We start from the raw sequence: 121850 nt of genomic DNA, 5'->3' as shown, positions 1-121850 counted from the left end.
GCGGCCGCCGCTCACAGGGACGGGCGTCTTCGTCCTCCCCCCCCCCCCCCCCCCGTACCTGTGGCTACAAGTCAAGCTGTGAGGTCGGACTTGGAGGGGAGGTGTCCCGGGGCGCCCCCTCACCAAGGGTGGACTAGAGCGGTCTGTTCTCAAGCTGCAGTCCATGAATCTTTTTCCCATGGTCGCCTCAGAGTCCCTGCATTGGCTCTCCATGCTGCCACTTAGCAGGCTGTAAAACCGAGGCGCAGAGAACCGGAATCACGCCTGCGTTCTACCAATAACAAAAGAGCAGAGCTAGCCCCGGACTTGCTTGCATCTGACAGGGGCCATGTGCTCTGGGCCTTTGCTCTCAGCCGTTTCCTGGCTGGAACGGATCCAGGAAGGTGACCCTGGTATAGGGCTCTGGCCTTGCTCATCCTGCTCTCTACTGAGCAGGTATCAGGAGTGGATTTCAAACCCTCGGGGTTTGTGGGTAGCACAGAAAGCCAGGCTGAATATAACCACGTTCATACTGACAGCTGCCACCTGAAAGCCACCGCCCACTCCAGGGCTGGGTTCCAGAGCAGCACTCTCCTGGCTAAGAGTCTCAGGAGGAAGGCATGGCCATAATTCCCATCGCACAGATGGGAAAACCAAGGCAGAGGGAAGAAAGGGACGCCTCCCAGGGCACAGGTGACTCTGTCACCCACCAGCCTCCTGCGGCTTTGCCCCAAGCCCCTGCTGTCCCTCTCTGCAGGGTTGCTTCGAGCACATCGGCCATGCCATTGACAGCTATACGTGGGGTATATCGTGGTTTGGCTTCGCCATCTTGATGTGGACGGTAAGGGGTGTGGCGCCTGTGGGCTGTGGAGGAGGCAGCCGTGGGTGTGCGGGATGTGGGTGTGGGTTTGGGGGAGACACGAGGGTTAGGGCGAGAGTACCTCATCATACCATTTGCCCACCCAGCTCCCCGTGATGCTGATAGCCATGTATTTCTACACCACTCTCTGAGGAGCAAGGGGACACCATGTGTGCGCCTCAGCCCGAAGCCCTGCCTCTCTGCCTCACCGGGGCCTCCTCAACCTCCTCCCCACCCCACCCCACCCCTGTGTACCTCAGCCACAACCCACCCTGTCCACCTCCCTCCATTTCCCTTCTGGCAGTTCCAAAATCCCTTTATAGGTGTAGGAGCTGGCCTGGACCCTCGCTGTGCCCCAGGCCCTGGATTTGTGTCCCTGGACCCCCTTGGCCCTGTTTCATTTGGCTGATCTGTCGACAACAAAATGTCCTGTCTTCGGAGGCTCTTTGCTGCTCCTAACAACCCATCATGCACCTCTGTGGCTTCCAGAACTTCTTGCAAGTGTAGCCGCCGTTGCTCGGTAGTTTGTACCGGTAGTTTGTATCTGACAGACCAAGGCTGCTGGAAGAGGAGGGACACATTCTGCTCTGGTCATTGTGGGGTCGCCATCATCACCCAGCTGTCTGAGCAGGGCTGGAGATCTAATAAACACTGGCTGGCTGAAGTTGCCGATGCGTCTGTTTCTGTTCTGTCTGAGACGGGGTCTTACTCTGAAGCCCAAATTGTCCCTGGAATGTATATGTAGCCCAGGCTAGCCTTAAGGCCAGGGGGCAGCCCACTGCAGCTGCCTCCCTGGGGAGAGGATTACCGGTGTGACTCCTCTCTCTGTCCCCACCTCTAGAATGCTGGTATTCCAGGCATGCAGCATTCCACCCAGCTTTCTTTTGGGGACAAGGGTGAGTAAGACTTCAGAAGGAAGTGGCGGAAATCCAGCCGCCTGGATGAGGCATCACTCGGGCTATATCAGCTCTCGCCATTGATTCAAAATGGCTGGCTTCAGGCGTGTCTGCCTGGAGGAGTCCAGCATTGGGTTTCCGGTAACTCTCTTTACTCAGACAAGCTTTCTCTGAGAACTTCAGACTTAAGGTCTCTCTCTCTTTTTTTTTAATGTAGTCCAGGCTCGTGTGTGTGTTTGTGTGTGTGTGCGCACGCTCGAACTCACTTGTGCACACACACTCAAAGGCCAGGGGAGACCAGCTGTCTTTACCTTCTTCCCCTATAGACCTGGTCTTCCTGAACCAGGAGCCAACGTTTTTCTTTTTTCAGGCTAGACGGGCGGGCCAGCAAGCCCCATCCTCCCTTCTCTGCCACATCCGGTGCTGGAGTTACTAGCTTTTTAAATATGCGATCTGAGCCACGTGTAGTAGCCCACACCTGTAGTCCCAGCGCTCAGGGAGGCAGAGGCAGAGGCAGGCAGATGTCTGTGAGTTCAAGGCCAGCCTGGTCTACAAAGTGAGTCCAGGACAGCCAGGGCTACACAGAGAAACCCTGCCTCGAAAAACAAAACAAACAAAGATACATATCTGAATTCACTTAAAAAAAAAAAAAAGAAATAAAAGGAAGACCACGGGTGGTGGGAGAGAGAGTTTATTGTAGATAAAAGGGAGAGCATAGCCTGAGGCAGAGACATCTGAGAGAATCCAGAGTGAACGTGACCCTGAGCCTTGTGAGGAGAGGAAGAAAGGGGAAGGGAGATGGGGGAGAGAGAGGAACCAGGTTCAGCAGCGAAGAAGGCAAAAGGCAAAAAAAGGAGCGGGTACTCAAAATGGCTGGATTGTGTAGGGAAGAATTGGGTGGAGAAATTTAGGCTGGTCTCCCAGCCATACCTGTAACAGTTAGGGACTGAGGGATGCTGGGAGAACCTGGCTGTCAGGTCCCCTTTGATACATTCAATAGGCAGCTCAGCCTTGTGTCCCAAGGTTTGGTCCTCTTTACCAATTGCACTAGCATCACACTTTTTTTTTTTTTTTTTTTTTTTTTTTGAGACAGGGTTTCTCTGTGTAGCCCCGACAGTCTGGAACTCACTCTATAGATCAGGCTGGCCTCAAATTCACAAAGAGGCCTCTGCCTCCTGAGCGCTGGAGATATGCGTCACCACGAGTAGCTTCCTATCAGAGTTTTCAAAACACCAGATAGGTGTGATAAATTCCAGGTTTTAATAAATGAGAAGGGGCTCTGCCAACTGGCTGAAGTAGCTTCTCCGCAGTCCCCAGCATGAAACTTGTCTCTTCCAACTCTAGGCACATGCTCGACTAACCTGAAATGGAGGCGTTCCATGCGAATCTGCTTTGAAACCAGGTGTCCTCCCGAGCAAGCACACTGTGACTTAGTGTATAGCTGGGATTCTCTGGGAGAGGCGGCCCTGAATTCTCACCAGCACCCCCCCCCAAATTGTCTGAGCCTCACTGTGTCCATCTGTGAAATGGGGATTATAACAGTCCCTGTCGGACCCCGTTGCTTTCTGCTTTTTACTATTTTTTTTAAAATTTATTTACTTATTTATTTTTTGAGACAGGGTTGTCTCTGTGTAGCCCTGGCTGTCCTGGAACTCACTCCATAGACCAGGCTGGCCTGGAACTCAGAGATTCCCCCGCCTCTGCCTCCATAGAGTGCTGGGATCGAAGGGTGTTTATATTTATTTAGAGACGGGGTTTCTCTGTGCAGCTCCGGCTGCCCTGTAACTTTGCACACTCAGAGATCTGCCTGCTGGCCTCCGCCTCTTTTTGAGTTGTCGGGGTTGAAGGCACAGGGGCTCTATCACCACCAGGCAGCTTTTGCTAATTTTTTAGATGATTTATTTTATGTGTATGACTGTTTTGCTTGCATGTATGCTTGTGCACCACCGAATGCAGTCCCCATGGAGGTCAGAAAAAGGTGTCGGGTCCCCTGGAACTGGAGCTGCAGATGGTTGTGAACCACCATGTGGGTCTTCTGGAAGAGCAGCCAGTTCTCTTAACCACTGTGTGTTATGACTCAGGAATTTTCCTTAACCCACTGGTACCAGATGGAATACAGAAAAAAGGTGTGTGTGTGTGTGTGTGTGTGTGTGTGTGTGTGTGTGTGTGTGTGTTGACACACACCTATAATCCCAGGACTCGGAGAATGGTCGCTGAAGCATCAGGAGTTCAAGGATTCCAGCAAATCAGCGGCCAATCTGGGCTACATGAGGCCCTATTTCAAATAAAACAAAACCAAACCCAAAGAGAACAGCAAAGAAAAGAACAGACTGGATTGGGCACGGTGGCACACTGTGGTTTTTCCAGAACTTGAGAGATCGGGTGAGGATGGAGGGTGGAGAAGCAGCTGCCGACCATCCCCAGTCCTGCTCTGCTACCCAGGAAGACCCGTCCATCCCAGCAGAGAAGAACCAAGGAAGCCAAGAGCTGGCATCACATGGAGGTTTTTTCCTTTACTCCTTAGATATTTACATTTCCAATAAAAAAAGAAAAGCTTTTGCATGGCTGCTGGGGATCTGAACTCAGCTCCTTAAGACTGAGCAACCAGCCTTTTACCCACTGAGCCATCTCTCCAAGTCTCAGACATTTTGGTTTTAAAATCTTAAAAAAATAATGCCACTGCTGTTGTGCAAAATGTACACAGAGGAAAGAATTGCTCTGCCAAGCATTTCTGAACTTGCCCTAAGCATCAGACAGGCCGGGCCTTGCTGTGTTTGGGAGCTTTTTGGCAGAACTGGCCTCTGGGGGAGGGGGTCAGGTGGGCAGACCCCCTTTTCTGTCCCGGGTGTGCCACCACCGTGTCTGGCTCCTCCTGTCTGCATACCCTCGAGTGGCTCAGCTGGACTGACAGCAGTGTGGCCTGATGGAGACAGCCTGGGCTGGAAGGACAGGTTTCTCCTGCCTGGCCTCTTGCCCAGTGACCAGTGGGTAAGAGGGAAGCAGACAGGCAAGGGCCAGGTCAGAACAGGGACCATAGAAAGGACAGGAGGCCATCTGGTGTCTTCTTCTCGCAAACCTCCGGCTGCACTGTCCCTCCATCTCTAACCAGCCAGGGCTCGCCAGTGCCCAGGGCACATGGTCTAGTTCCTCCCCTGTTGGCTCTGTCCCTTGCCATTTCCCCATGCTTATTTCTTTCCCGGCCCGCTGAGCATCTCAGGTGAACTCACACAATGGAAAGAATAATGTAATGGTACATAGCAACCTAGCAGGGCACAGACCATTTTTGTTTCCCCCATGAAAAGGAAATTAGGTTTTTGAGAGTGTTTTGTTGTTTGATTGTTTCACTCAAACATAAAACAATTTACATTTTTACTTTACACAACCAATTCTACTTCTGTGAACCTATCCTTGAGTGTTCACTTAGAAGTCTGTGCAAACACATATTCACAAGGCGAGGTGAAAAGCAGTAACCAGCCAGGTGTGGCAGCACACACCTGTAATGCAGGATGCAGGATCCAGGTAGGAGGGCCAGGAAGTCAGCTCCAGTCTGGGCTACCTAGGGAGTCTGAGGCTACCTTGGGCTACACAGAGACCCAACAAATAGTGGGGCCCCTGTGGTGGTGGTGCATGCCCTTAGAGGCAGGAGGATCTCCGTGAGTCTATGACCAACTTGGCCTACACAGTGAGTTCCTGGATAGCCAGGGCCACACAGAGACAAACAGTGCTCTGAGCTGTGAGGACCCAGGAGAACACAGATCAGACCTTGCTGCTCGCTCTCTTTATAAAACTTACTTTCAAAGCAGGATGTGGTGCTACTCGCTGGTTATCCCAGCACTTGGGAGGCTAAGACAGGTGAGCTCAAGTTTGGAACCAGCTTGGGCTACATAACAACACCCTGACTCTCATTTTAATAAAAGGAGGGGGGATGCTGGGCCATGGTGGCACACACCTTTAACCCCAGCACTCAGGAGGCAGCGGAAGGCAGATTTCTGTGAGTGTGAGGCCAGCCTGGTGTACAGGACAGCTGAAGCTATAGAGAGAAACCCTATCTCCGCCCTCCCCCCCAATGTGTGAGGTGGATCTAGGGTGGACAGCTCATAGTATAACACTTGCCCAGTGTGTACAGAGGCCTGGACCGTCAGTAACACAAAACCAGGAGACATGTGGGCCGGTCTGCTGGCCCTGTGGGTAGAGGGCTTGTCCTGTGTGTGAGTACCTCTCTGCTGCTGTGATACAGCATATGAGTGAGGGAACTTAGAGAAGAAAACATTTATTCGGGCTTTTTGTTCCGAGGGATAAGATTCTCTCACAGAGGGGAGACAGTTGGCCGGACCAGGAAGCTGACACATCACATCTCCAACTAAAAGGTAAAGGAAGATGGGAGGAGAGATGTTAAATTCCCAAAGCCGGGCCCCACCGCTGTTCCCTCCGAAAAGCCCCACCAACTGAGGGAGGACAGGGATTCAGTGCCTGAGCCTACAGGGGACACTTATCATTCAAAACACCACAGCATGAAAGTCTGACAACTGAGTATGATCAGGGAGCAGGACTCACAAGACACACGCGTCAAAGGCACACCCCCGTGACCAGGACCCAGCCCCGCCCATTCACCCACAAACAGCAGCAGGTGGATCCATTGATAAAATTACTGCTTTTATGACCCCATTACACTTCGGTAGTGCCACCAGCTGGGGACCAAAGATTACACTCTTCCTGGCCTCGTTTATTTATTTATTTATTTATTTATTTATTTTTGAGTGTAGCCTTGGTTGTCCTGGACTTGCTTCTGTAGACCAGGCTGGCCTCGAATCAGAGCTCCGCCTGCCTCTGCCTCCCCAAATGCTGGGTTCACAGGTGTGCGCCACCACATCCGGCTTTTGGTCCTCATCCTTAACCATCTTGGGAGAAATAAATCTTTTTCTCTCTTTCTGAGACAGGATCTGGTTATGCCGATTCTTCAGATCCAAGTCTAAGATCCAAACACTCAAAACACCCCTCAAACTGGGGAGCCTCTGCTCAGTGGATATGAGCACATGTTTTACAGTCAGGAGGACCTGAGTTCAAATCCCCCGAGCCCTTCGTAAAAAGCCAGTGGTGGTAAGCTGTGCCTTAACCCACCTGATAGCGGGTGGGCATAGGGGGGTGGGGCAGGAGCGCTGCCGGGGTTTGCTAGCTGGGAGCCTAGATCTAGCAGCAGTGAGAAACTTTGTCCCAAGGGAAGAAGTTGAGAGAGCAAGGACCTCTAACATCCTCCTAGGGGAGCTGGTGGTGGGTGTGGATCCAGAAGGATCAAAATATCCATGTACAAAATTCTGTTTTTAAATTTATTTTCCTTTATTTTTATGTGCACTGATGTTTTGCCTTATATGTATGTATGAGCGCATCAGATCTTGGAGTTACAGGCAGCTGTGAGCTGCCATATGGGTGCTGGGATTTGAACCCAGGTCCTCGGGAAAAGCAGTCAGTGCCCTTAACTGCTGTGCCATCTCTCCAGCCCCCCCCCCGAAATTCTTAAAGAACTAACAAACGTGTATTTTAAAAGAGACAAGTCATAATAAAAATTATAGCAAGAACGACAACAAAAGTCACGACTCCCCATTTGTAGATAAGGGCAAATCAGACCCTATTACACACCCACTGTGTAATAGGACCAACTGTGTTTAATCATAACGCAGTGTTTTGTTCATTTGTCTCTCGGACAGCACCTGGACACGCGGCTCTGACCGGTCCCAGACTAGAGTCTCCTTCAGTTCCCCAGGGCTGGGATTACAGCCGGAACTCCCGTCGCTCTCCCTCAAGCCAAGGCAGCTCGCAGGCCGGACTGTCAGGCGAACAGCGACTGAACCTGCGCGGCTGGGACGGCGGCTCTCACCTCTGTGACCCTCAGAGGTCATCCCCTGCGCAGGCCGACGTGCACAGCGGCGGAGGGGCCGGGGCCGCCGCTGCTCGGGGCGGTGCTGCCTCTCCTCGGGGTGCTCACCCGGCTCGTCCCCCGGCAGCCCGCGGGCAGGCCTGGGGATTGGAGGCGCGCCCAGCTGCTCAGGATCCGGGCCGGCCATCAATCAACCGCCGGAGCCGCCTCGGGGCCAACCGGAAGCGGCAGCGGCAGCCGGGGCCCGCCTCCTCGAGCGCGCCTTCCAGCCTCGCAGGCTGCGGCGCGGGGCCGGCCCGTGCGTGACCCGGCCCGGCTGGTGCCAGGCCGCCTCCCTGGCGAGATGCGGGGCCTGGTGGTCCCGGGCGCTGGGGCTGGCTTTGGAGGGTCTTCCAGCTCAGCGCGGTGCCCCCGACAGTCCCTCCCTCCTTCCCCTCACTTTGTTAGTGACCAGGCAAAGCAGCCCCGGCCTTTTCCCTCATCCTTGGGTTGACCCACGGATGAATTTATGGGTAATTTAGGCTGCAGTCACGATGCTAATAGCCCATCTCCATTTTCTTTCCTTTCATTCTTCGCCTATCCCAACTTATACGTTTCAACTCTTTTTTTCTTTGACAGTTTGAGTTCAGTTTATTTTTAGGGTTCTGGAGGAAGGAAGTCATGCTAATGATTGGACCCATTTCTTATTTTCTAAATGTAATTACTTTGATTTTTTTTTTCCACCGCCCTGTTAACACTACTCAAGACACAATTTTCAGTAATCAATGATTCAATGTACATTCAGTGAAAAATGTTTTATTGGTTTGACAATGTCTCCATAGCCCACAGCTTCCTGAAAAGCATGATGTCGTTTTGTTTGTTTGTTTTCTGAGATCTTGGACATTATGTTGATTCCATGAGGCTTACTTTATTGTTTGAGAACACATTCTGTGGTCGTAATTGTTTTCTGTGTAGAGATATGTCTGAGGAAACAGGATACGTATTTAAATTGATCTACGTGCAATGGGCATGGAAAATCCATGGGTATTGTCTATTAGTGTTTGACAAATATAAGCTGGATAATGTTTTTTTCTTCCCTTTAGTGATGAATCCTTTCATATTTTTTCAAAATATAATTATTTTGTGCCATTGACAAATGGAAACATATTGAAATATCAAAATAACAAAAGTGTGACTTGCTCACGAGAAGGCTCAGTGGTCCTGCGCTTTCAGAGGACCCAATTTGGTTCCAGCACCTACAGCAGGCAGTTCATAACTGTCTGTGACCCCAGTGGATCGGACACCTCTGTCTCCTGAGGGCACATCCTCAGAGACAGGGGGAGAGGAAGAGAGAGACAGGGAGGGAGGGAGAGGGACAGAGAGAGAAAGAGAGAGAGAGAGAGAGAGAGAGAGAGAGCGGGAGAGGGCGGTGATATAGTCTCATTAGGTAGTCCTGCATGACCTGGCACTTGTTAGAACGAAGCTGGCATCAGACTCCTAGAGATCCAGGGTGAAAAATAAGTCTTAAATACAAACAAAGAAACAAAACTTTCCTTTATTTTCAGATAAACTTTTACGGTACAAACTGGACCTGTGCAGTAATGGACCCTTCCCAGAGTGTCTACCCCAAGCGGTGTGTGTAGCCTTCCTAAGAGAGCCTCATCCTTCCTTTGCTGGAGCACACACCCTTAGAAACTGTTTCCACGCTCCCCTCGTCTGCTGCAGAAGATAACTCTTTCTCCCTTCTTTATGTCTGGCCATATTTATTTGGACTTTGCGCTCACCAAGACGGCAAACTCTTTCTTAGATTACGTCTTCCCTGTAGATTGTTAATTCCCGCGCATTGTAGGGGGTTGAGAGGAAAGCTTGAGTTTTCAGCTTGGAGGTGCCCAAATAGCAGGGAACAAACAGGAAAGACACTGGTTTCCTTGAGTTCGTTTCGAAGGAGCCTCCGAGGCCATTAACAATGGCAGAGAAAGGTCGGTAGAGAGGGCAGAAGGCGGCAAAGCCCTGTAGCCAATCCACACGGCGGGCTAGTTGACAACTCATGACGTCTCAACTTCACACCTCGCCGCTTCCACCCGCCCGGGGCCAATCAGACTCAAGGCCCGAGTTCTGCGGCCAGTCAGCTGCAGTGAGAAGCCACTTGCTTCCCTGGCTGGTCGGTACCCAACTGGCACCGCTAAGACAAGAGCAAAGCCGGCGCTGCAGCCAATCAGCGTCCGCCTCGGGATCAAGCATGCCGACGCTGAGCACGCGCGCTGGTGGCCTCGAGCTCCCGGCCTTGCGTTGATCCCCACTTTGTAACGGCCGCGCCGGCCTGCCCTGCCCTCGGAGGAGACCAAACTGGTGAGTGCTATGGCGTTTCTTCCTTTTATTTCTTTGCTAGTGGGCCTAGCTTCGGTGGGCGTGTCCTGGAGGGATCAGGTCAGGTGTCTCTTGGTCACTCTTGCGCCCAGGCTGGGCAGAAGGCCGGGCAGCATGCCCTCTGACTTTGGTCGTGGTCCCTGACGCCAGCCTATGCTGAAGTGGGAAAACTGGGAGCCACCAGGTCGGCCTGGCCCTGGCAACTGGAGGGAGAGGCTGTGGTCCACTGGTGTGCACGTGGAGAGGAGTTTTCGGGGGCGGGGGGGGGTCTTTGGACCCACTTGGACCGGAGTGGGTGTTCATGAGGTTGAAAGCCAGCTGGGAAACCGTGAATGGCCGTTTCCCCCGGCTGCGGAGAGGGTGGCCTTCCCGGCTTCCGGGTGAAGCGCACTCAAGGTTTTCAGCATCGGGTCCAGGGTGGACAATGCAACCAGGATGTAGGGCCAGTGGTTCTCTAGAGGATCTGGGGAGAAAGCCTCTACCTCCCAGACAAGCCTGTCGCCCAATAGGAACCGATACTTCCCTGATTGGATCTTTTCGAAATCCACCAGTTGTGCTGGCCTGCGGGAAGCTTTGTGACATCCCCTGTGTTTTGGCTTTTCGAGACAGGGGCTTGCTATGTACTTCTAGTCTGGCCCCCACCTCGTGGCCTTCCTGCCTCGGCTTCTGCAGTGACGAAGTTATAAGCATGGGTTCCCACTCCTGGCTCCCTGATCGTTTTTTGCTTTGCTTTTGACTCGTGGGGGCAGCGTGTTGGGGCGGAAGTTCACTCGGCCGTTTAGTGGTGTTAAGGTTTTCAGGGTACTTGTGGGGACAGCCAGGATGTAGCTCTGGAAGACAGCTCCATGACTGGGCTTCTGTGGGCTGTTTGCTCTTGAAAAAATCGTAAGGAAGTGTGTGCACATGTGTGTACCGCAGAGGGCTAAACGGACAGCAGAGATGATGGATGGGGATATTCGCCTGCTCAGGCAAGGGCTGCGGGACAATGGGTGGGGTCTGTGTTGTTATTCACCCATATGTAAAATGGTGTGCGTGTCTGAAATGTTCCACCGGAAGGGCTGCAGTGTGTCTGGATGGTGAGATCCCAGGAGGCTAAGGACCATCGGAATAAAGGACGCTCCAGTGCTATGTACGGATTCTGGGCAAGACCACAAATTACCCATTTTTTCCTGCTCTTGCTGTGGGTCTCATATACTGAGCTGCGCATCCATCGCCAGTCAACACAGAATCTCAAGTGTGTCAGTCTGTTCACGGATAGTCCACGCTCAGGAGTAGATATTGAGGCCCATCTGGACCCGGGGTGTGGGCTCAGCATCATCTGGTCCAGTAAACTCTGGGCTCTGGATTCCCAGAGTATACTCGAGAGATGTGTTTGTGTCTGCGTGCACTTGATGGTCTGGGACTCTTCAGCCCAAGGAGGCCAGAGTGGGCCCTCTGTTTAGGTTTGCATGAATATTGATGTTTAGTACTCATCTGGAAGCAGTCCTGCCTAAAGAGGCTGAGGATTTGGAGAGAGTTTAGCGGCAAAGCAAGGCTGCAGAAGGGCTTATGACGATGCCGTGGTGCCTGTGTTTTTGACCAGCCCGAGTTCTTTTGTCACTTCATCCGCCATAAAAGGTGTGCCCTCCCAGGGTCTCTCCAACCCGGCTCTGCCCCCTTGGTAGGGACTGTATTCTCTTCTTGGGTTAAGGCGCGTGCCCGTGCCGGGATTTTTTTCTTTCCCACGTGCTGGTTTAAGGGAAGAAAGGAACAAACTCACCAGAGGCGTCTCTCTGCTTTGGAATGTGTGGGATGTGCTTGACCCCCGTGAGCAGCTCAAAAGTTCCTCTCAGATTTGGATAATTGCTCTTAACACATGCGGACAATGTGGGGAGTTTGGGGACCTTGGTTTGGGGAAAATGTACCCCTGGGACGATTTCTGTTCTAACACAAATTTTCTAAACTGAATTCTGTTCAGCTTGGCTTGTGGAGGGGACTCAGTACTGTAAACACGTGGGGCAAAGGAACATATAGTGAGTGATGATTCACACCTGTGATCAACGCGCTTGGGAGGCCAAGGTGGGAGGGTTGACAGGCCAGCCTGGGCTCCACGGTGAGATCCTGTCTCCAGACAGAAGGCGGGGGGGGGGACGACAAAAAGAGTACATTTTCCATAAAACAACCACTCCTGTCCCATTGTGACAGTCTAAGTTTAATGTAATATTGGGGTAGACTCAGTATTTGTATTACTGTGATGACACTTATATTAAGCTGGGTTTTGCCTTACAATCAAAAACTTTGATTTTTGCATCTGGGCTGTGTGTACTGAGCATCTCACACATTTTCCCTTTATTGTCTCATTGGCCAGTTCTATTAGTAGGAATAAAAAATGCCAGACCTCAAATTTGATTCAGTAATATGGGTATTAAAGAGAAGAGAGAAAGCATAGCGTGATGGCTCACTCCTAGAACCCCTAGCATTTGGGATGCTAAGACAGGAAGATTTTCATGAGTCTGAGGCCAGCTGGGTTACAGAGTGAGTTCCAGGCCAGCCTGGGCCATAGACCTTATCTCGAAGAACAAAAACTAACAACAAAATAGTGAGGCTCCTTTTCCTACACGAATCGTATGTCCAAATCTATGCGGATTAGCCTCTGGGTGGACACAGGGTGTGTCCTCCAAACCTGTGATTTCCTTGACTCTACGCCAGGAAGGTGACTGCAGATGATGGTCCCAGGGAAGCAGAAAATGGAGACAGTTTTTGTGGTTTCAGACAGAGGTTAACTTCAAATTTATGGACCTCCTAGCTTGGCTTCCTGGGCCAGGATCACCATGAAGCGCCATTTTTCTTGGAGGTGGGAGATACTCCAGGAACAGCAAGTCAGGCTAGAAATCAGAGGCCAGCTGCAGCAGGTTAGTTAGTTTGGGAAAGGCTCAAACCTGAAACTACCCTTCTGGAGGAGCTTTGTCAGGAGAGCGAACCTAACTACCCTGGGGACATGACTAGGTCTTGAAGTGGGAGAGCATTATGAGAGATAAAGCCTTGTACCCAGGGGTAGCATGCAGAGGCCCTGAAGAGAGAGAGCGCCTTCCTTCAAAATCCTGGAGAGGTACTTCATTAGGAGCGAGCCTCAGTGTGCAGCGTATGGGGGTCCTGAAGAAAAGCCATCTGGTCCTAGATTTTCGGACGTGGATAGGTTTTCATGAGGTAGCAGGAAGTTCCAACCATGTGATTTAGTCTAGCATGGTCCACTTGATTCCTGGCATTACATGGAACCAGGTACTAGATGGCACCAAGACCTTATCTTGCAGTTGCAAAGCAGGAGGGTCTGCAAGGCCACAGCACAGCAGGGCTTCTTCCCTTAGCCCAGAGAGGAGGAGAGTGGTGTGTGTGTGTGTGTGTGTGTGTGTGTGTGTGTGTGTGTGTGTTTGGCTGAATTTCTGGGAGAGAAAGGCAACTATAGGGTCTGGGAGCTAAAAGTGAAGTGTCCCTACTCATGCAAGTCCAAGTGCTTGCTCTTTGATCTGTTCCTGGTGTCATTGCTTAATGCTAAGTGCCTTGGATGACACTTCTGTGGCTGAAGGAAGAGGCCAGAGAAGGGCCCCCAGTGTCACCAGCATAAGGGCTCTGGTGCAAAGGGCCCTGAGAATACCTCTGAGGGATGTTCAGGAGGATAGCCTTGATAGACACCAAGTGGGAGGCAAGGTGGGGTTTCCTGCTGGTCCTGGTGGCACACGCCTGTGATCCCAGCACTTGGGAGGAGAGTCAGGTGGATCTCTGTGAGTTTGAGGCCAGCCTGATCTACAGGGGAGTCCAGGACAGCCAGGCTACACAGAGAAAGCCTGTCTCAAAAAACCAAGTAAATAAATATAAAGATGGGGTTTCCTATTCTTAGGGGCCTTGTGTTCCTGGACAGGGAGTCCCCTTGCTCTTTTCTCACTCTTAGTGTCCTGAGAGCCCTCTGTCACTCCCCATAGGCCATCTTTGCTGACAGAGATGCATTTTGAACAGCCCCCACTTCTTGGTAAAGCATATTAGTGGGGTAGCTGAATCACTGCAGAAGGGAGGGGCTTCCTCCCTCGGGTGATGAGGCTGTGTCAGACCCCAGTACTTTTCCTCTGCAGCTGTGGCCTTGCCCAGCTTCTCATTTTTAGAGATTATGTGTTTTTGTGTTGGAGGAATGTTTGTGTCTGTTTGCACGCCTATCAGGACTGGCATTTTGTGTTTCTTACACAGGAGTATCTTCTGTGATCCTAAGTGTGTGATGTTAGGGATTAGAAAGCTCAGAATGGAAAATATTTAACGTTCGAGAGTAGTAGATGAACACAAGGTACCATTTGCATTTTCCCTTTCGCTCTGACTCATCTTCCCCCATCTCCGCCCTATTGCCCCTTCACCAGCCTCATCCACCGGACACACCCTGTCTGATCTTGGAGGTTCAACACCTGCCTGCCCCCAAACTAGGATGGGAAAGAAGGCATCCTAGGCCAGAGGGGAGACAGTAAAGGAAGGCTGGCCCTGGAGAAAAGCAAATCTTACTATCAGCCTTTGTGTCTAGGGGCCAGAGTCTAGGGAGAAACCTCTGGGGACTCAAGTTGATTGTCACCATGGCAGCTTATCAGTGTCTGATTTGTTTTTCTTCTTGTTATTTATTGTATCTACATGACATTTTAGACACATGCCACATATTTCTCAAATATCTGTAAGTGAATGCAAAGATAAGCTTAAGGATCAGATTGATAGAATGGTGAGAAAGGGAGGAAGGGAGAAATGGAGGGAGAGAGAGAGAGAGAGAGAGAGAGAGAGAGGCTGAAAGTGTGAAAATAGTGGGAGCTCTCCAGGGACCTTGACCCCTTGAGCAGAAAGTGAAAGAAAACCCTGGTTTTGATTTCAGAGAAATGTCATTTGTCATCAGCCCAGGAAAAGGAGATTTTTCTCTTCGAAGACCACCACAGGCTTCCTGGGGTTGCCCCTCAGAGTCTGCCGGGAGAATCTGAGTCACACACACCCAGTCCTTGCTGTGGTCCAGAGGACAAGGGTCAGTCTCTAAGTGAGGCTTGCTGTCCTCATCAGAGGGAGAGGCTTGGCCTTTCATCTCCCCCTGCTTCAGATGCTGTTTCTATCCTTATACTTCTAAGGCCTCATAAATGGCCTCCAGCTACTCCACGCTTCTGTCACCTCCAGGACGCAGAACTAATGGCAGCTGAATGCTGTGCTGTACTCACAGACCACTTCCTCATGCATGGCATCAGTTTCACCCCCGCCTCCCAAGCAGACCACTGGTTTTGGATGGCTGAGGTGACTCCATTTCCAAGTCCCTGTCAGCACACATTCACGTCTGACTAGAAGGAGTGATCAGAGTTCGGTGAGGAGGCAGTTCGGGCTGTTCAAGGTAGCTGGGTGTCTCTCTGGATGCTCTTAAGCAGAGGCAGAGTAAAGCCACACCCCTTTAAGGGTACTGTGTGATACTTGGGATGGCTGAGGGCGGGGGGTGGGGCTAGCTGGGGTGGGGGCCAGGCAGGAGCCCTAAGAGCAGTAGAGAGCATGCGGTACTAGCAGGCGGCTACAGAGGTGAGTTCACTGTGTCTCCCCCAGCTCAGGATTTCCTCCCTTCTAGCTCTCCTTCCCACTCCCTGCCCACCTGCACCCCTCACCCCAAGGTGTCCAAGAAGCAGCCCTTCCTCAGCCAGGGCTGCTTACCATGGAGAGGCTGCTCAGAGTGCTAGGCCTGCTAGGTGCTAAGACACTCAGGCTATTTCTCTTTCTGTCTTGGCCTCCAGTACTCTGGGAGGTCTGCGTGATGATGGGTTTGATGTGTAATTAAACTATGGACTCTTTTGTTGGACTCTTTCTGGTTTTCATTTTTTGGCTTATGAGAAGCAGAAATCAAACCATTCTTTATCCTCGTTTGGAGAGGAAATAGCTTCTCCTTCTCCAGTTTCCTTCCTTCCTCTCACTTCCACAGGCATCAAAGCCTTCTCTAAGACTCCTGTGTGGCACTCTGAACTCACTGCCTGGAATCTCTGGTCTTTTCTAATTCCTCCTCTGAGGGTGTGTTTGTTCTAGAACTTGAGCCTTGGAGAGGCACGATGCCCTAGAGTCTGCTCTGCTGCCATGTGACCTGTTTTCTGCCTTCTCTGGTTTTCTGGGCTCACATTGGGGGAGGACCCACAAGCTTTTTGAATTCTCATGAAGTTACGTCTTACTCTATTCCTAAACGCCAAGCTCTGTGTGAAGTGAGGAAAAGCCAGAATGCTCAGAGGGCTTTCCCTGCAAAAGAGCGTGGGCAAAGCAGACACCTTCCGTCTGGAAGGTGTGCCAGCTGTGCCAGTCCTGAACCCGCTCCCTGAGACTCTGCTGGCTGCCTGGCTCTTGCTCGTCAGGCCCCGAACCTGATCCAGGGTGCACTGTCCTGCTGCCACTTCCCCACAGCTTGCCTTTGCCTTAGTTTATTTGCTTCATTCAGGTCGACAGTTCCAGTCTAGGACCAGAGACTCATTCCTTCTCCCTTCCCCTCCACAGGCCTGAGAGCATGCGGTTTTTCCTTCCCCATCCTGCCATGGATCCCCCCATTGGGGCTTTTCTCTCAGAGCCTCTGAAACTGGTAGATTAGCCAGGAGCAATGCCCCACACCCCGACAAGGCTAATCAGCCCCTATGGCTCTGATAGGTTGGTGCAGTTAGCCGCTAGGCTCCGGCCAGCGTTGTGTGATACCCTGATCACTGTAGGCGGCCTGGAGTTCCCTGCTCACAGCCTGGTGCTGGCAGGTGCAAGCCCAAAGCTGGGTTTCGGGGGCCGGTGGGCTCTGGTTGAAGGCATCAGCCCTTCCACCTTTGCTCAGCTTCTGACCTTTGTGTATGGAGACAATGTAGAGCTGCAGCCTGGGGAGCTGGGGAACCTTGAAGAGGCAGCCAGAGCCTTGGGGGTGCAGGCCCTGGAAGAAGCCTGTAAGAGAGCACGAGAGGAGAAGCATGAAGATGAGCTGGACCCAGGACTGAAGAGGCACCAGCAAGCAGAAGAGCTCGTGAGGAGCTCTGAGAGAGGACTGGGGGGTCCTGGAGAGAACCAGAAACCAGAGGAGGATTTTAGAAGTAATGGGAGACAGCAGGAGATGTCACACAAGCACAGAGCACCCAGAAAGAGCCCTGAGACACAGGGAGAGGCACTCAGCCCAGCCCCCGTGAGCGAGGTCGCGAGAGGTAGAGCGAGCAGCAAGGGCTCTGAGGAGTGGCTTCGTGGGTGCCCTGGTCCCCTCTCCCCACCAGGCTCCCTCCTAACTAGCCTCATTGCCAGGCCCTGGTGGGCTGAGGCCCCTTGGTTGGGGGAGGGCCAACCTGCCCTGTGGAGCATCCTGCTGTGGCCGCCCAGATACGGCAGTCCCTTCTCCCATAGCACCCCCATCACTGCGGCCTGGCGGGGCTGGCCTCAGGAGCAGAGGTGAGTGAAGGGCTGAGTGGAAGCTATCAAAGCTGGGAGGGAGCGGCTCAGGAGAGGCAGCAGTGATGGGTGGAAGGGCACCATGTGCCCTTCCGGCACTGTACAGTTCCTGAGTTACAGACAAAACATTCCCATCACGAGAGAGGCCAGAGTTGGTTAGGTTCTTGGGCTTTGCCAAGGCTGTAATTCTTCTCCACCCAGGATCCCACTGACCTTGAACCGCTCCAAAGGTCTCTGGAGTCAGAATCAGCTGGCCTACTCCAGCTCCACTCCAGGTAAGCCCCTCATTACTCCACACAGGGCTCTGCCAAGTGGCTGGGCTCCGGGAGTACAGCCTTAGCAGGGCCCCTACTTCACTCTGCTTCCAGGATCCTTTCCCCGGGGCCTTCAAAAACTCAGCCCTTGGGAGATAGAAGAGTCCGGGCAAGGGTACACAGGTAAGTATGAGGAGAGAACTGCTGTCCCCGCCCCCAACAACAAAAAGCTCTTAATGGCTTCCCCGGACAATATTGATTTATCCTCAGGGATTCTGGTCCGTCTTGACTTCTCTGTCCACACAGGCACAGTGGCGACTGTTGTGGGTCAAGAACGCTCCCCATCTCACCAGCATCCTCCTTCCCCCTCTCCTGCGCGTTCTCGGCCCTATTCTTGCTCTGTCTGTGGAAAGAGGTTTTCACTCAAGCATCAGATGGAGACGCATTACCGAGTCCACACAGGTATGGGCATCCTGCCCGGTGTGAATTTGTCTTCTTCCGTTTCCATCGCTGATCTGCCAGTTCCTCCCTCGCCCCATTGCTCCACACACCCCTAGCTTGGCCAACCTTCACCCATTTCTTCCTTCTCTGGCTTTCTCCTCCAACTGTAGGAGAGAAGCCCTTCTCCTGTAGCCTCTGTCCACAGCGCTCCCGGGATTTCTCTGCCATGACCAAGCATCTGAGGACACATGGGGCTGCTCCCTATCGCTGCCCTCTATGCAAGGTTGGCTGCCCTAGCCTGGCTTCCATGCAGGCGCACATGCGGGGCCACTCGCCGAGCCAGCTGCCGCCTGGATGGACCATACGCTCCACCTTCCTCTACTCTTCCTCTCGGCCGACGAGGGCCTCCATCTCTCCCGGGAGCCCTTCCTCCCCCTCTGCCACCTGACCCGGTGCTGGCAGCTTCTCTGGCTTAGCAAGAATCCAACTAAAGAATGTGAGATGGGAGGACTCAGCCGCCTAGCAAATTTGACTGCAGAAGCGCTGCCGGACAGGAGCCCCGAACTCTTTCTGGATGAGCGAGGGTTGCAGAAGTCTCGGCCGGCTGGCGAGCCCGAGTTAAGGACGTACCAGTTGGTGAAGATTAACTGAGGACTATCGATTTCATCACTATAATAAAGAGTTTCCTATGCTCGCCAGTGAGGATGAGTCCGACTTTTCGTCCGCGCTGGGGGCTCCCACCCTTGCCACTGTCCTGTAGCGGCCCCTGCTGGCCATCAGCCACATACTAAACAGAGGGTCAAATATTTCATTTCCGGTAGCTCCGTATAATTCCCGAGCGCAGCGCGCCGCAAGGGCGCTCCGGCCCCTGTAAGAGGAGGGTGGCATGTGAGCCTCCCCCCAACACTCTGGCCCCTTGTTAGCAACGCACCGCGCGCGTACTACAGGGTTAGAGAGGAGCGCAGATTCAGGTCCCGATTTCGACCACCCGTCTGCTCTCCTCCGAGTGATGGTCGGGACCAGCCTCTCCAGCATCTTCCCCCCGCGCCGGGCAAGCGGCTGCCGGGTGGCCCCTGGAAGTGAGGCTAACCCAGCGCCACCGCCCTTCCCTCAGCCCACGGCTGGCGCGGTAGCTAACTTCATTTGCTGGTGTTGTCAGTGGGGTTCCCAGGGTCCGAAGCCAGCAGTACCCTGGGAAGGGTAGTCCATGCAGGTGGCTAGCTCCGACCAGAACAATGGGAGGAGCCTGAACAAGGGCCACACCTCCTCGAGACCACGAACTGGCTCTCCAGGCTCCTGGTCGCGGTCGGCGATCCTGTAGTTCCAGCTCTCCCGCCCTAGCTGTCGGCGGAAGGAGCAAGGCGACGGGACTACATTTCCCAGAAGACCTTGCGCCTCCCGCTCTCAGGCCGCGACTCACGGTCGGCTCTCCAGGTGCGGTCTGAGGCTGAGGGCCGGCCGGCCCCGGACTCCTGCTCCCGTGGTGCCCCGCGCGTGGCCAGCCCAGCCCCCGGCTCCTGCCACCCCGTCGCGGCGCTGGTTGTTGTCGTGAGCCGCAGCCGCCCCGCTTCGCCCCTCCTCTCCTCCCCTCCCCCCGGCCTTGCGCACGGGCCGCCCCTCCCCCCGCCTCCCCGGCCCCTCTCACGGTGCCAAGATGGCGGCGGCGGCGGGCGGCGGCAGTTGCCCCGGGCCTGGCTCCGCTCGGGGCCGCTTCCCTGGCCGGCCGCGGGGCTCCGGCGGGGGCGGGGGCCGCGGCGGCCGAGGCAGCGGAGCCGAAAGAGTGCGGGTAGCCCTGCGGCGCGGCGCGGCGGGGCCGGGAGGAGCCGAGCCCGGGGAGGACACGGCCCTGCTCCGTTTGCTGGGTCTCCGCCGGGGCCTGCGCCGGCTCCGCCGCCTGTGGGCTGGTGCGCGCGTTCAGCGAGGCCGGGGCCGGGGCCGGGGCCGGGGCTGGGGCCCGAACCGGGGCAGCATGCCGGAGGAAGAGAGCAGTGACGGGGAATCCGAGGAGGAGGTGAGGCGGTCGGAGGCGTCTCCAGCGCCGGGTGGGGCGGAGGCCAGGGGCTTGCAGGGCTCCGGGTAGCTCCGAAGGGTCTTGGGGACAAGTGGGATTCTTGAGGCTTCTGGAAAGAAGCATGAAGGAAGCATGGCTGTGTGGAGCTTTCGGGTGCTAAGGCCTTAGAAAGTGGTCGGAGAAACCCTGACTGCAGTAGACGGCTCCAGGCGAGCCCTGCCGGTGTCCTGAGCTGATCTTTCGCGGTAGCAGAGCAGGAGAGGAGTGGGTGAAGAGGCCATAGGGATTGCATGCCTGACCAGTGGTGGTTGACAGCGGCGGCGTGGCCTTGATTGACCAAGGCTAGAGCCTCCTGGGCTCTACCTGCAGGCTGCCTTCTTGGGCCTTATGATCCGCGACACATCCCTGGTTTCACCAGTGCCCCAGTTGCTCCTTGGTTCTGAGGTGGAGAGTGGTGGAGGCTTCTTGGGGCACGGGTTGAAGAGGGATAGAATGAATGCTGAGTCTTGAGTCTGGAGTGAGTGCAGTCAAGGTTCATCCCTCTCAGCCTTTCCGAAAAAAGGCAGGAGGGTGTGTGGATTATATTGCTTAGGAGAGCTAGTAGTCCTCTGAGGGCTCAGAATGGATTGTAATATGATAAACCACCTGCTCCACCCCTCATTCCCCCCAACACACTGCCCATTCCCATTTGTGAAAATCCTGGAAGGGTGTGAATGGAGGACCTGCTTTGTATTAAGTTGGAATTAGCCCTCGTTGTAATGCCCATTGCTTAGCTGGTGGAGGACCCTCTAGTGTTTTCTTCTGGGCTGTGCTCGTATGGTCTGGTTAAAGAGCGTCTCGTCCCTTCGTTTCTTCTGACCTTGCCTCAGTCTTTTAAGTTCTTTGGGAAATGAGAAGCAGGTTTAGGTGGAAGCTAAGTGTTATATCCTCAACACTTGAAACCCAGGTGGAACCAGGGCTTTGCCACTGACTGCTGTTTCTCCCCTTCACCCCTGGTCCCCTAAATCAGGAGTTTCAGGGTTTTCATTCAGATGAAGATGTGGCCCCCAGTTCCCTGCGCTCTGCGCTCCGATCCCAGCGAGGTGAGTGATGGGGAAACTCTACCTCTCCAGTGTTATGGGAAGGTTCTTGCCTTTTGTGTCAGCTCTTTGCTGTTCAGCTAGTCTCCACCAGTTCCTGAGTGTGCCCTGTGTTCAGAGATCCAAGCTAGCCTGGGCTTTGGGAGAAACAGACAAGGAAGACTTAGTAGCCTGCCCTTCTGGGGTGCTTTCCTGAAGTCTACAGGGCCAGCTTGACCCCTGTTCCCACAACTATTCTCCTTTTAGGTCGAGCCCCCAGGGGTCGGGGCCGCAAGCATAAGACGACCCCCCTTCCTCCTCCTCGCCTAGCAGATGTGGCTCCTGTCCCCCCAAAGGCCCCTACTCGGAAACGGGGTGAGGAGGGCACAGAACGGATGGTGCAGGCACTGACTGAACTTCTCCGGAGGGCCCAGGCACCCCCAACCCCCCGGAGCCGGGCATGTGAGCCCTCTACTCCCCGTCGGTCTCGGGGAAGGCCCCCAGGACGGCCGGCAGGCCCCTGCCGGAAGAAGCAGCAAGCAGTAGTGGTAGCAGAAGCGGCTGTGACAATCCCTAAACCTGAGCCTCCACCTCCTGTGGTTCCAGTAAAGAACAGAACTGGCAGCTGGAAATGCAAGGAGGGACCTGGTCCAGGACCCGGAACCCCCAAACGTGGGGGGCAGCCTGGGAGAGGAGGCCGTGGAGGCAGGGGCAGAGGCCGAGGCGGACTTCCCCTTATGATCAAGTTTGTTTCAAAGGCCAAAAAAGTGAAGATGGGACAGTTGTCCCAGGGACTAGAATCAGGACAGGGTCATGGTCAACAGGGAGAAAGCTGGCAAGATGCCCCCCAAAGAAGAGATGGAGATGAACAGGAAGGGGCCCCATGTTGGAAGAAGCAGGAGCAGAAATTGGAGGAGGAAGGAGAAGAGAAAGAAGAAAAAGATGCCAATGAGGACAACAACAAACAAGAGAAAGAGGAGACTGAGAGAGCTGTGGCTGAGGAAGAAATGATGCCAGCCAAGAAGGAAGAGGCAAAGCTGCCATCACCGCCCTTGACTCCTCCAGTCCCTTCACCACCACCTCCTCTCCCACCCCCTTCAACATCTCCTCCACCTCCAGCATCCCCCCTACCACCCTCAGTTTCTCCTCCTCCCCTACCTTCCCCTCCCCCACACCCAGCCCCAGAGAAGCAGGAAGAGTCTCCTCCTCTTGTGGTCCCAGCTGCATGCTCTAGGAAGAGGGGCAGGCCTCCCCTAACTCCTACCCAGCGGGCAGAGCGGGAAGCTGCTCGGTCAGGACCAGAGGGCACCTTTTCTCCCACTCCAAACCCCAGCACCACCACAGGAGGCCCTCTGGAAGACAGCCCTACTGTGGCCCCCAAAAGTACCACCTTCTTGAAGAACATACGGCAATTCATTATGCCTGTGGTGAGTGCCCGCTCCTCCCGCGTTATCAAGACACCCCGGCGATTTATGGACGAAGACCCTCCTAAACCTTCAAAGGTGGAGGTTTCTATTGTTCGACCTCCTGTTGCAACCTCCCCACTTGCTCCCCAGGAGCCAGTACCAGTCCCCTCCCCACCTCGTGTCCCAACTCCCCCATCTACCCCAGCCCCACTCCCAGAGAAGAGACGGTCTATCCTAAGGGAGCCCACATTTCGCTGGACCTCACTAACCCGGGAGCTGCCACCACCTCCACCTGCTCCTCCACCACCTGCCCCTGCCACTCCCTCCCGGAGGCCTCTGCTCCTTCGGGCCCCTCAGTTTACTCCAAGTGAAGCCCACCTGAAGATTTATGAATCGGTGCTTACCCCTCCTCCTCTTGGGGCTCCTGAAGCCCCTGAGCCAGAGCTGCCTCCTGCTGATGACTCTCCAGCTGAGTCCGAGCCTAGGGCAGTAGGGCGGACCAACCACCTCAGCTTGCCTCGGTTTGTCCCTGTGGTCACCACTCCTGTTAAGATTGAGGCACCCCCCCATGGAGCTCCAGCTCTGAGCAATGGGCAGCAGCTTCAGGCTCAGGTGCAGCAGCCCCCGCAGGCCTTGCAGACCCAGCTCCTGCCCCAGGCACCGCTACCACCACAGCAACCACAAGTACAGCCACAGGTGCAGCTGCAGCCACTTCCATCACCACAACACACGCCACCACTGGAAAAGGCCCGTGTTGCAAGTCTGGGTCCCCTGCCACTGTCTGGGGTGGAGGAAAAAATGTTTAGCCTCCTTAAGAGAGCTAAGGTGCAGCTATTCAAGATCGATCAACAGCAACAGCAGAAAGTGGCAGCGTCCATGGCGGTGAGTGTGGTGCTTTGAGCAGGCCCCCACGCTCAGTCTGTGTAGCTGGCTCCTGAAACAGTGTTTGGCAGAAACACTCTGGACCACTTTCCCCTTTACCTCCATCCGTTCCTTCCTTGGTCCCATCCCCTCCCTCCCCTATTCCTGTTCCCCCTGGTCCTCACTTTGCAGCCTCTGACCCTGTTATTTCCCCTACCAGCCAAGTTCTGCATTGCAAATCGAAGAAGCTGTGGGCACTGTCAAACAGACCCCAGACAGAGGCTGTGTCAGGTCTGAAGATGAGTCTGTGGAAGCTAAGAGAGATGGAGCCTCGGTATGCAGTGAGAGGAGGGGCTTCTGAAGAAGGCTGGCTGCAGGACCATAGGGAGCCATTTCCCACACCTCTTCCTGGTTTTTCCTCTCCCAGGGCCCTGAGTCACCTGTCCAAGGCCCCCGAATCAAACATGTCTGCCGTCATGCTGCTGTGGCCTTGGGTCAGGCTCGGGCCATGGTGCCTGAAGACGTACCCCGCCTTAGTGCTCTCCCGCTCCGGGATCGGCAGGACCTCGCCACCGAGGGTAGGGAACTTGTGGGAGGCTTGACGAAGAGCATGAGCAAGAGCACCAGGGAGCCAAGTAGAGGGATTGGACGGGGTAGGGAGAAGTGGATTGTAGTCCTGCTAGGTCTTTCATAAAACCTGGTTAGTTCCAGGGCCCCTGGAGCCTGTCAGTGTGGAAAAGTGAGGGACAGTAGGGCCGTGAGGGAGGGTACCTAGTGGTCCTGTGTTCTGTCTCCACTCCATCTGCTGCAATAGATACGTCATCAGCGTCAGAGACTGAGAGTGTCCCGTCCCGATCGCAGCGGGAAAAGGTGGAATCTGCAGGGCCTGGGGGAGACTTGGAGCCTACAGGGTCTGCAGGGGCCCTGGCCCACACACCACGGAGGTCACTGCCATCCCACCATGGCAAGAAGATGAGGATGGCTCGTTGTGGGCACTGTCGGGGTTGCTTGCGTGTGCAGGACTGTGGCTCTTGTGTCAACTGCCTGGATAAGCCTAAGTTCGGGGGCCCCAACACTAAGAAGCAGTGCTGTGTGTGAGTAGCTGCTGTGTAGACTCTGGTCCCCCCGGGGTTGTCGGTCACTGAGTCTCTCGTCCCAGCTCCTCTTCTGCCCAGCCAGCAGCGGGATTGGCATCCTTGTGGAGAGCTTCCTCTCTTCCCCCAGAACACCAGTCCCCTACCCTGGTGACGTGCTGCTCCCCTCCCCAGATACCGGAAGTGTGACAAGATAGAGGCTCGGAAGATGGAGCGACTGGCAAAAAAAGGTAATAAGGTTTGAGGAGCAGTTCTTCGCAAAACCTAAAGTAGATAGTAGTATGACCAAGGCCATGTTTTCTTTGCTTTCCGTCTTGCCTTTGCATCTGACATAATGTCCTTTTCTACCTAAGCTTTCACCTCTCCTGCATTCTTTTTTTTGTGCTGCACTTTTTTTTTTTGGTCCTGGTACCCATGTCCCTGGCTGAGTTCAAATCCTACCAAGTCCCCTGTTCCCACAGGCCGGACGATAGTGAAGACGCTGTTGCCCTGGGATTCCGATGAATCTCCTGAGGCCTCCCCTGGTCCTCCAGGCCCACGCCGGGGGGCGGGAGCTGGGGGGCCCCGGGAGGAGGTGGGGGCCCCTCCCGGGCCCGAGGAGCAGGACTCCCTCCTACTGCAGCGCAAGTCAGCGCGACGCTGCGTCAAACAGCGGCCCTCCTATGATGTCTTCGAGGACTCCGATGACTCAGAGCCCGGGGGTCCCCCTGCTCCAAGACGTCGAACCCCCAGAGAACACGGTATGTTCTCAGTTAAGTTTATTTTATGCCTCTTTGCCTTTGGCCCTTCTCGGAATCCAGGGCCCTCTGTGTCTGTTTGTTTGTTTGTTTGTTTGTTTGCTTAGAAGGGACTGGACTCCTCAGTCTGTCCAAGAGGGCAGCTGGGAACAAAGGAGGAAGTATTTCTAGGGGAACGTAACCCAAGTGGTGTCAGACACTCCCTGGAGGTCTTCCTTGTGAGCCCTGGTTGGAGGAAGCCTTGGGAATGTTGCAGAGGGGTAGAGGACCCAGCATGGGAAGGGTCAGCTGTCCTGTGTCCTGCCTAGAGCTGCCAGTGCTAGAACCTGAGGAGCAGAGCCGGCCCCGCAAACCCACCCTGCAGCCTGTGTTGCAGCTCAAGGCCCGAAGGCGCCTGGACAAGGTCAGCACGGCCCGCTCCGAGAACCCCAAGCCCTGTGTGAGGCATGGCTCCTGCTCTCCAGGAGCTACCTGGCAAGTCAGGGTGACGGGCACACCTGAGTGTCGTGGTGTGTCCTCACCAGAGGACAGGTCCTGAGGGATGAGGCAGTCCTTGCCTTTCTGGAACGCCAAGTGGGATCTGGGCAAAAAAGGCAGGGTCTGGCAGGTTGGGGGAGGCCAGTGAGGAGAGGAGTCTGCCAAAGAGTAGGGTTGGCATCTTTGACCACTCCATGTTCCTCCTTAGGATGCTTTAGCCCCTGGTCCCTTTACCTCTTTTCCCAATGGCTGGACTGGAAAGCAGAAGTCTCCTGATGGTGTACACCGGGTCCGAGTGGATTTTAAGGTACGGGGTTGAGGGCCAGTTTGTAGAGCCTATGGTGGAAGAAACATGATTGTGTCAAGATTAGCCAGAACTTTCAGCATGGATCTGATTTGTATTTCCGGCTGCTTTCAATCCTGTGTCCTTTCTTACCCCAGGAGGATTGCGACCTGGAGAACGTGTGGCTTATGGGTGGCCTCAGTGTACTTACTTCCGTGCCAGGGGGCCCACCAATGGTGTGCCTGCTGTGTGCTAGCAAAGGCCTCCATGAGGTTAGTGCTTTGCCTTTTTTTTTTTAGACAAGACAGTCCTGCTCTCCAAATCTCCTCTCCCCCTTCCTGACCTTGACCTCTCAACCAGGGATCATCCCCTGGCTGTCAAGCCTCATGCTTTCCATCATTTCCTTACTCCTAGTTGGTCTTTTGCCAAGTCTGCTGTGATCCTTTTCACCCCTTCTGTCTGGAGGAGGCTGAACGGCCCTTGCCTCAGCATCGTGACACCTGGTGCTGCCGGCGTTGCAAGTTCTGCCATGTCTGTGGGCGCAAAGGCCGAGGGTCCAAGGTGGGCCACTGGTAGCTACGGTGGGCAGGTAAAGGCCTGGGGGAGGGGCAGGCTATCTCTATGCATTATATTTGACGCTGCTTTTTCCTCCACTGTCCTCCAGCACCTCCTGGAATGTGAACGTTGCCGCCATGCTTATCACCCAGCCTGCCTAGGACCTAGCTACCCAACCCGGGCCACACGTAGACGGCGCCACTGGGTGAGAGATGAGCCCACATCCCTTGCTCTAGCATTCCACTTGTGCCACCCTTGGTCTTAACCTGGGCCCAAACTCTCATAAAATGTCAGGGCTGGACATGACTCTTGAGAATGTGACAGGCAACATTTCTTCTGTAGGGTATACACATAGGCAAGCCATAGATGAAGAATTGGTTTTTAGGGGCTCCTGGATTCAGTATTCCCAGCCTCGCAGGAACACCCTCCCACCCCCTACCCTGAGGTCCACTCCTGCCCCTTTCTTCCTCCTTTCATGCTTCTTGCCATCATTTCTTGTACTGCTCCTTCTTCATCTGTTTGTTTCCACCTATCCTTACCGTCTCATCTGTCGGCCTGCTTCGGCCTGATGTGTGGCTTTCTTCTGACATCACCCTGCTCCCCAGATCTGCTCAGCCTGTGTGCGCTGTAAGAGCTGTGGGGCAGCTCCAGGCAAGAACTGGGACGTCGAGTGGTCTGGAGACTACAGCCTCTGCCCCAGGTGCACCGAGCTCTTTGACAAAGGTGGGACCTGGCAGGGGACAGGGTTTGGGGGCTGGGTTGGAATGGGTCAGGCTCTAGATTAGGGTCTTACTCGTGGTCTCCAGCACCAAAACGAAGAGATTCTAGTAGGTTTCTACTTTTCGGCTGCAGAGATTTTCCTTTGATTCAGTACTGTTCAACCAAAGTCCTCTAGTATACAGATAATGAGCACAGAGCAGAGCCACTCTTGGGAGTAGTATGAGTGCTGGGCTTGGCAGCCTACTCATCCTCTAAGATCCCTCTTGAAGAACCCCACGTTTCCACTGGGGAGCTTGAAGACCAGTGCTGTCCTCATTTGTTCACCCTGTACATTTAGCAAACCCCCCCCCCCCCCCCCCGTTTTCTTTTGAAAGGTGCTGGGCCTGCAGAGAGAACAGGCTTTGTCCACAAACAGCTTTTTTGGACTGAAGGGTGTAGTAGAGGCAGCTTATGGAGCTGTCAGAAGATACCCAAACTCTGTACAGGACTCGGAGATCAGTTCTGCCTGCCCTGACTTCTGCCTCTAACTCCTCCCCAGGGAACTACTGCCCGATCTGCACACGCTGCTATGAAGACAATGACTACGAGAGCAAGATGATGCAGTGTGCGCAGTGTGACCACTGGGTCCACGCCAAGTGTGAGGGGCTCTCAGGTGAGAAGACGCAGGCTCCGCCCTCAGGGGGACCTGTCCCCGCCACAGGCCTGCAGGGTGACAAGTGGGCTAACTCCTTGGCCCTGGGGGACGCCTGGGAGCCCTTACATGTTCCTAGTCCATCGTCTCCTTTGTCATTGTCCTTACAGATGAAGACTATGAGATCCTTTCTGGGCTGCCAGACTCGGTGCTGTACACATGTGGGCCATGTGCTGGGGCAACACAGCCCCGCTGGCGAGAGGCCCTGAGTGGGGCCCTGCAGGGAGGCCTTCGCCAGGTGCTTCAGGGCCTGTTGAGCTCGAAGGTGGCAGGCCCATTGCTGCTGTGCACCCAGGTCTGGAGAACCCCGGGGGTGGGGGTGGGGGTGGGGTGGGCTCAGTCCAAGCCCTTCTGACATCCCCCATTTGCAGTGTGGGCAGGATGGGAAGCAGCTCCATCCAGGACCCTGCAATTTGCAAGCTGTGGGACAGCGGTTTGAGGAAGGCCACTATAAGTCAGTGGTGAGTGGGACATGGGGAGGAGCAGATGGCTGCCCTAAGCAGAGCTGGGCTGGGGTTGAGGTTTGGAGTAAGGGCTCAGACACTAGGAAACTCCCTTACAGCACAGCTTCATGGAAGACATAGTGGCCATCTTGATGAGGCATTCAGAAGAAGGAGAGACCCCAGAGCACCGGGCTGGAAGCCAGATGAAAGGACTCCTACTGAAGGTGACTGCTGGGGTGATGCCTGGAGGGTGATCTGAGTGGTGGCAGGGAACAAAGAATGGACCCTGTAGACCCCATCCCCATCTATTCTCGAGGGCAGGCAGTTCTTCTCATTCTGTTTAACCCCTTTCCCAGCTGCTAGAGTCTGCATTCTGCTGGTTCGATGCCCATGACCCTAAGTACTGGCGACGGAGTACCCGGCTGCCAAAGTGAGCAGGGCTGAGAAGCTGGAGGGGGACCAGGGAGTGAGGTCAAAAGCAGAGGCACTTGGGATTCCAGGGATCAGGCTGGGATCAGGAGCAAGGTTCAGGTCAACGCTGGAGAAGAGGGTTGTGGGGTAGAGACTGGGGTGAGCTTTCTCTGTTACTTCTAGACTAGCAAAGATGCATGTGTGTAGTTAGCTCTGTCTTTGTTTCTACTTTTTGAAGGCATTTGAAAACTCATGTTTGGGATGTCGGGCAGGCACTGATGGCTCGGGTGGACAGAGTGGTGATATGGGAGCCTAGATAAATAAGAGGCTGGGAATCAGAGAAAGTCCTGGAAGGGGTGATAACTAAACTGAGAGGTGGAGTATTCTAGGAGCATGGAGAACAGAGCATCTCACTGGCACAGAGGAGTGTGGCCTATTTGAGAAAGAAAAAATGTACACGAGAAAGGAGTCATGGCATGCCAAGGCTTATGTTACGGGTGGGCTCTAGTCGAGCTGCTTTGTTGAGCACATCAGATGCTAACCTACTGTCTCCACAGTGGCGTTCTCCCCAACGCCGTGTTGCCCCCATCCCTGGACCATGTCTATGCTCAGTGGAGACAGCAGGAATCAGAGACCCCAGAATCTGGGCAGCCTCCAGGGGATCCTTCAGCAGGTACTAAGAAGCAGGGACTGCAACCTGATAGGTGGACTATGCTCTAGATCCTGGCTTTTAGATTTACCTTCCCATATCCTTTGCAGCTTTCCAGAGCAAGGACCCAGCTGCTTTCTCACACCTGGATGACCCTCGTCAGTGTGCCCTCTGTCTCAAGTATGGAGATGCTGACTCCAAGGTAAAGGTTACCGGGCAAAGCTGTTGGTGTGCAGCCTGGTCCTTGGAACTCCCTCCTCATGCCACTCCTCTTCTGTCCACAGGAGGCAGGGCGGCTCCTATACATTGGGCAGAATGAGTGGACACATGTCAATTGTGCCATTTGGTCAGCTGAAGTGTTTGAGGAGAATGATGGCTCTCTCAAGAATGTCCATGCTGCTGTTGCACGAGGAAGGCAGATGGTAAGGGCATGGGCCCAGAAGGGTGGGCATCTCTTGGGGTCCCAGGTTGGTACTTTCTCCAGTGTGGAAAACTCTTTATTACATGGTGATCTCTGGGATGTGTGCTTCCATTCCACTGCTGGTCCCTGTCACTCTTCTTGTGGTGCTGGGCATTGAAGCCAGGGCCTTACAAATGCTAGGCAAGTGTTCTACCACTGAGCGATATTACAGTCTCAGCTTTTTTTATGAGGCAGGTCTCATGAGCTTTTGGTACTCATATGTAACCCAGCCTGGTTTCAAATGTAATCTTCCTGCTTCTGCTTCCCAAGTGCTGGAATTGTAGGTATGTGCCCAGTGTCTGGCTCTCTTGCCCCTTTAGTTGTCTCAGGATTCCGGCATGAATTACTGGCAGCACTTTTTCTCCAGCTAGATCTAGGCCTCTTAGGAGAGGTGGAAGCCAGACATCTGGTTGCTGTTTACCTTTGTAGGACACAGTGCTATCTTTCTCTCATTAGGTAGTCTCCTTGACTCAGGTCAGCTGCAGAACCCTTTCTCAGCCAGGTGAAGTGGCACATACCTTTAACCCCGGCACTCTGGGAGATAGAGGGAGACTGATCCCTGTGAGTTTGAGCCCAGGCTGGTCTACAGAGTGAGTTCCAGGCCAGCCATGGCTATATAGAGAAGCCCTGTCTTAAAAAAGAAAGCGAGCTAGGTACACACCTGTAATTGCAGCACTCAAGGAGGCAGAGGGAGGCTGATCCCTGAGTTCAAGTACACACAGAAACCCCCCCCCCAAAAAAAAAAAAAAAAACACTTCCTCACTGTGTGCTCCTTGGTGGAGTCTTGGAGAAGACCCTACTCTTGGCAGGACCTGTTGAGATAACTGATGTGAAGAAGGTGGCAAGTACCAATCAGTAAGAGCTGTTAGCTTTCTCCAGACCTTGCTTCATGTTTCTGAGGTAGCTTGAGTGTGCTGCTGGCCCTGAGCTCAGCTGGGCTGTATAAGATGCTAGGCCACCCAGGGCCTGCGCAGTATTCTCAGTGATGCTGAGCCGCATAGTTTTCACCCCAGTGGTCCCTCCCTCCCACAGCGCTGTGAGCTCTGCCTGAAGCCTGGAGCCACAGTTGGCTGCTGCCTGTCCTCCTGTCTCAGCAACTTCCACTTCATGTGTGCCCGGGCCAGCTACTGCATCTTCCAGGATGACAAGAAAGTTTTCTGCCAGAAACACACAGACCTCCTAGATGGCAAGGTGGGCCAGGATGCTGGGGATCTGCTGTCCACTTCCTGATTGTCTCAGGCTTCCCTGTAGTCCTATAGGCCAAGCCTTTGACTGCTGAGTTCTTGCCTACAGAGCTTTTCCCTCACACTCCCCTGCCCTCTGCCAATCCAGCAACCCCATTGACTTGCCTCCTCCCAGGAGATTGTGACCCCTGACGGTTTTGATGTGCTTCGGCGAGTCTATGTGGACTTTGAGGGCATCAACTTCAAGCGAAAGTTCTTGACTGGACTTGAACCGGATGTCATCAATGTACTCATTGGTAAGCAACTTGCTCTCTTACATACTACTTCTGACCTCACCTGGCCCTGCCCTACCTGACCTTTCTTTTGTACTATAGGCTCCATCAGAATCAACTCCCTGGGCACGCTATCTGATCTCTCAGACTGTGAGGGTCGGCTCTTCCCCATTGGCTACCAGTGAGCACTCCAGAGTTGGTGAGGGGAGGACTCCAGGGCTGAATGTTGTTTCCAGGTTTCCCTGACCTTCTTGTCCCATATGTCTGCCTGCTCCAGGTGCTCCCGCCTGTACTGGAGCACAGTGGATGCTCGGAGGCGCTGCTGGTATCGGTGTCGAATTCTAGAGTATCGCCCTTGGGGGCCACGAGAGGAGCCGGTTCACCTGGAAGCAGCTGAAGAGAACCAGACAATTGTGCATAGCCCCACCCCTTCCTCAGGTAGCACTTGGGTACTGCCTCATCCCCTCTCAAATGGGGCCCCACAAAGCGCTTAGGCCCATCTCCATGCCCTCCTTGCCTTGAGAAACTTTAGGGTGCACTTACTCTTTTATTTCTTGTAATGACAGAAGCAACAGGGACTAGCTTTGACGTATACCACAGGGGCTGTGCTTGGCATTTCATGGGAGCTGGTGGACAGCCATAGGGAATAGGAATGTTCACAGCTGGCTTCCTGAGGGCTGTGTACTCTTAACATTGACTGATCTTGCTAAGGACACAGACTCCACGACATTATGTACAAGGGGAATGGTTTATCTCTACAATAACAGTGGTAAAATAGGATTTGGCCTATATGTGCTTATTTCCCTAGCTTTGTGTACATGATCCTACAGAGGCCAGAGGTGTCAGTCCCCTAGAGCTGCAGTGGTCATGAGACGTGACATGGTTGCTGGGAAATGAGCTCTGGTCTGGTGGAAGAGTAGCAAGCGCTCTCACCTGCTGAGCCATATCTCTAGACTTGAGGGAGGTTTTGGTACAGAGCCCCCTCACCTCGCCTGTTCTTGCCTTTTCAGACCCCCCCAATCATGATGACCCACCAGATACAGATTCCCTGATTCCCGGAGATCCTGTACACCATTCACCTGTTCAGAATCTGGATCCCCCACTTCGGACAGATTCAAGCAACGGCCCTCCTCCTACCCCCCGCTCCTTCTCAGGGGCTCGAATCAAAGTGCCCAACTACTCACCATCTCGGAGGCCCTTAGGGGGCGTCTCATTCGGTCCTCTGCCCTCCCCAGGTAAGCACATAGTGCCAAGAATGGGTAGAACAGATGGGTGCTGTAGCTTGGGCACGCCTTTAATCGCAGCGTTCAAGAGATGGGCAGGCAGCTCTCTTTTTGAGTTTGAGGCCAGCCTGCTCTACAGAGTGAGTTCCAGGATAGGCAGGACTACACAGAGAAACCCTGTCTCAATAACAGCAACAACAACAAAAGAATGGGTAGAGCTGGGAAGTCTGGAGTGCTGGCTGATACTGAGCTGTTTTCGCCCACAGGAAGTCCATCTTCCCTGACCCACCACATCCCTACAGTGGGAGACTCGGACTTTCCAGCCCCCACCAGGCGATCTCGGCGTCCTAGCCCTCTGGCCACCAGGCCACCACCATCCCGCCGGACCTCCTCTCCTCTCAGAACTTCCCCTCAGCTCAGGGTGCCCCTGTCTACCTCAGTCACAGCCCTCACACCTACCTCAGGGGAGCTGGCTCCCCCTGACCTGGCCCCATCTCCCCTGCCACCCCCTGAAGACTTGGGCCCAGACTTTGAAGACATGGAGGTGGTGTCGGGACTGAGTGCTGCTGACCTGGACTTTGCAGCCAGCTTGCTGGGGACTGAGCCCTTTCAGGAAGAGATTGTGGCTGCTGGGGCAGTGGGGAGCAGCCAGGGAGGCCCAGGGGACAGCTCAGAGGAGGAGGCCAGCCCTACCACTCACTATGTTCACTTCCCTGTGACGGTGGTGTCTGGCCCTGCCCTGGCCCACAGTTCCCTCACTGGAGCACCCCGAATTGAACAACTGGATGGAGTGGACGATGGCACAGACAGTGAGGCTGAGGCTGTCCAGCAACCCCGGGGACAGGGGACTCCTCCTTCGGGACCAGGAGTGGCCCGAAGTGGGGTCCTTGGAGGAGCAGGGGACAGAGCCCGACCTCCTGAAGACCTGCCTTCAGAAATTGTGGATTTTGTGTTGAAGAACCTAGGGGGTCCTGGGGAGGGGGCTGTTGGTCCCAGAGAGGAATCTCTCCCCTCAGCACCTCCCTTGGCTAATGGTAGCCAGCCCCCACAAGCCCTGCCCGCTAGCCCAGCTGACCCCACCCGGACATTTGCCTGGCTCCCTGGGGCTCCAGGGGTCCGGGTATTGAGTCTGGGTCCTGCTCCAGAACCCCCTAAACCTGCCACATCCAAGATCATCCTTGTCAACAAGCTGGGGCAAGTATTTGTGAAGATGGCCGGGGAGGGTGACCCTGTCACACCCCCAGTAAAGCAGCCGCCTCTGCCCCCTATCGTTCCTCCAACAGCCCCCACCTCCTGGACTCTGCCCCCAGGACCCCTGCTCAGTGTCTTACCAGTAGTAGGGGTAGGAGTGGTCCGACCTGCCCCACCCCCGCCTCCGCCCCCACTAACACTGGTGTTCAGCGGGCCCCCCAGCCCACCACGCCAGGCCATCCGTGTCAAGAGGGTGTCTACCTTCTCTGGCCGGTCCCCTCCGGCTCCTCCCCCGAGCAAGGCTCCCCGGCTGGATGAAAATGGAGAGTCCTTGGAGAATACCCACCATGCGCCGGGGGTCAGTGGCAGTGGGTAAGTGTGAGTCTAGAGTTGGGTAGCAGGCTGAGGAGGTGGACGGAAGGAAGACATATGGGCCGCCTGTGCTTTGTTCCAGGTTCAGCCGTGTGCGGATGAAAACGCCCACAGTACGTGGAGTTCTGGATCTGAACAGTCCGGGGGAACACTTTGAGGAAGAAAGCCCTGGGTGAGTGACCAGGTCCCCTCCTGGAGGCTCCAAATATCTCCCTCCCAATAATTTTTGCCTCCTAACAGGTTTTTCTTCACAGGCCCCCTCAGGACCGGTGCCCTTTGCTGCCACTTCCTGAAGGTCCTTCCCGGGCCCTTGATGGTCCCTCAGACCTACTCTTTGAGTCCCAGTGGCATCACTATTCAGGTAGAGACCAGCTTTTCCTCTCACTGCCTCCTTGTGTTTGGCCTGGTAGTGACTGACAGAACCTGGATTGGTTCCCTTAAAAACTTGTTGTACAGCAGGGGCTGATTGGGTTCATTCTCTAACACCAGAAAACAAAAGCAACACACACTCAGTGGGCACAAGCCCAAGGCGAGGTGTTAGAGTTACACACTGTTTGGGAGCTCCTGGCCTTGTGAAGGAAGCACAAGTGTTAGAGATCAGGGCTAGTAGCTGGGTGTTGGTGGTGTGTCTTTAATCCTAGCACTTGGGAAGCAGAGGCAGTGGGTCTTTGAGTTCAAGGCCAGCCTAGAGAGCAAGTTCCAGGACAGCCAGAACTACACAGAGAAACCTTGTCTTGAAAACAATCCCCCTCCCCAAAAAGGAGGAGGGGGGAGAAATTACGTTTAGTAATGTAAGAAAGAAAGGAAAGAAAGAGCCAGCTGTGGTGGCACACACCTCTCTAATCCCAGCACTCTGGCGGCAGAGGCAGGCGGATCTCTGTGAGTTCAAGGCCAGTCTGGTCTACAGAGTGAGTCCAGGGCATCCAGGGCTTGTTACACAGAGAACTATACTCCCCACTCACCCCCAAAGAAAAGAAAGAAAAAGAAGAAAGGAGGTTTAGTGATGCATATTTGTAACTGCATGCTGAGCCAGATTTGATTCAGATTCAGCAGTAGTGATCCGAGAATTAGTGCCTAATAAAGCCAAGAAATCAGGGATCACCCAGGGAGGGTGGAGCCCTAGAATCCAAGCAAGGGGCAGGAATAGTAGAAAGATGAGAAAAGACCAGTGTTCCAGAGGCCAGGAATGGGCTGGTCAGCGGTTACCTGCCACATTGAGCTAGCAGACCAGGCCCGGTCTGGCAGAGTGAATGAGCCAGGTGGCTTGGGGCGGGTAGGATGTTGAAGATTGTGGTTGGTGAGAAGCCAGAGCAGCACCCAGGCAGCTGGCCAAGAAGTTGAGCTAAGGATCAGGAGGAGGTAGGGCAGCAGGTCAAAGAGCTTGAGGCTGTGAGGGCTGCAACTTCAAAGCTGAGGGGAGGGGGTGGGGTGTTTGAGGGAAAGGGCATGGGAGCAGTGATCAGTTTTGAGCACGCCACTCCTGGGATGGGAGAAAGGTCTGGCATGTCCCTGCAGGTTGACTCACATGTGGGTGCTAGACTGTGACACGGGAAATGAGGTTCTCTGGTGGCCTCTGGGGTCGCTCTGTGCAGCAGCTGAGTGATCTGGCAGGAAGCTGGGGCTGGAGTGAGCCAGCCTATCCAGGTGTGGGTCTCATACACAGAGGCTGGCTGTGAGCACCAAATGAGAGCTGAGAGGCTTTGGCCTGACATCAGGGTGTGATGGTGACGATGACAGGCGCACTCTGTTCTTGGGGACCAGACGTGTCCTTTCCGCAGCTCAGGTTAGATAGGCCGTGTGAGGAAGAATAATGGGAGGGCTCTGCACCTGTCCCTGTTAGTCACGGAGCAGCAGATGAAGCGGGGAGGAGTTGCTAATGGAAGGCCTGGGTCCTGGAGATGATCTCCGCTTTGTAGCGGGCTGGGCTGTCTGAGGAGGGCTGGGAGGGTGTTGGACAGGCTCGCCGGAGAAAGCAGAGGTGATGGACTGGCCATGTGGGTCTTGCTCCTGTGTCGTGTTCCACTCCTGCTTTTGTGTCCCACCCCTGCCCTAGATACAGTGGTCGGCCTTGGTGTACACTGTGGGTGCTGCCAGCCAGCAGCATTTCTCTCTAACCTCCCGCCTTGAAGGACTTCCTTCTCTGGCTTCCAGGACTCCACATTTTCCTCTCTCCTCTGGTCATGTCTCATTTCAACCTTCCATTTGTGTATCCCAGGGCCCTAGCCTTGTGTTTGTGTGGCTTTCCCAACGTGCTTTCTGGGACTTGAAGGCTCTTACTCCTGTCTAGGTTCTGATAGCTACTATAGCCCAGGCCTAGTCCCTGTACCTCTGGCACCTGCTTTCTGCTGTTTTGTCATCTCCACTATCAGGTTGCAGGGGGAATACCCTCATTCTGACAGTTGATGGCAATCTTCCCTTCACTGTGTTCCAGCCCCAGACCCGGGGTTACACTTACCCTTGACTGTGTCACAGTTAACACCTGCTGCACCCCCCTGCTGCGTTGTCTTTACAGTCTGTGACCCCTGAAGGGGTGCACATCGTGATCCCAGCTACTCAAGTCAGGGAGGTCTTTTGAGTCTGGGAGGTCAAGTCTAACCTGTTCAATGTGGTGAGGCCCTGTCGCAAAACGGAACAAGTTTATAACAGTGGTTTTCAACCGTCCTAATGCTGTGAGCTTTTAATACAGTTTTTCCTGTTGTGGTGACCTCCAACTATAAACTTGTTTTGTTGCTTCTTCATGACTGATTTTGCTGCTGCTAAGAATCATAATGTAAATATGTGGTATGCTACCCCAAAGGGGTCACAACCCACAGGTTGAGAGCCACCGGTTTCTATTCCGAGCACACTTGAATGCATGTGGCCAAGCCTACACGCTATAACATCTGTAAGAAGTCACTGGGTTTTGAGCTGGGGGTGTAAACTGGTGATGGAGTGTTCACCTAGCACATTCAAGGCCCTGGGTTCGATTCCTAGTGTTTCCCCCCTGTTATTTATTTATTTAACTGTATATAAGTAATTCTCCAGTATTTGTAGAGTCTGTTTCAGGGACAGAATAATTACAGGTAGACGGGTGTGTCTGGTGGGCTGGTTTTCAGTGAGCTTGAGGGGCCCAGGCCTTCATGCTTCTGTGCACCGCTCAGAAAAAGGTTTTCCAGGCCCCTTAGAACAACCAAATCAATGTCATAGGACTTACTAGGTAATTGAAGTAGGAGGAGGGCCATCGGACCCTGTGTGTGTTTGTGCCAAGTGGGGGGAGAGACTGATGTTAGCTGGGAATCGGGGTCTGTCTCTCTCTCTATATATAGCCTTGCAACTCCCTGTGTAGACCAGACTGGCCTCCAACTCAGAGATCCGCCTGCCTCGGCCTCCTGAATACTGTGATTAAGTGTGTGCGCTGCTCGCCTGTCGGTGGCGGCTTTCAAAACTAGAAGGTGATGCTCACCTACGCTTACCTTCCCCAAGCCTCAAGCTCTGACGAAGAGCCTCCGTCCCCAGAGGACAAAGAAAACCAGGTTCCCAAACGAGCTGGTCCACACCTGCGCTTTGAGATCAGCAGTGATGATGGCTTCAGTGTGGAGGCAGAGAGCTTGGAGGGTGAGTTGAGGGTAGTGGTAGCTGGGGTGGGGGAGGGCGGTGTGCGTACCCTGTCTTGACTTTTCTGCCCCTCATTCCAGGGGCGTGGAGAACCCTGATTGAGAAAGTGCAAGAGGCTCGTGGGCATGCACGGCTCAGGCATCTCTCCTTTAGCGGTAAGAACTGGCCCCAGGAATGCTGGGAGCGAGGGCAAGGTAGGCCCTCCATGTCACTGGTGTGGCCCTCCCTTTTGTTCTCAGGCATGAGTGGAGCGCGGCTCCTGGGCATCCACCACGACGCTGTCATCTTCCTGGCAGAGCAGTTGCCTGGGGCCCAGCGCTGCCAGCACTACAAGTTCCGCTACCACCAGCAGGGAGAGGGCCAGGAGGAGCCGCCTCTGAACCCCCACGGGGCTGCTCGCGCTGAGGTTTACCTCCGGTCAGTGGCTGGGGAGCCATGAGGTGGGGGTTAAATCTAGAAAGGCTGAAGCTGAGATGCTAGGCTACTGGAGGAGTGATCTATAGAATTTGTGTGAGAAGAGTGGGTTCTGCCCACCTCCCATTTTGCTGTCCTTGCCCCTAAAGTCCTTGGGGATACTAGCCTAGACCAAAGGATGGCAGGCAGCATTCTTTGAAGGATTGGTTGTGACCTTCCCATCTTCCACCCACTTGCAGGAAGTGTACCTTTGACATGTTCAACTTCCTGGCTTCCCAGCACCGGGTGCTCCCGGAGGGGGCCACCTGTGATGAAGAAGAGGATGAGGTGCAGCTTCGATCCACCAGGTATGCAGAGCAAGTTGGGGTACTGGGTCTGGCCTGAAAGGGTCCTGACTATTCCTGGTTACCAACTTAAATGTGGTGTTGCTGTCTTCTGCCAGACGTGCCACCAGCCTTGAGCTTCCTATGGCCATGCGCTTTCGCCATCTCAAAAAGACATCCAAAGAGGCTGTGGGTGTCTATAGGTTAGTGGGGTTGGGGGAGATGCCCCTTGGGTGGACGGATAGTGCCATGATGGGGAGCTGCCTGGTGTCTGTCCCCCTACCCCCTGAGCTTCCCGTGGCCCATTCTGCCGTGCAGATCAGCTATCCACGGACGAGGCCTGTTTTGTAAACGCAACATCGACGCTGGTGAGATGGTTATTGAGTACTCTGGCATTGTCATTCGCTCTGTACTGACCGATAAGCGAGAGAAGTTCTATGACGGAAAGGTAAGTGCCGGCAGGTGAGCTGAGGGGCTGTGTGCTGGCCAGGACAGAGCTAATCCCTTCGTCCCGTCCCTGTAGGGTATCGGGTGCTACATGTTCCGCATGGATGACTTTGACGTGGTGGATGCCACCATGCACGGCAATGCTGCCCGCTTCATCAACCACTCATGTGAGCCCAACTGCTTCTCTCGCGTCATCCACGTGGAAGGCCAGAAACACATTGTCATCTTTGCCTTGCGCCGCATCCTGCGAGGTGAGGAGCTCACCTATGACTACAAGTTTCCCATCGAGGACGCCAGCAACAAGCTGCCCTGCAACTGTGGCGCCAAGCGCTGCCGTCGCTTCCTTAACTGAGGCCATGGCTGCCCCAGAATTCCTCATGCGCCTGCTGCCATCTCAGCCTGGCCTGTGGCTCCCTAGTCTCAGTGTCTCTCTCCTGCCCTCCTGTCCATGGTGGATGTGGGCATGTAGGGGGCCAGGAGTTCTGCCTCCAACCCTCCAGTCCACCCAGCCATTGCCTCCTTCCTCCTGCCCTGGGGACCCAGGATGTAGATATTGTACAAAGGTTTCTAAATCCCTTCTTTTCTATGCACTTTTTTATTTAAGAGGGTGGGGTCCCAGGTGGGAATCCCCCCCCACAATAAAGTCTGTCAATGTTTGGAGAGGTGGTCTTCCATGATTTTGTTATTGTGGTTGTGAGTGTGGCTGTGCTGCCTCATCTTGTGCCCATAGAGGTCAGGGGCCAATTTCAGGAGTCAGTTCCAGAGATCTAATTCAAGTCTGAAGGCTTGTGTGGGAAGCAGTTTTACCCACTGAGCCATCTCGTCAGCCCTGCACATTTCATTTGTGTGGTGCTGGAGGCAGATGGAAGCTCTCACTTTGCATAACCATTGTATGTAACCTAGGAAGCCACAGTGATGCCACAGTCCAGATGAGGGAGTGGAGTTAGGATGTAACTTGCTTGATGAGAGTGCTTGCACATCATGTGTGAGGTCAAAAGGTGAGGTATACTTCAGAAGTAAAGGCAGGAGGGTCTAGGTTCCAGATTCTAGGAATTGAAAGTCCTCTTCAGTTTCATACAGGGTTCAAGGCCAGCATGGGCTACAGGAGATCCAGCCTCAGAGTGTGCTAGTGCCTACCTTCTTGCACAGCTGAGTGAGTAATCTCACGGGCAGCCAGGTAAGATGGTCCTGTTCATACTGGAATGGGTCCTTTACAGAAAGGAGGGATGTCTGTTGGCTTGGGGCCCACTCAGGACTGTACGTCAGGAAGACCCCTTTAAAGGAAGAGAGTGGACACTGGCTCCTCGGGGAACTTTATTAAACCCCAGCAAACCCTGACGCGGCCAAGTGTGGACAGCACCTGCAGTGCATCTGCAGGACCCAGCTGCCCCAGAGCAGCAGATGGCTCCCTCGCTACCACCACCTCAATCGGGGCCCTCACCAGGACACGCAGGAGGCCCAAAGTGTCACAGGCAGCTGCTGCAGCCCCTCTTGCCAGTACTCGAGGCGGCCGCAGAACGGAGAGCCTTCCGGTGAAGCAGCCTGAGAAGCAGCCCTGCCGCCACTGTCCAGAAAGGCCAGCTGGACCCCATCTCAGCAGAGCCTGCACCCTGAGGGCTATGGCCACTCGACTTGACCCCCACCACTTCCGCAGCACACTCCAGGAATTCAAGGCAGAAGGAAGGGGCGGCTGTGGGCACAGAATTAATTCCTGGACCTCTTTGGGAGCTGGTGTACCCTGTCCCCAGCTCCAAGGCCACAAGGTGTAAAGAGAACTTGATAATGATGTGGATCGGCAGATTATCTATGTCCTCACACTGGCCTCATCATTTCCTCTCTAAGATGGGGTGACAGAACCTGTCTCACCCGGGGAAGGCAGTGTGTGTTGGGAGGGGAAGAGTTACTTTAAAGGTCACAGCAGGTGTAGTGTGCACACCTTGAGGAGGCAGGAGGATCTCTGTGAGTCTGAGGCTAGCACGGTCTCCTTAGAGAGTTCCAGGCCAACCAGGCTACACAGAGAAACCCTGCTTCAAAAACAATTAGAATCAACAAACTACACCACAGTACCTGGAAGATAGTAAGCTCTGATCAAGGGTTTGCAAGGGTTAGACGTTAGACCTTTCACCTCGGTGGTGAGGTGTGGGCTTCAGTTAGCAGGCCTAACCGGTAGCAGACTCACCAGTGCCAAGCCACCTCTCGTCCCCTCTTTTTCTAATCCCATCTATTAGGAATCCTCCAGCCTACCACGAACAGGCACCTATCCCTAAAGGAGCCTAGAATGGACCGTGAGGTTCTGGGTACAAAAAGCAGTCCCCGCTTACCAGTGCAGACCCAGACGCCAAGCCTCCTTTCTCAGCTGGCTCCAAGTTCCTCCGCCGAGCCTGCGGTTGGCGCACACCTTTTCTCAGATGTGGGGGTGGAGGGAAGCCACAGACCTCCGTCTCACAAACTTCATAAGCTTTATTGGAGGAGGGACAGGCGGAGGAGGAGGTTCCTGTGTCAAACAGATGACATTCGGAAGCTCTGAAGCCTGGGGGTGATGGAGCAGGAAAGCGAAGGGGGCCTGGGAAGGGATGCTGGACGGGGCCATCCGTGCCCCTGGGTGAAGAACAGGGCACCAGCCTCAGAAGCGACCGTGCCGGTGGTCTGGGGAATGACGTCGGTTCCTTTCTCGGGGACGGTGGCCTGTATGGGACCTTGGGGGTGACCTGGGAAGTGGGAAGAGGAGTGGACAGCGATGGGAGGAAGAGTTAGGAGTGGTGTAGAGATTTTCCCAGGCTTGTCTCTTAGGGATGCGATCATTGTTAATGTCATTTTAGGACTGGTACTCTGGCTGGTCTTGGGTTTGGGATTCAAACTGTTTTGGGCACTGAGGCCAAAACACTTGTCCAGGCAGGGCTCAAAACTGTATTTTGGGCACAAGAGCCTTAGGGTGGTATGGCCACAAGTCAGAACCAGGTTCATCTTAGGAAAACATGCAGGCTGGGCCTGAGATACCTATGCCGGGGTCCCCGTCCGTAGAGCTGCCGTCGCAAGTTCCGGGATATGGGCCGTAAGTGCATAAAGTTGCAGAAGCCACCTCGGGTACATTCCCTAAAGACAGACAGACAGGCCATCATCACTGACAACCCCCCCCCCCACACACACACACACCAAACACTCAAGCACCTGGAACTCCCTATGCCTAGCCCACTTTTAAGCCTCCTTTACCCCATCTCATACTGCCGGCAGCATGACTCTCGGAAGTCGGTGACGGGAGACAGCTCGGCGTGCACGGCCTGCCCGTTGAACCAGCGGTTATTGAGTTCATTCACGGCCCGCTCTGCATCCTCCTCCCGCCGGAACTGAGGGGAAAGTGGGTGACCGTGGGCTGTGGAATTCAAGGTCTTGGGGGTGGGGGCTGATCAGCTCTGAGGCTGGCCCTAGCGATAATCCTCAGGCTGTGAGGTTTCAGCGGTGGCCGTCAGGTGCTAAGCAGGAGCAACAGGCACCTTAACATAGACGTTGCCCACGAGGTGGTCCCCAAGGTTGTCGCACACGTTCATCTCTTCAATCTCGCCATACTTTTCCTGCAGCTCCGTGAACACCTCCTGCGGCAGATGGGGAAGGGCTCAGCTAAGGCCCGGCGCACGGGAAACCCAGCTACCCCAGCAACCCTCACCTCAAAGAAGTTATCATAGTGTTCCTGCACCTCGACGTCGCTCACGTGACCTGGAGGAGGCACGGAGGGTGAAAAGGAGGGCGTAAACCGCTGGGGGCTGTCCGCCCAGCCCCTGAACTATCCGGCTTCTTACTCACAGTGGGATCCGTCTGCGGTTTGGGCTGTGTTCTGTGGATTCCGGTACAAGTTGAGCAGGACTATGGTCTGAACAAAATTTAAGAGAGGCCTGCGCTCAGAAGGCAGAGCGGCAAGCACCGTAGGTGTGAGGCTGGGGCGTGAGGCGCGAACCGGCGGAGGCGGTCGGACACTCGCTCCTGAGAAACAACCTAGGCGGCCCAGGGGCGTGGTCTGTGGCCGTGGGAGGCGTGGCCCAGTCCCTGGGAAGTAGGGTCTACCCAGAGGGCCAGGTCGGGAAGCAGAGAGGGGTAGGATTGGCCTTAGGAATCCGGAAGGGGCGGGTCCCCGGGTTGATGGGCAGCTCGGGGAGGCGTGAATCTGGGTCTCACCTGGCTGAAAGTCGGTTTGTTGTGAAGTCGGGAGCACCGGTCCCCGTGCCGGCAGGCCCCAATCTTAAAGTAAAAAGAGCAGTTAACCCTGGAAGAGGTGCAAAGACAGAGGTAAGCCGAGGGCCGCGCAGGCCGGGCTTCCCGCGAACGCTGCCCTGTCCGCCCAGCCCCTAAGGACCCAAGTGCCCCGGCTCCCTGGCAGGCCACTGCCTTCACCAGCCTCACTTGTCCTTCTCAGTCCCGAATATCGAAGCTAAATATTCAGCCATTTTTACCCGAACACTCCAACGCGCCTGCTCCCCGCATCACTTCCGTTGCTCGGGAGCGTTGGGAAGTGTAGTTCGTCACTGTCTGCAGCTCGACTGCGCACGCGTGTGGGAGGCCGGCTCGCCCTGTCCCGACAATCCTGCGCAAGTGTCTCGGGTAGGGGGGGGAAACGAGACGACCAGCCCCGCGGAAACCTGAGGCCTGTTCCCCCGCAGAGGAATTCCAGGCAGCGGCAGCGGCAGCGGCGAGCGTCCGTCGGTGAGTCGGGAGCTGTCTGGTGTAGCCCAACTAGATAAGGAACTTCCTGCTCCTTCCTGGTGCCAGCCCTCCTTGATCTAATTTGTCGCGGCAGGGGCGTGGTTGCTCGTGAACTTGCTGCCGCCGCCGTTCGCGTCTTGCTCTGCAAAACCCCGAGGACCGCCACGCTCCAGCGCAGCTATGAATCTGGAGCGCGTGTCCAATGAGGAGAAGCTGAACCTGTGCCGGAAGTACTACCTTGGTAAGGCCGATCCCCCCCTAGGGTGTCAGGCCGGTGGAGGGCCGCTGGGCTAGAGCGCCCGAGGCGAGAGCACGCCTGGGGCCGCATCCGTGAGCCTAGGGATAACGTAGACACTGATCCGCGCGAAGAGAGGCCTCGGTCTGACCTCCAGTGATCAGCGAAGGAAGAACGAACGCCTAGGTCCTGAAAAGGAGGTAGCCAGGAATCCGATTCCTGGATCCGTAGATGAGAGCCAGGACCCCTCAGGCCCGGACATCTCCAGTTGAACTAGGGAGAGGACCGTCCAAATGAGCCTTCCAAGGTGGGGATTAGGAAAGGTCCCCATTGCCATTTGACTAAGTTTGGGTATTTTTTTTTTTTTTTTCCCCAAGGTGGATTTGCGTTCCTGCCTTTTCTTTGGTTGGTCAACATTTTCTGGTTCTTCAGAGAGGCCTTCCTCGCCCCAGCCTACACAGAGCAAAGCCAAATCAAAGGCTGTGAGTTCTAGGGCACCAGCCAAAAAAAAAAAAAAAAAAAAAAAAAAAGGCCAGCGGGTGGTTGGAAGGGATTGATGGAGGCTCCAGGACTCTGGGAGATCCGTGGCGAAGATAAAGGGGGTGGCCCGGGGGGAGGCCAACTCTCCCCATTCTCGTTCTTCATTATAGATGTGTGGCGCTCAGCAGTGGGCTTCCTCTTCTGGGTGATTGTTCTCACCACCTGGATCACCATCTTCCAGATCTACCGGCCCCGCTGGGGTGCTCTTGGGGACTACCTCTCCTTCACGATCCCTCTGGGCACTCCCTAGCTGCACAAGCTGGTGGTCTGTCCTTTCTCCCAAGATGTGCTTCTCCGCTCTAAGCTTTTCCTCAGATCCCGAAGACTGTTTCCCATTTCCCATCTGCCCCAATAAAGGACCCTAACTTTAAATATTGAGTTCTTGGGATCTTTTGGAGGTAGAAGCATAAAATGATCACCAGCAGTCAAATGCACTTATGGAATGTGTTGTGTGTTAGGGTTAGCGCCTCACCCCTTGTATGAAGTTTTATTTCATTGACTTGTATTTTTTTGAAGTAAGAACTATCCTGCGTAGGGACCCTGTCTTCCAGATGGGAAAAAAAGGGATGATGCTCCCAGCGACTTTAAAAATACGCTTTTCTTAACTGGAGGTGTGTGGCTTCCTGGCCGTGCACTTCACTAACCTTAGAAAGGTGCTATGTTGGAGATACTCGCTTTCTTGTTCTAGGTCTTAGTAGTCTCTGCTGCGGAAGACTTCATTTGAGCCAAGACATTCTCACTCTGAAGGAGGTGTTTTCTGCAAGAGAAATATCCAAGAGCGTTCTTAGGAAAGTGCCCTTGACTTTCCTGTTTTTAGTCTTGGTTTGTTTATTTCTGTGGTGTGTGTGTGTGTGTGTGTGTGTGTGTGTGTGTGTGTGTGAGCGCTCGGGCATTCGCGCATATTTTAATGCAGGTGCCCATGGAGACTTCTGGCATTTCTCCCCCTGGAACTGCAGTTCCAGATGTTTGTGAGTCCCCTTAACCACTGAGCCATCTCACCTTCGTCTTGATCGTCCTGTTTAAAGAGTCATGATTCTGGTAGCTGCCTTCAGTAACCCCAACACTTGGGAAGCAGAGGCAGGTAAATTTCTGTGAGTCCCAGGCCAGCCAGGGCCTGTTTCAAAACAGTAAAATACAGTCTCAGCAGAGGGTCTGGTGCAATGAATCAGTGGGTAGGGGCACTTGCTGCCAATCCTGATCTGGGTTTGATCCCCGAATCCCATTAGTGGTCGTCTAACCTCTACAGGTGTGCCCCATCAATAAATAACACCCAGCAGCAAGTTGTGGTAGTGGTGCTGTTGATCACATATTTGGGAGGCTGAGGCAGGAGGACTTCAGAGAGGTCAGAGCCAGCTTGGGTCACATACATAGTTTCAGGCTAGGCTGAGCCAGAGTGAAGCAATAAATACACAAATAATGATATAATAATATCTCAGTGTCCCAACTGGGCATATGCCTATAATCCCAACATTCAGCCAGTCTGGTCTACAACCCTAGTCCAGAACATCCAAGCTGATGGATCTCTGAGCTCGAGGCCAGTCTGGTCTACAAGCCTAGTCCAGAACATCCAAGTTTACACAAACCCTGACCTTCCCCCCCCCCCCCCAACGCACACACCAAAAATCTCAGTCCTCACCTTGATGTTCCCTATGAGTATTTAAAGACATATTTTTGTTCCTATTACATTTCACTTAGAATTTCTGGCTTGTGTGTTGACTGTCTTCTATTCTCTATGAAATAAGCCACATCAGGGCAAAGATTTTTGTCTTGTTCATTGCAGTGTCCTCAGTATCTGAATGAATACCCAGCACTCTTAAAACTTAAATAAGTGAGCTTTTGCTCAAAAAGACAGCAGCAGGCAACCGACACCTAGCGAGCCCTCTGTGAGAAAGGAGCTAGTCCTTCTCCAGATGGGCCTTCTTCCTAGGGATCTCAGTGACTACGGAAGTAGGTATGTTGGGGGATATTAAAATATAACACTACAAATCCCAGGAAGCCTTGCAGCGCTGGAGCCTTCTGTTTCCCGTAGTGCCCTGCGCAGCGCAGGCGGGCTACCGTCTTGAGCCTTGGAAGTTTGTATTACCGCCCCGCCCCCTTCAGGTGCCTGGCTGGTCGTTGGTTTGTTTCCGGAAACAGGAAGGTGGAACTTAAGGCTGGAGCCAATAGTAGAGGCTGTCAATTGGCCAGCAAGTGAAATTGACGTTTTCACTATCTAGTGGGGAAGAGCGGCTGCCAAAGGGGCCCGCCTACAGAAGGGAAAGAGGGGAAGTGGCGGCCAAGGCTGTCGCGGCTGGACAGTGCTCAGGCCGGAGGACCAGTGGTGCCCAGACTTACCTTTGACCTTTTCCTTCCCGCCTTGGCTTGTGAACTCCGCCTCCTCTCAGTTTTTCTGATCCAGGAAATCAGACCTGGACCCAAATCATGTTCCCGGTAAAGGTAAAAGTGGAGAAATCAGGTGAGGACTGGGGATCCAGGACTCCGAGAGACAGGGCTGATCTTGAAAAAGCGGACTATGCTACCTCTCTTTGCAGCCCATCTGGCAGTCACACGGAGCGTGGCCACCTTCAAACCATCCGGGCTGTGTTCCAAGTGGCCTTGAGATTGAAGGGTGGTTGGTGGTTCTGGCCACGATGTGGTGGTGAAACGTCGGGGTCCGGAACCCCTGACTCTAAGAAGGGTCCTTTTCTCTTCCTACCTCAGTTTCCCCATTTCTGACAGTGGTCATGATGTGTGACCCTGAAGGACGGGGAATCAATCCTCAGTAACGGCTGTATTCCAGTAACCTCATGGTGTAGGGTGACAGATGAGAAAACCGAGGCTCAGGTAAAGGGCAATTTGGAGGGAGTCCAGAGCCCTGAAAAGGGTGATCAGTAGTAGATGATGGTGTGAGGTGCTAAGTGGGGTAAATGTCACATAGAACAAGGTAGGGGCTGAAGGTGCAGTGAGTCCAGTGGTAGATTGTCTGCCTAGCATGCATTTGCCTCCGGGATTCCAGCGCCAGGCCCGGGAAGGGTAGGGAGGCCCTGTAGTCACAGATGATAAGACAGGACAGTAACCGGATCCTGGGATTTCAGGGCCTTTCTGGGAAGCACCACGATGGGGAAAATATACAAGGAAATGGCAATGTGGGGAACAAAGGGAGCAGCAGGCAAGCGAGGGTGGCTGGCCAGTGAAGCAATGGAGGCGAAGAGACGATGGGAGGAGGGCGGGTCCTCTGTCTGTGGGTCCAGGAAGGGGCTTTTGACTTTTCCTTTGAGGGAAATGGGTAGTCTGGAGAGGCTTTGAACGAGGAGTGAGTTGGTAAAGATGCATCAAAAACAACAAACAAACAAACCAAAAACCATTCAGTCCAATAACAAAACTTTAGTGGCTAGTGGAAGGGGCTGTTGGTGCTGGCAATTTCTTTAATCCCCGTACACGCAAGACAGAGACAGACCCCAGAATTTAAGACCAGTTTGGGCTGTTTAGCAAATTCGAGGCCAGCCTAGGGCTATATTAAAAAAAAAAAAAAGGGGGGGGGGGGGGGGGGGGGGGAAGGGAGCCTCACAGCTATGCGAGTAGAACAAGGGTAGGCTTGGAAACACCAGGCTGAGTACAGACCCCATTTTGGGGGCCAGAATTGTGGACTCCTGGGGTGTTCTGTGCTGGGGAAGATCAAAACTAGGCTGGTTGACCGTTTTTGTTTTTGTTTTTTTTTCTTTTTTTGCTTGTTTATTGTTTGAGACAGGATCTCATATAGCTGACGCTGGCCTTGAACTCTTGATCCTCCTGCCTCAGGCTCCAGAGTGCTGAGATAACAGAAATGTGCCACTCTTCCCAGCTAGGCTTGGCTTTCTTTTTGGAAGGCTCTCTTGTCCACTTTGTGGAACCTGATCAGAAAAGGAGAACGAGGCTAGGAGCTGAGTGGGAGGAAAGGGCCAGGCGGGGAGGGAATACGGCGACAGACACTTGGGAAGCCAAGTAAAGGAGACCGGGACTGGAAGGGAGCATCCCTGGCGAGTCCGGGAGCCTGTGGGTGTGGGATGTGCACACAGCTGATTCCTACCTTCTGCCCTCAGAGATGGAGATGGCCAAAGCCCGGAACCAGCTGGATGCCGTTCTTCAGTGTCTGCTGGAGAAGAGTCACATGGACAGGTCGGGAGGGTCCAGCCTGGGGAACCACAAGGGTGGGAATTGTGTTTGGATGGCCGCTGATTGTTGGGGGACCTGGCTGGGAGGCTAGAAGCTAACCTAGGGAGAAAAGTGTTCCTTGGGAAGACTAAGTATCGAGACACTCCGGGCCCTCGGTGCCCTAAGCTAATTGCACTTTTTTTGCTCCCAGGGAACGCCTGGATGAGGAAGCTGGGAAAACCCCCTCGGATACACACAACAAGTAAGCGGTGTTGATGAGATTTAGACCTGAGAGCTTGGGGTGGGGATCTCCGTTCCCCTAAGTCCTAACCATGCTATCTGGGGAAAGATACCTGTGGCCTAAGCGGCTAACACCGTGGGAGTGTTGGGATATGAGGCTTGAGTGTCCTCCCGGGTGTCCATTTCTGCTTGTTTTCAGTGCGAAGGACTGAACCTCAGGGCCCATGCTAGGCAATGCTCTGTTACTTAGTAAAGGCTCAGCCTGCTGACACCTTGTCTCTCCCTGCAGGGACTGCGCCATTGCGGCCACTGGCAAAAGGTGAGGTGCCTGGGGTCCCAGCCCACTAACAAGGCTCTCAGTCCTTAACTCTGGGCTGACACTCACCTTCCCCACACAGGCCATCTGCCCGCTTCCCCCACCAGCGGAGGAAGAAGAGGCGGGAGATGGACGATGGGCTGGCTGAGGGGGGTCCTCAGAGATCCAGTGAGTAGGCCGGGGACTGAGAGGGCGGGTGGGCGTGGTACACAGGGGCTCACTTATCTCCCACCTCACCACCCCAGACACATATGTGATCAAGCTGTTCGACCGGAGTGTGGACTTGGCCCAGTTCAGCGAGAACACACCACTGTACCCCATCTGCCGTGCCTGGATGCGCAACAGCCCCACAGTGCGAGAGCGGGAGCGGTCCCCCAGCTCACCACTGCCCCCTCTGCCTGAGGATGAAGAGGTGGGATGAGTGTTGGGTCCCGACCCAGAGGCCAGAGAGCAGCTGGTGGATAGGCTCATAAACTCCCCGTTAGTGGTGACCTCCAGGTCCCCTTGATGAATATAGATAGGATCAGGTAGGACACAGCTGTGTGCCCTTAAGTGAGGAGGATGGTTAGAGGTCCCTAGGCTGGGTGGATCTGGCTTCCTCGGAAACAGGGGTTCTAACAAATAAAGGGCTGAACAGGCATCTTTAGTGCGAACAGATGTGGCTGGCTGCCAGATGGGGCCTTCCTGTGGGCTGGGTGGAGGGTAATAGGGGTTTGGAACTCAGCTGGCCTGAAAGGGTAGACAGCAGGGATCCCTGGGACAGACAAATGACTCGAGATTTCCGGGACTGTCAAGATAAGAATAGACATGACACCCCTGGACAATTCCTTAAGGCAGGCATCTTGCCCCCTTCCCCCTTGGGCTGACAGATATAGATGGAATTCCCTGGGCTTGGCAAGGGTAGACCAGGGTTCTCAGGCTGACGAGAAGACACAGCCCCTAGAACAGGAAGACATCCTCTAGCTGTCTAGGTATGTCCCTCTGCTCTGACTCCTCCAAGTACAGGTGTCCAGGTAGACCCCTCGTATCTGTCACTGGGAGAGGTGGGGGAAGACATGTACTTTCAACCCTCTGCTCTAACTCCCGGGCCTCATTTGGGGCTTTGTCTCCCCAGGGTTCAGAGGTCATCAATAGCAAAAGCCGCGATGTGTACAAGCTGCCTCCGCCCACAGCCCCTGGACCTCTTGGAGAGGGCTGCAGATCACGAATTCCGTCCCCACTGCAGCCTGAGACCCAGGGCACCCCTGAAGACGAGCCCTCTGAGCCCGAGCCTTCGCCCTCCACACTCATCTATCGGAACATGCAACGCTGGAAGCGCATTCGCCAGAGGTGGAAAGAGGCGTCTCATCGGAACCAGCTTCGCTACTCCGAGAGCATGAAGATCCTGCGGGAGATGTATGATCGGCAGTGATGGTCCCGGTCCCCTCCCCAATAAACCTGCCCCCAGCCACACTGCCAGCCCGTCCTTCCCGGCCCACACAGAAGGCAACTGACAAATCTCTAGCGCATTTATTGGGGACTGGTGGTAGGAAGGCCTGAGGTGACAGGGACAGTGTTGGGAATGAAGATGTGACTGAGATGTGGAGGTGGCTGTAGGGAGAGCTGGCTGCCAATGGGGAGCCGGGATAAAGGAGCTCAGGGGCTCTGGGGCATCGCCTAGCACGTCCGGGAAGTTGGGGTGTCTGTACAATTTGAGTTTGGGGGTCATGGTTGGTCAGGAATAGGTATCCCAAGGATTGGAAGTCAGAACAGGATTCAAGAATTTAGGTGCCCGGGGCAGAGGAGTGTCAGGTTATATATAGAACAGGATCTGGAATCCGGTAGACCAGGCGATGGTGTTCTGATGTGGAATGCCACTGCTGGCCCCCAGACTGGCTAGCCCAATAGTCACTGCGGTGAACTAGGTGACAGGCCTGGACTCGGAGCGCTTACCACGCTGCTCTGGTGACACACTGGGGTGTTCTAAAGTTAGAAGTACAGCAGGAAGCCTGAGTACACCCTACTGAGGGTGACAGTAGGGTTGTGCCATCGCCACACAGGAGTCATGGGCGGGGCCTGAGGGCTGTGGGCGGGGCTAAGCGGTGTCCGGGTTTCTAAGGCGCAGTAGGGTTTTGGGTGGAGAGGTCCCAGGGGAGGACATCTAGACTGGGTTGGGAGGACTGTCTTGACAGCGATCGGGACATCTGGCTGGGCGACGGAGTCAGATCGGCTTTTAAAAGGTAGCCTAAAGAGGCTTCCCAGGTTCGGCCTGTAACGCCCGGACCCCTACTTGGCAGCAGTCGGTGCCGGAAGCGGGGCCTGGGCCGAGGCTGGTGCGGCCTGGATGGACAGGACGCCCTCGGGAGACAGTGCGGAGGTCACCGCAGCAGGGTCCACGGCGGGAGGCAGGCGGTAGCGGCGGTGGAACTCTCGAGCAATGAATCCATGTTCATCCTGGGGCGGGGAGGGGAGAGGGGCTTGAGCATGCTCCCTGCCGGCCGCCCGCCCCCGCCGCCCCATCGGCCTGCACACCCACCGGGCGTTCCTCGTGCCTCGCGTGGACCTCCACATGGTCGCCGACCACCTTGACGGAGATTTCCTCCGGCGAGAAGTGTTTGACGTCCAGCAGCACGGAGAAATGCCCAGGGTCCGTGGGCACCTGCGCACCCCGGGTGGGCGTGGGGCTTCCGTCAGGAGGGGCTTCGCACCCACTACCCCAGGAGCTTACGGCGCTGCCGCCGAGGAACTCCACAACCTCGACCTCACACACAATAACTGGTCCCCTCCCTCCTCTTGTAGACACTGGGCCCACCGCTCCCAGACTTCCATATCCACAGGGTGAACAGGTTAAGGACCTGCCCTGAGCCCTCCACCCCGCAGCCGCCAGGTCTCCGCCATGCTAACAAACAAGGTGCCGCTTCCCCGTCTCCAGAGTTCACAGGTCACGCACGGGACCGCCCCTCTACCTTCACAGGTACCCTTCCCCCGCTCTAGAGGGCCCACGACCCCCTTCATCAAGCCACAGGACCCGTCTGGGAGACTTGGCAGCACCGTCCACAGCTAGAGCGGCATTCCAGCCCGTCAGGACTCGCTGTCCTTTCCCCCAGGTTCCCCCGTCAACGGTCTCCTTCAGCCATCAGACTCCGGGCGAGAGTGACCCCACGCCCCACCCATCAGGGACAGTAACCGACCTCGGGCCACACACTCAGGGCGCACCCAATGGCCCACTGAGGGGGACACATCGTCCCCTAAGCTCAACATCAACAGGCATCCGCCCGCCCCCGCCCCAGGGTGAACCAGAGCCCTAGTCTTGTTGTGGTTGGGTTGTCCCCCTCCCCTGGCCTGGCACCTGGGCTGTGGGCAGCGCCACACTGGGGGCACGCAGATAGTAGGGGGCGATCGCAGCGGGGCACAGTGACGCCAACTCCGCCTCAAGCAGCCCCTCGCCGAAACGCTGGTCAAAGAGACGTCCCGGAGTGGAAAAACCCGGTAAAGGCGCCGAAGCGCGGCGCAGCCAGGCAGGGTGCACGGGCACCGGGATCTCCATCCTGCTCCTCCGCTGCTACCCTGGGTCCCGCAGTGCCCAAGCGCACGCAGTCTCCGATTTATACTGCGCCCGGGGCCGCCCCCGCGGGCCTCTCAGGGACACTGGGATGGAGGCCAGGCTCGGCCATTAGTAAGCCTTATTTAGAAACTTCAATAATGACTTGGCCGGTCATTGAACGCCCGTTGGATGCCTGGGAAAGGACACCGGGGAACTGTCATCAGGCCCTTTTCCTTTTCCAGCAGGGGACACTAAGGTTTGGGAGGCAGACCCGTAGAGGCGTGGCGAATCGCTGTGGCAGTTGGGACCCTGGGCCCCGAGAAGTCCACCAAAGAGTGTCCAGTCCTCTTAATCCATCTCGGCCCGGCTGGCAGCTCTGAGGATGACGCACCAGTCTTGGTAAAAGATGCCTGGAGAATGCCGCCCCCACGCCAGGCTGTCAGGAGGACACAGACCAGACCCTGCCCCAGGGTAGGTCGGGCCTAATTCCGTGCCTCTGACTCAGCCTCGGGTGCTCGGCGGCCAGGGGGCGTGGGCCGGAACACTCCACGTTGGCCCGCGGGGACTGCGCGCCGGGGCCCGAAATAGCTCGTTTTGATCCCACTACCTGGGCCAGGAGCCCGGGCCTGGCAAGGAGTGCTATCAGCTGCTCAGCAGCAAGAGGAAAGGGGTTAAGGGGACCATCAGGATGGGTTTGCCGGCTCAACTGCTAGAGGAATGGCAGTCGGCGTGGACGCAGACGCCCGCGGGCAGCCCCGTAACCCCCGTGGTCGGGCTTGGAGCGGGGCCCTCAGCAGCTATTCTGGCGGTTAGAGAGGACTGAGGAAAAGCAGGGACTCCCAGCGCGCTTCCAAGCCTCAGCCCCGCCTCCGGTCCTTCCTATTGGTCCACGGTCTTGCCAATCATCGCTGCGCGTCCCCCCCCGTCCCCAATCAAACCCTCGCTCTCAGCCGCGTGGCCGCCAGCCGCGAGGGAACGCCCCTCGGCCGCTCTCCAGTCACTTTTCTAGTCTATCATTGGCCGCCCGCCCGGAAAGGGGCGGGGCTGGCAGCGTTGCCAAGGGAGGAGGGTCGGGACGCGGCTGGCCCCCCGAAGGAGCCCGGCTGGCACCCCCGCTGCGGCAGACGCCGGAAGGAGTGCAGGTGAGGTTGGTTCTTCTCTCGGAGACCACAGGAAGCCTAGGGAAGGCGGCACGGGTCGACCGGAGCCTGGGGTCCCCGGCCCAACCGCGCAGGAACTACAATTCCCAAGATACTACGCAGCTTGGGCGCTGCAGCGTCTCTGGGGTCTCAGGTCTTTTGCTCCCTCTGGGTGGGCCTAAGGGAGCCTAAAAGAAACTTGGAAATTGAGTCGTTAATTTCCAGACTGTCCCAGACACCCATGGATGTTGTCTCTGGAGTTTCTCACCCAGGAGGAGAGCGGTGAATCATGGGGATTGTAGTCCAGCTACTCGTTCTTCACTGGGGGCCGCCACCTTCCCCTCCCCTTAACAGGTTTAACCAGAAACGTACAATGTACGGTTTGGTCGTGACTGTTTTATTTTTGTCTATTTCTCTCCCTCTTTTTTTTTTTTTGTTTTTTTTTGTTTTGTTTTGTTTTCCCTTTTTCATTTGTATTTTTTTTTGTTTTCCCTTTTTCATTTGTGTTTTCATTTTTTTTTTAATTACTTTTTTTGTTGTTTTTTTTTTTTTCAGGTTTACTGTGTAGCCTTGACAGCCTTGGAACTCACTCTGTAGACGTGTGTAGACAAGGCTGGCCTTGAACTCCAGCTTTTGCCTCCTGAGTCTAGGATTAAAGGCATGCGCCACCATGCCTGGCTAAATTACTTGTTTTTCAGTCGTGGTCTTAGTTAGAGCTCCCTGAAATGGGCTTCGTGAAAAATGTTTAAAGAGATGGAAATTAAGTACCCTGATTTGAAATTAAGTACACACACACACACACACACACACACACGGGCATAGCACTCATACACATAAAATAAAAATCTTTTTTTTTTAATTGCCTGGATAGTGTGGAGAAGATGCAGCGTTTCACCCGTTTCCTTACATTCTGGTTCTGTTAGCCTGGAGTGAGAACCGTGAAGCTCTGACATGTCCTTGTTCTGAGACACGATCTCTCTTGTAGCCTGTGTGTGTGAGCGCACCTGTTTCTGTGTGTACGCGTGGGCGTGCCATGTGGAAGTCAGACAACCTCAGGCGCCCTTATCTCCCACCGCGCTGAGGCAGGGATCGCTTTGATGTTCTCCTTGGAGTGTTAGAGGCCAGCTGGCCTTCGTGCTCGGATTGCAGACCCCTGTGACCACATCTGGCTTTACACGGCTTCTGTGGATTTGAACTCAGGTCTTCATGTTTGTGTTCACTGAGCCATCTCTCCAGCCTCTGGTCTGGAACTTTTGATCCTCCTGCCTCAGCCTCTTGAGTGCTGGGATTACAGGTGAACATTACACCTGTGACATTGAGTCTGTAGTTTAAAAAGTCCTCTTTTAAAGCTTCCGTAATCCCAGTACTCAGGAGGTTGAGGCAGGAGGATTACCTCAAGAGCAAGGCTAGCCGTGGCTAGAGAGTGAGACCCTGTCTCAAAAATAATAATAAAAGTTCCTCCTAGGCTGGATCCAGAGTTGAGAACTACCAGTTTCCAGCTCCTCGCTTCTTCTAAGTCTCTTTTAAAAGCTCGTGGGAATCACGCCTCTACTAGCATTAGCTTGACTGTGAAGTGATGACTCATGGGAATTGTAGACCATTTCTTCCCTTACTCCATGGGAATTGTCGGCTTCTGTCTTCCTCTTACTGTGCTCTGCTTCTTTCATAGCCTGCCAGTCTTCACTCCCCAAGACAACCCCTTTGGAAATGTTCCCCAGGATGGACAACCCAGTTGGCCATCAAGAAGCTAGAACTGGAGCGACAAGGTGAGGGCACTCCAGGGAAAGTTCCTTGCCTCAGACTGATAGCAGTAAGTGGCCACTGGAGGGAAGGAAGGCATGTGATGAGAACTGGGCCGAGAGAGTAACAAACCCACACCCTGCTGCTGGTGGCTTTCCCCGATAGCCCCTGGACCCCCGACCACAGCCCCACTTAAGTAACTGGGGGATGTTTCCTGTTTTCAGCTGCTGAGATGTGTGTTCATTCCCTACAGGATCACCTTTCTGGCCTGACCGTTTCTTCTTGTGTTTTCTCCCAATTTAAATCCCGGGTTCGTTCAGGTCTCAAAGGCCACAAGCTCCCAAGGCCATGGCAGCTGGTTCCCCTGAGCTGTCTGAGGAGTCCTGGTCATCCAGCTCAGGGACCCAGTCCCCACTCAGTACCACTGGGGGACAAAATACCTCTCCACCACTCACCTTAATTGACAGCGGGGACTCAGTGGTGGCCAAGTGAGTACCAGAGCTTCTTGGGGGGGAAAGAGGAAGAAGGCATCCCATAATAACCATCAGAAACAGAGCTGTTTACACAGCATTCTTTTAGGACCAGGCGACTTCATGTGTGTGATAGAGGGCTGTGGCGCCTAGATTCTCCGTAATGCATGATCCTCGGTGGCCCCCTCACTCCATCTGCCTGTCATCCCCTGACACTTACAGGTACATAAACAGGTTCCGCCAAGCTCAGCCCACGAGCCGAGAGGAGCGCCAGTCCGCAGGCCCAACCCCAGCTGACTTTTGGTGGCTACAGACCAAGTCGGACTTCAGCAGTTACCTTGCAGCAGGTACCTGCAGTGTTTCCCCATCCAGGGCCTGCCGCTCTTCCTGTCCCTGTGACCCTGTGATTCAGCTAAGGTTTCCCAGCAGGACCCAGTGGACCTAAAGGAAGAGCTGCAGTGACAGGTCCGCCTCCCACTGGGATGTCCACTTCATCTCTGGCTTCAGCTCCTCTTGAGAAAGCAAAGCAGGTGACATTATTGTCTTGTCTTGTGTACAAACTGACAGTACCAGCCCTGGGACAGAATTAGAGACAATGATCGTCTTAAAGAATCATAAACAAAAAGATGTGGCTCCCTGAGGAAGCCCTGAACTTGATCCCCAGCACCACAGAAAGCAGGCATGCTGACACACAGCTGTCAAGTCAGGGGGTGAAGGCAGGAGGATCAGAAGTTGTGTGTGTGTGTGTGTGTGGGTGGGTGTGTTTGTGCGGTTTTTAAGATTTATTTATTCATCATACAGTGTTCTGCCTGCATGTAACACCTACAGGCCAGAAGAGGGCACCAGATCTCATTATAGATGCTTGTGAGCCATCATGTGGTTGCTGGGACTTTAACTCAGGACCTCTGGAAGAACAGCCTGTGCTCTTAGCCTCTGAGCCATCTCTCCAGCCCAGATCAGAAGTTTAAAGTCACCAGAGTTTGAGGCTGCTCTGGGCTATATGTCATCCCATCTCAAGAAAATAATACTAGAATAAGATTTAACAAGAGGATTTGCTGGTTAAGCGCAATGTTAAACTCTAAGAAAGTATATGTGCCTCTGTCTTCATTACGTTCATGTTGCCATGACCGAAACACCTGACAGTGTCAGGGTGTCTGTGCAGCGTGACAGGAGTGTGCTGTGGGAGGGGTCGTTGTGCCGTCAGACCAGGAAGAAGCGAGTGCAGGCTGGGACCAGGGGTAGATGTTTCTTCAAGAGCCTAGTGGCCTGCCTGGCCCCACCTCCGCCTTCAAAATAGTGGTGTGAAGTGTGCGCTGAGCATTCAGAACCTGAGCCAGATCCTCTGTGTTTGCATGTGTTGGGAGGAACCCAGCTCTCAGCTCTTTTTCTGTTTACTGGGCTCAGTCTTCGCATACTTTCTCCTTATAGTAACCAAGATGGCTGCCAGCAGCTTTTGATGCCGTGTTACTCAGCTATTACAGTGGAAAGTAGGACTGGGGATTGGACTGACTTCCTTCCTCTCTTTCTCTCTCCTTTTTTGTTTTAACTAAGTTGTTTTATTTTATGTGTATGGACGTTCTGCCTGCATGTTTGTTCGTGCAATGCTTGTGTGCCTGGTGCTCATGGAGGTCAGAAAAAGGTGAGAGATCCCTGCAACTGAGTTACAGACATTTGTCAGCCGCCATGTGGATGCCTGGAGTTGATTATAGATCCTTTGGAAGAGCTGGTTATCCTCATGGCTGAGCCATCTCTGTAGCCCCAATCTCAGTCACTCTCGAGTCAGTCACTGAACTATTTGATAGAATGTTTGGATTAACCTGGTCTGGTCAAGAAGACAGGTTCAACCTTTTCCTTTTAAAATTTAAATCTGGTGTGTGTCTGGTTGTGTGTGTGCCCCCCCCCCCCCCCCGTCTGTGTGTGTGTGTGTGGGTCAGAGGACAGCTTTCAGGAGTTGCTTCTCTTCTTTTATCCCTGTGTAGATTCTAGGGATCAAACTCAGGTCATAGACCTGTACAGAGCGCGCTTTACCCACAAAGCCATCAATACTGGGGTAGCTGAGGTAGCAGAATGGAGAGTTCAAGGCCAGCCTGGGTTCCAAAGTAAGGTCCTGTCTCAAAAGCCAAAGCAGGAAAGAGAGCCTGTCTTCCCCAGTGGAGGAGCAGACTGTAGCCTTCCCTGCCGCAGGAAAGCCGCAGGTGGAATATGGGTCCCTAGGCCTTGTGCAGACAGCCCCTGGCTTCGCAGCCTTTGGCACAGACTAGCTTCTGGTCCCTTCACTGCAGAGCCTGAACTCGTGGAACTCGTCTTTGCTGGACCTGGAGACACTGAGCCTACAGAGCAGAGCGACCAAGCTGCTCAAGCGCAGGTGATAGTCCTCGTGTGTCCTCCCCCCGCCCCCACATGGCCCTCACTGCTTGCCTCACTGGTCCATTCTCCCCACAGCAAGGCCTCCCTCTCCTCCTCCTCCCTCAGTCCCAGCGATGCTAGCAGCTTCTTCCCTGTCAACTCTGATGGCCTCTCTCCCTGCTCTGCGACCTTCAATCCGGACTCCATCAAGGGTTCTAGTCCCAAAGAACCTGTCCCGGGAGGTAAGGCAGGCGTAGTGGTAGCCAGGTTCAAATCCCATCTTGTCTACTTACTAGCCGTGTGACTTCCATGTTTCTCTAACTGAGAACCAGGAACGATAATGGGAGCCCTCGCTCACAGAGATTGTGAGGATGAAATGAGTCCGTGAGTACCTGGGAGGCCCTTCCTATATGTCTGTCAAAAGTAGCTGTCAGGGATGTGACAGGCCTACCATACTCCCTGCCATTATGAACATAAACAAAACCAAAAAGCTTAGCACAGATTAGAGGAAGTGGTCATGCTTTATTGGTTTTAGTTTTGTTTCTTTGGCCCAGGGTCTTGCTGTGCTGAAACTAATGTGTAGTTCATGCTGGCCGTGAATTCTCGGTAGCACTGCCGCGGCCTCCCCAGCACCGGGGTTCCAGGAGGGCACCGCTGTGCACATCACGGTTTGTTTGTATCAGTGAATCAGACGGAGCTTTTTTGTAGCTAAGTATATGGAAGTGTCACGAGGCTCTGCTAAATCTCAATGTGTTCCAGTCAAACCCACGTCTGTACTGCATGTAAACCCAGGTCTCTACCCGCGTCTCTACTGCATATAAACTGGTGGGGAATGCTGCAGCCCCAGCAGGAAGATCAGAGTCAGTCTCAGCTGCGTACAGGGTTTGAGGCCAGCATAGGCCGTGTAAGACCAGAGGCCAGGGGGAAACAGGCCTAAGACAGCATGCCTTTTTTGTGGGGTTGAGACAGGGTTTCTCTGTGTCACCCAGGCTGGCCTCGAACTCAGATCTGCCTGCCTCTGCCTCCCTGTGCTGGGATTATGGCAAGGACACACCTTTCATCTGAGCACTTGGAAGGTAGAGACAGTGGGCCTGTGAGTTGGAGGTCACCCTGGTACATAGTGAGTTCCAGAGATACGCAGAGAGACAAGGCAAGGGCCAGAGACAGAGCAGTGTGGCACAGGTGGGAGACGTTGGCAGTCCCTTGGGCCATGGCGGCCTGGTGAGGCCTGGCTGTCAGAAGACTTCAGAGCATGGCGGGTGCATTGTCTTCTGGATGTTAACGGCGTCCAGTGGCTGCTCTCAGCACCTGGACCAGAGCCAGACCAGCAGAGGGGAGAGAAGTGGCCAAAAGACTCATGGAAGGGAAATACAAGTAGAATCATAAACTGGGTATACTTGTTTGTAAGCGCAGGCTGGGTCAGGGGGATCGCCGGTTCAAATCCAGCTCAGGCTCCAAAGCAAAACCACAGGAGAGGGAAGCCCCAACGCTGAGTCCCACTTGAGAAAGGAGTCTGTGGTTTCCGCCCTCTGGCACAGGAGAAGAGTGGCTAGCAGACATCACCCCGAGCTCTCTCCTCAGCCCTTTCCACTTCCTCCGCAGCAGCCCCAGCACCATCCCAGGCCACCATCCCTGCTCCCCACCCAGCCTCCTCCCAGGCAACCCTAAAGCCTGAGGAAGACATTCTGTATCAATGGCGGCAGCGGCGGAAGCTGGAGCAGGCTCAGAAGTTGGAGCAGGCTCAGAAGCTGGAGCAAGCTCGAGGAGGCGAGGGTGATGGGACCTGGGTGTTGCCTAGGACCCCAGCCATCAGCACTCAGGTAAGTTGGAGGAGAGAGCCTGACAGTGATAAGGGACACCGGAAGGTGACAGAGGACCTTTCCCCTCTTCCTTCCTGTCTCAGATACCTCTTTCTGTCTACAGACTCTTCCTGTCCCTGTCATGAATCCAGGTTCCCAGGGGACCCAGCCTAACAGTGCTTCACTATGGAGCAGTATGGCCCAGCCTCCTGCCCCAGCGGCCTTCTGTGTGGAGAGGCCTTCCCCTCTTTCTGCGCCCTCTCCACACATCTGGGCCCCCAGGCCCCCAGGGTTTCTCTGGGCCCCACAAGCCAATCCCTGGGTCCCGCTCGGGATGGTTCCTACCCCAATATTAGCCTCCCCCCTTGCTCCCCTGGCCTCCTTCCCAGCACCACCGACCTCCATTCCAACTGCCCCAGCCCCGACACCTGCTCCGCAGGTCTCCGCTCCAGAGCCTCCAGCCCCCACACCACCTCCCTGGGCTTCCACCCCCGCTGCCCCAGCTTCCTCCCTTCCACTACCTGACACCCCTAAGGGGCCAACCACCCCTGAGCTGAATAGCCCTGCCCAGCCCAATAAGCCGCGCCCCAAGCCACGGAGGGCCAGCGCTTCTTCGCCTCCCCGGGAGACCACTGGGCCAGACACTGCAGCTTTGGAGGCTCAGAGTTCCCAGCTCAGGGGCGCCCTGGGCCAGGTAGTGACAGCTAGACTGTTCCCCGACAGCTTGGAGGACACGCCTCCTCGCCTTGAGAGCCCGCCTCCACATGAGGCAGGATCTCCCAAAGTCCAGGCCACACTTCCACAAGCCCAAGTTCCACCCCCTCCATCTCAGCGTGAGTGCAAGACAGAGTCCCACACAGCCCTGGCCGCGTCCTCCCCGGACAGATCCGTGCTTTGGAGAAGTCAAGCCACCCTTTCAGCTGGGGATCCACAGCCGGCTACAACCCCAAAGGCATCCACACTGTCAGAGGTCCAGTCACCCGATTTCAAGACCTTTGTGCCCGAAGTGGGAGCCGGTGACTCGGGGCCCTTGGCCACACCAGCCTCAGGCCACACCACCTCTGAGGACTTGCTCTCCCAGGCCGCCCGACTTCTGCAGGCTGCAGAAGGTAAGGGGGATTCCGGGTCACTCGAGAATGGTGGTAGTCCCAAACTTTGTCCGCCTTCTGGAGCTTGGCCTTTTACTCCCCAGACTCCGACAGCAGCGAGTTTCAGGAAGACCCTGTGTTGCGGGTTCTAAGAGCTCAGAGGGCAGAGCTCCGGAAGCAGAAAAGGTGACAGCTCTCCATCACCAGGATCTACCATACTGGGCCCCTGGGTCCTATGACACCCCTGATGGGTGCCTGACTCTTCCAAGCCCCTTTCCAGAACCGCATCCATAGCCCCAGAGTTTCCTTTTGTTTTTCCCTGAGACAGGGTTTCTCTGTGTAGCCTTGGCTGTCCTGGACTCGATTTGTAGACCAGGCTGGCCTGGAGCTCACAGAGATCCCCCTGCCTCTGCCCCAGCTTCTTAATGGGAGCACATACTCCAGCCTCCACCTCTCCGGCTTTTCTCTAGGAAAGTGGAGGCCCAGTTATCCCTCCTCTTGGACCACACTGAAGACCCAGCATCTTCCTCTTCCCCAGCCACGTCACCTTCCAGGTCCCCGAGAATGCGGTTGAGGAGGGAAGGAGCCTCCCTTGAGGCCAGACGACTTTGAACTGTAAAAGTTCTGTTCTTTCTTCACTGGGGAGATGGCTCAGTGGGCAAAGCACTTGCAAGTGTGAAGACCCGAGTTCAGATCCCAGAACCCTCATAAAGGTAGCTGGCAGGCCAGCTGGCCTGTGGAGACTGGGTCTCAAACAGGGAAGGAGGCAAGGACCAGTATCTGAAGTCCTGAGCTCCAAACATGAGTTCTGGGTCACACACATCTCCAATTAACATTTTTCCAGTTTACTATTAATCTTTAGAAAAGGATTGTTGTAAAAAGGCTGATTGTCCTAATATGGACGTGTAACCCTTCCCTGACAACTGAAACAATTTCTTTTCCGAGTTTGTGTGTGTGTTTTAAGTAAGCCCATAGGTCTAGGTAACATGGGACCCGACTCATGTAACTCAGAAGCGCCGTTTGATGTCTCAGATGGAGACAAAGGCGCTGTCACGGGCTTCGGCAGCCGTGTTGGACAACAGTGCATCTCCCTTTGTGCCAGCATCTCTCCTTCTGGCCGCCATCTGCGCCCACAGGTCTAAGAGATGTCTTGATTCCCCACAGGTTACTTTAGTGGAGCTTCCCCAGGTTCATTCCCCCCTCTTCCCTTTCTTCAGCCACGTTCTCCCTGCTCAGGGCCAAAGCCTTCTGACTCCCCTCCCTTCTCACACATGGTCACTTGGCAGACCCGACTCCCTTCCCCTCCCCTCTCCCCAGTCCGGGCTACCTCCTCCCGGTACCTCTGAGAGTTTGCCATTACTACAAGCACATCTGTTCACTCTTCAACGCCCTGGCCACCCAGGGAGACAGCCTGTCTCTTCTCTTTGATACTGACTCCTTCAACACATTGAATACAACTGAAGACATGCAGCCTCAGTTAGAAAAGTGCTGTCCTTTCGTTTTCTTTCTTCCTTTCTGCTTTCTCAGAGGTGCTTTATGCTATGAAATCCGATTGCTGGACATGGTGGCAAGCATCTGTGATCCCACGAGTCTGAGGCAGGAGGATCTTGACTTTGAGGTCATAGTGAGAGCCTGTGTCGAAAACAAAATGTTGGTCGGTATGCCGGGGGTGGCACACAGGGGTGCACCTGCTGAGCTCAGTGAGGTTGTGAGTTTTGTTGTATGTGGTTGTTTTACCTTTCTATTGCTGCCATCGGACACCATGATCAAGGCAACTTACAAAAGAAAATATTTATTTTGGGCTTACAGTTTCAGAGAGTTGGAGTCCCTGACTGTCATGGTGGGGAGCACAGAGGCAGGCAGGCAGGCCTGGCGCTGGGGCAGTGCTGAGAGGTCACACCACCACAAGGTAGAGACAGGCGCTGGAAATGGGAGTCCTTTGAAACCTCAAAGCCTACTCCCAGTCACACCTCCTCCAACAAGATCGCACCCAATTGTTCCCAAGTAGTTCCAACAACTAGAGACCAAGTGTTCAAACATCCGAGCTATGGAGGGCATTCTGTCACTGCAGCGGTGGTTTACCTCAGAAGAAAAACTCACTGATTTCTAGTTAAGGAGGTTTGCTAGCTGGGCACGGTCACACGCCTGTAATCCCAGCAGAGGCGGGTGGTTTCAAAAACAACCTGATCACAATCAAGAAATGCAGGCCAGCCAAGGGTGCACAGTGAAACACCCTCTCAAAACAAAACAAACCAAAAGTGTGTGTTGAAATATTTAAATACAAATACTGATTTTTTTTTTTTCTCCTCTTGGAGTCAGGGATTCTCTTGGCTGCCCTGGTGTAGCTTTGTAGACCAGGCTGGCCTTGAATTCACAGAGCAGGTAGAGCCTCTGCTTCCTGAGTGCTGGGTTTAAGGATTCAGGGTTGGTTTCCATATGTGTATTTATGAAGAGTAATGGGGTGGGTTTCTATGAGGAAGTTGTCTATGTCAGAAACAAGGTAAATTGTGTTTTCAGCCTTTTAAAGTCGCTGTTTAGACACAAGGAACAATGAAAGCTGTTTATAATAACATCCTGATCAAGGTGAGAAGGAGGACTAGGAGGCTGTGTGAGACTTTAGCTCAGACACGTGGGGATTATCCGCTTGACAGGAGGGCTGGGTAACGAGCTGCCCCCAAAGCTGAGTAGCAGCAAACACTCATCATGCTGTGGATTCTCTAAGTCAGCATACAGGGCACAGTCGCTTCTACTCAGTGATGTCTGGGGAGATTGAAGGATTAATTGGCAGCTTTGTAGAATCCTCTGGAAGTTACTCACTTGCAGTCCAGCATCAGGGCTGAGAAAATGGAAAAAAACAAGCTCAGGGCTGTCAAATGTTAGGTCTGAAAGCTTTCAGTCCAGCGGTTTTTCTAGATGAGGCCTCTCAGTTGTAAGTTCTAGGGGACAGAAAGGAACCGGTGCTGCCATTTACCACATAGCCTTGGAAATCACAAAGTGCCATTTCCATTTCTCCCTGTTGGCTGTAGCTGTCAGTTCTGTAAACTGACAAGAGTCAGACATGAGTGGAGTGTCAGAGAATGCTAACGGAAGAGGGCATATATAAGGCAGAGGAGCGTGGAGTGGGGAATCACTGTAATAGGACTGAGGCTAACAAATTCAATCAAAAAACTAACGGGCTGTGGGATGGCTCAGTAGTAGAGCGCATGCCTATCATGCGAAAGGCCCTGGATCCCATCCCCTAGCACTGGAAAAGTAAATATATGTAACTAACAGAGCCAGGGGTCGGTGGCACACACCTTTAGACCCAGCACTTCGGGGACAGAGGCAGGTGTATCTCTGTGAGTTCAAGGCCAGCCTGATCTACTTAGTGAGTTTCAGAACAGCCAAGGCTACCCAGAGAAACCCTGTCTTGAAAAAAGCAAAACAGAAAGTAACGGGCTGGAGAACTGGCTCGGTGGTTAAGAGCCCCGGCCTCTCTTCCAGAAGACCCTTGTTCGATTCCCAGCACCCACAAGCCAGCTCCTAACTGTAACTCCAGTCCCAGGGTACCTGACACCCTCACGTAGGCATACATGCAGGCAAAACACCAATGCACATAAAAAAAAAAAAAGTAACTAATGGATTCCCTGCCCCTAAGTCCATCGTTCCTTTCCCGTATTTCACAACCCCAGACTAGCTTTTCTCCGGCGCACTGGATATTTATATTTGGCTTATTCATTTTCTTCCATCAGCTTGTTGATTTGGTGGTTTTAAATTTTTTACTTATTTAATGCACACAGGTGTTTTGCCTGCACGTATGTTGGTGTTCCATGTGTGTGCCTGATGTCCACACAAGTCAGAAGAGAGTGTCAGATCACTTGGAACTGGAGTTAGTGAACAGTCCTGTGGGTGCTGGCAGTTGGGGATGGAAACTGGAGTCCTCTGGAAGAGCAGTCAGTGCCCCTAACTGCTGAGCCATCTCTCCAGCCCCTAATTCTGTGTGTCTGAGACATTTTCACTACCCAGCTCAAGGTGGCCTCACATTCCCGGTTAATAGTCTTGCTCAGCTCTAAGATTATACGTAGGTTTCTTTCTCTTTCTTCTCTACCATCTCCTTCCTCCCTTCCCTCTTTGATATTCTGAGACAGTCTTCCTATTCCAATGGCCTCAAATTCACGGTCCTCCCTGCACCCACTTTCCCAGTGCTGAGATTACAAGCCGGAACCACTGTACCCAGTTCATATTAGCCTTTTAGCGTGGGAAGACTGTATCTTTTTTTTTTTTTTTTCTTGTTTGGATTATTGGTGTCTCCCTGAATTAAATGATCACAGCCTTTAAACACCTGGACCAGGGGCGTGCTCCCGAGAGCAGGGTCCTGTTCAGGGTCCAGAGCAGTGAAAGCATCCTTCCGGAAAGGGTGTGGCTGCAATGCTTTCTGGGCACTGCTCTATCGTTTGTTTGCAAAAAGAAAAGAAAGACTGTACCTCGCTTTCCGAGAAAATGTTCTAGCATTCCTTATGGAAGCTTCTGCCAGACAAAAAAGTCGAAGGCCTGAAATAAGCGAATATGGGGAAACAGGGAAAATGTCCAGTGGATGGGGTGAGGCCAAGTGGCCCAGAGCCTAGGGTGGGAACCCAAGCAGGGTGTGTTAGATCAAAAAAAAGCCTGTGGGTGGGGCCGGGACCAGGACTGACAGCCTTGGGGACTGCAGGGACCGCGCTTCGACAAGGCCGCTTGAGGGATGGCCGCAGGCGAAGGCCACGGAGCACGTCCGAGGAGCGACCGCGAAGCGCGGACTAGGGAAAAAGGCCGACGGCTCCGGGGGAGAGGCGGCGGCGGCGGCCGCGGAGCATAAAGGCTACCGCGCTGTGTCTCCGGAGGGCGCTGACGGCCAATGCCCAGCCGCGTGGGCGTGGCGCTGTCAAACTTCGGGGGGCGGGGCTGGAGGGGCAGGACCCGGAGGCAGAGCCGCACTCCCAGCCAATAGGCAGCCGCCTTGTGGGCGGGGCGTGCCGCTCGGGCCAAATCGGAGCCAATGAGGAGGGCCTCCGCCGGCCCGCCGGCCCGCCCCTCGTAGGGAGCGCGCCAGAGCCCCCCGGTAGCCGTTAGGGGCGGGGCCTGCGGCCGCCCGCGCGCGCCTCACGCCCTCCCCTTTGTGTCACCATGGCGGCGGCGGTGGCGGCGAGGACTACGGACGAGGGCTCGAGAGCCGCCGGGGTCTGAGGAGGCTACCGCGACCATGGTGGTGAGGGGCCCTCGGGGCCATCAGTCTGTCTGTCCGCGTGCCAGTCTGTCCGCGCGGCCCCGCCCTGCGCGCCCCGCCCCCGGCCCCGCCCGAGCCCGCGGCCTGCGCGCCGCCCCTCACCCTCCGTCGCGGTCCCCTCCGGTCTCCACCTCGGTCCGGTCCTGGGTGGCAGCCGGGGCCTCGACCCCGCCCCCTCAGCGTGCATCCTTTCCCCCCTCCCCCCTCCCGCCACCTCCGGGCCCTGGAAAAGGGGTGACAGTGGCGGAGGACCCGGCCTTGAGAGGAGGGGGCTGGTTCAGGGGAGGACCCGCGCCCCACGAGGGCACCCCACCCCTGCCGGCCGGCGTCTGCCGAGGCTCCCTGGAAACCAGCCCCCATTTCAGCGCCCTCCTCAGCATCTCAGCCACCCCACCCCCCCGTCACCCTCCCGACCACCACCTCCTGCTCCCAACAGCCCCTTTCTCATCCCCGAGCCCCACCCCCATCCCACTCCATCCCTTGCCTGACCCTTTTCTTCTCCTTCATTTTCAGCCCACGCCACCCGCTCTCAATCCTCCCACCCACATCGATCAGAACCTTTATCTCAGCCTCTCCCGCCTTCCCCCATCCTCACCCTACCCCAGAGGCCAGCATCGCGCCTCCATTCCTCCCGAGCCTTGGGGCTTCTCCATCTCCTTGTCTTCATCTCCCCTCCTCCACGTCTTCCTCTCCCACCATACTGCTCCCGCTCATTCATCCATTCATTCCCACAGACATTCACTGAGACCTCCTCTGTGCAGGCCCCATGCTCCAGGCACAGAAACAGTCAGACCCCATCCTGCCTTGGGGAGCTTCATGGGCTGGCAGGGGACAGACTCTGAGGGTGAGACCCAGGGATGAACTCGGGGTTGCAGGGACACGGAGGAGGGGAAAGCCCAGTCCAGCAAATCCCTGAATCCCCATCTGGCAGCTGGTTAATTTATCTATCAGAGCTGCCCAGTCTATGCTATGCAAAAGGATTGGCACTGCATGTCATGGACCCAGAGAGCAATCTTCCACTCGGTACCAACTCTGCCCAAGTCTGCTGGGCATGCTGGGGGGGGAGGTCTCAGCCTGGGACCCTACTTCAGGGGAGGTTGGAGTCCAATGGGAGAGGCGAGTTGCTCACCAAGAGGCCTCTCAGAGTGAGGCAGAAGGCTGTGTAGCCTGGGAAGGAGGAAGCCCAGGGGATCGAGACAAATGTCTGCAACTGCCTGAGTGGACAGAGAAGGCTTTCTGGAGGAGCACACACGAGGCCAGCGCTGGAGATGAGGAGGAAAGAACCCAGTGACAGGGTGGGGGGAGCACGCTCGAGGCAAAGGCTCAGAAGGGAAAGCCAGGTGACACTTGTCTTCTGAAAAGTTCTGAGCTCTGCGAATGGGGGCACCAGGGGAGAGACAGGTCTGGAGGGGCAAATGGAAGCCACCTCAAGGAAGCTTGGTGCTCCGACCTGGGAATTCTGACCTCTTCTGGGCTGCATGGGAGTCACTGAAGCAGGATCTACGGAGAAGCACTTTCATTCTTTGTGAAAACCGTCCTGGCAGGAGGGGAGAGGTCAGGAACAGGAGACCGAGGTGTGGCCTGGGAGGTCTAGTCAGCGGCAGCTGACGGCACTGCGCTTGCTATAGCAGGATCTTAAACATGCACAGACAGGGCCAGCATGCTCCCGTTCCTGTGGCCTCCTCATCCTTGGTCCCGCACCTCCAGTCCCTTACCCCAGACCACACAGGAAGAAGCAGGCTGGTCCACAGCCCAGCACTCCCGTCCTGTTGACCTACCCTTTTACCCCACGCAGCAGGACAGTGTGTAGAGCCTCCAGGCTCCAGGCCCGAGCTGGCAGATAACAATGCTCTCGTTGTCCCTGCTCCATCTCTGGGGGCCTCTTGATTCTTGTCTCTGCTCCACAGGCCCGCAGCACTGACAGTCTGGATGGCCCAGGAGAGGGCTCAGTGCAGCCCGTCCCCCCTCCTGGAGGGCCTGGTGCAAAGGGAAAGTCTGGGAAGAGGTGAGAGGATGCCAGGGGCTTAGCTTAGGAGGGAGGAAGCTCCAGGAGAGAGCTGTGGCAACCCTTTGCCTGTCTTGCAGGCTCTCAGCTCCTCGAGGCCCCTTCCCCCGGCTGGCTGACTGTGCCCATTTCCACTATGAGAATGTTGACTTTGGCCACATTCAGGTATGGAAACATCTGTCTAGGTGTGTGTGTGGGGGGGGGGGGGTGAATGGCTAGCAGCCACTGTGCCCTGAAGCTCATCCCTGAGCTCTGGCCACCTGCACATTTGAGCAGACACTAGCAGGAATCCATCCGAGGCCCAAGCAGACTGGGAGGGCTGGTCTCTCATTCATCATTTATTCTACTGTTTATTCTTCCACAGAAGGTGTGTTAGGCATCTGCTCTGTGACAGGACAGATGCTGTCTGTACCCAGACAGTGACACCACCAGGCTCTGTCCTTCTGGAGGTCCAAGAGGGGAACACAGATAGTCCTAGCCAAGAAAAGTTAGGTCTGGGACAAAACTAAAGGCCTCCCTTTGGTTTGTGCTTCCCGTGCAGCTCCTGCTGTCTCCAGAGCGCGAAGGCCCCAGCCTCTCTGGAGAAAATGAGCTGGTGTTTGGGGTGCAGGTGACTTGTCAGGTGAGGCTGCCCCCGCCTCTCATCCACTAGCTACTGTAGCCCTCATCTCTGAATGATGGGCTCTGTTCCCTCTGTCCTGCTTGCCCCCACAGGGCCGCTCCTGGCCAGTTCTGCGAAGCTACGATGATTTCCGCTCCCTGGATGCCCACCTCCACCGGTGTATATTTGACCGGAGATTTTCCTGCCTCCCCGAGCTCCCTCCACCCCCAGAGGGCGCCAGGGCTGCCCAGGTAACCTGCTTGCCTCAAGGTATATCATCAGCCAGTGTGCAGCCAGCAAGGCAGGAAAATAGGCAGGAGCCACCTCTCTAGTCCGGGCGGCATGCCGGGATAAGCCTGTAATCTCAGCACGTGGAAGGCTGCAGTCGGAGTTCCAAGCCAGAGTGTCAGACAGCCTTAAAAATATAACAGGATGTTAGAGGGTCCCTTCAGTTGGGGATCATGGGAAAGTCCAAGGGGGTCCACAGGTCAGCCCAGACGCATGAGTTTCACTCTAGAGCTCAGCTCAGCATGATTAACATTTCAGAGCTTAGGAGCTGAGCCATGCCCAGGCATCCAGGTTGAACCTCAGCCTTGCTGAGCCATGAGCTTGGCACTGTGGGAGGGCGGGGGAGGCTCTGTCTTTATCCGTTCACGGGAGCTCTCCTTGGCAATTTGCTCCCAGGTGCTGGTGCCACTGCTCCTGCAGTACCTGGAGACCCTGTCAGCGCTGGTGGATAGTAACCTCAACTGCGGGCCTGTGCTCACGTGGATGGAGGTGGGTGTGATTCGGGGAGCTGGGAGCTAGGGTCTGGTGAGGTGTCTGAGGCCCGAGAAGCAGCCTAGGAGTGTGTGGGCACAGAAAAGAAGGAAGGCATGGGGAGGAGGCATTGGTATTTTGGCGTCTGTGTGGGTGCATGCCTGCAAGGGAAAGGTACGTGGGTGCTTGTGTAGCTGTGTGGCTATAGAGGTTTATAGGTAATAGAAATGTGTCGCTTGTAATTGACAGCGCATCTGGCTGACAGTGGCTTAAACTCAATGAATTTGGGGTAAAATTCATGTGTATCTTCTGCTAAGAAGGATCAAAGTGTAGGTGTCTTTGGGGATGGGGGACAGGAGAATCTTGGGACAAGCCAGGGGTGGGGAAGAGCAGGAGGAGGAGGAGGAGGAGGAGGAGGAAGAGACATCTTTTTTTCTTGCTGTCGCTGTTACTTCGTTGGCGTCACACTTTTTTATTTTGTGTGTATGCGTGTTTTGTCTGTGCATCCACATACATGCCTGCAGCGGCTGGATGAGAGCATCAGATCCCCTGAAACTAGACTTTCAGATAGTGGGAGATGCATGTGGGTGCTGGGACAGAATCTTCTAGCAAGTGCTCTTAACTACTAAGCCATCTCTCCAGCCTTTTCAAAAGAGGAAATAAGAATCTAATGTTTGGACACTAGTTTGGGGTGACAGAGGCTCTTAGGGACAGGTGGTGGCCTCTCCGGACAGGAGACTGATCTGACTTTGCTAGTCCCTTCTGACCTCCCCTTTACCTCCGTCTCAGCTGGACAACCACGGCCGGCGCCTGCTCCTCAGCGAGGAAGCCTCCCTCAACGTCCCCGCCGTGGCTGCTGCCCACGTGGTCAAGCGGTACACTGCCCAGGCGCCAGATGAGCTGTCCTTTGAGGTGAGGCTTGGCAGGCGTGGACCCTCCCCGAGGTCCCCGCTTCTCCTGCCTCCGCTGAAGCCCCTCCCCCCACTCCCAGGTGGGAGACATCGTCTCAGTGATCGACATGCCGCCCACAGAGGATCGGAGCTGGTGGCGGGGCAAGCGGGGCTTCCAGGTGAGCCGGGTTTGGTGAGCCCGCGAGGTAGGGCCCTATGCCCACCATGGCACTCTGCCCAGCTACTCACTGGGGTCCTTCTTCAGGTTGGTTTCTTCCCCAGCGAGTGTGTGGAACTCTTCACAGAGAGGCCAGGGCCCGGCCTGAAGGCGGGTAAGTCTCAGGGAGGCTGGGCGCCCCTCTCACCCTCTGCCTACCACCTGCTCCCTCTGCCATTGTGCACCCACAGATGCTGACAGTCCCCTGTGCGGCGTCCCAGCTCCCCAGGGCATTTCTTCTCTGACCTCAGGTAACGGAAACAAGGGATCAGGTCTCTGCCCTGCCCCCGGGCCCTGGCACCCCTGTGTCTGAGTGGTCTGCCTTTGCCCCCGCAGCGGTGCCCCGGCCGCGGGGGAAGCTGGCGGGACTCCTCCGCACCTTCATGCGCTCTCGCCCCTCCCGCCAGCGGCTGCGCCAACGGGGAATCCTGCGGCAGAGGGTATTTGGTTGTGACCTTGGAGAGCACCTCAGCAACTCAGGCCAGGATGGTGAGGCCTGGGACCTCCCACCCATGCTGCCTCAGGCGGCTCCGGCCCTGACCCTGCTCCCTCCTCCCAGTGCCCCAGGTGCTGCGCTGCTGCTCTGAGTTTATCGAGGCCCATGGTGTCGTGGATGGAATCTACCGGCTCTCTGGCGTGTCCTCCAACATCCAGAGGCTTCGGTGCGTGCCCTCAGCCTGAATTTATTAGCACCCTCTGTCCCAGCCCTGTGCTAGCTGCTGGGCTCACATTTGTGGACAGTTAGGAAGGCACGGTGCAGTGGCGACTGGAGGCTCCCTCGAGGAGGCGACAGCCAGCTAAGGCTGGAGGGCCAGAGTAAGCGTGGCACCCTCAGAGGGTCAGCTCAGGGACCCCACCACATGCCAAGACTAACTGGGGCTGGGGGTCCACAGCCAATGACACACCTCAGGCCCTAGGGACAAATGAGAAGATGGCTGAAGCTACCGGGTGAAGCGCAGAAAATTAGATTTGGCCTAATGAGGATAGAAATGGTCAGAGAGAGCAAGGAATAGTTGCCATACTAGTAATCCAAGCACTCGGGAGCTAGAGGCAGGAGGATCAGGGATTCAAGGCCATATTTGACTACATAGGGAGTTCTGGGCCAGACTAAGCTGTGTAAGAGACTTTCTCAAAAAACAAACAAACAAACAAACAAACAAAAACAACCCACCACCACCAAAAAGGAAAAGCAGGATGGTGAATTTGTATTCTTGAGTATCCAGGGAAGGAGGAGACCTCATGGGAAGGAGGAGAGAGAGGGGTGTCCTATCAAAAGTGTCCCTGTAGAGGTAGCAACCAGGCAAGGGCAAAGCGGCAGGATGGTCAGCACTGAGGCTGAGCAGGCAGCTCGGGCGGGCGGGGCTCCTTGCACTTTAGTGCAGGAGATAGTGCCGGCTCAGCAGGCACGCCACTGCTGACCAGGCCCCAAGCCATTCCTCACTGGTGCTCTATCAGTGAGCCACACCAGCTCCCTGACAGGGCCACTTTGATGGCTTAGGATGTGGACTTTATTTAAGGGAACCACCAGAAGGTTCTGAACCAAGGAGACATAAAGGCGGGAAGAAATGGGACAAGATAAGGGCCAACAGAGACTGCAGGGCGAGAGCAGGAAAGGTGAGGGCGAGTGACTTGAACGGAATTGCAGAGGGGGAGAGCTTTTACCTGGGAGCAACAGACACCCAGCGGGGCAGTGAGCACTTCACTTCCACGGTGGCTGCCGGAAGCCCAGAGAATGGCTTGGCAGGGGTTACGGCAGGGGCGTAGGTAGACTCTGGAGTCACCCTCAAGTAACTGCAGGTGAGGCATCTTGCCCCTGAGCCTCAGTGCCCCTTGTCTAAAAGTGCGGCTCCCTTGTCTTTGCCCTGCAGGGTCATTGGGGATTCAGTGAGGTTCTCCCTCTGGATCCCTGCGCGGGCCTAGGGAGGATGGTTGTATCCATCTGTGGGACTGTGGGTAGGGGTAGGGGTGGAGAGCATGGCCTATGGCCAGGTTAGCACACCCCCCCTCCCCGACCTGTAATTCTCAGGCATGAGTTTGATAGTGAGAGGATCCCGGAGCTCTCTGGTCCCGCCTTCCTCCAAGACATCCATAGCGTGTCCTCGCTCTGCAAGCTCTACTTCCGGGAACTGCCCAACCCCTTGCTCACCTACCAGCTCTACGGGAAGTTCAGTGTGAGTAAGGGGACTTCCTGGCTGGGCAGCCGGGGCGCAGCCGTGTGTGCCCAGCACTAGCCTGCCTGTCCACCTTGTCAGGAGGCCATGTCCGTGCCCGGAGAGGAAGAGCGCTTGGTGCGCGTGCATGACGTCATCCAGCAGCTGCCCCCGCCACACTACAGGTAAAGGGCAGGGTCAGGAAGGGCGACAGCTGGGGGGCAGAGAGCGGAAGGCGAGCAGTCATGTGCCACTGCTCTGCCCCCAGGACCCTGGAGTACCTGCTGAGGCACCTGGCCCGCATGGCGAGACACAGCGCCAACACCAGCATGCATGCCCGCAACCTGGCCATTGTCTGGGCGCCCAACCTGCTACGGTGAGCTTCCCGAGGTGGGGTAGATCCCTTCAGAAAAGACCTGCGTGGGTCCCACGTGAGCATCTGGGGAGAATCAGACCCGGCAGAAGGAGCAGAGTGCAAGCCTGAGGCAGACGGGCCTGGTGATTTGCAGGGACCCCAGGGCGGCCTGCTGGGCTGCAGCTCAGCGAATGAGCAAGGGCCCAGAGACGCAGCCACAGACTACAGGAGACCAGGGTGATAAGTCAGTGGAGGCTTACTGTGGGTTAGTGGACGCAGGCCTCTAGGCTGGGACAGTCTGACTGACTCAGGGGCCCGGTTCTCCGAGAACACACTGTTGGGGACAGCACAGCATGAAGGGGCTACTATGACATCCACGTGGGAGGAGTGGAGACTGGGCTAGTATGCCAGCTAGCTTTCTGTAACCACAGCACAATGCCATAGCAGTTAGCTCGCACAGAGGAAGGATTTGTTTGGAGCACAGTTTCAGAGATTTCTGTCCACAGTCAGCTGATCCATTGCTTTGGGCTTGTGACAAGGTAACATGGTGGGGGTTTATGGCGGAATAAAACTGCACAGCTCAGGAAGGGCTGGGGGTGCGGCCGGACCCCATGAGCATGCTTCCAGAGACATGAAGACCTCTCCCACCAGGCCCCACCTCCTAAGCCCCCAACTTGAGGACCAAATCTTTGCTCCATGGGCATTTAGGGGATACTTTACCAAATTATACCAAGCAGGATGGGGGCACAAACGGGGGTGTGTGAGGATTTGGGTAGGTTTTCAGAGGCCCAGGTACACTGAGTGTCGCTGTGGATGTGAGGGAAGGAGGGGTCCAGGACAGCCTCGGTGGTCGCTCAGAGCCACTTGAGCAGCACGGAGGTGGAAAGGGGGGAAGGCGGAGAGCCTCTTCTACCAGTTATCACTTTAAGGTCAGAGATTGGTGGGATGGAGAGTGGCCTCTTCCCCTGGCGCCCTCCACTGCCAGCCGGGCTCAAGGTGCATGCCTCACCCTCCACCTCCAGGTCCATGGAGCTGGAGTCAGTGGGGCTGGGCGGGGCGGCCGCCTTCCGAGAGGTCCGGGTGCAGTCGGTGGTGGTGGAGTTCCTGCTCACCCACGTGGAGGTCCTGTTCAGTGACACCTTCACCTCTGCGGGCCTGGACCCTGCAGGTATGCCCGGCCCGTGCCCTCACGTCTGCTAGTGTCCGGGCTGCAGTGGGAGGGCAGGAGGGCTCCTGGCCCCACCCCACTGACTAGACCTCCCCCCCAGCTCCTTGAGGACCCCGCCCCGGCCCATCCCTGCCCGCGCCCCCTCCTTCTCATTTCAGCTCCTACGCCCGGGATCCCCACTTCTTGGCCAGGACGCGGTTCTTCCTTCACCCCTTATAGCTCCTGGGGGCGCGTGGGGCCTTGGGTGCACCTGGGAGGAGGTGGGAGGTCCCCAGACTTGACCCCACCCTGGCCCTGCCCAGACTCCCTGCCCTGCCCCGGACCCCAGCCCAGTCAGGAGTCTGCTCGTCGGAGGGTCCTCTGGCCCGAGGTAACTGACCAGAGCCACTGCCCTTGCTGGCTGCTGGGAGCTGCCTCCTCATCAGCTCGTTCTGCCTCACCCCTCCTTCTTACTGCCTGCTGCCCCCCATTCCCGCCTGACCTACACCGGCCCCTGCCTTGCCAGCCCGGGTGGGCACGCTGCGGGGCCGGGGCTTGGGCTGTGGCGCTTGGCTTTGCCTGTCTTCTCCAGTGGCTCGACGCTTACAGTTTGGTCCCCTTTCTGACCTCTCCAGGCGGCTGCCTCCTTCCCAGACCCAAGTCCCTTGCGGGAAGCAGCCCGTCCACTCGCCTGCTGACGCTGGAAGAAGCCCAGGCCCGAACCCAGGGCCGCCTTGGAACACCTATGGAGCCTACAACTCCCAAGACCCCAGCCTCACCCATGGAAAGGTAGGAATGAGGGGCTGCTGAGGGGAGGATTAGCCTGGAGGCCCTGGTCCCTCAGACTGCCGATTCTCTCTCACCCAAACTCCAGAAGGAAAAGAGAGAGAGGGGAGAAACCGCGCAAACCAGGGGGGAGCAGCTGGAAGACGTTCTTCGCCCTGGGGCGGGGCCCAAGCATACCCCGGAAGAAGCCGCTGCCCTGGCTGGGGGGCAGCCGAGCCCCTCCACAGCCTTCAGGTCTGAAGAGACTGAGGCCTTGCTGGGGGGTGGGGTAGTGGGGTGGCTCTGGTGCTGGAGAGGCAGGTGACTTCTCTTTCACCTCCCCACAGGCAGCAGACCTGACACCGTCACACTGCGATCTGCCAAAAGCGAAGAGTCTCTGTCGTCGCAGGCCAGCGGGGCTGGTGAGCGCAGAGTGGACCCTGTGTGTGCCCACGCTGAGCTAGGGGGACTGAGGCTCTGCTTCACCTCTAAATGCTGCGCTTCACACTGGGGAGAGGGCCTTGGGGTTGGGGGGGGGGGTTGTTATTGCTTTGAGACGAGGTCTTGCTGTGTTGCTCTGGCTGGCCTGGAACTTGCAGTATAGCCCAGGCTGGTCTCACAACTCTTTGCCTTGGGCCTGGGAACTGAGGTTATATGTGTGAGTCACCAGATCCAGCAAGGGACTTAAACTCTGTTTTTGGAGACGGGATTTTTCTATGTAGCCCTGGCAGTCCTGGAAGGCCCTCTGTAGACCAGGCTGACCTCAAACTCAGAGACCCAATTGCCTCTGCCTCCAGAATGCTGAGATTAAAGGCGTGTGCCGCCACCACTCCCTGGTGGGACTTAAGCTTTTAAAACCAAGGCTTTGGGTATAAGCTAGGAAAATTTTAAGCACAATTAGATACAAATTTCGACTGTAGTACACACAGCATTCACTGGTGCAAACAGGGTCTTTGGTTTAGTCCTTCCTTTTGAAAATATTTAAATAATATAATATTATACACTCCCTGGAGGCAATTAAAAGAGCCCCCATCCATTCCTGGGTGCCTTGCCCTCCCTGCGCTGCCCCTGACCAGAGGCATCCTCTGAACGGCCATCGTTCCTCACCGTGAGGGCACGAAGGCCCGTGCGAGTTCCCCGTTGCTCAGGTCCATTGCTTTGAAGCATTTGTGGGCAACATGAGAAGTGAGAGGATTGTTCCATGTCCGGTCACCGCGCAACTACAGACCACCCTCTCTCTCTGTCTCGTGTGCGCGCACGCCAGCATCCCTCCACCCAGTGGAGCTGGTGGTCCTTGTCAGCAATCCCAGCACACTCGCAGCTGTTCTGGAGGGTCCGCCCACAGCCTGACAGGATCAGAAGAGTCAGTGGTCTCCCAAGGCGGTTGTTCCGTCTAGACGCCATGCACAGCGCATGATACCCTCTCATGCCTCACAGGTCATGCGGTCACCAGACCCCGAGCCTGCTCTGGTCTGGACCGGTTCAGGACCCTGCCCTCCCCGTGGTCAGAACGGCTCTTTCTCAGCCGGGCTGGGCATCCTCCAGGGAGCTCTGCTTCGGTTCACTCGGTTTCTGCCAAGCTGTGTGTGACACTGACCCCCCATCCCAACAGGCCTCCAGAGGCTGCACCGGCTGAGACGGCCCCACTCCAGCAGCGATGCCTTCCCCGTGGGCCCTGCACCGGCCGGCTCCTGCGAGAGCCTGTCCTCCTCCTCGTCCTCCTCGTCCTCGTCCTCCTCCTCCTCAGGGTCCTCAGCAGCTGGCCTGGGGCCACTGTCTGGGTCCCCCTCACACCGCACCTCAGCCTGGCTAGACGATGGCGATGAGCTGGACTTCAGTCCACCCCGCTGCCTGGAAGGGCTCCGAGGACTCGACTTTGATCCCCTTACCTTTCGCTGCAGCAGCCCCACCCCCGGGGACCCTGCCCCTCCTGCCAGCCCTGCCCCTCCAGCCTCTGCCTCGGCCTTCCCACCTCGGGCAACCCCACAGCCCCTGTCACCCCATGGACCCGCCAACCCCGCTTCACCCACGGCCCTGGACATCTCAGAGCCCCTGGCTGTGTCAGTGCCGCCAGCCGTCCTGGAGCTGCTGGGCGCTGGAGGGACACCTGCCTCAGTCACCCCAACACCGGCTCTGAGCCCTAACCCAGGCCTGCGCCCCCATCTCATCCCCTTGCTGCTGCGTGGAGCTGAGGCCCAGCTAAGTGACACCTGCCAGCAGGAGATCAGCAGCAAGCTGGCAGCAACGGGTCCTCGGGGAGCTCCTGGCCAGCACAGTGAGTCTTGCTCAATAGACCCCGCTCACCCCCCCTCCCCAAGCCGCCCCAGGACCCAGCCGCAGCCCTTCCCGGTCCTCTCTGTGTTGTAGGTCCTGGCGTGGACTCACCGTTACTGCCGCCACCCCTGTCTCTGCTGCGCCCTGGTGGGGCTCCACCCCCACCCCCCAAGAACCCAGCCCGTCTCATGGCCCTGGCCTTGGCTGAGCGGGCTCAGCAGGTGGCAGAGCAACAGAGCCAACAAGAGCAGGGGGGCACCCCGCCTGCTCCCCACTCGCCCTTCCGACGCTCACTGTCCCTGGAGGTGGGTGGAGAGCCTGTGGGGACTTCAGGGAGTGGGCCACACCCTCCTTCCTTAGCCCACCCAGGCGCCTGGGCTTCAGGCCCTCCACCTTACCTCCCAAGGCAACAAAGCGATGGGAGCCTAGTGAGAAGCCAGCGGCCCCTGGGGACCTCAAGGAGGGGCCCCAGAGGCCCTTCCCAGGTCAGTGCCCAGCTCAGGGCAAGCGGGCCTTACAGGGATGCTCCGGAGATGGCAGCGCAGTCCCCGTGTTCTGCCCCCTCACAGGGCTCCAACCCCAGCTTCTTCTCAACCCCCCGAGAGTGTCTGCCCCCTTTCCTTGGGGTCCCCAAACAAGGCTTGTACTCCCTGGGGACCCCGTCCTTCCCCCCCAGCTCTCCAGCCCCCGTCTGGAGGAACTCGCTGGGTACCCCCTCAGCGCTGGACAGGGGGGAGAATCTGTACTATGAGATCGGGACCGGGGAGGGGACCTCCTACTCTGGTCCCAGCCGGCCCTGGAGTCCCTTTCGCTCCATGCCTCCTGAGAGGCTCAATGCCTCATATGGCATGCTCGGCCAGTCGCCACCACTGCACAGGTCCCCCGACTTCCTGCTCAGCTACCCAGCGCCCTCCTCCTGCTTTCCGCCCGACCACCTCAGCCACTCAGTTTCCCAGCACCTTCCCCGGCGCCCTACCCGGCCTGAGCCCCTCTACGTCAACCTAGCCCTGGGGCCCAGGGGCCCTTCGCCTGCCTCCTCTTCCTCCTCCTCTCCTCCTGCCCACCCCCGAAGCCGGTCAGATCCCGGACCCCCTGTTCCCCGCCTCCCACAGAAGCAGCGGGCTCCTTGGGGTCCCCGTACCCCGCATCGGGTGCCTGGACCCTGGGGCTCTCCTGAGCCTCTCCTGCTCTACAGGGCGGCTCCACCAGCCTATGGGCGGGGAGCCGAGCTCCGAGGATCCTTGTACAGAAATGGAGGACACAGAGGGGAGGGGGCTGGTCCCCCTCCTCCTTACCCCACCCCCAGCTGGTCCCTGCATTCAGAAGGACAGACCCGAAGTTACTGCTGAGCTAGGACCAGGAAAGAACCCTTCCAACCACACTGGATGCTGGGCCAAGGCATCCCTTGTTTTGTATTTTCCTGAGCTCGCCACCCCACCCCACCCCAAGTTTCTAACTTTGTAACTTGCTCTGATGGGGGTCCCTTACCCCCAAATCATTGTCCCTGCCCTGGGTCATAGTGTATGACCAGCCCCATCTCCCTCCTGGGGCCCTTGCACAAATTGGAGTGGGGGACAGGGCTGGAGCCTTGTCCTCCCCCAGGAGCCTCCAGCCTGTCCTGCTCTATGCACAGGGCTGGGGACAGAGCTCCTGCCCACCTCTCCCCATGCCCCCACTAAACCACCTGACAACGTTAATGAATAAAGATGGCAGAAATCTGGCCAGTGAATGATGAAGAGACAGTGGGGGCTTTACCACTTTCTTTGCTTTGAGGCAAACCCTGAGGGTCAGGGTCAGTCCAGGGGGCTCCCAGGGTAAAGTCTGCAGGGAGAGCTGTGGGCACCTAGCTAGGCGTCTGGGCTAAGAGCAGGGCTCAGCCTGCGCGTGTCTTCCAAGTGGCGTTTATTCTGCAGCTCTGCCATGATCTCCTCCAGCAGATCCATCCTGGGCAGCAGGAGGGCAGAGACAGGCCTGAGCTTAGCTCAGGGACGAGGGGCCCGGGCCTCCCACCATGGCACAGCCTGTTAGCTCACTCCTGTAGGCCGGAGAAGAGGCTCCCTTCCCTCAGCTCTCTGTCCTCACTGTCAGGCTTCTGCAGGAGAAAAGGTTGGCGCTGCCACCAGCTGCCCCGGGGGCGCAGAGCCTGGGACTTTTGGGGACTCTACTCATGGCCTTCCCTGGCAGCAGCTCCCTGGGCACTGAGGCCTCTTTGTTGGTCAGCATGCAGGGGTGGACTCCCAGGGTTGGGGTCCAGAACAGCAGCCCTGTGTGTGCCAGCTGCCCGGCAGAGCTTAGATCCTCCTCAGGCTCTGGTCCCCAGCAGGGAAGCTGACTCCAGAAGGCTGGTGTGCAGGGCAGGGCCTTGGGGGGAGCAGGGCCGCTCAGGGAAGCACAGCTCAGGGGAGAGGGAGCCGGGAGACTCCTGGAGGGGTCACAGGTTAGCAGTGGGCCAGGGGGATCCATACTGTTGAGGTGGGCTCCGGGCAGCAGGGTGCGCTGGGGCTGGGGCCTACATGAAGACTGGAGCCGGGGCTGCTGAGGGTCAAGCTACTGCCCGAGTCCCAGTCTGCACTCCACCGGGCCCCACTGTGACCTGTGGTCCCAGGAGTCTGCAGAGCCTGCAGAAAACAATGGCAAGGAACTGACGTGGCTGTCGGGGTCCCCACACCTCCCTTGGTCCCCCAGACCGTCCCCTGCTTCCTACCTGGGAAGGGCCTGGGGAAGGGCCCACGAGCCTGGCCCTGGCCTTGACCCTGGGAGCCCCTTTACAGTACAGGTGCCCTGGGGGTACAGACCAGATTGTTGGAATGTGTCACACACCATCACAGTGGCCCACCATCACCCTTGCCCTCTAACCTGGCAGGGAGCCCAGGGTTACAGGAGACAGAGCTGTCCACTCGACTGGAGAGCTGGCCTTGGGTGCTGAGTCCTGTGGCAAGAAGGCGGGACGTAGTGCCCTGGGCCCTGCCCAGGGTTCCAGAAGTACCCACGCCACTCTGCCCTTCCTGTACCTGGGCCACAGCCTTTCGCAACAGGTACCGAGTGCTCTGCAAGCTGCCCCAGCGGTCGGCAGGCTCTAGGCCCAGCCCAGCTTGAACCAAGGCCTGGTAGGGGGCTGGCAGCAAGGGGTCCAGGCCTGGGCTCTCACCTGCCTCCAGCTTAGCCTTCACCTCAGGCCCCTTTCCCCCAGCCCAGGGCAGCTCTCCTGTGAAGAAGCGCCATGAGGAGAGACACACTAGTGGGGTGTTTCTGGGGATAGGCGTAAGTGCAGGGAGGGTCACTGACCAGTGAGGACCTCCTGGGCCAGGATGCAGAAGCTGTAGAGGTCTGAGGTCACGGCTGGCACGTCGCCACGGATCAGCTCAAGCGGTAGCCATGGGTACAGTTCAGGGGGCGGGGGGAGCCCTGGGCTTGGGTCTCTCTTGGGGGGGTCCTGTTGCAGCCTGGAGAGGCCAAAAGGTCTAGTGAGCTAGTGCGTGCTGGGAGGGACACAGGGCAGACACGGGGACAGGCGCTCACCTGGGCTGCGGCCTGGGCTGATGCAGCGGCCGCCCGTGTTCCAGGTGGCTCACCTTGGCCAGGCCTGGCCGCACAAGGTGCACAGCATGGGAACTGAGGCCACCGTGGGCCCAGCAGCGGGACTGCAGGAACAACAGGGCCTCCAACACCTGTAGCAGCAGCGTGCAGGGCGGCAGGCCTGGCAGGGCTCGGGGACCTTCCTGGTCGGGTCCTGGAGAGTGCAGCAGGAGATACAGGGAGCCCAGGCACACGGGCTCAAAGAGCAGGCTCAGTCTGGACAGGTCCTCCGAGGGGCTCAGTGCCATCAGCAGCAGCAGCCCAGGGTGGTGCAGGATGCTGGGAGGGGACAGAGCAGGCCCTTCACAGCCTGTCCCAGCTGCACAGGGCGAGGGCTGAGCCGGGCTGCCACCTGCCACGGGCCAGGGGAGGGCTGCCTCAGCAGCTGACACTGAGACCCCTGTCACAGCCTAGCCCCAGCCCCACCCTACCGGCCTAAGGTCCCTCCCACCCCTTCGGCCTCTCCCACACAGATCTGGGTACTGCTCGACAGGGAGAAGGGGGTCGCTGTCGCAGGAAGGCTTTGGGCTGGGTGCTAGGACAGAGCTGAAGCCTCACTACAGCTCTGGCTAGTGCCACAGCCCCTCGATTAGGGCCTGCTGGCGTCGGAGGTCAGCTGGGACTGCTAACCTGCAGTGCTGAAGGTCAGCCAACAGCACATCGGGGCGGGTTTCGGGGGTCTTCAGCTGCCGCACGGTAACGGGGTGGCCCTTCCACAGGAGGCTGGGGAACGGGCAGTGGGTGAGTGCCACAGGCAGGGTTTCCTGGTGAGGGAAGCGGGAGGCGGGGGCGCTCTGGGGGCACGGAACAGGCTCTCACTTGGCCATGAGGGTATGAGAACTGCTCTCGTAGGTACGGTCAGGCTCACCCTGGGTTGGTGCCAGCTCCTTGGAGTCTGCCAGCGGGATGCCCATTACCAGTGCCGGCGGCTGGAGGCAGCTCAGCTGAGGGAGGGAAGACAGCAGGGCTTTGACACCGACAGCATGGGGGGGTAGTCCCTGCCCTCCCATCCTCTCCCTCTTACCTGGCCGAACCCCAACGCGGGGGTTTTGGGGGATCTCCTGAGCTGCCCTTGCCTCAGCGCCCTGGGACAGAGGGCAGGCTGAGGGTAAGTATGAGGCCATTGGGTGTGCTGGCCCTGGAGGTTCGAGGGCGTGGACTGTTACCTGTCTGCCTGCACCAGCCTCAGCGAGGGTAGCGAGCCACACAGGCTGTGCCCAGAGCCAGCCTGCAAGTGACTCAGGGACACGGTGGGCGCCAACTGCCCGCTCTGCACCAGCGCTGACATGTGGGAACGGCACCACTGCAACAGCTCCAGCACCTGGGTGGGGCACAGGGTCAGACGGGGTCACAGGCTGGCCCCAGGCCTCCGCCGAGCTCCCGGCGCCGCTCCCCTCCCCACCCCCCACGCTTCCCCACCCCCCATGCCTCCGCCGCCCGCCCCTGCCCCCCCCCCCCCCCCCCCCGCTCACCTCCCAGCTCTGCGTGCTATCACCCCGCTCAGCCCAGTCTCGAGGGGTGCGACCCTGCTGGTCCCGCAGACGCAGGTCGCCTCCTGCCTGCAGCAGGAGCCACAGCACCAACCCTCGGCCGGAGGAGGCAGCCGCGTGCACGGGTGTGCTGCCGTCGAGGCAGCGGCTAGGACAGGAGGCGAGGCGACGGCGGGATGGTCCACCAGGGAGGAGGCAGGCACCAAAGGGAGCGGGGCGGGGCGGGGGCGGGGCGGACGGGAGGCGACCTGGGAAGTGGGTCGCGTGAGGACTCCAGGGGTCAGCGCGGGAGGAAGACGTGCCTGTGAGCTCTGGGAGGCGCCACAGTGACAACAGAGATGAGCTTAACTCAGAGGACGGGGAGAGCGCCGGGGTACCTGTGCGCTGGGAGGGTTGGGGTGCTGGGGCTGTCCACTCACTGGTTGGGGTTGGCGCCAAAGGTCAGCAGGAGGCGCACGGCCGAAGCGTGGCCCAGGAGCGCGGACAGGAAGAGCGCCGTCTGCCCGGCGGAGTTCTCACCGTCTACCTGGACAACTGAGGGACAGAAAGCTTAAGACTGTGTCCGCTCCGGGTTCCCAGCTTGTCTTTCCAGCCACTAGGCAACCCGCAGCTCGTGTGGAACTCAATATGCACCCGAGGCTGACCGTGGACTTCCGCTCCTCCCGTCTCTGAGGGCTGGGCTGGGCTGGGCCTTACAGGTCTACGCCCCCATGACTGGTGTATGTACGGACACTGAACATTATAAACAAACGCGCTTGCAGCCGAGTGACATCCCCGCCCCTAGGCAAATGCTGGTCAACTCTGGCCTCCACTGTCTCTCTTTGGCTTGGTGCCTGCTCCACCTCCTTCTTCATCATCCTGCCATTGCCCTTGGTTCTGTCCTAGCCATGGCCTCCACGGCAGGACAGCTATGCCCTGATCCCAGAATCCATTTCTGTGTCCTCGAACTAGTACCTCAACACACTAGAAGCTCCATGGAGCTAGAACTCGGGGAGATACCCGTCTGCCGTGAAAATATTCATCCTCCCCAGAGCAGAGGTGTCAGCCCAGGGGCCAAATGTGGTTCTCCAGAACGTCTCAGCACATTCTCTGCCTTACATCTTACTCACAGACTCCGCCAAATTCTGCGATGACATCTTAACTGGTTTTGCACTCTCAACCTGTACCCTAAAGGCATCTTCCCAAAACACAGATCTTTGCCAGGATTACATCATCCCAAACAAGCTGTTCCAAAACAAACAAAAAAAAATACACTAAGAGGGCAAGGCTTGTTTTATGAAGCCAGCCTGACCTTAATTCCAAAACTAGATGACAGTTTCCAGAACCAGAAAGTCAAACTATAAATGAATTCCACATATGACACAGGCAAAAACCTAAGGAAACCCGACTTATCCCCAGAAAGCGGGTGTATCAATGTAATGGACTTTAATGAATTAAAGGACAAAAGCTCTATGTCCTGGACAGCTCAGTGGTAGAGCCCCTGCCTAGAATCCCCCAGTGAGGGGCTGGGGTGTGGCTCAGTGGTAGAGCCCCTGCCTAGAATCCCCCAGTGAGGGGCTGGGATGTGGCTCAGTGGTAGAGCCCCTACATAGAATCCCCCAGTGAGGGGCTGGGTGTGGCTCAGTGGTAGACTGCTTGCCTGGTACAAATAAGGCACTGGGTTCTATCCCTAGCACCAGTGGGAAAACTCACATTTTAACTTTGTAGATATATATATATATAGAAGTCGATGTAATGTAATACCTGTGTATAACCAGGGAGAAAAAAAACCTCAGAAAATTTAGATAGGAATTGCTAATTATGATTATAAACTCCAACAGCAAGCATGATGCTTAGTACAAAAACATTTAATAATTTTGTTTTGTTTTGCTTGTTTGTTTTGTTTTTCAAGACAAGGTTTCTCTGTGTACCCTTTAGGCTGTGCTTGAACTCGCAGAGATCAGCCTGCCTCTGCCTCCTGAGTGCTGGATTAAAGGCGTGTGCCACCATGCCCAGACAGACTTAATTTTTAAAAATAAGGGGAAAAAACAAAAAAACATTTTTTGAGACAGGGTCTCATTAACACAGGCTTCTCCCAAACTCTTCATCCTCCAGCCTCAGCTTCCTGAGGAACGGGATGACACGTGCTTCATGATGGACGCTTTCTCTCTCTCTTCAGCAAGCCTTCTCGGCCAGTAAGTAAGTTTCGACAGTGTCCAGACAGAGTCAGCTTGTGAAACTGTCACCTGCTCATCGCAGTGTGCTCGTCCGACTTCCGGAACCAGTGGTTTCTCATCAAACACAACCAAACCCAGCAATGCTCGCCCACCGTCTCAGGCTCTTCATTGTCTGGGTCCAGTACCCTTCAGCGTCAGCTCCCTGTAGCCAGCTACTCATTTACACACCCAGTTCTCTTAGACCCTAGGACCTTCGCCCAGCCCAGCCCAAGAGATTCCTCCCCCTGCTTTCTGCAGAACGGCTTCCCCTTCATATCCCGTCTGACCATAGACGTTGGCGCCCAGCAGGAGTGGCAACCATACAGGACCCTGGCACCCAGTTACGGGCTGGCCAACTGAAGCCGTCCCCTCGTTGCTGGCTCCTGCCCCACACCATCCCAGCAGCGGAGGCTCACCTCCACGCAGGAGCCTGGCCAGGCCCCAGCACGGGCCTCCAGCCATAGCGAGGCGATGCAGACGGCCCACCTGGGCATCTGGCTCCCTCACGAAGCCCAGCTCCACCGGGAAGCGTGAGGCCCGCGAACGCATGTGCGGCGCTTGCAGCCTCAGCCGGCTCCCGAGGGCAGGGCGCAGGTGAAGGGCAACAGGGCCAGCTCAGAGTGGGGGGCAGTCCGGTTGAGAAGGCCACCCGGGAAGGTCTGACGGGGAAGGAGATGTCTGGTGGGCTGGGCCGGGAGCCCTAGAGAGGGGTCAGAGGTGACAGCGGGAATTTTAGGACAGGGGTGGGCATTCCAGGGAAACTCGAGAGCTGCGGGCAGAGTCCAAGGCTGGGTAGGGTTCTGCGGTACGAAGGGGCTAGCGGGCTCTGGAGGGTGCTGGCGGGCCTGTGGGCTGGGGAGGTCTTGGGTTCCCAGGATAGAGATGGGGTCTGGGTGAAAGGGGAGCTGGGCTGGGGCTGGAGGTGGGGAATGAAATGGGTGTGGGGTCCTGAAAGCTCCAAATAGTTCCGGAACTGGAGTCTGGCCCTGACGGCTTGGTACCTACCGTTGGGCGCAAGCGTGACTGTCACGTGATGGTGGTACAGCGATGGCTGGCCTCGCTGGAATCCTAGGCGCGCGTAGGCCTGCGGCTTCCTGCCGTCTTGCACTTGCGCAGTAGCCCACCCTAAAAAGTAACGCCCCCCCACCCCCATCCCATCGCAGGAGAGAACAGAGACGTTGATCCAAGAGGTTCCAGCTAGCTCTCGCTCCTGCCTGCCTGCTCCAGGACTTGGGGTAGCTCGAGTCTCTTATTTTATGTGTATGAATTTTGCTGTGTGTATGTACGTAAATGCACCGCACAGGCTTCTAATGCCCATGGTGCCCCACAGAGGGGACAGGAGCCCCTGGAACTGGAGTTAAAGGGGCTTGTGAACCACCGTGAGGTGCTAAGGCTCGAGGCCCTCTGGAAAAGCAGCCAGTGCTAACAGCTCGGCCATCTCCCCAACTCCCAGCCGCACCCTCTCGGCTCCTCTTAACCTCAGTTCCGTATTCCCGCGCTCAGCCATCTCACGGCTGTTTCCAGCCAATTCCCTGCACCCCATGCCTGAGGGCCCTTTAGGACGCCTTCCTTTAGACGTGGCCTGGACCACGGCTGCTCCTCTCCACCCAGTCTCCACTCTTTCCTAGCTTCTCTAGTCTCTGAAACAGGTAGGGACCTGAGCAAGGAGCCTGAGGGCAGAAGAATTCTGGGTCCTTATCTTGACGCCGCCTTTAACCGAGGTGCGTTTGTTGGTTACCGCCTGCCTCCCGCCCTGTTCCTCTCAACAGCTGCGGCAGAACGCAAGGATATTTACAAAGTAGGAGCCCCTAGACCAACACAGCCTACAACTCCGTCGGGTGTAACACCCTTGACCTGGGCTCATGGTAACAATTGCCTAGGTCACTTTGCAGAAACGTGAGCCAAGTGTTTCCGGCTCATTTCTTTGTTCCCAGAACTCAGGAATCGGAGGCAAGAAAGATTGCCAGGAGCTCAAGTCCAGCTTAGTCTACATAGAATAACCCCGTCTCAGTAAACAAACAAAACAACACTCCCCAAAATGTTTGTAGGCTGCTCTTGCCCACCCCACTTGAGATAATTTCTTACAATGTAGTGTGGGCTGGCCTTGAATTTGCAACCTCTAGTCTCAGTTCCCAGTGCTGGGATTTTAGGCACACTCAGCAAACACTGACTCTCTCGTGGGGGCTGGAGATAACCGAGAGATGAGCGAGGCGGGGTGGGGAGAGGCTTGACACCCCTGCCCTTATGTCCTAGCCTCACCCTCCCACCTTCAACCTTTGAAGGCTGCTACCTACTCAGCGCTGCATGCAGGTCTGTTCTTCTTTGACGGCTGGGCATTCAACACTGTCACACAGGATGAGGTGGGCCCATCGGGTGGGCGCCTGTTTCTGTCACCCGGTCTCTGCGTTTTCCTGAACACCTTCCTGCCCTGTCCTGAACCCAGGACATCCATGCGAGTGGCTCCCGGCTGTAATTCAGAGGCTCCTGGGCAGAGCTGCCCATGCTTTAATCTACCAGGTCGTGTGTATGTGTGTGTGTGAAGGAGAGAGAAAGAGGAAGGGTGGGGGAGGGGAGAAGGTCTCCCAAAACCATAACTCCCTTCACAATCACTCTGACTCCGGGCTCTCACTCCTTCTGTCTCCACCTTCCAACTGCTGGGATCCTTACTCTTTGGAGACAAAACCCACGGCTGACGGACAGTTACGAGACCTCTTCTCCTCCCCCTGCCGAGAGAAGTCAATGAAAGTCTGATGCCCTTGGCGTTCAGAAGGGCGGTTTGGCCTCTAGTCAGGGCTGGCTCCATCGCTTGTAGAAGGCTGTCTCGAACTCTGTGTCTGCACGGGGCAGCGTGACCTAACCTGTTCATTGCTGCGGCTTGGGGTCACTCCTATTGTTTGACACAGGAGATCACTGCCTGGTTTCCTTGCCCTCCTTGGCCCCACCCTCCTCTGCCGGTCGCTCCCATGATTCCTTGTTGTCTCTGGAGCTGCACCATCAGTCCCTATGCACCCCTGTCCTTGTCTCCTCACTCCTTCATCTGAACCTTTTTTTCTGTGTGTTTTTCTTTATGTGGCTCGGTACTCAAGACAGGGTTTCTCTGTGTAGCCCTGGCTGTGCTGGAACTCAGTCTGTAGACCAAGCTGGCCTTGAACTCGGGGATCCACCTGCCTCTGCCTCTCAAGTGCTGGGATTAAAGCTGTACACCATCACCTGGCTCCTTTCCATCTTTGTAACGTTTATGATTATTTTCAGTGCTGGAGATGGAATTCAAGTTCTTGTATATGTTAAGCACAAACTCTACCATTGAGCCATACCCACACCCCAATCCCCTGCTCTACCACTGAGCCACACCCCAGCCCCCTCACTGGGGAATTCTAGGCAGGGGTTCTATCACTGAGCCACACTCCAGCCCCTCACTGGGGAATTCTAGGCAGGGGCTCTACCACTGAGCCACAACCCAGCCCCTCACTGGGGGATTCTAGGCTGATGCTCTGCCAATGATCTGTGTTCTCAGCTATTTGTTTTATTTCGTTTTGTTTTGTTGAGATAGAGTCTTACTTTGTAGTCCAGGCTAGCCTTGAACCTGTAATACTCCTGCCTGTGCTTCTGAGTGCCACATCTTTCTGAGACAGCCCCTCTCACTGGGACGTGGGGCTCACCAGTTGGACTGGGCTGGCTGACCAGGATCTGCCTGTCTCAGCCTATGCCACCATGCTTGGAGTTTATATGGGTGCTGGAGAGTAAACTCAGCTCCTCATGTTTGTGCACCAGACATTTTACCAACAGAGACATCCTGCCAGCCTGCCCATCAATGTTTATTAACCAAAGGAGTCGTCCACCCATCCTGGGCATGTGGCCTTGGCCAAGGCTTTTGTCTTAAGTCATCAGTGTCTGCTCTTCAGCTGTGTGATTTATTGCGATCCTCTGAGATGGGAAGAATTCTTGAATAGATCCCTGACCAACCTCCTTGAAGGATAGATGATCTTCTAAAGACCCAATTCATTCATTCATTCATTCATTCATTTTTTTCTCTCTCTCCTCTCTCCTCCTTCACAGTATGTAGCCCAGGCTGGCTTGGAACTCATGATCCCCTGCCCCAGCCTCCCTCCGTTGTGCTGGGAGGGAGGGAGTGTGTTACCACATAGGACTAACCAGCTCCAGACTTTCGGGCATGCTATCCAAGCTCTGGTGGTGGAGGCAGGAGCAGCCCTTCCACAGGGAGGCAGCTTCAGAGAAGTGCAGACAGGGCCAGGGTCTCAGGACCTTTATTGAGCACACGGCCCCTGGTGGTGCCGATGGAGGGACCCTTAGGCCTTCCTTCCCAGCAGCCTCCGCCACAGTTCCTGGCTGAGCAGAGCCTGTTCTCTGCGGGCACCCTGAAGTACACTCCGGTTCTCCTGAGCTCTCCGGATCAGGTAGGGGATCACCTCCTCCAGGCAGCCATAGGGAATAGACTTATAGACCACATATCCAGCCTGCCCTGTTGGGGAGAGGATTGGGTGTGTGTGGGCTCAGGGAGAGAGCTGTTCCTGGGAATCCGCAACAGCAGTTAACTCCTCTGCTCAGAGGATGGCAGACTGGGTGTTTGAGATATAATTCATTACTAAAAAAACACTCTACCGCAAGCAATTAAAACAAATGATTTTCCTCTTCTCCCTCTGTTCATCCCTCCCTTCCTCCCTTCTGACTGGTTATGAGATTGACATCTATCTATCTATCTATCTATCTATCTATCTATCTATCTATCTATCTATCATCTTTTCTTGAGACAGGGTTTCTCTATGTAGCCTTGGCTGTCCTGGACTTGCTCTGTAGAACAGGCTGGCCTCAAACTCACAGAGATCCACCTGCCTCTGCCTCCCAAGTGCTGGGATTAAAGGCATGCCCCACCACGCCTGGCTACAAACACCTCAGTTGAGAGCAAGGGTCTACTAATTCAGGAATTAAGAAAGTGAAAGCGCAGACACGGGAAGCCAGCCTGTCCCTGAAGGAGAAATTGCTGTTGGATAACCTAGCATGCTATGAGATTCTGTGGAGTTGGGAGCCTGACTAGGCTGGGAGTTATTGGGGCCCTGTCCCACATTAAACTAGAACTCAGAAAAAGCACACCTTCTGAGGGAGAGTCTGTGGGGTGTTCACCCCCCACCCCTCCACACACCTAGAGAACGTGTTAGGGCAAGAAGAAGCCAGAAGTCAGGTTGTGTTGTGAGAAGGGCCTCCTTGCACTGCCTGAAACTGGACGAGTTGGCCTGCAGGCTTCTGGAGCCTCTGCCTCCCACCCCACAGGCGTTCTAGGATGACAGACATTTGCAGCACTGTCTGGCTTTCGCACGGGTTCTGGAGATTTGCACGCTAGGCACTTTACCCACTGGGCATCTTCCCAGCCATAAAGAGCTTTTGTCACCCTTAATGCCCCGCCTAAGGAAAGGAGTCTGGTGTACAGCCCCAGGGACAGTAGTCAGGATGGGCAACATGGCGCCTTAAACAAGACCTGGCACAAACCAGGAAAGAAGACACAGGACACAGCCCTGCAAGGGCCGAGGGTACTGGACCACTGATCTGTCGGGAAGGAACTGGAGGATGAGCCGGGTTTCCTGAGAGAGTGGAGCTAGAGGGTGGCTGGGGACAGCAGGAGGGATCCGGCTGGGAGGGGATGGGAGGCTGGGGGGGGGGGTAGAAATGGAGGGACGGGCCATTCCCCTACCTAGGGCCAGGGAGACGTGGTCACACATGCCCAGAAGTTGTCCAAAACAGACAGGCCCATCCGGAGGAATGCCCAGCTCCCACATGCTGCAGAGGGAGGCACATCATCAGTCCAGACAGTGGCTAGAGCTAGAGAGCAAGTCAGCCATTCCCCACCCAAGAGTTCAAATACGGGTGGGCAGCTGGCCACTGGAGCCACAGTTCCTCACCCACAGCTTCAACCCGGGATCAAGCGCCAGGGTGGGCCGGTCTGTGCTAAAGACCTGCACGGTTTCCCCTGACAGTGTAACTAGTTATGTAGCGTTTACACGATCACTCTAGGCGGTATACATAAGCTTCACGACACCAAGCCCACAGGAAGAGGTCCAGGGGCCACCTGCAAATATTAAAATATCACAGCATCTGACAGGAGGAACTTGAGCATCTGAAGATTGTGGTTTCCATGGAGATTCGTCCTAGAACAAGTTTTCCACAGACGATTCTGAGAAATGACTCTATCCTCAGGCCCAGTGGTAAACAACCACTGCAGGGCTGGAGACACGGCTCAGTGGTTAAAAGCACCGACTGCTCTTCCGGAGGACGTGGGTTCAAATCCCAGCACCCACCTGGCAGTTCACAACTGTCTGTAAGTCCGGTTCCAGGGGATCTGACACCCTCTTCTGGCTTCCCCTGGCACCTGCATTCATGGGTGCACACACACACACACACACACACACACACACACACACATAAAAATCAGATCAAATCAGTAACAACTCCATCAGTTCTGTTGAGTGTCAGCCACTCCCTGGAATCTCTGTCTCCCCTGTGTCTCGGTAAATAAGGGACAATGCCCTGTCACACAAAGGCATAGAAGATTCTTACTAGGTAACCCAAGTTGGCATCAACTTCTTGATTCTCCTGCCTCAGCCTTCTGGGGACTGGGTAGCAGGTGTGTGTCATCATGCAGGGTGGGGTTAAATATTTGCAACGACCTCCCCTCGAGCCTCCTTACTGAACCTCTTCTTGTTCCTCATTCCCCACCCCCTTCCCATCATGGCCAGGCAGGCACAGGAAAGGGGCGGGGCCTCTCAGGGCCCCCGGTCTCCCGTCCCCTAACCTCATACCGCTTAGTCGCCTGGTGAACAGACTCCTCATTGTGGGAAGCCACCATGAGGTGGCACAGGGGGCCGTGGTGGGACACCCGTCGCAGCATCAGCTCCAGACAGCGGCTGTAACTGAAGGAGGGCTCCGCTCAGCTCACGGAGGGGACGAGGACCAAGCTCGGGGACTTGCACTATGGGCACAAGCTCCTCAGAGCTGTCTCTCTCTTCTGTTTTCTGACACTCAGTCTCACTGGGTAGCCCAGGCCCTTGAATTCATGGTCCTCCTGCCTCAGCCTCTCTCGGACAAGGGTGACAAACGTGCTTCTAAAGGCCAGGACTGAATGGTCTCTGACCCGACAGCTGCCTCGGCCATGCCCGAGATGACATTTACCCAGGGTTAGTTTCTGCAGCATGGATGGATTTTGTTTGTTTGTTTTGTTTTCTTGAGACAGGCTTTCTGTGTGTAGCCTTGGCTGAACTGAACTTGCTTTGTAGAACAGGCTGGCCTCAAACGTAGCACTCGGGAGGCAGAGGCAGAGGCAGAGGCAGGTGGATCTCTGTGAGTTCAAGGCCTGCCTGGTCTACAGGGTGAGTTCCAGGACAGCCAGGGCTACACGGAGAAGCCCTGTTTCAAGAAACTACAACCAATCAACCAACAAAGCCTCGATGGGGGAGGCAGGATGAGCCGACACCACCCAGGTCCCTCTGCTTCCTGACTGAGGACTCAGCGTGGCCATGTGTGAGAGCCGCCTCATGCCCACGCTGTCACACCTCAAACCATGAGACAAACAAACCACTTCGTCTTTAACTGGCTTTTGTCAGAGCTCTTGTCACAGCGGTGAGAAGAGTAACATATATGTGCACCGAACATGATTAGTGACAGCCCAAGTGTCCCCAGCAGGGAAGTAGCCTCAGGGGTGATGACTGCAGAGGAAAGCAGCTAAGCTGAGGGTGGCTGTGGAGGGGGCCGGGAAGGACGGAGGAGGAGGTCCTGAGCCCTGCAGGGGCGGTGGACATGGAGACACACACAAGATGTTTGGCTCAGCACTCCATGGAAGGTAATGAGCATGTCATTCCAGCTACTCTGGACGACGAGACAGGAGGATTGCAAGTTCAAAGCCTCGCTGTGCTATAGAGTGAGTTCAAGGTCTCTCTGGGAGCTTAGCAAGAGTGTGTTTTAAATACAAGGCTGGGATGTGGCTCAGTGGTGGAGCCCCTGCCTAGAATCCCCCAGTGAGGGGCTGGGGTGTGGCTCAGTGGTAGAGCCCCTGCCTAGAATTCACCAGTGAGGGGCTGGGGTGTGGCTCAGTGGTAGAGCCCCTGCCTAGAATCCCCAGTGAGGGGGCTGGGGTGTGGCTCAGGGGTAGAGCCCCTGCCTAGAATCCCCCAGTGAGGGGCTGGAGTGTAGCTCAGTGGTAGAGCCCCTGCCTAGAACCTCCCAGTGAGGGGCTGGGGGTGTGGCTCAGTGGTGGAGCCCCTGCCTAGAATCCCCCAGTGAGGGGCTGGGGTGTGGCTCAGTGGTGGAGCCCCTGCCTAGAATCCCCAGTGAGGGGGCTGGGGTGTGGCTCAGTGGTGGAGCCCCTGCCTAGAATCCCCCAGTGAGGGGTTGGGGTGTGGCTCAGTGGTAGAGCCCCTGCCTAGAGTCCCCCAGTGGTTTCTCCCGCGGCCTCTTGGCCTCTCCCTACCTTCGGCTAGTGGCCTCGTAGTCGGGCTGAGTGCAGTCCTCCGTCCCGTGGAGCTGGGCCACAGCCCGCTCCTTGTCCAGATAGGCCCCGCGCACCAACTTCACCCCAAAGGCCAGGCCAGCCTTGTGTGCGGCCTCGGCGTCCCGCTCCAGCCGTTTGTGGGTGTCCTGCGGGGCAGGGGGGCGCACAGGCAGCCTCAGGAGGATGGGGTGCCGGGCCCCACCCACGGCCCCGCAGAGCACAGCACCTACCTTCAGGTAGGCCTGGTAGGTGTTCCACACCCAGGGCCCGCCCTCCCCGGGGCGGTTCCAGCGCGCGGCCAGGGCGGCCGCCAGCAGGGACAGCGCGGGGTTGATGAACGTGTACTCCGCGTCCACCAGGAGCCTCACGTGCTGCGCCCGGGCATGCTGCGGGGGAGGGGACCGAGGTCGGGGACAGCGGCGCCCGGCGGGGCGGGGTCCGGCGGGGCGCGGAGCCCGGCCACGCACGCCTTACCTGCGCCACGCGGTGCAAGCGGCGGAGGGAGGCCTGCAGGTGCCGGTTCTGCTCCGTGCTGAGGCAGGGGAGCTGGACGCCCTAGGGGGCATCAGGGAGTCTGCTCAGCACTGCTGGCTCCTCCGCTCTCCCGCCAGGAAAGGGTGTGTGTGTGTGTGTGTGCTCGTGTCTGTGTGTCTGTGTGAAGAGCGTGTGGGAAACCAGAATTTCTGGGAAAGCATGCCTGTAATCTCACAGTTTGGGAGGTGGAGGCAGCCTGGGCTAGTCTGTCTATAGAGAAAGAAAGGGGCCAGCGAGCTGAACCTGTGGCTGAATGCAGCTGCTGGTAAGGCTCAAGACCCGAGTTCAAGTCCCAGGACCCACGAGGTGGCCGGAGACGCTGAGTCCTCAGAATTGTTCTCTGACCTCCACTCCAAGCTGTGGACGTATACCGGGCAGCCCACACAGGCACGCACGCACGCACGCACGCACAAGCTACATCAAAAAAGATGTAGAAGGAAAAAAAAAAAAAAAAAAAGGAGGGAAGAAAAAAGGGAAGGAGAAAGCCGGGGCGGCAGAGGGGGTCTCCAAAAATAAGCAAAATCACCACATAAGCCAGTCATGGTAGTGTACAGCTGTAGCGTTATCGTTTAGGAGGGGGAGGCGGGAAGGCTGGGAGCGAAAGGCTACCCTGGGCTACGAAGTGAGTGAGAGGCCAGCCTGGGCTATCTGAGATCCAGCCCTAAAAGGAAAAGACAAGATCAAACCCAACCAAAACTCACCCCCAGGCTGATGGGGAGTCCTGGAGCCACAGGAAGGCTCCACGTATGGAAAGGGAGCTGCGTGGTCCTACTGTGTGTTGTGTCCTCAGGCTCATCAAGGGCTATCTCTGCCGTCTACCTGGGACACGCGCCCCAGGCTCACCTAGAATTCACTGTGTGGCCAAGGACGGCCTTTAGCTCCCCCCCACCACCACCACCACCACCACGTGCTGGGTCTCTGGGAGTTTACCATCAACCTGGCTCGGCTGGCAGTTTTCATTAAACATTCGTCTTTAAGTCAGGAGGCAAAACTAGTTTAAACGGTTAGGACGCTCTACCCGGCCAGTCCCCAGCCCCAGGCAGCCGGAGGGGCGCGGACGCCCCCGCCTCCAGGCGGCGCCGCTGGCCTCGCCACCCACAGGGTCTGCGCCTGAGGCCTGGGGAAGGGCCCGGCAGAGCGGCCGCTCGACGGGGGACCCGCGCCCGGGGGAACCGGCGGCTTCCAGGCCTCTGCCGCCCCCGTGTGGCCACCCCGGCAGGCGGCGCGTGCTTCTGGGCGCGGGTCCCGGATCGCGGCGTCCCGCCCCGCGGCCCTGACGTCCCCCCACCGGCGATGGGCGTCCGCACAGGGCGACGCGCGGACCAGCCGGGCTCCCTCAGGTTGCGTTTGTCAGAGGCTTTTAGCGCAGCGACGGGAGGACGCGCAGACAGCTCCTGCCCGGTGCTGCCGAGCGACCGTCCCGTGGCATTCCTACCGCAGTGGGCGTGACAAGCCACCCGGAGAGGATTAAGGGACAAAGGGGGGCGTGCAAACCCACCGTGCCATCTCGTGTGGCGGGCCTGAGGCCTGCACGCATGCTTGAGAACACGCATAAACTCTCGCCCTCACACACACACACACACACACACGCAGAAACAGGGCATTAGAACAATACTGAGGAATGAATGAATGAACGGAAGAATGCGCGAATGAAGAATAAACGCATAAAGGGCTAGGCCTGGTGGCCAGCATTTGTCACTCCAGCGCTGGGAAGGCTGAGAAGGCAGATTGCAAGTTCTAGGCCAGCCTAGGCTACCCGGGAAGAGCCTGTTTCAAAACACAGGCACACAGAGGGGAAGGAAAATCCCTTGTAGCAGGCATAGACTAGTGTAGCTACTGACTGGCAAACAAACAAACACCAAAACCAAACTTATTTTCACAGCAGCGCATGCCTGTGTAGCAGGGTTGGGGACACGGGGGCGGGAACGTGAGGGACATTTTGGCTTTCTTGAAAGCTCACTTATGTAAACATGTTTCCCTTTTAACCCCAAGTGTGGGATTTCAGCTGGGTTTATCACAGCTGATATTCATCTGATGCTGGGCGGGCACGGCCTTTCACAGCTGGTGTGGCCCAGACGGGGCGTGGTCCAGGGCTCTGGGGGTATAAATGTGAGAGCCCAGGAAAAGGTGTGGCCTGGGGTGTGGCGAGTGGCAGTTTGGCGAGGCTAGAGACGTGTGGAGACAGAGGGAGGAGTCAGAGGGAGAGAAACAGCCCAGCCCAGAGACGTGGACCCATCGAGCCCAAACAGCCGGGAGAAGTAAAGGGGTCTGCAGCCCCTCTCCCCACTACCCACGAGCCCTCTCTCCTGCCTGTGTGTTTTTGAGGTAAGTCTCACTGTCCGGCCCAGGCTGACCACAGTGATGTCATCCTCCTGCCTCAGCTTCCCAAGAGCTGGGATTACAGGCATGCAGGGCGGTGCTCAGCGACTGACCAGAAACTCATGTCCTGTCCTCTGTGGAGACCGTGCTGCTGTCTGGATGCCTGCTCCGGGAAGCTCCTCACCCCCTCCCGCCCCTAGGCCCTCAGGAGACCCACATTTGTCCAGGCCGCCCTCGTCCTCGGTGACTCCTTAGTCCTTACCCGGCCCGAGTCCATGGCTTCCGCCAGCCCCTCAGGGCTCAGCTCCGAGGAACCTCCTGGCCTCTGGATCCAAGCCGATAGATCCTTCTGAAATGGGGTGGCGGCTGGCACGGTGAGGGTACCCTGGGGCGGGGGGGGGCGCGGCCACGTCTGGGTCCCCATCCCCGTCCCGCTTGTCACTTACACAAAGCTGGGTGCTGGCCAGCGCCGTCACCTTCAGCTGCATGAGGCTGCTCCGGGCGGGGCCGGGGGCGTCCGCGAGGGCTCGAGACAGGTCCACGCAGCGCAGCATGGCGCGGAGGTTGCCCTCGTACCAGGCCTCGCTGCGCGGCCGGCGAGGTCAGCCTCCCCGGCCGGGAGCCCCCTCCCTGCCATCGCCCCTCCTCCCCGGGACCCCGGCTCGCTCTCTCTCCGCTCACCTGCTCTTGGCAGCGGACTCTGGCTCCTCCTCGGTGGGCACCGCCAGCAGGGGCTGGAGCCCCAGGGCCCGCAGCTGCCGGACACAGCCCTCCACCTCCTCGGCCGTCTCCCCGGCCACGAACTGCCCGTAGACGGATGCTCGGAGGAGCGCGCCCGACAGCCGGGAGCCCAGGACCCTCCGAGACCAGGCCTGGAGCTGGGGGGCAGCGCGGGAGGGCTCAGAGCCGGGTCGGGGCCAGCCCGGGCCGGCCGGCCCCGCGCCCTGCTGCTCACCGCGAGCCCGTGGGCCACCGCGGGGGGCCAGGCGCACAGGCGGAGCACCAGCCAGGCGCGCGCCAGCTCCGCCGTCCCCTTGAGGCGGAAGGCCCCGCCGTCGAAGCGCAGGGGCCGCCGGCCGCCCGCGGAGGGGCGGGAGGGGCCGCAGAGCCGCAGACGGGTCCAGACCATGGTCAGCCTCCGGTCGCCGCCGCACCGGGGGAAGGGGCCGGGCGGACAGCGCGCGCGCGGCAAATGCCCCTTGCCCAGCTTTGGGGGTGGGAGGGGTGGGCGGGGGTGGGGGCGGTGACTGATTAACCGGGCAGATCTTTAGGATGGCAGGCGCTTGGGGTGGGGGGGGGGGGGAATAATTAAAGGGTGGGGGGAGAGGGGAGAAAAAAAAGGGGGGGGGGCCCCCCCCCCCAGTGACAGCCCCCAGTAACCTTCAGCCCGACGGTGCGGCAGACCTCAGGAGCCCAGCTTGCAGCCCCAGCCTCGCCTCTCCCGTGGCCATCGCTGCATCTGCAGGCAGGGGCAGGGCAGGGCCACCGCACGCAGCTCACAGCCCTGTCGCCCGCGGGGAACAGGTAGCCAGCAGAACTTGAACGTGGGCATGGGGGGGGGATGACGTAATGGCCCAGCCCCAGATGAAAACCACCCAAATGTCCACCAAACGGGACTGCATGATGACCACGAGGTGTCCGCATGGGGACACGGGCAGTGGGCTCTTTGTTCGCCACCACGAGTTTGCTTTCCTTTAGGATTGCCCCTTATTTTATAATAAACCCGTGCGTCGCCCGCCATGTCCAAACTCATGCAGTCCCCGCAATGGCCAGGAGAGGGCACCAGACGCCGCCTAAGGTGGTGAGCCGCCATGTGGGTGCTGGGAATTGAACCCTGGTCCAATGGAAGAGCAGCCACTGCTCTTCACCACTGAGCCATCTCTCCAGCCCCTACAGTATTTTTAAGATTTTTTTTTTTTTTTTTTACTATTTTAATTTCATGCGTGCACGTCCGTCTGCGCATGTAAGTGCAGGCGCCCACTGAGAGGCCGCAGGTCCATCGACAGCTGGGGTGCCGGGCAGGTCTGTGTCATTCAGCGTGACCGCCGGGAATGAAACAGGGGTCCTCTGGGAAAGCAGCCAGGGCTCCTAACTGCTGAGCGGGCTCTCAGGAGAGGGAAACAAACAAACAAACAAACACACTGGACTCTCACACCCAGGCTGGCTTTGAAGCCACAGCAATTCTCCTGTCTCAGCGCAGCCTCCCAAGTGGTTGCAGGCATGCGACACCATGCCCAAGACACGCTCGGGCTGGAGAGATGGCTCAGAGGTTAGAGCACTCACTGGCTGCTCTTCCAGAGGTCCTGAGTTCAATTCCCAGCACCCACACAACTGTCTAGAATGACAGCCTGCAGTCATGAAAGCAAGGTCTGGAGGAAGAAGTGTCCTTATGAGCCGGGTGAGGCTCACGGCCGTAATCCCACACGGAGGAGGAGGAGGCAGGAGGATCATCACACACATATATAAACACACACACACCTAAATCAGAGTTGCTGGAGAGATGGCTAGCAACTTTCTATCTAGTCCAGGTCGGTCTGGAACTCACCATTCCTTTGCCCTGTCTCCTGAACAAAGCTTTGTGGGGCGGTCAGGTTTGCCAGAGCCCTCCCACCGGGTGCCGACCGGATCCCAGGGGGACCTTTCCAGACGCCCACGGACAGGCCAGAGCAGGTCTAGCACCTCCCCCTAGTGGAGACTCAGGGAAATGCACGCGCCTCAGCTTGCTCACCAAGAGGCCAACGGGCCACCCCGGCCAAACCCATTTGTTCTATTTAGCTCGTTGGATACCCCACCCCTAAAATGCTATCGTAGTCCGGCGTAGTGGCGCACGCCTAGAACCCCAGCCCTCGGGGGGCAGAGGCAGGTGGATCTCCGTGAGTTCGAGGCCAGCCCGGTTGGTCTACGGAGTGAGTCCAGGACAGCCAGGGCTACATAATGAGAGCCTGTCAGGAAACAAACAAAAGATGCTGTTGTGATGCCCAGACACGGAGTCACGTGCCTGCAGCTCAGTACTAGCAAGACTGCAACAGGAGAGGCCTGGGCTACGCGGTGAGGCCCTGCTTCAGAACAGCAAAGGCGGAGCACGCGCACGCCCCGGGCGCCGCTTAGCAGCACGGAAGAAATCTACTGAGGTAAGAACACGCGCAAGATAAGAACTTGTGACTTAGCCACCTTCAAACATCTTCTGTTCTCGTTAATGCCGTGTCTGTGTGTGGATAGGTGCCCACGCATGCAGCTGACCGGGAGACCAGAAGCCTGAGTCGGGAGCCCCTGGCTCTGGAGCCTCCTAAAGTGGGTGCGGGAATCGAACCCAGGTCCTCTGGAAGAGCAGGCCTCACTCCTAACTGCTGAACCGTCACTCCAGCCCTGAACCGTTTCTTTTCTTTTTAAATTTTGATTATTATTATTTTTGACGTCCTGACCAGAGTTTCCCCTCACCCCTCTCCCCCAGTGCCTCCCCACTGCTTCCCTCTGCCCATGCTCCCCCCACACACACACCGGCATCCGTTTCTCTTCAGAACAGGCAGGCTTCACGTGGACAGAACCAGCCCTGGCACCTGAGGCTGAGGGGGACACCTCCCTCTGTACGGAGGCCGGACCAGGCAACTCAGTGTGAGGAAACGGGTCCCCAAACAGGCAGGAGAGTCAGGGACAGCCACTGCTCCGCCGTTAGGAGTCCCACAAGACGGCCAAGGTAAAGAACATACTGTAACATACATGAAGAGGACCGGGGTGTGTCCTTCACCCTTCTTCCCCATGTGGGATCCAGTTTCCCCGGGCTCAGGCGCTGAAGAGTGTTCACCCCACATCAAGCAGCCTTTGCTCCTTTGTCAAAAAGCACACGTACATATGTGCGGGCCAAACAGTCACATGTGCAAAATAAATGTTTTTAAATGTCTGGCTGTATGTATGAGGGCTTCTTTCTTGGATTTCTATTCTAGTCCATGCAGTATTTTGGAATAAAATAGAGGAATATTGTATATTTTTTGTCGTGCCAGCACCAAAATGTTTTGGATTACTGTTGGTTCGTAGTAGGTTTTGGAGAGAGAGGACATGAACCCTGGGACAGCAAGACGGGCTAGGGGTTAGAGGCGCTTCCTGCCAAGCACCATAGGCCGAGGGAAATAACCGACCCTCACAAGCCACCCTCTGAGGGCTGGGGAGATGGCTCAGAGGCTAAGAACACTGGCTGCTTTTGCAGAGGATCTGAATTCAGCTCCCATCTCCCACAGTGGCTCACAACTGTCCGTGACTCGTTTCCAGGCACCCGACGCCCTCTTCGGGCCTCCACAGGCACTGCATTCGCACAGTAGACACACAGATACCACACACAATTTAAAACTAAAAACAAATCTTTTTAAGAAGGAGTTCTCCTCTGACCACAACTTACACAAACAAGCAAACTAATTAATTAATGTAGATTTTTAATAAAGGAAAGCATGCCAGGCCTAGCAGCACACGCCTGTAACTCCAGCATTGGGGAGGCAGAAGCAGGGTCGTGAGTCCAAGGTCGGCAGGATCTACACAGTGAGCCCCTGTCTCACAAAAAATTATCTGTCACCACACATGAATGGTGGCTTGCCCTGTCAAGCACGGGACACACACACATGCACACACCGCAGTAAAGTTTTTATTCCAAAAAGGGAATCTAGAATGCCACGGCCCGAGGCGACGCCCAGCACGCTCTGCTCGCTCGTCAATGCATCAACACTTTAACTTTTCTCCTGCATTCCTCATATTCCTCCACTGCCCACGTGAGTTTGATCTCCTCCTTTTCCGTCTCTACGATGTGCACCTTTTTGTTTTGAAAGGAAATTGAAGCTACCATGTCCTCTAATCTAAGTATGTGCCCCCTAAGCTTTGCCCACCAATGAACTCACAAGTGTTCATTCCTTCACATTTACATTCTTATGCTAGAATCTGCTCCTGTTCGAGCATCGGTTTACACGTTTCACAAACTGTGGAGAGTAAAACTAAAACAGCCAAGATCTGACAACGGGCTCTAGTTTTGCTTATTACTATGTATTTCAGACTTAACTAAACTCAAAATGAACTGGGGTTTTTGTTTTGCTATGTTGGAGATTGTATTCAGGGCCTTATTCGAAAGAGCTCTACCCTTGAGCCAACCCTAAGCTCTTCACTGGGGGATTCTAGGCAGGGGCTCTACCACTGAGCCACACCCCAGGCCCTCACTGGGGGATTCTAGGCAGGGGCTCCACCACTGAGCCACACCCCAACTCCTCACTGGGGGATTCTAGGCAGGGGCTCTACCACTGAGCCACACTCCAGCCCCTCATTGGGGGATTCTAGGCAGGTGGTCCACCACTGAGCCACACCCCAACCCCTCACTGGGAGATTTTAGGCAGGTGCCCCACCATTGAGTTACCTCCACAGTCTCCCCTCTTTTAATTTTGGAGGTTTTAAAATAATTTTTGTTTTGAGTCAGGGTTTCTCTATGTAGCTTGGAACTCACTAAATAGCCTCAACCTTATAGCCTCCGGCCTCTGCTTCTCAAGTGCTAGGATTAAAGGTGTGGGCTGCCGTGCAGGTTGGATTTATTTTATTTCTATCTGTGTGTGTGTGTGTCTGTCTGTGTGGGTATGTACACGTGAGTGCAGGTACTCATGGAGGTCAGAAGAAAACACCAGATTCCCTAGAGCTGAAGGTACGCGTGACTGGGAGTCACCTGTTCGAGGTGCTGGGAACCAATCTCAGGTCCTCTGCAAGAGCAGTAGCTGCAGTTAGAGCTCTTAACCCCTGAGCCGCCTCTCCAGCCCCTATGGTTTTAGTGGCCCAGGCTGGCTTTGAACTTGCGCTTGTCCTGGCTCAGCCTGCTGCACAGCTGAAATGACAGGGTGGGATGCCATGCCAGCTTTGTACGTGTGTGTGTGTGTGTGTGTGTGTGTGTGTGTGTGTGTGTGTGTAATGCCAGGGCTGGCTGCAACCTGCAGCCCAGAACCTCACACCTACCAAGGCACGCACACTCCCACTGAGCATGGGCAGGATTTTAATAGGTCTTCCCTACTTCTAAAAATTTCACTTTTGGAAAGTATAACGAGCCCTAAAATGGATTTTCATTGTTCAGGTGTCTTTTCCAAACGGCTTTTTTTTTTTTTTTTTGTAGAAGTTTCATTCCTATAAAAGGAGTCTCGCTCGCCGCAGATGTCACCTCGAGTCTTCTTGTCACTCACACGCTTCCCTTCATGTCTTCTCCTGAAAAAGCCCATGTGCTGGTGTCACTCCCTGCTCGCTGAGCCAGCTCAGCAGGAAGGGGAGGCGCAGGCCAGTGGAGCAAGACATACCAAGGCTGTAGGAAAGGCACATCCCGGCGAGTCTCACACCAGGTGCCCCCTCAGCTCAAAGGGCAGAGAGCTCGGTTCCACCGCGCCCAAGTCTGCTGCCACCTCGTCATACAGTGCCCATGGAGCTTCGTACTTGACCTCAGGCCAGCGAAGGTCGTAGGGCCCCTAACAGGCAAGGAGTCAAGTCAGAGCCACAGAGATGTCCCGTGGGACGTCGCTCCAGCTCGGACACACACGCGCACACACACCACTTATGAGCATCCCAAGGAGCAAAAAAGCCTCAGGCCCGGTGAGTCAGCACACTGGCCTGCCATGCACAAGGCCTTATGTGTAATTCCCCGGGTTGTTGACAGCAAAGCAGAACCAAAGAGCTATCACAAACAGTCCCTGTGGCTCACGGTAATTCGAGTGCTCCGGGGCTCTTGCCTTGAGTTTGAGGAAATCTTGGGGTACACAGCAACTTCTAGGCTAGCCAGGGCTACCTAACAAGAACGCACCTCGCCTCAAAAAAAAAAAAAAAACAACTCTGTTGTCTGAAAGTGCAGTTTGAGAGAAGTCAAGGAGGAGTGAGGGCTGAGGTTAGGGAATGAGCAGACAGGAGTTGGTGATGACGGCACGTTATAATCACTCCCTCGTCTACGCCGGTGAGGACTGTTCTGTAATTAAGAATTGAAGCTGGGTATGGTAGCCTATGATGATAATCTTAGCACCCGGCAGTCCGAGGCAGGAGGATTTTGGAATTTGAGTTAAAAGCTTACCTGGCCTCAACATAGGGAGACAAAAGATAAATATATAGATAGATAACACACAGGCAAAATAACTATACCTAAAAACAACAATAATAAAGTAATAAGCTGGGCGCAGTGGCACACACCTGTAATCCTAGCGCTCAGGGAGGCAGAGGCAGGCGGATCTCTGTGAGTTCAAGGCCAGCCTGGTCTACAGAGTGAGCCAAGGACAGCCAAGGCTACACAGAGAAACCCTGTCTCAAAAAACCACAATAATAATAACAACAACATAGTGTAATAACAATAGCTGAGAGCCAGATGTGGTGACTTAAACCTGTAATCTCAGTATTTTTAAATCTGAGGCAGGAGGATTACCATTAGTGAGAAAGACCTGTCTCAACCAACCAACAAACAAACAAACAGCCACCTCATGGTGTCGGCTGTGGCATCTGTAAGGTGCCAGCCTCAATTCTGTCTGTCCCAGGGCTCCCAGCACATTTCCCTATCAAAATGGAGACGGTCTGGTGTGGCGATACACACCTGTGATCCCAGCAGGCTCTGGAGCTGAGGCAGGGGGATTGCGGGTGCAGCAGCCTGGGCTGCATACTGAGACTTAGGGGTAACTGTGGCATGGCTCGGGAAGTCATGACCCTTGCCACCAAGCCTGCCAACCTGCGTTCAACCCCAGGACTCACGCGGTGGGAGGAGAGAACTAATCTTTCCGGGCTGTCTGTCCCCTGAAGCCTCGCCCCCAGCACACACTCTGTGGCCCGGGCACGAAAGCACACAATTAATTAATTTTAAATGGATGAGAGGGCCAAGATCGTTCACAGTGGCCCCTTTCAGAGGTTGCTCTGTTGTAGGACCGGGAGAAAATGGATGTTTCCTTCCGCAAACCATGGCCCGGCATGGGCCCATGAGGCAAATACAGTCTCTCGCTCATCTGCTTCGGTGTTACCGAGAGCTACAGAAGGGTTGGTAATTTTAAAATGTTAGGGAAAAACCGGAGAGGGATAGTAGTATTCGTGCTGCATTAAAAATCGCCTAGAATTCGACTTGCAACAGCAAATATAAAGTCTCTCTGGGACGTAGCCTCGTGAGCGCATGTGTGCATGCGCTGTGACTGCTTCTGCCCTATGCCAGCGAGGAATAGTTTAGGGGAGGGCCATATGTCCCGAAATGCCCAGAGTGCTCGCTCTGGGGACCCTGCAGCAGAGACACCTCGCAGATTCGGCCAGCGTTTTCCAGAGAGCACGCGGTCCAGCACCACGGACAGCGCTCCGGCGGCTGGCCACGGGGTGGGACGGTGGAATCAGGGCCTGGCGCCTCCGGCTAGCATGGTCAGGCCCAGGGAGGGTCGGATTTTCTAGTTTTCACTTTTGAGACGGAGCCAGGCCGTGTAGCCCAGGCTGCCCTTGAACTCCCAGTCCTCCTGCATGCGTGGAAGACAAGCGGGGGCCACCCGTACTCAGTCTGAACGTTGGGCATGTGTGTCATCTCCCCTGGCATGATGAAGTGGGCGGGTGAGAGGTCAAAGGGCCTGCCTGTCACTGTCACCTGCCCGGCCACCGTCCTCGCTTCGTTCTGAGTTCTCTGCCCTCTCCCGTCTACTGAATACTTGCTGGCCTGTAATCTCTGACCCCATGGATGACCCCTGGGAGGTGGAGACAGGACAATCAGGAGTTCAGACATCCTCACCGGCATAGCAACTCTGAGTCCAGTCTCATAAACCCCCAAACCAAATGCCAGCACTGTGCACTGGGAACTACTTGGAAGAGAGACACGCTCTTTCTGACAGGATGGAGGTCTGGGTCTACGGGGAGATGTTCAGGGAGAAACGTTTTTTCGGCCAGGTTGTGCCCCTCGGCAATTTTAGCATGTAACTTTTCGGCAGAGTGGACCAAAAAATTCTCTCTGAGACCAGCAAGATGGCTCAGCCGGTGAAGGCACACACAAAAGCGGAAGAAGGGGAGTCCCACAGAATCGTCCTGACATTCGCAGGGAGATCGGCAAGCGTGCTTATCATGACACACGTGTGACAAGAAACACGCCAGCTTTTGGAAACTCCTTCTCTCTGTCGGCCTAACCGGTGTGGTGGAGGGGCTAGTTAGCTGAGGAAACCCGTTCCCTCCTGACCTGTGCCTGCTGACCCTGGCGGTGGGTGGGCTGGCACAGGACACAGGGGTACCAGGGGAAGACCCGGGTTCTAGTTTAGAAGGACTCCACCCGCACGGCTCCCTTTGTTTGCCCGCTGGAGACAGTCTCACTATGCAGTCCAGGCTGGCTTTGAACTCCCCTCCTCCCTCCTCGCTGCACCGAGACTTATCCACGCTGTCACCGTGGCTTATCCTGACCGAGGCACACAGCAGGAGGTTCCAACCTAGGCAACCCGGCGGTAAGACCCTCCTCACCGTTTGCACCTCATCGTAGACGGGTCCCCAGACCCCACGCGGGCTGTAGGCTCTCTCCACCTCATCATACAGGTGTCCAGGGAAGGCCGCGTCCTCCTCTGCGCCATCTAGGAAGCCTGGCGTTGGTGGACATTAGGGGTGGGATGGGCCAGTCTCTCCCCAAAGGGTGTCTAGGGTGGGGTTAACGTCCACTGCTAGTGGGGAATACTCTGGGAGGTCCTGGAGAGCTCGGTGGCGGGGGGTGTGGGGGGGTGCTTAGCCGGATAGCTTAGGTCACGGGGTATGTCCTGGGAGGGGGGTCTTGCCTCTGGTCCCTTTCCTGCCTGGCTCCCTCTCCTGTCCACCATGAAGGGAGCAGCCCTTCTCTGTCACACACGGGGCCAGGCAGGCAGGGGCAGAACCCCCTGAAGGGAGGCAATGGGAATCTGGGCCCTCAAGCTGTCCTCTGGGGTATTTCGGTGACAGGAATAAAAAAAAAAAAAAAGTGCCTGGCGCAGCTTGGACGCAAAGGCTCTCTGAGGCCCAGACGTGGGGGCTGCTGGAGGTGGGAGCCCTGGCTGGGCCTGACTCACCGTGGCGATAGGACAGCTCTTCCGGCGTTGGCGACAGCCGGGGGCTGAAATCCCTCCTGGAGTAGTACCGCGGCGGCTCCCCGTCTGCTGTGCTCACCTGCCGCGAACACACACACCCACACACACACATATACACGCTCATTCGCCGTGACTGGGGGGGGGGTTCCCGGGGGGCCTCGGCGACTGCCCGAGGCGGAGGCCGGCCGGGCTCACCGTGGAGCTCGTGTCCCGCTCCCCGCTGCGCCGACTCTCCGCGTAGTGGTTCCTGGCCCGGGGGTCCTGCGACCTTCCGGGATGGGGGCGGTGAGAGCCGGGCGCGGCCGCCCCGCCCTCCCGAGCCCCTGCGGCTCGCTTACCCCGCCTCCTCCTGCTCCTCCTCCTCCTCCGAGGCCTCTGGGGGAGACGGGAGGGGCGTCAGCGACCCCTCCCCGGCCCGGCAGGCTGCGCCCTGCGGCGGCCCGGGGTCCCCGCCCTGGGGAAGCCGCCCTCACCCTCGGCGAGCCGCCTCAGTCTTCTCCGCCGGAGGAGCGCCCCGGCGCAGGAGGCCGCGCAGAGCAGCAGCAGGGCGCCGACGGCCGACAGCACGGGCAGCAGGGGCGCCCGCGGGGGTCCTGGGGGCGGGGGGTGCCCGGGTGAACCCCAGCGTCCGGGGGCCGAGGGACCCCTGCCGGCGCCCGAACCACCCGGGAGCCCGGCGCACGTCAGGGCGTGCCAGGCCGGCAGGATGGGTGGGCTGAGGGGAAGGCCGGCCTGCAGGGTGGGCGGCGCCATCCCCCACCCCGGGCTGGGGAAAGAGAAAGCTGGCCTGAGCAGGGCCACCCTCCCCTGGGTTTCCGCCGCGGGGCACCGACACCTCCGAAACCGGGAGCGGAAGCAGATCCTTCCTGCCCCCGTCCCGTCCAGGGATGACGAAAGCTGCGCGCTGGCCCAGCACAGCTCTCCTCCAAGCCCAGAGGTGCACCCAGGCCTGTCTTCCTCTATTGCCCTCTGTCTTGTGTAAATACACCGTAAGGGTGCTGGGAATCGGATCCAGGCCCCCAGGGAGCACAGAGCCATCTCTCCAGCTCCTAACTGCTGAGCACTCTCTCTAACCCTAAAGATGTACTTGGTATTTTTCTTAAGAGATTTACTTACTGACTTTACATATATGAATGCTCTGACTGCCTGCACACCTGCATGCCGGTGGCCTGGGCCACTGCTTCCACGGGACTGGCCAGCCAGCTAGCGTTTGAGGTCCGCCTGTCCCTCTCCCAGGCCCCAGGCTCTTATGAGGTCCCTGGAGATCTGAACCCGGGTCCTCACGCTCGCCCCTTCTTCCCACCCAAGGGCAGGCTGGAAGCCTTCCGTCTCCCCGAGGCCGGGCTATGACTGAGAACTCCCCCTCCGCACGGCTCCATGCTGAGGCATGCTGTCTGTCTACAGTGGGGGAGGGGAGCTCAGCTTTCCTGCTGTCCCTGGACCCCGTGGCTGCCTCCGTGCGAGCACCCTACCCGGATAGGCACCTCCATTGTCCCAACCGTGAGCCAGGTGACTGACTCACAGGTGTGGAGGAAGCCATCTGAGACCAGACCCGGTCTAGTGGTCAGCTGACCATAGAGATGGCGGAAAGCAGCCCAGAACTGTCCCCACCGACACACAGAATCATGAGAAATAACGCGTGTGGCAAACTTGTGATCCTCCTGCCTCAGCCTCTGGAGTGCAGGCAGTATGGGCATGCCCTTGCTAGCAATTCTTTTAGAGTTAAGTCAGGGCTGGGAATATGGCTCTTACTCCTGAGCCATATTCCTGTGCAAGCAGGAAGGCCTGATCTGGAGCTTCAGCAGCCACTTGAAAAACTGGCTATGGTGTGTGTGTGTGTGTGTGTGTGTGTGTGTGTGTGTCAGGACGGAGACAGGAGGCTCTCTGGGGTCTGCTAGCAGCTCAGCCTAGCCAAAAATCAAACGGAAAGAGACTGGAGGGAGAGCCCAGTTTGGTTCCTAGCACCCACATTGCAAGCCTCACAGCTGCCTGTGACTCCAGTTCCAGCGGATCCAAGAGCCTTTTCTGCCCTTTGTGGGGACCCCCACACACCTGCCATTTACACACACATATTCAAACAAATGAATAATTATTATTAAACCTTAAGAAAAAAAAAAAAAAAGCAGAGATCTCTAGATTCACTGACAGACCATGTCTCAGGGAACCAAGCAGAGAGTGACAGAGGACACATAACGTCATCCTTGGGCCTCTGCAAGAGAACACACACACTCACACACACGTACATGCGTGGACATGCTCGAGCACACACACAGAGGTGCATGTGAACACGCAGCATTGAACAAAGCTACCCCAGGCATGGCGGCTCACACGTGTGAATCCAGCACTCGGCAGGCTGCGAGGTAAGATTACTACAAATTCATAGCAAGACCCTGTCTGAAAAAACACAGAGAAAAGAAGTGGGGCTGGGAGTGAACCTCAGAGGCAGAGTGCTTACGTAGCACCCACAAGCAGAGCCCTGGGTTTGAGCCCCAGAACTGCAACAATGAGAGAAAGAGAGAGAGAGAGAGCAGTTTAGGAAAGAGGAAGAGTGGAAGGGCACAGACAGGGTTGGCTGTGGCCTCGGGGAGGGGCCCGGGGAAGGAGCACTTGCCAGGAGGCAGCTCTGTCGGCAGCTGGTGGTCTGTGTCTTCAGGAGCCTGGTCCAGGCCTGCGGGAGAAGGAGATTAACGTTAATCCCAGGACCCGGATAAGCCCGAAGGACCCGAGACTCAAGCGCCTTAGCTGGTTTAAAGATCATGGGACCGCATGTGGCTTCTTAGGGGCGGTTTATCTATTTGTCTTTTTTAAGATTTGGGTTTTTTTTTTCCGTGTACTGATGTGCCTACGTGCAAGTGCTCACCGTGTGCGTGCCGGGTGCCCAGATGGCTGTGGGTCACCGTGTGGGTGCTGGAACCAAACCTACGCCTTCCGCAAGAACGGCAAGCGCTCTTAACCCCGGAGTCCAGGCCCCAGCTCGCTTAGTGACATCTTAAAGATGACAACATATTACAGCAGTTCTGTGCCAATAATAACAGTGGATTATTAATTAGTGTTTTATAGTGTTTATGTTCCTTTAACGCAAACTACCAATTTGTTGAGTTAATGAAAAAGATGCTGGAGTGGGGGAGATGGCCCAGGGGGTGAAGGCCCTTTCCCTAAGCCTGATGACCTGAGTTCAATCCTTGGGGCTGGTGGTGGAGGGGCAGAACTGGCTCCTGCAAGCTGCCCTTTGACCTCCATGGTCACGCTGAGGCACGTTTGCTGTGTATGTGATGGATGCACAATAAACACATAAATATAAAAACACTTAGAATAATTCAGACGTATTTATATAGAGATTATGTAAGAAGCAATAATAAATAAAGGAAAGAGACTATTTGGTTGGAAGGGAGGAGCAAATGATGTTATTCTATTTTAATTAAGAAATGGGACAGTGAGCTGGGCACGGTGGCACACACCTTCAATCCCAGCACTCAGGGAGGCAGAGGCAGGCGGATCTCTGTGAGTTTGAGGCCGGCCTTGTCTACAGAGTGAGTTCCAGGACAGCCAAGATTACACAGAAAAACCTTGTCTTGAAAAACAAAAACAAACAAAACAAAAAAAAAAAAAAAGAAAAGAAAAGAAAAGAAAAATAATATTTTAAAAATAAAAAGCAGAAATGTTTTTAAAAAGAAAAAAATAAATTTAAAAGAATAGTTTAAAGATATTTTTCTCTGTTGGAGTTCCACACCAGAGATACAAATTAGAAAATTAGAGCAAGGGAGGTGGAGCCTACATTGAGTGACAGCAGGGGGTGGGGAGGACAGAATGGAGGCTGCAAGGATGGGAGAGGACCCTGAGATTTCATGCAGAAGGAATCTGCCACCAGAGGAAGGCAGAACAGGAGGCATCCCTAGGCTATGGAAGCAGAAACAGCACGGGGACATTTCCTTTTCATTTAGGCCATAATTCTGCACTGTCGGAAGAGAACACCAGACATGCCTCCTTAATCCTCACAACCATCTGAGAGGAGCCCTCTTTTAGAAACCCAGGCCTTTTCTGGCTGGGATGGTGGAACACACCAGAAACCCCAGCATTCACAAGTGGAGGGCCAGCCTGGACTACACGGTGCATTTCCAGGCCGCCTGGGTTGCAGACTGAGATCCTGCCTCAATAATCAAAAACAAAAAGACAGAACAGAACAGCAACAACAATAAAACAAACCACCCCCTTATTGAAAACAGAAATATTTTGCTTCAGGCTACAAAACTAGGTAGGTAAACTTCAGGCTTCTATAAACCAAGCCCCATAGGGCTAACTCCTTGGCCAGTTGGATCTCAGTGTACTCATTGGTCAGTTTCTTGTGGTGCTGGGGCCATGGGCCTCTTGCTCTGAGACAAGGGCTCCACTGTGCAGCCATGCTCCCAGCCCCTCACTGGAGGATTCTAGGCAGGGGCTCTACCACCGAGCCACACCCCAGCCCCTCACTGGGGCACTCTAGGCAGGGGCTCTACCACCGAGCCACACCCCAGCCCCTTACTGGGGGATTCTAGGCAGGGGCTCTACCACTGAGCCATATGAGCTATATCCCTAATGTCATGGATCATCTTCAAATAATTTGTCTGCGTCTTCATAGTTACTGTGTGGTGTCCTAGATCATCTTTAACATTCCCTTAGAGTCCTCTTTGTGTCTGTGAAGCCAGAGGTCATGGTACCTCTTCATTTCTGGCACTATGAAGTTGTGCTCTCTCCCTCTCTCTCTGTTTTGTTTCCATGTATGTCTGTACACCACATACAAGTCTTGTGCTCCCCAGGCCCTGGATCCCTTGCAACCGGAGTTACAGACTGTTGTGAGCACCATGTGGGTGCTGGGAACCGAATCCTAGTTCTTTGGAGGAGCAGCCAGTGCTCTCAACTTCTTAACTATCTCTCCAGCCCCCTCTTCCTCTTTCTCTTAATCAGTTTTCTTTTTGGGAGGTGCTTTTGTTTGTTTGTTTGGCTTTTTGTTTTTGAGACAGGGTCTCCCTATGTACCCTGGGGAGCCTGGAACTGACCACATAGCCAGAAAGGCCATGACTACTCTGCGGCGATCAGAGGCGCCCACCACACACGGATCGCCTTTGTAAGTTCTCTCCCTCTCTGCCAAAGAGCCAGCTTTTGGCTTCATTGATTTTTCTGGTTGTATTCGCTGCTCTTTCCTTTTCTCTTCCTCCCGCCGTTGGATTAGAGTTTGGCCGATTATTCTCCTGCCGGTTCTCCAGGACGGAAATGGAATGCCCTGCAAGGTGCAGCTGTGGCCTTGTCACGCTCACCCACCAACTGATTCTGTGTGGGTAGGAGCCTCGGAGGCGAGAGGACAAAAGTTCCTGGGTCAGGTCTCTCCTCCATGATACGGATCCTGGGAACTGAACTTCCGCCGTCAGATTTGGCCGCAAGCCCCTTCACCCACGGAGCCATCTCACTGTTCTCCCTTTCTGTTTTTATTTTTCAATCTAATATAAACTATTTATGTTCTTAACTGCCTCCTACACACTGACGCAGCTAGAGTCTCATTTCTTTTTCAAGTTTTAATTTTCACTCAGAATTATGGCTGGGTGTGAGGGTACAGCCTGGTACAGCCTGGGCCAGCCTGGTCTACACAGTGAGCTCTGACCTGGCCAGAGGTCCACAGTCAGTCACTTTCTCAAAAGCCAAACTAGAAATACCCCTATTTTCTCATTTCCCGGTCATCACAGATCTGTGAGTAAAAGCTAGTCCCTAGCGTGTATCTGCCTGAGTTCAAGGCTAGTCTCCAGCTCCTACTAGCTGGGCGACTTTGGTTAATTTGCTTAAATTCTCTGGGCCTGACTTCATTCATCTGTAAGTGGCAGAAATAACAGCGTCTACTTTGCTATATCATCCCAAAAGTTGTCCAAAAAGCAAGCAGACAAACAGACCCCCAAATAACGTCAAGAACAAAACAACCAACCCCAGAAACGACAACAACAACCAAACTCTGCCTCTTCCCACCTCGGGTAGTGACGGAAATGTGGATCCCCTTCTCAGTCAAGCCGCTGTCCCCCAGGGCATTGCTGGCCAGCAGCCAGATCCTGTATCGTGTAGACGGCTGAAGCCCAGCCAGAGTGAAGGTGGTGGCCTGGGCTGGGAGGACGTCCACATAGAAGAACCCCGGCGTCTCCAGGGCCTCGTACCTGCGTGGGGAGAGCAGTCCGTGGGGCCAAGCGTCCCCAAGGTCTGCCCAGCCCCGCCCCTGCCTGGCCTGCCTTGGCGGAGGCCCCACCTGATCTGGAACCTCTGAGGCAGACCCCCGTCGAAGCCCGGCTTCCACTCCAGCCCCACCGAGTGAGGGGTCACGCTCACGACCTTCAGCCCCCATGGGGGGTCAGGCCGGCCTGGGGAGAGAAGGGAGGGAGTCGTCAGGGCACACAAAAGGAGGCTAGAAGTTTCCTTCCGGGGTCTCCTGAGAACGACGACGGTCCGTCCTTTTTATCCCTAGTTGCCATGCGCAGTAAGCTTACCTCGGTGGCTAAGAGCACCGGCTGCTCTTGCAGAGGACCAAGGTTCAATTCCTAGTCCCTGCATGCAGCCCTCCACCACCTGTGGCTCTGCGGGTGCCTGGCACACAAGCACGTATGCACAACACACATTCAGTCATACACACGACATGGAAATGAACAAATGAATAAAACAATGAGAAAAAAATTTTCTTAAGTTCGCTTTGAACACCGAATCTGAAAAGCCCAAGTGCTGCTTTCGGTGATCCACAGGGTGAGGGCAATCCTCAATTTTCTTCCAACATTTTTTGTCCCTTTGAGGCAGGGTCTCTCGCTCTCTGTAGTCTGGCTGGCCGGGAACTCCCGGAGCTCCGCCTGTCTCTCTCTCCCTGGTGGTGGGATCAAAGATGCGTGCCGTGACACCCAGCTACAAACAATTTTTTGTTATTATTTCACTTACTTATTTTTGGGTGTGCATGTGTTTTGGGGCGGTTGGTTGGAGTACAACTTGAGGGGGTTCTTTTTTTTTCCAGCATGACAGTTCCGGGGATGGAGCTCGGGTCCCTGGCCTTGACAACAAACAGCTTTAAGCTCTGAACTCTCTCACTGTGGCCCAACTGATTCTTAAAACTTTTACCTGCCTGTCTGTCAACCTACAGACAAGGGTCTCCATGTAGGCCTCAGGTTAGCCTGGAATGTTTCGGGCCTCTGGCCTTAGCTGCTGAGGTTACAGGTATGCACCCCTAGACTGGTTCTTCCCATACGTTTTTATTGGTTTTTAAACAAGCCACGTCGTTTACTGCGTATTACCAATTTGCTGAAAACGTGGCGAGCAGGAGGCTGAAGATTTTGGCTCAGTTGCTTAGTTAGCGCACACAAACGCCTGGGTTTGATCCCAGCGACGCTGGAGACCAGCATGGTGGCACACATCTGCAATCCCAGTGCCTTGGGAGGAGGCAGGAGGACCAGGAGTTCAAGGCCAGAATCAGGTACAGAGCGAGCGAGCGAGACGGCCTTCGCTCCGACCTGCCCTTCAGCAAAGTTTCCTCAACACAGATAATTCTTCCTTAAGGCGTATCATAACGTTCGCTCTTTTAAACATTTACTTATTTTTAGTTTATGGTGTGGATGTCTGCCCCCACGGGGGGTTGTGTGCCTACTACATGCGCACGGGGCCTGCGGAAACCTGAGGAGGGCGTCAGATCCCTGAATTAGAGTCACAATTGGTCGTCAGCGCCTTGTGGGGGCTGGGATTCGATCCCTGGTCCTCTGCAAGAGCAGCCAGTGCTTTAAACCGGTCAGCCATCTCTCCAGCCCCCACAAATGTCTTGGACTTAGGAACATGACAAGGTATTTTAGCCTTCTGCATGGGGACCATTTTAAATGACCGAAATATCAACAAAATGAAACACAGAACAAAACCCACTTATTTTGGAAAGGACACTTATTTCTGAGTGACCCCGAGGACAGCAAGGCAGAAGGCCAGTGGGTTCACCATCAATCAGACACGCCCACTAATCAACTCACATTCCATCTTTCTGGTACTCGGTTTCCATGACCACATGGCCATGAGTGTGGGCCGTGGAGGCACACATTAATCCAAGCACACGCAAAGCAGAGACAGCCAGGTCTCTGTGAGTGAGTATAGCCTTGACTATATAGTGAGCTCCGGGCCAGCCAAGGGCTACATCTCCATTTCAAAAGATAAGAACAAATGTAACAAGACAGAACCATAGTGCTGATTTAGAAGCCACAGGTGAGTTTTGTGAGTAAGTGAATCTGCAACACGCACACACTCACACGCACGCACGCACGCACCTCACCTTTTCACTTAACCTACGTCTTTGGCAGTTACATCCTGAACAACCTTGCCAACCACACTCCAGCCACATGCTTCTGATGGAAAGGACCTCGCTCCTGGCAGGAGCGACATGTGACTCGGTCTTGTCAATCCGTGTGGGGCTGCAGTGCGGCCGCTAAGGTACAAATCTCACACCTCCACACAGTCATTAGAAGGGAGAGAGCTGTATCCCCGAGTTAAGCTCAGCGACACATGCAAAGCGCTGGATCCGACAGCCTGCAACCCCCACCCCCAATAACCAAGACTCCACCGTCACCCAGCCCTTAGGAGATTAAGGCAGAAGAACACCATTTTGAGGCAGGTTTGGCTACACAGCAAGTCTGAGGTTTGCCTGGGCTACACAGCAAGTCTGAGCTCAACCTGGGTTATAGAACAAGACCTTGTCCAACCAAAACAGAACTCCCTTCCCATGTTCGAACACCGCTCAGACACCAGAAACACTTCCTGGTTCTCGCCAGCCCCCCCATCCTCCCAGCGCTCCCGTCGTACTGATGCTGACGAGCTGGATGTTGGTGTGGTCCGAACCCAGGGCATTGGTGGCTGTGCATGTGAAGAGGGCGTAGTCCTGGGCTGCAGACACGTTCGTGATGGTCAAGAGGCTGCTGTGGACCACGCCCTGGTGGTACCTGTGCTCCGTGTACCTGGAGAGGGGGCGCGGCGGGGCTCAGAACGGAGAACCGGGGCTGCGTGAACAGAGCTGGGGTGACGCCCGGCCCCACGAAGCTTCACCTGGGGTCCTGGAGGTCCAGGGGGACCCCGTTTTTGGTCCAAATGAAGTCGATGTTGGGGACCCCCCGGGCACGGCAGTGGAGCGTGGCTGAGCTGGTGCTGTCCCCAGCGGCAGCCACCTTCGTGAGGGGCGTGGGGTGATCCATCTGGGGAGCAACTAGGACAGAGCGAAGGTCAGGGTGGGGAGGAAGGAAGCAGGCGAGACGGGTGGGCCACAGGGGCACCCTGAAGTTACCCACATCTGACGACAAGCCGGACCAGCCCCCTGGCCGCGGGAGCCACCCCGTTGTCCACCACGCACTGGTAAGCACCGGCCTGCGCCAGCTTGGCCTGGCGAATCCGCAGCCGGCCCGTGGGTCCCTTGGCTACCGCCTCCACGTCGTCCAGGCTTAGATCCTCCTCCTCTTCCCCCTGGCACCCCAAGACCAAGGAGCTCGTCCGAAGTCTGTCCTCAGAGCCTCCCTCAAACTGTCCCCCTGTAGCGCCTCCAGCCACACCCCACTGTCTATCCATCGGCAGACTCGGGGTGCAGCGCACTGGTAAAGCCCTTCCTTGCCTAGCACGCCCAAAGCCCTGGACCCAGACTCAAGCACTAAAAGGCAAGCTGACCAGACTGCGTAACTGTTCACACACGCACTTGAGAGGAAGAGGCAAGAGGATTCCGAGTTCAGAGCCAGCCTGGGCTGCAGAGCCAGTTCCGGCCAACCTAGGCTACACGGCAAGACCGCGTCTCAAATATCCTGTGCTCTGATGATAACACAGGCCTGTCATCCCAGCACCCCTCAGGAGCATGCTTGAGCCAGCCATGGGCGGCACACCTCTGTAATCCCAGCCCTGTGGGAGGCAGAGGCAGGTGGATGCCTGTGAGTTCAAAGCCAGCCTGCTCTACGAAGTGAGCCCGGGACAGCCAGGGTTGCGCAGAGAAAGCCTGTCTCGAAAAACAACAAACCAAAACAAACCAGCAAACCAAGAGCACGCTTGAGGCTAGCGTGGGTTACGTCACCAGAGGTTCTCGGCCTGCGGGTCACGACCACTGTGAGGAGGGTCAAAGGACCTTTTCACAGGGCCACAGATCAGATACTCTGCGCACACACGCACACACACGCACGCACGCACGCACGCACTCACCCCTTCACCTCCATAAAATCGGTTCCCGCAAGCGCCCTGAGCTTAGAGTCGCACGGCCTTGCCCGCAGGCTCGCGCGCGCACACACGTGATCCACTCACTCCCGGCGCTCACCAGCCTCTCCCAGCTGAACATCTCCGGGAGGATGGGGTTGGCGTCCACGGTGCAGACGATGTCCACGGAACCCCCCACATTCACCTCGGTAGGGTCCCGGAGCGCACGGATGGTGGGGGCATCTAGTGGGAGACGGGGGCTTGGAGAAGGCGCCTAGGCCCTGACGGGGCCTGCGGAGGGGGGGTCCAGGGGGAGGGGTGCGGCCTGCCCTTTATGGGGGGAATTCTCAGCGTGAGGAGCCGATTTCCACCCTTGTTGTGGGCCTCTGTGGCTGGCGCCTGGTGTGTGTGTGTGTGTGTGTGTGTGTGTGTGTGCGCGCGCGTGCGCGCGTGCTCCCGAGGTGAGGGGTCCCCTTTCTGGGCAGATTCCACCCGGGGGTCTCCCTAGCCGAGGGGCAGGTGGTTCTGGGGCTTCTCCACCAGGAGGCCCCAGGTGGGCGACCCCCCCCAGCGGGCGTGTCCTCCGGGTCTCCCGGGCTTCCGGGGGGCGGGGCCTCACAGTGCACGTCGAGCCTCAGCAGCGCCTCGGCGGTGCCCTCGGAGTTCTGGCAGTGCAGCTGGTAGAGGCCGTCGTCCGCCCGGGTCACGTTCCACAGCTGCAGGGCGCCCCCGGGCAGGATGCGATGCCGGGGCCCGCCCCCTGCGGACGGCGGGGTGAGGGGCCCCGAAGGCCGGCTCAGCCCCCCACCCCGCATGCACACGCTCCCCGGCCCCCGCATCCCCCCGAAGGCCGGCTCAGCCCCCCACCCCCGCGTGCGCGCGCCCCCCCGGCCCCCGCACCCCACCTGGGCTGAGGCGGTAGCCTCGGAAGGTCCAGTTGAAGGCCTCCGGCGCGGGGTTGGCCGACACCGACACGGGCAGCAGCGCCTGGCCCTGCTCCACCGCCGTCACCGCCTGCACCTGCTCCCCCAGGAACTCCGGGGGGTCTTAAGTCAAGCGTGTCGGTGAGGCTGGGGTCCCGAGTTCAAGGGCTCAGCTTAGGGCCGAGGCTGGGCTCCGGTGGTGGGCAGGGCGACTGTCAGAGCTGAGCTCTGGGTGGAAGCTGAAACCTGGGGCCCTTAAGCTGCCGACCCCCTCCCCCACCCCCCCTGCACACCTGAGGGAGCACACACACAGGCCTGAGGGAGCACACACACAATAATCCAATGTAATTAAAAAAGGAAAAAACCCAAGCGGGCCGTGGCACATGGGAGACAGAGACAGGCCAGTCTGTCTGAGTTCCAGGCCGGCCCGAGTTCCACCATCAGGCACTGTCCAAAAAAACCGGGTTAGCGATAGGCAGAGCCTGAGGCAGGAGGATGGGTGCAAGTCCCTGGCCTTCCGACTCCACAGAGAGAGTTCCAGGCCAGCCAGGACGACGTAGAAAGACATTCAAAACCTTCTAAAATTTAAAAGTCGAAGCCCGGCAAGGTGGCGCACACCTTTAACCCCAGCATTTGGGGAGGCAGAGTTAGGCGGGGCTCTGTGAGTTCGAGGCCAGCCTGGTCTACAGAGCGAGTCCAGGACAGCCAGAGATACACAGAGAAACCCTGTCTCGAAAAACAAAAACCACACAAACAACAAAATTTAAAAACGGAGAAGCCAAGCTGAAGCCGGGCTGGAGCTTGGTCCAGGGTCAGGGGTCAGGGTGAAAGCTGGGAAGGTGATGAACTCTGGAGAGAGGTCAAGGCGAGGCCCGGGGTCTGCGGGGGCGGGAGGGGGGCGGGGGAGGGCGCTTACACAGCACGTGCAGGCGGTAGAAGGAGCTCACTGTTTCGAGGAGCGCCGCGCTGTGGGCCCGGCAGGTGACCCGCTGGCCGTGGTCCCGGGACGACACCCGAAGGAAAACACTCGTGGCCGCGGCGGAGCCTTTGAAGGGCGCGCTCAGGGGTCCCGCGGCCACGTCTTCCAGCCTGGGAAGGGAGGGCCGGGGCTGGGAACCGAACCCTTGCCGGGGAGCTGAGGGCACGTGGACGCGGTGGGCCTCCTGGACACCCACCTCTCTCCCTCCTTGTCCCAAGACAAGTTGACCGGGGGGTTGCTGCTGACGCTCACGCAGGTCAAGTTCAAGGCGTCGCCAGGGCGCAGCGCCGACGAGTTGGCCAGGATGGTCAGGTTGGTGGGGGGGACTGGGCGGGGCAGAGGGTCACGGGTCGGGAGCCTGGGCGGCCGGTTCGGGGTCCAGGCCCCTCCCTCTCCGCCCCCCCCCCCCCGCCCCCGGGCCCCCCCCCCCCCCCCCCCCCCCCCAGCCGCGGGGCCCGCGCGCTCACACTGCACCACCAGCTGCGTGGACGCGCTCAGCTGACCCGCCTTGCACGAGAACTTGGCCCGGTTGTCCGAGGGGCCTGCGATGAGCACCAGCTCGCGGGAGAAGGTGCTGCCCGACTTCTCCACGCTGCCCAGCTGCACTCGCCGGGGCTGCTGCGGCGGCCGGGGCTCGCTCACGGTGCGCGAGTCCTGCGCGCACAGACGGGCGCGCTCAGCGGCGGTGCCCGCAGGGGCGGGCAGGGGCCGGAATGGAGACCCCGGCTCCAGCCTCTCCTGCCTGCCTTGGGAGTCTTGGGACCCCGCGTGCGCGCGTGGACACACACACACACACACACACACACACACACACACACGCGCCGACCTCACCAGCCCTCTGCCAGCTGCGCGCACCACACACACAAGCCATAGCTGGGATGTTTACAGAACGCTGTGTGCCAGGAAACTCCCTTGAAATTCCCAGACCCCAGATGGGATTCTTGCGTCTTCTTGGCCTCCGCAGATCTCATGTAACCAGAGTTGGCCTCAAAGTGAGTCCTTTCTGTAGCCGAGGATGGCTTTGGACGCCTGGTCCCCCTGCCTTCACCTCCCAAGGGGTGGGATGACAAGCGAGCCACCTCTCCCCGCCAGCTATGTCAGCTCTTCAGCTGGAGAGATGGCTGGCGGTCAAGAGCGCTGGCTGCTCTACCAGAGGACCCGGGTTCGATTCCCAAGCCCCACGTGGCAGCTCGCAACCATCTGTAACTGTAGGGGATCTGATGCCCTCTTCTGACCTCCTCGAGGCACCAGGCATGAGTGTGGTTTACAGACAGAATAAAATACACATTAAAATTAAAAAAAAACTTAAAAATTTCAAAACCTGTCTACTTTCCCTGTTTCTCTGACCTTTTCCCTAATTCCGATATTATCCCTCAGCTATGCCTCTCTCTCTCTCTGTCTCTTTCTTCTTGTCTCTCTCCATCTCTGTCTCTTTTCCTTCCCTCCTTCCTTCTTCTTCTTTTTTTTCCTTAACATTAATTTTAATGTGAATGCTTTATCTCTAGAATTTCCTATCTTGATCTAAAGTTCCTTTTTTTTTTAATCCTGGAATTATTTTTCCAGATTTTCCTGAACTTTCCTAGGGTTTCATTATTTCTCATGGCATTTGTATCTTTTCAGAATCTCTAAAAGTTTGCCAAGAAATACGGGTTTCTCCACGTCCAGGGGGGTGGAGGGGACAAGAGGATCAAAGGGCAGGTCAGGGTTTAATCCAGGAAGAGGTAGCCAGAGCTCTGTGAGCTTGAGGCCAGCCTGGTTTACATAGTGAGACCCTGTCTGGAAAGAAAAAAATTTCAAGGCCAGCCTGGATTGCGTAATATCTTGTTTTAGGAGAGAAAATAGGGGCTGAGAAGGTGGCTCATTCAGTAACGTGTGTGTGCTTGCTGTCGCTCACATCCATGTGCACGTGTGTGCGCGCACACACACACACACACACACACACACATGAGCAGATAAATAGAAAAAAAAAGACAGGAGGAAGGAAAGGAGGGAGAAAGGAAGGGGCTGTTACCTTAAACCAGGTAAGAGAGGGGTCTGGGTTGCCTCCAATGGCCAGGCACACCAGCCTCACCCGAGTCCCAACCCGGAGGTCCTGGCCCTCTGGGGGTCCCTCAATCCACAGCTTCTGGGCAGGGTCTGGTGAGAGCCGGGGAAAGAGGGACATTTTCTTTCGTCTGGGCTGGGGGCTCAGGGCGAGGCCTGTGAAGCCCGAGTCCTCTCTGGGCTCGAGGAGGACTCACATTTCACATTCAGGGTGAGCGACCTCTTGAAGGTCTCCTTGCTGAAGGCCTCGCTGAAGGCCTCGCAGGTGAGGGGCAGGCCGTTGTCCTCTCTCCGCATCAAGAGCGTCAGGTTGGACATGGAGATGTAGCCGCCATGCAGGCCCTGGCGGGGAGCGGGCTTCAGATCTGGGGGACTGAGAAGCCCGCACCCACGGGAGCAGAGGCCCGAGTCCGGCAGACCCCAGCAGGGACACGCGCACTTCCCGCCTTCACACCCAGGAGCTGGGGCCTCGGTCTGTGCTCCTTGGGACCCAGGGCCTCCAGGGCCGTCGAGCCATCCCCACCCACATCCTCACATCCATGACGGTCTCATCCGTGGGCAGCAGCTGCCGTCCCCCCAGCCACCATCGCAGCAGGACCCGTGGGCGGCTGGACTTCGTGAGGCAGCAGAGGGTCGCGTTCTTGTTCTCAGACTGTGACACAGAGCCCAGGATGGTAACAGCGCTGGGGGGGACTGAAGGACAGCCGTATCAGGAGAGCTGGGAGTCCAGCTGGGGGTCTTTAACCCGGGCAGATGGGGATGGGGGGCTGACGGTGAGGTCTGTGCCATCAGAGGGGCCTGGCGTGGACGGAGAGGGAGGGGGCTGGACGCACAGGTGACCTGCAGTGTGACGCTCCGTTCCTGGGTCCCTGACACGCTGTTGTAGGACTGGCAGCTGAGCCGAACTCCGTGGTCCTCCGGCCGCACGGCCATCACCAGCACGCTGCGCGCCACCGCCTGCGCGTGCTCCGTGCCCCAAGCTGTGGACACTGGCTTGCCGTCCTGGACACGGAAGCAAGCCTCGTTATCGCCACGCCGGCTCCTGGTCCCCCGCCCCCCACGTCAGCCTCGACCCTCACCTTCAGCCACTGTAGCGTGGCAGGTGGATTTCCGCCTCGGGCTGTGCAGGGCACCTCCAGGCTCTCCCCTGCCCGGATGTGCCCCTCCTCCAGGCCTGGCCATTCAATGACAGGAGGGCCCGGGGGGACTGGAGAGCAGAGTGCATCAGGGGACCTGGGAATCCCTCCTGTTCTTTCCGGGCCCCATGACCTGCTTTAAATCTCCTTGTGTGGGGATGGGAGGTGGCTCAGGAGGGGAGGGTGGTTGCCGACAGGCCCAACAACCCGACTTCAAGTCCTACGTGGCAGAAGGAGAAACCTAACTCCTGAAGGATGTTCTCTGACTTCTCCAGTTGGTGTGTGTGCATGCACTCAGGCATGAATGCACATACTTTAGCCTCCTCCTCCTCCTCCTCCTCCTCCTCCTCCTCCTCCTCCTCCTCC

General features: G+C 56.2%; 12 protein-coding genes across 24 annotated transcripts in view; 7 read left to right on the top strand and 5 right to left on the bottom strand.

The window, feature by feature from the left end:
• Upk1a (uroplakin 1A) overlaps positions 1–1507 on the top strand; it is a 10715-nt gene extending 9208 nt beyond the window's left edge. The window contains exons 7-8 of the mRNA XM_055594696.1: positions 737–820; positions 946–1507. Of these exons, the coding sequence (XP_055450671.1) occupies positions 737–820; positions 946–990 (129 nt within the window). The 3' untranslated portion in view covers positions 991–1507. The remainder of the gene's footprint in view (positions 1–736; positions 821–945) is intronic.
• Positions 1508–16553: 15046 nt separating this feature from the next.
• Zbtb32 (zinc finger and BTB domain containing 32) lies at positions 16554–18744 on the top strand. Its single transcript, XM_055594948.1, has 5 exons — positions 16554–17368; positions 17570–17643; positions 17737–17805; positions 17929–18084; positions 18234–18744. The coding sequence occupies exons 1-5, from the start codon at positions 16554–16556 to the stop codon at positions 18509–18511; spliced, it is 1392 nt and encodes a 463-aa protein (XP_055450923.1). The 3' UTR covers positions 18512–18744.
• A 973-nt stretch (positions 18745–19717) lies between these two features.
• Positions 19718–39599, top strand: Kmt2b (lysine methyltransferase 2B). The gene is made up of 37 exons (XM_055594737.1): positions 19718–20074; positions 21084–21156; positions 21400–23420; positions 23620–23733; positions 23827–23977; positions 24214–24493; positions 24668–24723; positions 24955–25233; positions 25539–25633; positions 25916–26014; positions 26149–26262; positions 26405–26551; positions 26655–26750; positions 27151–27268; positions 27804–27917; positions 28067–28251; positions 28328–28417; positions 28519–28623; positions 28756–28829; positions 29368–29483; positions 29570–29661; positions 29744–29881; positions 30952–31110; positions 31279–31399; positions 31478–31556; positions 31653–31813; positions 32386–32610; positions 32865–34161; positions 34244–34333; positions 34416–34522; positions 37624–37755; positions 37836–37910; positions 37995–38172; positions 38409–38516; positions 38612–38695; positions 38811–38940; positions 39016–39599. The coding sequence occupies exons 1-37, from the start codon at positions 19718–19720 to the stop codon at positions 39289–39291; spliced, it is 8136 nt and encodes a 2711-aa protein (XP_055450712.1). The 3' UTR covers positions 39292–39599.
• Positions 39600–41375: 1776 nt separating this feature from the next.
• On the bottom strand, positions 41376–43393 carry U2af1l4 (U2 small nuclear RNA auxiliary factor 1 like 4). 3 transcript variants are annotated; one of them, XM_055594738.1, is made up of 9 exons: positions 43332–43393; positions 43107–43194; positions 42738–42804; positions 42601–42650; positions 42431–42529; positions 42150–42283; positions 41937–42032; positions 41558–41647; positions 41376–41433 (listed from the first exon to the last, which is right to left on the bottom strand). In XM_055594738.1, exons 1-8 carry the CDS (start codon positions 43373–43375, stop codon positions 41563–41565), a joined length of 663 nt encoding a protein of 220 aa, XP_055450713.1. In that variant the 5' UTR covers positions 43376–43393; the 3' UTR covers positions 41376–41433; positions 41558–41562. The 3 variants fall into 3 exon arrangements, with proteins under 3 accessions (XP_055450713.1, XP_055450715.1, XP_055450714.1); XM_055594740.1 differs by lacking the exon at positions 41558–41647; XM_055594739.1 differs by lacking the exon at positions 41376–41433 and having other exon boundaries at positions 41483–41647; positions 42631–42650.
• A 6-nt stretch (positions 43394–43399) lies between these two features.
• Positions 43400–44778, top strand: Psenen (presenilin enhancer, gamma-secretase subunit). Its single transcript, XM_055594741.1, has 4 exons — positions 43400–43631; positions 43726–43872; positions 44244–44348; positions 44517–44778. Exons 2-4 carry the CDS (start codon positions 43812–43814, stop codon positions 44654–44656), a joined length of 306 nt encoding a protein of 101 aa, XP_055450716.1. The 5' UTR covers positions 43400–43631; positions 43726–43811; the 3' UTR covers positions 44657–44778.
• A 1896-nt stretch (positions 44779–46674) lies between these two features.
• On the top strand, positions 46675–50524 carry Lin37 (lin-37 DREAM MuvB core complex component). The gene is made up of 7 exons (XM_055594735.1): positions 46675–46861; positions 48465–48540; positions 48728–48778; positions 49046–49075; positions 49155–49240; positions 49318–49484; positions 50187–50524. Exons 1-7 carry the CDS (start codon positions 46828–46830, stop codon positions 50481–50483), a joined length of 741 nt encoding a protein of 246 aa, XP_055450710.1. The 5' UTR covers positions 46675–46827; the 3' UTR covers positions 50484–50524.
• Positions 50525–50566: 42 nt separating this feature from the next.
• On the bottom strand, positions 50567–53418 carry Hspb6 (heat shock protein family B (small) member 6). Its single transcript, XM_055594736.1, has 3 exons — positions 52401–53418; positions 51588–51710; positions 50567–51505 (listed from the first exon to the last, which is right to left on the bottom strand). Exons 1-3 carry the CDS (start codon positions 52596–52598, stop codon positions 51338–51340), a joined length of 489 nt encoding a protein of 162 aa, XP_055450711.1. The 5' UTR covers positions 52599–53418; the 3' UTR covers positions 50567–51337.
• Positions 53010–62121, top strand: Proser3 (proline and serine rich 3). 4 transcript variants are annotated; one of them, XM_055594732.1, is made up of 11 exons: positions 53010–53066; positions 55404–55500; positions 55795–55962; positions 56167–56291; positions 56371–56474; positions 58227–58309; positions 58387–58532; positions 59893–60110; positions 60214–61198; positions 61282–61363; positions 61648–62121. In XM_055594732.1, exons 2-11 carry the CDS (start codon positions 55442–55444, stop codon positions 61787–61789), a joined length of 2112 nt encoding a protein of 703 aa, XP_055450707.1. In that variant the 5' UTR covers positions 53010–53066; positions 55404–55441; the 3' UTR covers positions 61790–62121. The 4 variants fall into 4 exon arrangements, with proteins under 4 accessions (XP_055450707.1, XP_055450708.1, XP_055450706.1 ...); XM_055594733.1 differs by lacking the exon at positions 53010–53066 and adding an exon at positions 53649–53737 and having other exon boundaries at positions 56374–56474; XM_055594731.1 differs by lacking the exon at positions 53010–53066 and adding an exon at positions 53649–53737.
• Positions 62122–66313: 4192 nt separating this feature from the next.
• On the top strand, positions 66314–79317 carry Arhgap33 (Rho GTPase activating protein 33). Of its 4 annotated transcripts, none has more exons than XM_055594890.1 (22): positions 66314–66401; positions 67181–67263; positions 68327–68424; positions 68505–68589; positions 68966–69046; positions 69139–69276; positions 69710–69802; positions 70574–70696; positions 70776–70853; positions 70940–71006; positions 71083–71142; positions 71228–71380; positions 71451–71553; positions 72918–73062; positions 73144–73226; positions 73310–73417; positions 74419–74564; positions 74723–75332; positions 75418–75563; positions 75656–75730; positions 76921–77583; positions 77676–79317. In XM_055594890.1, exons 2-22 carry the CDS (start codon positions 67186–67188, stop codon positions 78929–78931), a joined length of 4389 nt encoding a protein of 1462 aa, XP_055450865.1. In that variant the 5' UTR covers positions 66314–66401; positions 67181–67185; the 3' UTR covers positions 78932–79317. The 4 variants fall into 4 exon arrangements, with proteins under 4 accessions (XP_055450865.1, XP_055450867.1, XP_055450864.1 ...); XM_055594892.1 differs by having other exon boundaries at positions 67154–67263; positions 75179–75332; XM_055594889.1 differs by having other exon boundaries at positions 67154–67263.
• Positions 79318–81209: 1892 nt separating this feature from the next.
• On the bottom strand, positions 81210–85996 carry LOC129667199 (uncharacterized; the record flags this gene model as incomplete). Its single annotated transcript, XM_055594695.1, is given in 10 exon segments — positions 81210–81459; positions 81759–81881; positions 81978–82102; positions 82183–82243; positions 82325–82479; positions 82631–82796; positions 83064–83147; positions 85260–85543; positions 85653–85759; positions 85849–85996. Coding segments are annotated over 10 exon segments (1503 nt in total), but the record flags the coding sequence as incomplete, so codon positions are not given.
• A 3096-nt stretch (positions 85997–89092) lies between these two features.
• Positions 89093–97398, bottom strand: Prodh2 (proline dehydrogenase 2). 5 transcript variants are annotated; one of them, XM_055594888.1, is made up of 10 exons: positions 97146–97398; positions 96872–97068; positions 96637–96775; positions 96453–96539; positions 93812–93892; positions 93568–93723; positions 93317–93483; positions 91653–91763; positions 90548–90633; positions 89093–89323 (listed from the first exon to the last, which is right to left on the bottom strand). In XM_055594888.1, the coding sequence occupies exons 1-10, from the start codon at positions 97317–97319 to the stop codon at positions 89151–89153; spliced, it is 1371 nt and encodes a 456-aa protein (XP_055450863.1). In that variant the 5' UTR covers positions 97320–97398; the 3' UTR covers positions 89093–89150. The 5 variants fall into 5 exon arrangements, with proteins under 5 accessions (XP_055450863.1, XP_055450858.1, XP_055450860.1 ...); XM_055594885.1 differs by adding an exon at positions 91152–91222 and having other exon boundaries at positions 89247–89323; positions 93317–93723; positions 97146–97390; XM_055594883.1 differs by having other exon boundaries at positions 93317–93723; positions 97146–97390.
• Positions 97399–102311: 4913 nt separating this feature from the next.
• The window catches only part of Nphs1 (NPHS1 adhesion molecule, nephrin), a 21729-nt gene continuing 2190 nt past the window's right edge, over positions 102312–121850 (bottom strand). The window contains exons 7-31 of the mRNA XM_055594893.1: positions 121428–121555; positions 121182–121350; positions 120884–121041; positions 120546–120690; positions 120317–120441; positions 118773–118959; positions 118502–118631; positions 118243–118415; positions 117309–117449; positions 117023–117163; positions 116525–116646; positions 115524–115695; positions 115285–115441; positions 115045–115196; positions 112481–112592; positions 112210–112391; positions 108833–108889; positions 106695–106814; positions 106623–106627; positions 106560–106579; positions 106417–106489; positions 106204–106300; positions 105632–105747; positions 102493–102657; positions 102312–102403 (exon numbers count right to left, since the gene is read on the bottom strand). Coding sequence (XP_055450868.1) covers positions 102526–102657; positions 105632–105747; positions 106204–106300; positions 106417–106489; positions 106560–106579; positions 106623–106627; positions 106695–106814; positions 108833–108889; positions 112210–112391; positions 112481–112592; positions 115045–115196; positions 115285–115441; positions 115524–115695; positions 116525–116646; positions 117023–117163; positions 117309–117449; positions 118243–118415; positions 118502–118631; positions 118773–118959; positions 120317–120441; positions 120546–120690; positions 120884–121041; positions 121182–121350; positions 121428–121555 — 3014 coding nt within the window. The 3' untranslated portion in view covers positions 102312–102403; positions 102493–102525. The remainder of the gene's footprint in view (positions 102404–102492; positions 102658–105631; positions 105748–106203; positions 106301–106416; positions 106490–106559; positions 106580–106622; positions 106628–106694; positions 106815–108832; positions 108890–112209; positions 112392–112480; positions 112593–115044; positions 115197–115284; positions 115442–115523; positions 115696–116524; positions 116647–117022; positions 117164–117308; positions 117450–118242; positions 118416–118501; positions 118632–118772; positions 118960–120316; positions 120442–120545; positions 120691–120883; positions 121042–121181; positions 121351–121427; positions 121556–121850) is intronic.

Source organism: Psammomys obesus, unplaced genomic scaffold, assembly GCF_907164565.1.
Source record: "Psammomys obesus unplaced genomic scaffold, mPsaObe1.curated_primary_1811, whole genome shotgun sequence".
NCBI lineage: Eukaryota > Metazoa > Chordata > Mammalia > Rodentia > Muridae > Psammomys > Psammomys obesus.
The sequence above is the reverse complement of the archived record's forward strand: the minus strand, read 5'-3'. Positions and strand labels throughout refer to the sequence as shown.

Excerpts from the sequence above, each read along its gene's own strand:
- Zbtb32 (XM_055594948.1), top strand. The coding sequence starts at position 16,554 with ATGCCCCACACCCCGACAAGGCTAATCAGCCCCTATGGCTCTGATAGG. Across the intron at positions 17,369-17,569 it reads GGCTGGCCTCAGGAGCAGAG|GATCCCACTGACCTTGAACC; the intron begins GTGAGTGAAGGG and ends TTCTCCACCCAG. Across the intron at positions 17,806-17,928 it reads GTCCGGGCAAGGGTACACAG|GCACAGTGGCGACTGTTGTG; the intron begins GTAAGTATGAGG and ends CTGTCCACACAG.
- Kmt2b (XM_055594737.1), top strand. The coding sequence starts at position 19,718 with ATGGCGGCGGCGGCGGGCGGCGGCAGTTGCCCCGGGCCTGGCTCCGCT. Across the intron at positions 24,494-24,667 it reads ACTAAGAAGCAGTGCTGTGT|ATACCGGAAGTGTGACAAGA; the intron begins GTGAGTAGCTGC and ends TCCCCTCCCCAG. Across the intron at positions 38,517-38,611 it reads GTGCAGCTTCGATCCACCAG|ACGTGCCACCAGCCTTGAGC; the intron begins GTATGCAGAGCA and ends GTCTTCTGCCAG.
- U2af1l4 (XM_055594738.1), bottom strand. The coding sequence starts at position 43,375 with ATGGCTGAATATTTAGCTTCGATATTCGGGACTGAGAAGGACAA. Across the intron at positions 42,651-42,737 it reads AACCGCAGACGGATCCCACT|GTCACGTGAGCGACGTCGAG; the intron begins GTGAGTAAGAAG and ends TGCCTCCTCCAG. Across the intron at positions 41,648-41,936 it reads GGACGGGGACCCCGGCATAG|GTCACCCCCAAGGTCCCATA; the intron begins GTATCTCAGGCC and ends CCCACTTCCCAG.
- Psenen (XM_055594741.1), top strand. The coding sequence starts at position 43,812 with ATGAATCTGGAGCGCGTGTCCAATGAGGAGAAGCTGAACCTGTGCCGG. Across the intron at positions 43,873-44,243 it reads GTGCCGGAAGTACTACCTTG|GTGGATTTGCGTTCCTGCCT; the intron begins GTAAGGCCGATC and ends TTTTTCCCCAAG. Across the intron at positions 44,349-44,516 it reads GCAAAGCCAAATCAAAGGCT|ATGTGTGGCGCTCAGCAGTG; the intron begins GTGAGTTCTAGG and ends TCTTCATTATAG.
- Lin37 (XM_055594735.1), top strand. The coding sequence starts at position 46,828 with ATGTTCCCGGTAAAGGTAAAAGTGGAGAAATCAG. Across the intron at positions 48,541-48,727 it reads GAGAAGAGTCACATGGACAG|GGAACGCCTGGATGAGGAAG; the intron begins GTCGGGAGGGTC and ends TTTTGCTCCCAG. Across the intron at positions 49,241-49,317 it reads GGGGGGTCCTCAGAGATCCA|ACACATATGTGATCAAGCTG; the intron begins GTGAGTAGGCCG and ends TCACCACCCCAG.
- Hspb6 (XM_055594736.1), bottom strand. The coding sequence starts at position 52,598 with ATGGAGATCCCGGTGCCCGTGCACCCTGCCTGGCTGCGCCGCGCTTCG. Across the intron at positions 51,711-52,400 it reads TGGCGCTGCCCACAGCCCAG|GTGCCCACGGACCCTGGGCA; the intron begins GTGCCAGGCCAG and ends CGGGGTGCGCAG. Across the intron at positions 51,506-51,587 it reads CGAGGCACGAGGAACGCCCG|GATGAACATGGATTCATTGC; the intron begins GTGGGTGTGCAG and ends TCCCCGCCCCAG.
- Proser3 (XM_055594732.1), top strand. The coding sequence starts at position 55,442 with ATGTTCCCCAGGATGGACAACCCAGTTGGCCATCAAGAAGCTAGAACT. Across the intron at positions 55,501-55,794 it reads GCTAGAACTGGAGCGACAAG|GTCTCAAAGGCCACAAGCTC; the intron begins GTGAGGGCACTC and ends GGGTTCGTTCAG. Across the intron at positions 60,111-60,213 it reads CCCCAGCCATCAGCACTCAG|ACTCTTCCTGTCCCTGTCAT; the intron begins GTAAGTTGGAGG and ends TTCTGTCTACAG.
- Arhgap33 (XM_055594890.1), top strand. The coding sequence starts at position 67,186 with ATGCTCCAGGCACAGAAACAGTCAGACCCCATCCTGCCTTGGGGAGCT. Across the intron at positions 68,425-68,504 it reads AAGGGAAAGTCTGGGAAGAG|GCTCTCAGCTCCTCGAGGCC; the intron begins GTGAGAGGATGC and ends CCTGTCTTGCAG. Across the intron at positions 73,418-74,418 it reads TGGGCGCCCAACCTGCTACG|GTCCATGGAGCTGGAGTCAG; the intron begins GTGAGCTTCCCG and ends CTCCACCTCCAG.
- Prodh2 (XM_055594887.1), bottom strand. The coding sequence starts at position 97,319 with ATGGTCTGGACCCGTCTGCGGCTCTGCGGCCCCTCCCGCCCCTCCGCG. Across the intron at positions 96,540-96,636 it reads TGGCCAGCACCCAGCTTTGT|AAGGATCTATCGGCTTGGAT; the intron begins GTAAGTGACAAG and ends ACCCCATTTCAG. Across the intron at positions 93,893-96,452 it reads AAGCCATGGACTCGGGCCGG|GGCGTCCAGCTCCCCTGCCT; the intron begins GTAAGGACTAAG and ends GATGCCCCCTAG.